The sequence below is a fragment of the Adiantum capillus-veneris genome, chromosome 4 (assembly GCF_014529385.1).
Source record: "Adiantum capillus-veneris isolate H3 chromosome 4, ASM1452938v2, whole genome shotgun sequence".
In the NCBI taxonomy this organism is placed as follows: Eukaryota; Viridiplantae; Streptophyta; class Polypodiopsida; order Polypodiales; family Pteridaceae; genus Adiantum; species Adiantum capillus-veneris.
This window is the reverse complement of record NC_140934.1, coordinates 68589393-68733571: the sequence shown is the minus strand read 5'-3', so window position 1 is coordinate 68733571 and position 144179 is coordinate 68589393. Positions and strand designations below refer to the sequence as shown.

At 42.6% G+C, this 144179-nt stretch overlaps 1 protein-coding gene and 2 pseudogenes across 1 annotated transcript; 1 reads left to right on the top strand and 2 right to left on the bottom strand.

Moving 5' to 3' along the window:
- Positions 1-19924: 19924 nt before the first annotated feature.
- Positions 19925-41998, bottom strand: LOC147459352 (amino acid transporter AVT1D-like; annotated as a pseudogene).
- An 18240-nt stretch (positions 41999-60238) lies between these two features.
- Positions 60239-100775, bottom strand: LOC147459351 (amino acid transporter AVT1G-like; annotated as a pseudogene).
- Positions 100776-119716: 18941 nt separating this feature from the next.
- LOC147459350 (uncharacterized) lies at positions 119717-122490 on the top strand. Its single transcript, XM_086511584.1, has 7 exons — positions 119717-119981; positions 120064-120124; positions 120238-120280; positions 120369-120397; positions 120494-120673; positions 122218-122311; positions 122398-122490. Exons 1-7 carry the CDS (start codon positions 119777-119779, stop codon positions 122488-122490), a joined length of 705 nt encoding a protein of 234 aa, XP_086367710.1. The 5' UTR covers positions 119717-119776.
- The last annotated feature ends 21689 nt before the right edge of the window (positions 122491-144179 follow it).

The following is a 144179-nucleotide window of genomic DNA, read 5'->3' as shown; positions in this document are numbered from 1 at the left end:
TCACCCCCTAGTAGGCCAAGAAGGGAAGATCTGCCTCTTTTGAGGGCATTGAAATGACTTCTGCTTGACAATGGCTCCTTTTGACCCAACATCCCTTGTGTATGTTCCGAGGTTTTTACGTTAGTAGACATCTGTTAATAGAGCAGGTGGGGAGGAAAGTGAGGGTTATGTTGATATTTGTGTATGAGAGAGGCAGATTAAATTGCCACAGTCAGGAGCAACAAGTTGTTGACCAACAATTTCAATTCTTAATTGGAGGCAGTGCCCTCATGTACTATAGACAACCTTGTCTAAAATTGAAGTTGCCTAATTATTAGAAAAGGATAAGAGAACACAAGGTTCCAAGGATCATTTGCCGGCACCAAGGAAGGTCATCAAAGATGGCATAACGGAAGATGACAGTAGTGCTGATTCAAAGCTGTCCAAAGTTAAGAAGAAGATAGAAGAAGAGACGAAGAAGAGAATTTTAACGTCGTAGGAAACTATCCCAAGAGACTTAAAGATCTATCCGCAAACGAGGGGAGTTGAACTCAAGACCTAAGAATTGGTCTGAGTCCAAGTTAGTCTAACCGAAAGTGGGTGACAGCAGCTAAACCACAGCATGTCATAGCAGAGGAAAAGAAGATCTCTTGAGTATCTTAGCAAAGGTACCAGAGTGGGATGAGATACTTGATGAAGGGAAAACCTTTTTCAGGAAAAGGAAGTTCTCTAAGCTAGTCAAACGATAAGAGTTAGTGTATTTGAACCTTGGCACCACCTAGATTCTATACCAGCTAGGTTAACACACACAAGCGAGCATGCAAACACACACAAATACGCTTGTATAAACAACACATAAACCCATGCATGCATACCCACACACACAACACACTTGGGCAAACATACAAGGGTGCTAAGCATTGCATCCACCTCATAAATTAAGTAGACATGCCCTTTGATGAGTAGTGGAGTATCACCCGGGGGGGACAAGGAAACAAGTGGCTGTAAGAAGGGAGGGCCACTTGTGATGGACTAATAGGGCTCTGTACACTATATGGTTGATAGCAGAGCAGTCGCTCGCGTGAAGTCTGGGAGACCTACCAAGACCCATCCGTACTTGGGACGTTGTCCTGCAAAACCAGTGACGCGAACCGTCTATGCGTAGGATGTCCAACATCATCTCTGTGTGTGTGTGTGTGTGTGTGTGTGTGTGTGTGTGTGTGTGTGTGTGTGTGTGTGTGTGTGTGTGTCTCTCTCTCTCTCTCTCTCGTACATGTCTTGTGTATTGGGGTGTGTGTGTGTGTGTGTGTGTGTGTGTGAGAGAGAGAGAGAGAGAGAGACAGAGAGTTGCTTTGCATGTAGCTCTGGGCCATAGTTGGGGAGAAGAGTGATATTTTGCACTGCGCGGGACATGGGTGCGCTCCACATCCTCTTCATCGCTACTCTCTGCACCCCCAAAAGAAGAAGAATCACAAAGAGCTGGCTGGCATCGCAAGAGAGCAGCTCCATCTCTTGTACGTGGTTTTTAATTTGGAATAGAAAAACTACATAATACAGAGTGCTTCGACGTATTTGAGTTGAAAATTTAAAGAAAAGCATCGATATATATATATTTATTTTTATATTTATATATTTATTTATCTATAAAAATTATATGTATATATATATATATATAATTTTTTTTATTTTTTACAAAATATATAATTTTTATATATAAATAAATATATTTATATTTAAAGAGAGAGAGAGAGTACATATGTGTATATATATATATATATATATATATATATATATATATATATATATATATATCTAAAGACAGAGAGAGAGAGAGAGAGTACATATGCGCCTTTGACTAGCTGGTATATAATGTCGGTGGTGCCAAGGTTCAAATCCACTAACTCTTCTCCTTTGACTAGCTTAGAGAACTTCCTTCTCCTGAAAAAGGTTTCTCTTCATCAAGTATCTCATCCCACTCTGGTATCTTTGCTACTAAGATACTCGAGAGATCTTCTTTTTCCTCTGCTATGACAGGCTGTGGTTTGGCTGCTGTCACCCACTTTCGGTTAGACTATTTTGGACTCAACCCAATTCTTAGGTCTTGACTTCAACTCCCCTCGTTTCCGGATAGATCTTTAAGTCTCTTGGGATAGTTTCCTACGATGTTAAAATTCTCTTCTTTGTCTCTTCTTCTAGCTTCTTCTTAACTTTGGACAGCTTTGAATCGGCATTACTGTCATCTTCGGTTATGCCATCTTTGATGACCTCCCTTGGTGCCGGCACATGATCCTTGGCACCTTGTGTTCTCTTATCCTTTTCTAATAATTAGGCGACTTCAAGTTTAAACAATGTTGCCTACAGTAGACGAGGGCACTGCCTCTAATTAAGAATTGAAATTGCTGGTCAATAATTTGTTTCTCCTGACTGTAGCAATTTAATCTACCTCTCTCATACACAAATATCAACATAACCCTCATTTTCCTCCCCACCTGCTCTATTAACAGATGTCTACTAACTTAAAAACCTCGGAACATACACAAGGGATGGTGGTGCAAAAGGAGCCATTGCCAAGGAGAAGTCATTTCAATGCCCTCAAAAGAGGCAGACCTTCCCTTCTTGGACTACTATATTCCCTCATGTTATGTGCAAATGGCTCTTTTCGATTTAAAAAAATGTGTAGTGTGGTATATTACACACAGATCCTGATATGGCATGCATTCTCATAGTGTGCTGCAAGTAGTGCACTTTACTCAAAGAGATGACTAGATTAGCTTAGCAATGTTGCTTGCTTCGAAGCTTTTTTGCAGTTTATGCAATTAAGAGCTCAATAGCTTGTTGCTTATGTTTTCAAACAGTGTTGAATTCTTTATAGCACATAAATCATTGATATTGTGCATTGCGAGTAGGGACCGCTATTGCCTCTTAATTAGAATTGTCCATCAAAGACAATAGCTCATAATAGTCATAACATGCTCTCAGACTTTGACTAGGCTCTCTGGAGAGCTACATTCAACATAATTGTGGCTAGATAAATCCCAATACAAACAATGCCAAAGATTCAACCTTGAGCCTACACCTCGTGGCTTAAGCTACTGTCCTTTGTTTGTTATTTGCTCCTTTCAAATGGCTTATACCATGAATTTCACTATCGTGGATGGTTGTAAGGATGGGGGTGGGCTTTTGTAGGTGAAAAGACAAACTTACTATTGCTACATGTGAAAAGGTTTTGGCGATCATTGGGTCAGTACTCAAAAGTGCCAAAGCGGGAAAAACTTCTACTTCGATTTGAGTTGTAAATTACTGTTGTGATTTTGTGTGTTTCATATTAGGTAGTTTTACAACCTACATAATATCCTTTGGAATTCCTAGGCTGGTTTCACTTTCCTCCCCACCTGCTCTATTAATAGATGTCTACTAACGTAAAAACCTCGGAACATACACAAGGGATGCTGGTGCAAAAGGAGCCATTGTCAAGGAGAAGTCATTTCAATGCCCTCAAAAGAGGCAGATCTTCCCTTCTTAATTGGAGGCAGCGCCCTCATCTACTGTAGACGACCTTGTTTAAAATTGAAGTCGCCTAATTATTAGAAAAGGATAAGAGAGCACAAGGTGCCACGGATCATGTGCCGGAACCAAGGGAGGTCATCAAAGATGGTATAACCGAAGATGACAGTAGTGCCGATTCAAAGCTATCCAAAGTTAAGAAGAAGATAGAAGAAGAGACGAAGAAGAGAATTTTAATGTCTTAGGAAACTATCCCAAGAGACTTAAAGATCTATCCGCAAACGAGGGGAGTTGAACTCAAGACCTAAGAATTGGGCTGAGTCCAAGTTAGTCTAATCGAAAGTGGGTGACAGTAGCTAAAACATAGCCTATCATAGCAGAGGAAAAAGGAGATCTCTCAAGTATCTTAGTAGCAAAGATACCAGAGTGGGATGAGATACTTGATGAAGAGAAAACCTTTTTCAGGAAAAGGAACTTCTCTTAGGTAGTCAAAGGAGAAGAGTTAGTGGATTTGAACCTTGGCACCACGGAGATTCTATACCAGCTAGGTTAAACACACACAAGCGAGCATGCAAACACACACAAATACGCTTGTATAAACAACACATAGATCCAGGCATGCATACCCACACACACAACACACTTGGGCAAACATACAAGGGAGCAAAGCATTGCATCCACCTCATAGATTAAGTAGACATGCCCTTTGATGAGCAGTGGAGTATCAACCATATACTGTAGAGAGCCCTGTTAGTCCATCTCACGTGGCCCTCCCTTCTTACAGCCACTTGTCTCCTGGTCACCCCCTAGTAGCCCAAGAAGGGAAGGTCTGCCTCTTTTGAGGGCATTGAAATGACTTCTCCTTGACAATGGCTCCTTTTGCACCAACATCCCTTGTTTGTGTTCCGAGGTTTTTACGTTAGTAGACATCTGTTAATAGAGCAGGTGGGGAGGAAAGTGAGGGTTATGTTGATATTTGTGTATGAGAGAGGCAGATTAAATTGCCGCAGTCAGGAGCAACAAGTTGTTGACCAGCAATTTCAATTCTTAATTGGACGTAGTGCCCCCGTCATTTGTTGGAATGCAAGATTAGGGCTTTGGAGCATCGACAAAATCGGCCTACACATTGTGTAATTGGCAATTGGAAGGTGCTTACGGACTCAACATTTGTGCGGTATGCTTAGCGGTTGTCAATTTGTGAATTGGAAATTTTTATTTTGCAAGTTTGGATGCCGTTATAATGCCAAATCTTTCTTGGAATTAAATGTGCAAATTGATGGTTTCATGGATAATGTGCATTGTTAATTTTCCTAATTGCATGTTTGAATGGTCAATTGCAAGTCATTAAAATCGTGTCTGTGTGCATTCTAATTGATTTTTTGTATGCTTAATTTTGAGTATGTGTGCACTATTTTTCCCTTGTGTGTGCACCAAAAAATCAATGTGTGCATAAAGATTTTGCAATTGTGATGATTGATTTGTGAAGTGGTCATGCCCAATAAGACATTTGTGAGTTCATTTTGCAATTTCGACAAGATTAACCCTTGTCTGTGTGCACCTAAAAATTGGTAAAAACTGTCAATTATTTGTGTGTGTATGTGCGCGCGCGCCTAAAAAGTGCTCAATGTGTATGATTAATTCAATTTTTGATTGCAAATTCGAAGTACTTAATGGCTAATTGTTGCGTTTTTGAGTTCAAAATAGGGATTTATGCACTCCGTTTGTGTCAATTTTCAACCTAAAATTGCCGATTTAATTACCTAGTTTTTATTTTTATCGGTGAAATTAATTGGCAATTGAATCAATGTGATTATTGTGATTTGATTTGGATTCACTAACAGGTTATGTGTGGAGAATTTTTAGAAATTTTTTGAGTATTTTTTGGATATTTTTTGTAATTTTTTCATTAATTTCCGCTTAATTTCGTTTTAAATTGATATCTTACGATCTTGATGAGCTATTTTGTGTGCATATTTACGATCATTTTGAGCGCTTTAGTGCCCTCATTGGTCAAGTTTTGAGCGTTTTTCTATTTTCAGGGACAAGGTTATTGATTTTGTCGCAATTAGTATTTTTGGCAAAAAATGCAATTTTTGGTGATTATGTGCATGGTTAAAGTGTTTGATTGTGATTGCCGATGATTGCTGAGATTTATAGAATTTTTTGACTTTTTTTGGATTCCTATCCACTCTCTCTCTTCCCTATTCTCTTAAAGCTCATTATACTCCCTCTCTTCCCTATTCTCTCAACGCTCATTATAGTCTCTCTCCTCCCCACTCTCTTTCTTCCCTATTCTCTCAGCGCTCATTATACTCTCTCTCTCTCTCTCTCTCTCTCTCTCTCTCTCTCTCTCTCTCTCTCTGTGTGTGTGTGCGCACATGCCATTCCACCTTCTCCTTTGTCGTTATCCCCCCCTACTCCTGCGCCCCGAAATCAGCGCTGCAGTACACTCTCTCTCTCTCTGTCTCTCTCTCTCTCTCTCTCTCTCTCTCTTTCTCTCTCTCTCTCTCTCTCTCTCTCTCTCTCTCTCTCTCTCTCTCTCTCTCTCTCTCTCTCTCTCTCTCTCTCTCTTTCTTCTCTGCTCCTGAGCCCACCGCCACACTCTCTTCTCTCTCGTCTCACTGTGTGCGCCATACGAACCACTGCCTGCTTGCTGCCCACCCATACATTCACCACATCCAGTGGGTGCAGCGTCTCTCTCTCTCTCTCTCTCTCTCTCTCTCTCTCTCTCTCTCTCTCTCTCTCTCTCTCTCTCTGCCTTACCTCCTGCGTGCCAGGCTAGGCCTTCTCGCTGCCTCCTGTCGCGTCACTGCCAGCTGGACACTCTCTCTCACTGCCTCTCTCTCCCTCTCTACCACTGACAGCCTGCGTGCGTGCTTGTCGCCCCAACCACCACTGACCAGTGACCACCCTTTGTTGTGCGCCTTCATCACGAATAGCAGTACGCCAACTCTATCCAGGTAAGCAGAGGTGAGTATTTAGTTAGTTTAATGAACTAGGTTTAATTTTTTAATTTTTAATTTTATTTGGTTTTATTTAATAAACCCCCCCAAAAAACAATATTTAAAACATTAAAAAATAAAAAAGGAAAACGAAAAAAAAACTCATAAAAATAGCCAAAAATAAAAATTAAAAAATCACACATAAATTTAAAAAAAAAATCACAAACATTAGGATTGTATTTGCATTGAGAGCCGATCGCAGCTAGGGTACGTTCACACAAAGACTCAATCCGAAACTGAAATTTGAGTAAATTTTGGCCATTAGAGCATTGTTCACGCGTCGAAATTGCTAATTGGAGACTGAGATAAACAAATTTTGGACAAAAATTGACAAAATTTGAGTCAAAGTCTCATCAAAGCCCAAAATTTGACCATGGGCACCACTCAAATGTGATTACAGATTAGACTATTACAAGCACATATTTAGGGTCATTGTACATGGATTATAGTGGTCAGATCTATAGTCGAGAGCCAAAATTGGAATATCCCAACAAATCAGCCACCAATAGAAGCAAGTCTAATTAGAGAACCAAGTCAAAGACAGTACAATGCTCAAGTCGGAGCAGTCTACAGCTTGATGCTCAGTGTTCTGAAGGAAGATGTTGACAACTTGGCAAGCACAGAAGCTGAAACTTCTCAGCAAGAGCTTGAGATTGACGAGCTAGTTGAAATACCACCAGTCATGGTGTATTGCTCAGATTGTGGCAAAAAAGGTGGACATTTTCTGGAGGATTGTCCAAGAAAATTTTACAAAAGGGACACGACGATTGTAAAGCAAAGCATGGAGCAAGCTGGAAATACAAATCTCAATGTAAGTGCATCTAACTCGTCACTTTTGATGCAATCAGATGTTCATGCATTACCATTAGAAGCACCAATAAAAGCATTGCAAGTTCAAAAACAACATAAAGATGCATAGGCACCTGAAAAGCTTAAAATTGATCCTTTGAACAACAAATTTCTACGTGAATTTGGTCAAAGCGCCCAGATATCACGACGATTGAAAAGAGCATTAGGTTTGCAAATGATTTTGCATCCAGTTCCACAAGTGTGCAATCATTCACGAGTCTAAGAGACACATCAAAGCGAATGATATTAGCATTGTATGATACACATAATTCATATGCACACTATGTTCGAAAAGGGAATTTGTACAAAAAGGATCGACCAGTGTTTGAAAGGCCCACATACCAGCTCATAGAATTGTGCCCAGTAATAGATATGGAAGGATGGTTCATTTCAAAAGAAAGAATTTATTATAGCCCCTCCTCCCTAAATCTGTTTAGAGCCACACTCTCCTCCATCGAAAATCAAGCTTCGATGTTGTGACTAGACGAGCATCTACTTTGATTAAAACAACCGTAGATATAGACGAGAGTCTAAAATCTACGATGTCGTGGGTCCTGAAACCACAAAATCTCATGTCATAGGAGACCCATGGGATAGACAATATCAGGGCAAAGATAATGCCATCTACAGCTTGACTTGGGGAATCATATGTTATGTTTGACGAAGGTACATATGAAAATATGCAAAAGGTTTACAGATGCCAAACATCAATAGTGTTATCCACAGTGTATCTCCACAGTCCCAAAAGGTGAGACCAAACCATAGTCAAACAATTTTGTACTCTCATAATGGAGAAAGCTTTAGTGATCACCCTAGAAAGGGGGGAGCTGCAAATCCAGTAAGCTCATCTATTGTACCGGGAAATGCAACACTAGTTAGAAGCCCTAAAGCCTCTAGCCACTAGACCCCTTCAAAGAAGAAACCATTGAAAGCTCATATGGTTGTTATTTCAACCGATCTCCAAAAAAAATCCAAGCAACCCAATAGTGTTCAAGCAGTTGCATGTGATTAAGCTCACAAATGCATACATGGATACAAATGGCAATGAATACCAACAGGTTCACGACCTTGTACAAACCCCTGCGGATATTAAACATGAAGTTAAAGATTATTTCAAGATGATGCAAAGCCTCAAGCTGCCAAATTAGGTGACAGATAGTTCAAAATCAACCGAAGTTAAAGTTCAGAAGGCTACATGAAAGTCACCACCAAATATCCTCTGAAGAGACAGATTCTATCGAAAAGTATAGTGGATCTCTAAGATCAAAGGTTACTCAGATGCAGGTAGACAATGCTCAACACTTGCAATCAAAAGGTGCAATATCACAACCAAATGATGAGCCAACATCAACTGAGGTAGGTGATCAAAGCAAGAAAGTTACATAAAAAGTTCAACCCAAGGACACAACCACAAAAAAGTTAGTAAATTCACACAAAAATCATGAGAAGATCAAGTACAACATCACTGGTGAACATGAAGAAAAGCTCTCAAGCAAAGTAAAGCAGGACTTTCAGCTAGATAAGTATCTTATGTCTTTTCACACATGGAAAAAATGTGGCCAACCACAGCTGGAAGGTGCTCCTAAATTCATTAGCATATCTGGAAACAAACGAGCAGAATCATTTCCACCGCTATTCAAATAGGTTCACAGATCATCATTTCTCAATTCCATGTGATCACAGCAAAAGATGTTCCAGATAACATCACAGTGGGAATACCAATGGCCCAAAAGGTTTTAGAGATACGAAGTTCAAACAAGATGCAGTCATCACAAACAACAAGGAATGAAGACCAAGACTGGTCACCCGTGCACGACAGCACAAAGTCCTCAAGCACAATTAAAATAGAGATTGATACCAAAGCATAGCTTATTGAAGATGAATCATCTCCATCCAATAGAACTTCAGAAGAGCTTAAAGCCGATCAAGCATCAAGAAGTGCAGATAAACATAGCAAATAGCAACCACGAAAGCTATTGAGTATAAAAAGCCATCAAAGCCAAAGTAAAGAAGAACGAGGTTGCAGACAACCAGAAACAAATAGGAATTCCAAAGCTCACTCAATCATTGCCAACAAATAGAAGTGCTAATGGAAAACAGAGTCTCAAGTCCACCTTCCATAGAGACACAATTAGATTAAGAGGAGACCATAGCAAACGCAGGACAAAAATCTTCAAGAGAACCAATGAGGATAGCTATAGTTCTCAATAGTACAAATGGAGTGAGTGTCAGATGCAATGCTCTATTGGATAAAGAAGCAAAGTGCAATATGGTTCCAACTAACATCCAAAGGATCCTCCAAATCACTCCAAGTAGATAGAACTGTAAAGCAATGCTAGGTATGGTTGCGAGTCAAGAAGAAATGGTTGCTATTCTTAGCATCCAAAAGAATGAAGAGCAAGTAAGTTTCAAGTAAAACATTCAAAGGACATGCTTGTAGACATCATCCTTGGACATCAATGGTTAGACAAGCACAAGGCCTACAAAGAAGATACAATGCTAATACTCTCTTTTCCAAGAGATAGCAAGCAACAATTACAGATAACATTAATGCTAGATTTAGAGTTGCAAATGTCCCAAGAAACAAAGACAAATCTTGCAGATAAAGGTAAAGCTAAAGTGGACCTTCCACTGACTAGCACAAAAGGTGTGACATCATATGCCTCTACATCAAAGAACCCTCATGGATCGGCTTCTTCAAGTAAGTCGGGCTTTCAAAACTTCAAGTCAATTACTGACCCATTTGAAACCTCTAGGTAGACACCCAGAAAAACAAAGATATTTCAGCTTAAGTACTCAAGAAAGAAAAGGAAAGTCAAGCAAGTGTATGTTCCGAGCAGTCTAGTAAAAGTCAATGATCTAGTGTAGATTGAAGACAAAAGATCAGAACAGTAAGACAAACACATGGGATGGATAGCATCACAATGGAGCTTAAAAGAACAGGAGTACTATATAGATAATAGACAAATATAAGTACCAAAATCTAAGGTCAGGGTATATGAAGTGCAATCGAGAACCTACCAAGAAAGAAGGCCCACTAGGTATTGATCTCAAAATCATCCAATGGATGCAGTGAGGGCTACCTTTCTTGACGTGTGTTGAAATGGATTGTTGCTTTTCAAAGGGTTTGATGCAAGGACATTATTGGTTGTCATAGGGCAGGTCTCTATAACCTGCTTTGACTGAGATTTGGTTGTACAATATTATTTAAACAATAAGTGGTATTTATACATGACCCATGTATTACTCGTGTTTGTTGGTCTTTGAACATGTAATGCTCATTTGTGATATTGTCTATATAAGGTAACTTGAACACACACACACACACACACACACACACACACACACACACACACACACACACACACACCAACTCCAGTGAGGATAGTTGTTATGTCATAAAAACAATCCCAAGAGACCTCATAGTCAAGGAGAGAGAGAGAGAGAGAGAGAGAGAGAGAGAGAGAGAGAGAGAGAGAGAGAGAGAGAGAGAGAGAGATTTTAATGACATTTTGAAGAGGCCAAAAAGAACTCGCCTATCCTTTATGGCATAAAATGTTTATTTACGTTTGCAAAAGGCATAGAACCTATGAGACTACAAATTATACAAGAAGCTAGGATCTTCTTAAGAGTGAATACCAACACATCGAAATGTCCAACATAGAAAATATAAAACACTAAAGCAACAAATGCATCCAAATGTCTAGTATAGAAAATACAAAAGCCTAAAGTAACAAACGTTGAAATGTGAACGAAGTCACCCTAGCCAATGAAGTCGCTATTTATCATTACCACATCTAGGCGTCTAATATGGTGTTTATAGCGATAAGAAAATCGCTATAAACACCATATTAGACAGTTTAGACTTTAGAGCCAATTTAGGAGTCACCTATGTATTGAAGATTTGGCCATATGGAAAAATCTCAAATTACTTTTCAAGGCCAAAGGCATCCACAAGGTAGTACTTGAAAAGCTCTTCCGAGCCATGCTCTCAAAACTTTGGCTAAGATTTGGCCATGTGGTCAAATCTGGCCAAATCTTAAGAGTGTTTTGAAAGTGGGAATTGGGAAGTTCCCAAATTCACTAATATGGTGTTTATAGCACTATTTGAAGAGTCAAAATTTGGGAGTGTCATCAATCTTGGTGGGAGCTAGTGCTCTGAAAGAGTCTGCCACCAGCCTTTGAGTGGATCCTTTGCTAGGGCACATAGAATGGTGTAATAAAGCATGTATGTTCCTATGAAGCTCCAACAAGAATAGCCCAAGGCCTATGTGGTGACAATTATCCATCATCTAGAAGAGAGACTCGAATCCATCTCTCAAGAGACAATGAGATCCTCCTTGTATTTCATGATATATTGTACATCGACATCTGTAATGCTCCTTTGTCTTTGGATCTAAGTCTATCTGCTGATCCTGGGGCATTGAAGTGTATATACTTGGTCGTGGGCAGGGGGGCAAGCTCTCTGAGCTGTCCATCTGCTCTCCCTTCTAGAACAGAATCCATGTAGACAACCGATAGGTTAAGGTCACATCAGCAACAGGAAAATTTTACTTGCCTAGCGAGCCAACAAAAGCCAGATCAACACTTGGAATTTCAACCAACAGTTGGCATCTCAGCTCTCAAAATTTATGCTGCAGTGGCGTGCAAATAGTCTGCCCGTGACGACTGTCAACAATTGCATAGGAGTGTGTAACCCAGACCCCCTCCTCACAAACATTGATAGTTGAGAATGGTCATGCAGTGACCATTTCCTAAAAAACATGCTCCCACCATGGCTCTCGGCCTCCGTCAGTCACCATGTGGTCGCCTGTTACTTCATGGAATGGTCACTGCACGACCATTTCCTACACAAAATAAATCAATACTCGATAATGTGAAGAATGAATTTTCATGAGATCCAGTCTAACCATCTTTTTGATCTCTGAATGTGTAAATGTGAGTAATATTCATCCAAGGGGTACTAAAGGGTGGAAATCTTTACATCATGTCACTATCTCGTAATGTGTTTTTTGACGTTGTCAGGAGTTTTTTGGATCAAGGGATTGCACATATGTACATACAAATGCATGGTGCATCAAATAAAGAATTGCCCATTTTCCAGAGCCAGGTGGTTACGTGGGACCCACATGTGTACAGGTAGGACACCATGTACATAGTGCATCAATTTTCATCATTACCAGTACCAGTGTGTTTTCTCTACAATAATGAGGAGTTGGTAGCTCGTAAAACTTCTCGCGAAAGCTATCTGCGGGCCGACGACATGAGGTAAGCAGGTGCGTCAGATGGCATCTAGTGGCATCAGGAGGCCGAACGGGGTCAAGACTTGCACGTGGATAAGTACGGACACGACGTGGATGTTTTCTTGTGATAATTGTGCAGAGAGGTCATCATGAACACCATATTTTGGGGCCACTTCACGTGGTGGCGGGATGCATTATTGAAAAAAGTCGAGTGCCAGGTGTGCGGATGATGCAAAAAGGTGACAACTATGCACTGCGAGGTCAGTTTTTGGCTTGTTCGGGGTCCGTTTGAGGTCATCTAAAAGGCCAAGGGTGCCCAACTAAAAAAGCAAAGTGTAGGAGCTGAAAAAACAGAGAGAAGACCAGAAAAAACGTGAAGAAGAGAGGAGGAACAGCCGCAGGTGTGTTTTTTGGGTTTTTGGAGCCTGTTTTGGCCGTAAACTGCTCATCCGATGTCGGATTTGAGCACTTTGACATTGTAGACTGGGGTTTTGGGCCGTTCCGGATGCGATGGCGTTGTCCATTTTGCCAAATTCCTCACTCTTTTCCTGCTGTTTTTCTATGTAAGTTTCTCCTATGAGCGAAGTTTCTGCTCTAGTTTGTGATTGTATCTGGCTTATTTTACCCATATTGTGTGAGCTGTTTGCCCCATTGGTGTTGGCCCAAGCTGATTTGTATCTAAACATCAGAAATTCTCCTCTTTTGAGCTGATTTTTTTGGGTGTGTGTGTGTGTGTGTGTCTCTGTGTGGAGTGGGCAAGTGGATAGTCTCTCTCCTGTCACTCCAGAGGTGTGTTCCCTGTCTCGGCCAGGTGTGTTGTGTAAGCCGAGTGGTTCCCCATAGTGTGTGTGTGTATCTTCCCAAGAGTGTGTGTCGGGTCGTTATAGAGGCGCTCTATGTGTTTTCATCCCGCTCACATTCTTTTGGTGCCCCCACTGAGAATCTTCTTCGAGTACCTTCTGCTTCGAGCCTCGAGCTTCGAGCTTCGGGATTACAGGTTGCAGGTTGCAGATTACAGGTTACAAGTTACAGGGACAGGTACACGTACAGGTGATTTACACAGGTATAGGTAGCTGGAGTACAGTGATATACTAGCAGTGGTGTCACTTGCAGTTGTTGTGGGTATGCATCATTTGGCGCCTGTTTGAGCGCATTGTCTACTGGATTGTACGTTACTTGTGGAAACTACCATTGTACGCATTTGTGGAGCCATACTTGGTTGTATTTGGCAGTCCCAGCCATTTCTAAGACTTGGTCTGGAAGATAGTCATTTCTGAGACTTGACTATACGCGATTTGCATTAGCCTTCGTGTGAGGGTCGATAGTGTGAGGTTTTTATTGAGCTGGGGGATTCTCAAATGTGGAGATCCTTTCGGTGATACAGGTAGCTGGAGCACCCTTTTCGTGACCTCGCCATAGGCTATGTATTAGTGATTCCTATTTGATGCTCGGGTTCTATTGTTGGCAGTTTATGCATACAGATACAGTCTATATTTTGGGTTCTCATTGCTCTACTTCTGAGGAAACTCTGTCGAAATTTTCCCAAGTTATGATGGCTGGTTTTTTGGTATTTTGAGCCATTTATGCTGTTATGCTGCTGAAATTTTGGCAAAATCAGAGGTTGAGTCAGGTGTGCCTTCTTGGGAGCTTCATGGTTGGCTTTAATGGATGATCAAAATGGCCCTCAGTTCACTCCTTTTCATTTAACTCAAAGAATTCAGATTAATGTTCATGTGTCCAGGAAGATCTTTTTCCAGCAGCGCATAGTCTTTATGTTTGGGCCAAGAAGATTGAGAGAGATCCTGGAATGTCCTTTGCTTGTTGTAATTCCAATGATCAACTATGAAAACTCATTTGATGTGCATGTGTTTGTCCTTATCTAAAGCTGAGCTCCATTGAAGTTTCTAGGGATTGGGTAGTGAAAAGTTTTGGGTTCTTGCACGTATGTTTGAAAGGGTTCTCAAAGCATTGTAACTTGGGTAGCCATGGCTTTCTCTTATCCGGAATTTCATGGAAGAAGTGGTGAAGATGCGGAAGACTTTCTGGAGCAAGTCGAGGTGGCATGCATAAGCAACAATATGTGTGATGAGGACAAGATTTTGAGGCTATTTGGATTGCTTTTGAAAGATCAGGCCCGTGTTTGGTTCATGGATTTGGAAGCTAAAGAAGCAGTGGCTTCTTCTTATGGTTTGAGTCTTGACAAGTTTATAGAAGCTTTTTTAGAGCGTTTCCAGGTTTTTGAAGATGCAAATGCAGTATGGAATGAGCTCAATGCTCTTAAGCAAGGTTCTTGTCAAGGTGTTGATGCCTATGTACAAGGTTTTACAGATTTATGGACTCGTTGGTGTGTTGCTCTTAAGGATGAGACCCCCCCTTATTCATTGAAGAAAAGTTTTTTTGTTGATGGTTTGTCACCTTGGTTGCGGTTCGAGGTTGAGTTGAAGAGGCACGAGTCTTTTGAAGATGCGGTATGCATTGCAAAGCACAAGGAATGGAAGTTTAAGCGTCTTGAGGAACATGGTATCAGTACAGGTATGCATGTGCAAGATGGATTTGACATGGAAGATGAAGTTAAGCCTAAGCAGGTGAAAAGTAGCCTATCCTATGATGTTTCTCGTTTCTTCCCAAGGTCTATTGTGAAGCGTAAAGAGGTCTTGCAGGTTGACAGGTTTATGGAAGAGCTTAAAGAGGTGAGTAATGCTTTGGATACAGGATTGAAAAGTCTTGAAAAGGATGCATTGGCTACTTGTGTACCTTGTGATTCTGGGTGTGAGTGTGAGGTTGAGGTTATTGATGATGAGCACGTATCTTTGGATACTAGTTCCTTGGAAATTAGGGAAGAGGGCAAGGTTGAGAGCCATTTTGTGGATTTGTTGGATGTGGAGCCTGTTTTGAAGCCATATTTTGATGTATGTGCAGTGATTGAACTGATTTGTGCGCATGATTGTGGTTTAGAGCAGGGATCTGTATTCTTGGAGACTGATGAACCCATGCTAGAAGCTATGGATAGTGGTGCTAGCCATGATTATGATGTGGATAAAGTTACGTGTGATGATGAGTATGCTTATGATGATGAGAAGGGGTTTGGCATATATGAGTCCAATATCAGCTATGTGGATGCCTATGCTAGGGATATATGTGCTGTGGGGATACTTTTGTGCTTTGGATATCAACAACTTTACCTTCACACAATGCTTTTAGTTACTTGGGTGCAGGATTTGCAGGTTGCTGCTATGGCTGGTGAAGCCAAGATGCCAGGTGATGAGTCACTTGAGTTGTCTATATCGGTTGGGTTGAATGTGGCATGCAATATTTATGCTTTTGGAACTCCAGACAGGGCGGATGTGTTAGTTGGATATGCCTATGGTGCATTTTGGTTGATTGTTGACAAATGTAGGTGTGGTGTTATGATGCTTCTTCTGAATCAGGCGATATGCCTTTGGCCTTTTGATCCAAGTGGAATGAATATCTCTTTTTGCTGCTGCTGAGCATGAATGCTCAAGCAGGCTAGGGGGTGGGCAAATTATGTCAGGAGTTTTTTGGATCAAGGGATTGCACATATGTACATACAAATGCATGGTGCATCAAATAAAGAATTGCCCATTTTCCAGAGCCAGGTGGTTACGTGGGGCCCACATGTGTACAGGTAGGACACCATGTACATAGTGCATCAATTTTCATCATTACTAGTACCAGTGTGTTTTCTCTAGAATAATGAGGAGTTGGTAGCGCGTAAAACTTCTCGCGAAAGCTATCTGCGGGCCGACGACATGAGGTAAGCAGGTGCGTCAGATGGCATCTAGTGGCATCAGGAGGCCGAACGGGGTCAAGACTTGCACGTGGATAAGTACGGACACAACGTGGATGTTTTCTTGTGATAATTATGCAGAGAGGTCATCATGAACACCATATTTTGGGGCCACTTCACGTGGTGGCGGGATGCATTATTGAAAAAAGTCGAGTGCCAGGTGTGCGGATGATGTAAAAAGGTGACAACTATGCACTGCGAGGTCAATTTTTGGCTTGTTCGGGGTCCGTTTGAGGTCATCTAAAAGGCCAAGGGTGCCCAACTAAAAAAGCAAAGTGTGGGAGCTGAAAAAATAGAGAGAAGACGAGAAAAAACGTGAAGAAGAGAGGAGGAACAGCCGCAGGTGTGTTTTTTGGGTTTTTGAAGCCTGTTTTGGCCGTAAACTGCTCATCCGATGTCGGATTTGAGCACTTTGACATTGTAGACTGGGGTTTTGGGCCGTTCCAGATGCGATGGCGTTGTCCATTTTTCCAAATTCCTCACTCTTTTCCTGCTGTTTTTCTGTGTAAGTTTCTCCTATGAGCGAAGTTTCTGCTCTAGTTTGTGATTGTATCTGGCTTATTTTACCCATATTGTGTGAGCTGTTTGCCCCATTGGTGTTGGCCCAAGCTCATTTGTATCTAAACATCAGAAATTCTCCTCTTTTGAGCTGAGTTTTTTGGGTGTGTGTGTGTGTGTGTGTCTGTGTGGAGTGGGCAAGTGGATAGTCTCTCTCCTGTCACTCCAGAGGTGTGTTCCCTGTCTCTGCCAGGTGTGTTGTGTAAGCCGAGTGGTGCCCCATAGTGTGTGTGTGTGTATCTTCCCAAGAGTGTGTGTCGGGTCGTTATAGAGGCGCTCTGTGTGTTTTCATCCCGCTCACAACGTGTGGTGTCCCCTATCACTACCTCTCTTTGTGATCAGCTTCTAGTTTCTCCTCACTCATCATGATACCAGCTATTCAAGGCATAGTGTGACTACCATGTCTAGCTATATTGCTAGAGTGGGGAAAGATTGTAGCTCCTACCACATGAATAACATCTCTAAGGTGGTATGTAAGCTTTGTCAAAGGTGCACAGGGGCCCACACTCGGTCCATAGTTACTAGGAATCTAAAGATCTCATAAGTATGGACATGATTGGTCTCCTTAGAGAAAGTTGTTTCTATGATAAGGACGTCATCCGTGGATGTCCATGGTTGTGTAGTATATCAATGTAGTATGAAAGTTAGGTATGCAAACTCCAATCCATCTTGTTGAAACATGTAACTCATGAAAGATGAACATATACATAATCCCACTGTGCTGGCACCATGCTAGTGGGAGTAATACGGTACAAGAGCAAGCTGAGCATATGCATCATCCAATGGAATGGTGATGGCACCATGCTAGTGTGGGTAATATGATATAAGAGAAAGTTGAGCATATACATAATCCCACTGTGCTGGCACCATGCCAGTGTGGGTAATATGGTACAAGAGCAAGCTGAGCATATACATCATCCAATGGCATGGTTTTGGCACCATGGCAGTGTGGGTAATATGTTAGTCCTCTTGATGATGGCCATTTAGCGATGCCAATTATTATGTCTAACACATGCATAGCTCCCATCTTAGGAGATATTTATCATACTTTTCTCTGCATAAAATCATTAAAAACTCTCTCAATGCAAGATTTGCATATTCATACTCACAAAAATCCTCTGCTGATGTTTCAAAGATGGCAACTTGACAAGAAGTTGTCCTTGCATTAAAGCCCCCAACCAACATGATATCTCTCATTTTCGGCTATATCATCATCCATGACCTCATTTGGCAATCACCCATTTGTGCTAGCACATTGAGAGTCAGAAAGTGCAAAATAGCATATGAGGATGAAAATTCTCTATATGAAATCTTATAAACATATAGCAAGCATGCTAGTCCCTTCGTACTATTCGTACGATGGGATGTAACTCCTCCCTATAAAGCAAGGCAACTCCTTATGACCCCTTATTGGGTGTCTTTCCAATTCCCATCTATACCCTCAATTTGTGGGTAAGTTCCTTGTCCTAAGAGGATGGAATATAGAACAATATCCCGTCCTCTAAAAGTCTTCTCAAAAGTCATGCTAAGATCCATGATAACTCCATACTGCAAAATCTTACCATGGCCCTATAGGTCATGCACCATCATGCACTCCATTTCTCCACATTGATCACTCTCCCATCTCTATAAATACTCCAGTTTCCTTTCTTTCTCGCATCGAGAATATGCGGAGTGCATTTATTATGATGTGCTACTTGATCATGTGAGATCTTCCTCCAAAAATATGTTTTTTATGCGCCATTAAGGCACATCGATGCAATAAATGTTTTTCTCCTCCTCAAAATCAACAAATTTCATTATTCCTTTTGAACTCTCCATGCATCTATGGGAAACTTTTCTTTGCCCCGTTGTTTATACATAAGCCAATGCATTATCTTTTTGATTTTTTTCCTCCTTCCATCCCATAACTCGTACGTTCAATGCTCACATTTCCCTTAGCTTCTCCTGTATTGTTGATGAGATAATAGGAGAAGTAGGTGAGGAGCTAACTTCTATTTTCCACAATTTCTATCCATTGTGTTTTCCTCATGTTGTTTGACCACATCAGTCCAAACCTTCAATCCATTCACGATATGACTTCGGCTCTTTTATCTTTTCTTGTAAATGCAGACCCACTGTACTACTTTTGAGTTGCAAGTTTGCCCTCAAGATCTTCAGTGAAAGCATCTTTTACCGCTATGCACTTTTCTGTTTTCGATTTCCACAAATCAGAAGTAGCAAGCTGATAATCCAATCTCTTTTGCACCATTGACTCCATTACATTCACTCTACTCAGAGAGAGAGAGAGAGAGAGAGAGAGAGAGAGAGAGAGAGAGAGAGAGAGAGAGAGAGAGAGAGAGAGAGAGAGAGAGAGAGAGAGAGAGCATCAATCGAAAGCCGCAATCGAGGAAGGAAGGGTATGTGCCTACAAGTAAGAAGATTAATGATATTCTCGACTTCTTTAAATTGATAGGTGACCTTGGTCAATGGGAATGTGTTTAAATTTGATTAAGTTGAACCTTGGTCATTACCATTTATGGACTTTTTTTTCATTAGACTACCTTTTTTGGATATTTTAGGAGTTACATGGTGGTTTCTGGTATTTCATAGAATGTGTGTGTGTGTGTGTGTGTGTGGGTGAGAGAGAGAGAGAGAGAGAGAGAGAGAGAGAGAGAGAGAGAGAGAGAGAGAGATTTGCATTGTATTGACATGACTACTTCATTATGGATTGACACACGGCGTGGTTGCAAAAGTTTTGTAATCATTGGTGAAATGTAAGTTCTCTTTTGACCATGTTTATCAAAAACATGGTCATTAGTCACCACAATGTAGTCATCACTCACTATTTGTTGGTGGGGTATGACTATTGTTAGTATATTACTATGGTGAAAATTGAAGAATTTTGTTTGATTAGAGCCATCGAAAAGATTACCTCTTCAAAAAATTGGTTAGTTTGATGGTTAGTGTGCTTCCTTGACTCTAGAAGAAGTTAGCTACACTCAATACTTGCTAGCAATTTTGATCACAGATGCGTACATTCCAACCGCACTTGCAATCATGCTAATCACAATGATTATTCTGCACAAAACCGCCTGGGCACAAAAGACATTTATGAAGTTAGGCATCTATGCTTCGAGAATTGCGCTTCGAAGCGTGTTTTGAGAGACACACATCTTACCTGTAGTCTAGTCGTGTTATTCTTGTAGATCTTCAAGAAGCATACACATGGAAAAATCAAGGTCTACACACAAACTCGCTGTTGATGTAAGCCTAGAGAAAAAAAAACGAACTTGAAACCACATACTTTTTTTTCCCAAGGAAAAGATCCCTTCTATTAGTTGATAAAACTACCCAACAAAAGGGGGAGGGGGTACATCAGCATGAGAGGAGACTCTCCCATTGAAAAAATGAGATATATGCAATGACAGCTAAATCAAGATATGGGAACAACATAGGTGGCCGAGAATGCCATCTAGGAGCCCCATGGACCATGGTGTAGAAAGGGATCTGGACGCCAAATTCATAGAAATGCCTCGCGGTGCTCGTGCATACGGTCAGAGCTGCCTTGCAGCCTCTCGAACTGACCTCGAAGTGTGTGGATAAGCTCCACCCATATATCTGGTACAGTCTCCACTAGTGGGATGGGCCAGGCCTCGAAGATGCGGAAGCACCAAGCTCTCCATATGAACCAGAGAGTCAGGCTGCAAATAAGATCCCAACAAAGCTCTCTATCACTACTCCACTCCTGGGGCGTAAGCTCTTTGATAGGATGGAGAGTGGGTCAGCCCTCCTCTATCACAATCATCCTGCTAGCTGAGGATAGCTCACAACGAAGTGCTGGGCTCATGAGGGTGGACCAAGCAACAACACCCCTCACTAGCTTACGACAGGGTTGGCATCAGCCGTAGAATCCGAAGCCAAACCTACTACGCCATGGGGCAGTCCCATAGACAACGACTCAAGTGGGTGGCCACACACGGCACAGCCCGCCGAATGGCCACTATAGACCAACCAACTCCCCACTACGGTAGCTCGATGGGTGACGAGCTACTAGAACATGGTGACTTTCCTCGGTTGTCTACTGCCCCACAAGCGCTCCCAAAAGACTGTCAGGAACTCAGCTGTGAGACCCTCCTCCTAGAGTAACAGGGAACGGCCGGAACAGGCCCTTTCCCTTACCGAAACGCGTTCCCACCTGAGCCACGCACCCGAAACGGGAACGAACGTTCCGCCCAAATGCGTAACCGGAACGGGGTCGGAACGGGCTTCGGAACAGCGGAAGAGCGGACTGTCCTGAACAGCAGTTTGAATTTTTTGAACGTTTTTAAAAAAAAAACAGAGCCGTTCTTGGGCAACAAATTTTAACGTTTTTTGGGGGGGGGGATGGCTTTCCTATATAATGGCTCATCCCTCCCTCAAGCCTTCAAGCTCTCAAGAATCAACCTGAAGCCTCAAGGCTCTCCGCGCTGTTGCTCAAGCCTCAAGCCTCACATGCTCTAGCCTCTCCCTTGAGCATCTCTCTCGAGTCTCTCCGCATCCCTTGGGCCTCAAGCCTTCAAGGCTCAAGCTTGAAGCTCGGAGATCTCTCCATTCATTCTCCCTCTCTTGAGTCTCGTCTATGGTCTCTACCCCTCTCTCTTGCCACTTGGGCCTCAAGGCTTTAAGCCTCAAGGCTCAAGAGTCAAGCCCTCAACCTTCAAGTCTTTCCCTCTCTCCCTCTTTTGCTCAAGCCTCAAGGCTCAAGTTTCAAGCTCCACGCCGCAACCTCTCTCTCTCTCTCTCTCTCTCTCTCTCTCTCTCTCTCTCTCTCTCTCTCTCTCTCTCTCTCTCTCTCTCTCTCTCTCTCTCTCGGGCGCGCGCACAAGCTCCCTCCCTCTTTCGAGTGACGAGTCTCATGGCCCAAGCTTCTGCATCAAGTGAACGTGTGTCCTTGGGCGCGAAGAAAAAGAAGGATGAAGCTTCATGGTGGGACAAAGTGCATTCCCGAGTGTTGGGAAAGCCGGTGGTGCACGTGCATGGAAGTGCAAACTATGTGGCTTTGAACGGCAATCCAGCACAACCAAAGTCCGTGCTCACCTCCTTAAGCTAGAGGAACAACAAGTAGCAATATGCAAGGAAGTCAACGAGCAATTGTTGAAGGCATTTGAAACCAAGGATGCTGCCATCAAAGCCAACAAAGCAGAGAAAGATGTGGCAAGGCCGAAGCATCCCGCAATCGACCCCAACGACTTGGGTTTTCCCTCTTCTACACCTTCTTCATCGGTTGGTGGTGATAGTAATGCGGCAACGACAGAGAGGGCGACGACATCATTTCGATCGGCATCTTCAATGCCTAATACTACTCCGGTCTCCACTCCCAAATTTCACCAACGCACCCTACATACCACTGCTTGAAATTTTGCCTGTTTTGTAGGTGAAATAGAGAATAAGATGATGACGAGTTGGGAGCAACGACAACTCTAGAATGAACCTGATCACAATTCAAGACAAGAATCATGAACTTTGAATGAATGATGATGATTCTAGTGCATCAAGATTCCCATATGAATGAGATGACTAGATACTATTGTGAGCGCATCAAGAGTCCCTACGGAACGAGATGACTACACAGGGATCTAGGTGCATCAAGACTTCTGAACGGATGAGATGACTAGATGATTGAAACACTTTGTTCAATATGAACCAAGTGTGTGAATGAAGAACTTGGAAATAGGAATTTCCAAAGATGAATCTGATTTAAGTATGAAACTAATGTTTTATGGAAGATCCTGCTAGTTGTGAATAGATAACAGAAACGAGAGTGAGATGATTTTGGAGCAATGACAGCTCCCGAATGAACCTGATAATGAATTTTGAATCATGAATGATTCAATGGAACTATCGTGAGTGCATCCAGAGTTCTTGCGGGATGAGATGGCCACACACGTAGAACTGAATGATTGAACCACTCTGTTCAGCATGAACTCAGTGTGTGATTGATGGATTGGGATCCTTGGAAATGATCACTAGCACACAACAATGCTTGAGTGCAGATGGAATGATTGACCAAGTGATTGCAGCATTTCGGTCTAGAGAAATCTATGGACATGATCGCAATATGGGATTAGTTAATCCAACATTAGTGAGATCCGGGATGGATCTAGATGCGATTACTAAATACGTTGCCAAAAATCATTTTCCTAGATCAAAATGAAATCTATGGACGTGATCGCAATATGGGATTAGTCAATCCAACGTTAGTGAGGTCCGGTGTGGATCTAGATGTGATTGCTAAATATGTTGCCAGGAATCACGGTCCTAGACTCTATGTGATATGATTTGAATGTGATGTGATGTGACTGTCGTCTTTGTATCAGTACTGGATTTGTGTCGTCAAGTGCGTCGGTATTAAGTGTCTACTGAACTGGTTTATGGATTATGTCTGATTTTGTAGGCGTAATCGAGGGCGATTACAATTCTTTCAAGAGGGAGGTATGTCACACAATGATGATGTAGCAGTATTGCTCGGACACAGACACACACACACACACACACACACACAACAACAACAACAACCACAACAACTGATGTGGTAGACTGTACGGCATGTTGACATGGCAACAAGACATGCCGGAATTCACGCTGACATGTTGACGTGGCGGACAATACGAATTTCCACAATTCGCGCTAACAGTTGATGATGTGGTAGATTGTATGTACTATACGGATTTCCGCAAAGTGAGCTCGCTGCTTTTTTGGCAGTTTTTGGAACAAGTGCTTTTGGGATTACTTGCTTTTGAGTTACAAGCTTTTGGGGCATCCCTTGTAAGAATAAATAGACCCTTGGGGCCTCACTCTGCAAAGCATCCGGACGTAGAGTCTGAGAGAAAAGGACCCCCGGGAGTTGTACTTTTCTCAAGCATTAATATAAAAAGAAATACTGAAAGGGCCGCCAGATTTTGGGGCCAATACCTCTGGGCACAGAACTATGCTGGTCCGTGTAGACTCTATTTTTAAAGTTGTGAAATATTTTCGGTGATTCTCTCGTGTGTCGTATTGGATTCTCGACTTGGGGTGCCAAAGTCTGTGACAATTGCCACTCCTCTGTCTGTCGGCTAGAGTAAGGATCACTAGCGCGCAATCAGAGAAGGTAGTCCCTGCCAAAATGCAAACTGAACCACCCAAGTAACAAAAATGCTCACTAGCATAGAAGCGATCTATCCTGGATAGATTCACTCCACCTACTCTGTGGTCAAATCTGGAGAGAAAGAGGTTGTCTAAGGGCTGTGCAAAGCCAGCATGTTCCCAAACATCTGAAATCCGCAAGGTCATACATAGCCCTTCCCAAACAGCCAACTCAGCCCCATGTACAGTAGCATGACTGCCCTTAATCCTATCTGAGGGGTCCTCAAGCATGTTGAAATCTCTTCAATGCACCACTGCTCTCCACCAAATGTGACCAAAACTCAACCCGTGCCCTTGCATGGTTGGGCGCATAAATGTTCAAAAAACCAACAAGGCAGCCATGTATCTGCATAGTCATCCAATGGGCCCTGCATGGCACACTGATGCCTCTGCAAAAAATGCATATATACACCTCCGTGAATGCCACCAGGTCCAAAAGAAATTGACAAAAAAATGTTTCATAGCGACCAAACAAGATTCGTCCATAGCGCTTGATGTGGCTCTCACATAAGTGATGCTCCTGGAGCATAAGCCTATCAATCGCTCCACCCACAAGGCATCTCTGAAGCTCCTGTCTGAGTCGATCTCTCTCACGTAGAAACTGAGGTCCACCTAACCCCTGCACATTTCAGGAGACGATCCTCATGGGGTCAATGAGAGAAGGTGGATGCTACTACTACAGCCAATCTTGCAATCTTTGAGGCAGGCTTGGATGGGGAGTAATCCGCATCCGAGCGACCTCGAGAAAGTCATGTCTGGAGTGCCTATCGGGGACCCACACCCAAGCTGGGCGTGATGTCCGTAGAGCTACATTCTCTATTCAAGAATCCTCATGAACATATACATAGCAACGTGCACTTTGTGTGTCTGCAAAAAAGTGTACCACAATGTGTCTACATCCTGCTGTATCTAGTGGTGTCACACAGAACTTGGCCAAGAGAGAGCTAGCGCCGCGAAGTGATCAATCCCTTGGGCCGGAGGCGGGGTATGGGAGGGAATAGGCGATGAAGCGCGGGGGGGGGGGGGTGGGGGGGGGGGGGGGGGGAGGGGGTATCGATGGCAAAACTGAGGTGGAGGGGGTATCCCCGCCAGCTCATCCTGCTGTAAAGAGTTGAAACGGTTCCCTGTGGGAACCCACTACTGCTGGCCTGATGTAGGCCGACCACGAGGGGCGCCAAACTGACGTGTTGATCCCTGGCAACGACGATGACCACGAACCTAATTGCAGCCCTCCTTTGCCTAGGCACCTGTCTTAGACGAGGTACCCGCCTTTGCTCCCTATGTCTCTACCTGCCGAGCATGGCCAGCCTCAGTAGGATGGGTATGTGGCGCGGATCGGGGCCTCCTTGATGGACAGGTCTTGGCAAGATGGCCCATCTGTCTGCAAATGAAGCACTGGTTTGAGAGGCTCGAATACTCCATACTCAACCACCACTCACTCAAGGCAGCAGAACCACCTTCAGGAGTGTACGTGTGACTAACAAGAACCCGCACAGTGGGTAATCTTGCGGCCTTGGCCACAACTAAAGCGGAGGTGCGTGGGGTCTCCAAGACCATCCCAAACATAGAGCCAATCCTCGAGAGTAAGGGAAGATACTCTCGCCTCAACCCTGGAAAGAACACTGAGATGAGAAGATTTGCCTCCTCCTCAAGCACATCTGGGTCGAAGCCGTGGTGCCACTGTCTGAAGTAAGGTCGAGCCACTAACAGACTCAACGAGATCACTTTAGCTGCCATCTCTGGAGACTAGAACTCTACTTGGTAGTAGCCTCTCCCCAGAATCTACACATAGACGATCTTGCCTACTTCGGTGAGGAGTCGGGCTTGTAGCACGTCCCGAACCTCACCTCTGCTGGGTCTCATGCCAACAATCTTGCAAATGACAGAGGTGGCTTGGACTCTTTCCACCTCGGCCATCAAGCTCACGTGGTCTTTTGGCGAAAGACCAAGTGTCACGTGACACATCCAACACTATGTGTCTGTGGACAAGCTACAGCGTGACCAGGGTTCAATTCAGTCAAGTCAGTCTAGAGTAGGAAGTGATCTAGCACATTTGTGATTCTGTTCGCAGACCGTGCATGACCAGTCACGTAGAGTAGATGCATATCCTCCGGTTGCACACAGCATGATCATCAACATTCCCATCAGAATCCATCAGGGGGATTTTCCAGATAAGTGACTTTTGTTGGGAACTAGGTAGGGCAATTTTGCTAAGATAATATATAAGCAAACCAGAGCTAGCACTTTCTGGTTGAAGAGGCAGAAGGAGCACCTTGCTCAACAGGCACCTTCTCAGCAGGACCCCCCTAGCATGGCCTAGCGTTTTTGTAACACAACATCAAAGCTAGCGCTTTTTGCAAGACAGATCAGCCTTGGCATTTTTGCATTACAGAGCAGCTTTGGCATTAGTAGACACAACAGAACCACTTCACGACAGTAGATCAGCCCTAGCGTTAGTAGATTTTCCCTAGCAACAGAAATCAGCCCTAGCGTTTTTGCATCAGCAAAGCAACTTAGCGTTTTGCAGATTCATCGCGACAAAACCTCAGTTAGCATCAGTGTTTTCAGTTTTCATCAGCAGGCAGACTCCGTAGTAGAACCCCCGAACCTCGCAGATCTCACCTTTCCGCAGCAGATCCTCGCCGCACGGTCAGATCTTGCAAAGTTTGCAGATTCAGCCCGAAAAACGCGGATTTCAGCATCTACGTTTTTAGCGCGTCGTTGTCGCATCATCATCATGGACATCGTCACCGGCATAGAGTCAGAATTCAGCAAATTAAGATTTGCAGATTTCAGCCTTTAGCATTTTCAGATTTCAGCCCGTCTCGTTGTCGTCCTCATAGTCGTCGACATCGTCGGCAAGTCCAAGCATTGTAGAGATTTGTGCAATCATAAGTAGACTGCTCCAGCCATCGAGACTCGGGCCCTTGGAGGAGGGTTTGACAACTTCTTGGTGTCGTATTCTCTTCTCTCTCTATCTCTCAGACTCATGCACCTTCATTCACAGCGTTCATTCACTTTGTTTGTGTCCATTGCACTTTCTCATTAAATCACGGAAGGCTCTCCCTTCCCTAAGTAAAAGGAACCTTGAGCACAGTTCAGAGCACTCATCTTGAGCAAAGTTCAACATTCACTCCGCTGCACCTTACGTTGGCATCAAAGCTTTGGCAGTGTTCTGTATCACTCAAGGAAAGAACCACAAGAACCACATATTTATTTTTTGCTTGTTGTGGTCGCACGTAACCCAAGTCCTCTTGGGTGTGACAGGAAAGCCAAGAAAGAAGGGCTTGTCCAACCTCGCCCTATGCCTCTTTTCACTCATTCAGAGCGGACCGTGCACATAGCGGCCGACCAATCGACGTGAGGTGGTAAAAAGCAACCTTGGTGTGAGCGCAAGGCCGCCAAGGGGTGCACCCGCGGAAAAGAGCAGAACTCGGGTGAAGAGAAGATCCTTCTCTAAAACAAATTGCAAGCGAAAGAAGAACCGCAAGAACCTCAAGAACCCCAAGACCCGGAAGAACCTCAAGAACCCTAAGACCCTCAAGAATCTCAAGAACCTCAACACCCCCAAGAACCCATGACCCACAAGAACCCAAGTTCCTCGTGAACTTCAGAACCCGAGATCACAAGAACCCACGACTTCAGAATGGTCATTACCCGAAGCAGAAGTGGCGAAGAAGAATTTTCCCCAAGAGGAGGTTTTTCCGACCCTCCCCCTTCCCCATCTACGCCACGGATTGCACTAACTCCTATGGAGGAGTTGGAGCAGATGTTTATGGACAACAATTTAGAACACGAAGCAAGGAAGTTCGAATGCAAAGCAAGAAAAGCAGAAATTGAGCGTAAATACGAAGACAGAGTGGCAGCCATAGAGCGTGAAGCACGATTGGAAACCAAAGAAAGACAAGCATAATTTGAGAAGTAAACACTTAATTGTGTATCTACCTAAGGAGTATGTTTGTCATATAGTGTGTGCACGCGTGCTTGAGAGAGAGAGAGAGAGAGAGAGAGAGAGAGAGAGAGAGAGAGAGAGAGAGAGAGAGAGAGAGAGAGAGAGAGAGAGAGAGAGAGAGAGAGATACTAGAGAGGTGTTGAAGGAATGAGTGAAGTGCTTTTAAAGATAATCACTTAAAGTCATCATTGCCTTATTTCCAAAGTTTAAAAACATAACCAAAAGATAAAGGTGAGGATATAGGTGTATAAGTGATGTACTATAAAGCTCAATTAATGCTCTTTGCCACTATGAGGAGCTACTTACTGTTAGGAATAGGGCGAAGTAGGTTGCTTTGTTGGTCTTCGTCAGGTTCAATGTTATTTGGGATAGTGTCTCATCTCCAAACATGCGAAATCCCACCACTGACATTGTAAAATAGGAGAGGAAGCACAAGGTAAAGCTACAAAAACACGGAAAAAATCAACTCGAGGTAAAGAAAAACACAACTTTCCTTAACATTGTATGTGCTTTAATTATAGTCTTGAAATGGAAATATATTAATAGCAGCAAAAAGATATTAACACCACCATCTTATAGTGTAAGCGCGCACTCACGCTTATGTATGTATGTATATGTAAGAGTGTGTACTCTTACTAGCTATTCACAATCAAGAACTCATGCATTGATTAAAGTCTCATGCTATTATTTGATTGAGCTTAACATTGTATGTGCTTTAATTATAGTCTTCAAATGGAAATATATTAATAGCAGTAAAAAGATATTAACACCACCATCTTATAGTGTAAGCGCACACTCACGCTTATGTATGTATGTATATGTAAGAGTGTGTACTCTTACTAGCTATTCACAATCAAGAACTCATGCATTGATTAAAGTCTCATGCTATTATTTGATTGAGCTTAACATTTTGTCATGAATAATTATTTTTCTCTCTAAGAAGTACTATCAGACGGTGGTGTTAATATCTTTTTGGTGGTTGTTGATATGTTTTCAACTGAAGACTATAATTAAAGCACATACAATGTACACCTACACACATACATATCTATATATATAGATACATACATACTTACATATACACACAGTTAGAGAGAGAGAGAGAGAGAGAGAGAGAGAGAGAGGAAGAGGGAGACACCTTATCAAGAGGACCGTGGTATATCGACTCTTGTCCCTCAAGGAGTAGTAGATGTTTGGGAACACAAAATGTCCTGAGTAGCATAAACAATAAACACCCATTGCCAAGGGAAGGTCTCGCCAATTCACGATGCTGGTTGTTTTGGTGAAATCAACTCCATTGATAGGTCCCTCCCAAACCACGAGGACTATCACCAGGCTTGTTGTTACGACTCCCATGACTACCAACCACAAAATTAAAAATAATTATAGACTCACACACACACCTACACCACTCATGTTGAGTGCGCAGACGTACACAACTTTGCACACACGCAACAACAATATTGACAATGCGCAGGAAAAACTATCCATGCATTTATTTCTTGGATACTCACACGAAAGAGCAGAGAGCCAATTGAGGTTTTCCAGCCACACAGTAGGCAGGATCACCATCGTAGCATAAATAGCAAAGATCGCATATGAGCCAATGTCCATTCCAGCCATTGTAAACCGATAGTTTGGAAAAAGCTTGGATAAGTTGTCTCCCTCTAGTATGAGAAACTCCACACCATACACCTGCATTATCGTTTGCAATAATCATCATAATATAAGTGGGATAATTATGTACTTTTTCAATTATCAAGAATTGACCTTTAACAATGGGTTGGGAACTTGCATAGAGCTCGGCATAGAGAACCATCTGCAAACAACAAAACACCATTAGTAGTTTGTGTCATTAGTTTTACCAAATGTGGAGATCACAGTCAAATAAAATCAAATGTACCGACACATTTGTGCGACCCATCTTGCCAAGTGCAAGCTGTTCAATGTCTGGGTATGCGGTAAGTATTCCGAGGGGTTGACTGTCCATGCATTTGTGCAAAAGGTAACCCATGTAGCAAGATATAAGAGCAAATAGCACCAACACTGCCATTCCCCCCCACCCACCCTCCTTCATTGCATATGGGCATGATAGCAGTCCCACTCCAGCCATCACATTGACACCTGAAGATCCAAAGTTCTATATAAATTTTTTCCAAGTCTTAAGTTTAACTTCTTCAAAAGATCAATTGATTACAACTCGTACCATTGAATGTTGCTTGCATCCAGCTGCAGTGTCCATAAGTCTCTACATTGATTTGAGTCTTCTCTTCTTCTCTTGAAGGCAGGAGAGGAATGATACGCAACGGCATGTCTTCAGATCCTTTGCCTAAATAGGGATCCTCAGTTATGCTATCAATGGAGAGATGGTGGTTTGATGAAGGTAGGATAGTCTTAGGAGAAGTACTCATTCGCGACTAGTACTGCCCATCATCACCACCCTCTTTGTCACATAAAGTCTCTGTAGATGGAAAACATTGTGCCGCTTCTTGTTGGTTCTTTGTGGAGATGATTTGCTGCCCCATGAGAACGGACTTGTCTTTGGTGGTTATCCAAGGCTATATGCATCGGTCGATTGCCTGAGAAAAGTAAGACACTTTACTATCCAATGCTCTTTAACAAGATCAACTTACTATATTAAATAAATATAATATAAACATATACATTCACAAGAAATAAGTTGAAAGAAATAGATCTCTCAATTGACTGTTACACATTCTTAGCCTTTCTACGCGGTTATTTAAGCTAGAAGAATACATCAACTCGACCTTGCCAGAATAGCTGAATATTCTGAATGTCTGATAACTAGGTGAGGAGATAATTTAAGCTATTACAAAACCATTTTAACCACCTAATGCACCAAGTTTCATTTTAGTGATTGCCTCTACTCACCTTATTTCTTATATGCCAAAAGAAGCCAAAGTCAACCTTCACAAATGCTAGGCACATATTTGCACCTATACAAGTAGGCGTGTTGTCACAAATTTCTGGCTAAGCAAACTATCCTTGAGGAGCTGAAGCAGCTTGATGATGTGGCAAGGAGCTTCGGTTGTTGGCCGAGGTGGAGAGGTGCTTGCTGATTTGCTAGCTTGAGGTAGCAATACATGCCCGGCAGGTGGACACACAGGCGCTCTTTGTATGGCATGTGGACACACAGGCTGTACAAGCAAGGCAATTGATCTTGCAAGCTCCGCTCACAAGTAGTCCGACTACCTTTCCTTGTAGGTTCTACTCTCTCTAGGAGGAAAGTAATCCACCTTTGTCATCCAAAATCCGCAACTTGGTACAAAGGTGCAGCTGAGTCATCAACTTGCTACCCCTCTTTCAGGATGGGCTGAAAATCCACATTTGCATGTGCAAGAGAAGGCTGGAACTCCATATCAGCCTGCGTAAAGTCCTACATAGGGATAACTTTATCAAAAACTCCAAGAACAAACGTGCATTTGCAACAGATCCAACAATCAGCCAATCCCTCTCCTTGAAGAAACACAGCCATAGGAAATTGCTCCCCAAGTGTTGAAGAAGATCCCACTATTGTCCAAACAATTCTATCTCTAAAGAAGGACGAAAAAGATGTTTCTTCCTTTGAATCCAAAAGCCGCAGGCTAACTCCCCTTGCGAGAAACCATGGCAGAACTCCATCTGGGAAAACCAAACCAATTCAGCAATGCTCCATGTCCTTAATCCTCTATGGGGCTCCCCTCGGTGAAGAGGGGTCGGGGTAAACAAGCGCAGAAGAAGGGGACGTTGTAGACAAGGCATAGCCTACACATACACAAATCAGCCCAAACAGGAGAAAACGTAGGAAAAAACAGCAAGCTTTGTCACAAACTGCTGACATGTCAGGCCACTGAAAATCCAGAGGGTAAGGACTCCCTGAGCCTAACCCTAGCCAACCTGTAGATCCTGACCGCGGGGCCTAAGCCCTAGATGGATTTACCAACTTGCAGATCATCCCCGAGTGGCCGAAATAATAAATTGGGTAAGGATTGGAAATACTAACCCCCAATAACTTATGGAACTGGCTGAGGGACCTAAATCCTTAAAAATAAAGCGCGCACACACACACACTACCCTAACTTGCGTAAAAGTTGATGACATGGCAGCTATACAGACGTTCCACGAATTGCGCTGGTTGCTGATGACGTGGTAGCGTTATATGGACAGCCCTCTGAGTGCTTTCTTTTGGACCAGATGCTTTTAGAACTATTGCATTCCATGTAACTACTTTTGTGCAGGCCAAGGGCCTTTAAATACGTGTTGTGGGATCTCTCTCTAGGATCCTACCGCTTGGAGAAGCAGAGCATAGCCACAGAGTTGTACCCTGTTGAAGCACTTATCTTCTTCGACCCAGGAGCCATCGAAAATTTCATCCATCCCGAATTCCTAAAACATATGGATGTTGAGTACAATCAACTCATGGAGATTTTCACATCATGAAGTTTGGCAATTGTGATGCTCTTTTGGGCATGCCTTGGCATGACAAGAACGATGCGACCAGCTAGATTCATAACCGCACCATCACTTTGTAGCAAAACGACAAGCCAGTCGTCCTTAAAGTTCAGCTAACACAAACCAACCCAAATGATTTTAAGATTGAATTGTATTAAGATACTCTTTGAACTTTGTTTGACAAGATTGTTTGAAATACAAATAACCTGTTTTGAACTTGTTTGGGTGTGTAACTGCTTTTGTATAGACCAAGGGCCTTTAAATACATGTTGTGGGCTCTCTCTCTCTTGGATTCTACCACATGGAGAAGCAGAGTAGAGCCATAGAGTTGTACCTTGTTGAAGAAATATAAAGAAATACCGAAAGGGGCGCCATCGTATGGGGCCATTGCAATCTGGGAGTGGAACTCCGCCATCCGTGTCTCGTGTGGATTCTCTTTGTCTTTCTGTTCAGTTGTTTGAAGTGCTAACCGTCTATCTCAGTCTATTCTTTTCAGTTGGCACGTGGTGCCCGTCATGTTACAAGCTTCTTCTCTCTCAATCAAGTCCAATAAAGCACCGGATCAACCTACATTGAGCATCCAAGACATTCAAGACACCAAGGCTCCGATACACTATAGAAATAGGTAGCAAAAGATGCAATGAGGACGCGGACTAACCTCCAATCCGATGGACACCTCGACTCCAATCTCCCTCGACTCTAAAAAGATCCTCTGACACTAGAGAACATGTGCAATGCCACATACATATACAAGCAACTGTGGAGAAGATAGATCACTGAGGTAGAAAGAGACAAGACAATCTCTAAGAGTGAGAGTGATCTGGGAAAGGCACTCCATGCTCATAGAAAGCTGCATGTACAAGTGACCAAGGGTGGTCTGGCATAGATATGACATGCCCTTGATGGATAGATCCCTTGTACACACATATGCTACTACTGATGCCATTTGTTTCTACAGATGAGACCACTGACTCGGCCTCAAGATTAGCAACAAGCCGCAAGCACCCTAAGAGAACACAATGCACCTCCTCATGGGAGCTAGACTAATCGAGAAGAGAGACAGATGAATAAACCAAGGCGAGTTTCCCTCAATGTGTCGAAGTGAGGTAGTTTTCTCTTGTTGGGATTTTCCTAGCTTTAATATTGAGTTTTGGCTCTTTACGAGCCATATAGGCCATAGTCACAAGGGACGCATTCCGGGACAAAGAGAATCCACACGAGACATGGATGGCGGAGTGCAGGATGAACCCCTGTGGTGGGGAGTTGTGCCACTAGATACGACCTTGAAAAACTAAGAAACATGTGGGAGTGAGCTCATCATCTCAAAAAACGAAACCTGCGCTCCTCAGCTGCCCTTAAGGAACCCACTGCCGAATCCCAGCGGCTAAATGGAGTGTAGATAAATATCCGTCCAAATGTCTGCAAGGATGTCCACAGTAGAGGATGGTGCAACACTGAGGATGTGACAGCAACGAGCCCGCCAAACGTTCCTAATGTAATGACAACTAATATGCAAAACACCTTATGTTGGGATCGAGAAGCATCATGCTGCGCATCCCCTTTGGTTATCATACTCAAAGGTACCAATGAGATACACTGACACCTTCATCATAAAAACCAAATCTGTGGCAAAAACCTCACAAAACTAATGAGGGCCAACACAATGCATTAACCACAAGACTGCTCCTCCCCACATAAGAAAGCCAAACTCGACCCGACTCTCGAAAGCTGGGCTGTCTTCGGAGGGCAAGAAGAATCCCGGAAGCTCTCCCGTAACAATAGCAATGGATAGGGGTGCTAGGATAGCACGGAGAGGAGACAGAAGATTGGCGGCATCTTCTAGAGAGAGAGAAAGAGAGAGAGAGAGAGATGAAGTAGAAGAAGAGAGTTGTAACGTCGTAGGAAACGATCCCAAGAGACCTTAAAGATCTAGCCGACGAGGAGTTGAACGAGAGAGAGAGAGAGAGAGAGAGAGAGAGAGAGAGAGAGAGAGAGAGAGAGAGAGAGAGAGAGAGAGAGAGAGAGAGAGAGAGAGAGAGAGAGAGAGAGAGAGAGAGAGAGAGAGAGAGAGAGAGAGAGAGAGAGAGAGCTGCCCTATTTGTTGATTTTGGCAGATTTTGGGGGCTCCCTCCTGTTGTCCTGCTTTATTTTAATAATGGGCTGCCCACTTACTGATGCTACACAACACTTCCCAGGCGTCCCTGAATGCAACCTTGTGCAGTGATGCAATGCACACATAGATTTCCTCGCGGGAAAGCATCTGCTTTCCCAGAAAGCACTTAAAAATATCCTGTCTTTTTCAAGAAAAAGCTTCTGGTAACCCTCTTTATTCTTGTGTTTGCGTCTTTACGCGTATTCCTTTATCCAGTTCGGATTTTCTACTAGACCAATGGAATATTCCCTATCCGATGCTCCCGTCACCATCATGTGATGCATCGGGAATACCCATTTCCTAGTCTCTCCCACCGAACTTGCGGAACAACTCCTTCACGATGCTTAATGTCACCCATCATATGACACATCGCAGTTGTCCGTTCCTGATGTCTTTTATCAGTTCCAGTAGATCTACAGTTCCTAACTTTCACAGTTCAAGTGTACACATTTAAATATCCTAATTTCATAAAATAGAAATTAATCAGTAAAATAAGAAAATAGTCCGTTTAGCAATAGAGTATGTCCACATACATCCAATGGGCATTGTCACTTGCCACACTCCCAATAGAGTTGAGATAAAGGACGACCCTCCCAAATCCAAAGCCTCCAAGAGGCAGCATCCTTTGTGGTGAGATGAGGATCCACGAATCGCTGCCTCCCACAAGAACCTATGACTCTGATTGGTTGCCAAGAAAGGCTAGAAAGAACAGGTCCTTTCTCATCGAAGTAAAAATGTATGTGTGTGTGTGTGTGTGTGTGTGTGTGCGCAGAGGAGCATTACTCACTAGCAATAATGAACAAAAGGACCTGATAATTAACAAGAAGGGTTATGCTAGACTCATCGAAGTAACCCCACCAGCCCTAATGCTGTGGAAGAGAAGTATCTCCTCTTATGACCTGGTCCCACAAGTCTAGAATGGCAGACTATCTCAATAATCCTGTGGCGAATCCCTCTCTGTATATGATACCTTTCTGCAAAGATATTTGCTAGCAACAATGTATCACGACACCAAGTGCTCATCGAGCTCGCTGGACCTACATCCCAAATAGCCTAATCAATGTGCAATCACTGCCTGAGCTGTGGAGGTCTCTCTCCAGAATCTAAGTGGAGAGGGAAGGTCACCAAATCCATACAAGAGGCTGCCATGCAAGCTCCTCTCTGGATCGGGTTGTACATCTGACCAAGCACTCTCGAAAGGAGCTCCAGATTTATAACAATGAGCCACGAAAGGAGAGACGCTCTAAATGTAAAAGCGCATCTGTAAAACCATATCCATGCAGTCCATGTGTGCATGTCTCTAACACCATGGGTAGGAGTGATTGTAGCTAAGGTGGACTGAAGTGACATCCTCAAGGTTCATTGCCTAGGAAAAAAGACCTAACAATGAGCTTGGGAAGAAGTGCACGCCTTTGTAACTCCGGATCAATGACACCCAAACCACCCTCTGCACGAGGGAGAATCACTCTGGACCATCGAGCTCAAGTGTCTCAAGTACCATTTGATCCCCCAAAAAGGAAGTTCCAAATCAAGCACCTCAACTGTGCCATAACACTCTTATGGAGCATCCAACATGATGCAATATACCAAGCAAAGGCCAACAGCACCTGATTGGCCACCAATGATGGACTAGCCAAAGAAAGATGCTGCGCGGACCAGCTGCAAAGCTTCCTACGCATCAACTACATAATAGGTGCAAACTGTTGTTCCATAGTCACATCTAGACCTACCTGAAACCCTAACTATCTACAAGACTGACCACGTCTCAACCAAGTAAAACCATCCACTATACCCCAGTTCAGCAAGAATGCCAAAAGACTTGTGCCAGTAGATGTGTGCACCACTGGCTAAACAATATACATCAAAAGAGTGGCAAATCGCATCCAAAACATCCAGGGCATAGCGTAAAAACAGTAGAGTGTCATCAGAATACTCTTGATCTACCAAATCTAGCTCATCCTTAAGGGACATGAGCAAACATTTTACACCTGGCTGTTGTGCTCTGCTGAAATCCGACATTGTCTCTTCCATAAGTAAATACAAGTAACTTGCCAGTAGGCAACCCTGCCTGAGAGAGCCAGTAAACCCTCCAATGGTCACTGCACTATAAGCTGATCTATATAGAGTTGAGACTCCTCTGATCCAAGCATTTGGAAAATCTATCCGCAGTAGGGATCCCTCAAGAAAACTCCAATCAACTCTGTCATAGGCCTTCTCAAATTCAAGGAGGATAGCCAACAGTGTATGTGACGAGCAAGCCCACTTGACTACCTGATGAAAGAAAAAAAAATTGTCCAGAATACACTGATCCATTAGGAAAAGTTTGGACTAAAAAATGGGCCTTGTAAGAATTGTTGATGTGGCATAGCTTTCAAAAAGTCGGGATCGGTAAATTTTTTGCAAATAAGATCCAAACTTTTCGGAGGTTGGATATTTAGAATCTACTCTTCAAATGCTATCTATTGATATATAGCATGCATGTATCGGACATTGCCTTCATGTAGATCTAGAAAAAGGTGATTTTAGATTATCGTAACGGTTACAAAACCTGGCTGATTGAAAAAAAATGGCATAACTTTCATAGAAGTCATCCAAACTTTTCGGACCTTGGCTCTTTAGAATCCATTTTTCAAGAACTTTCCAATGATAGGTCATATCATGGGGTTCTAAGCAATATTTAGAGGGGTCTACCGGGTTGCTTTCTTTTGTACAACTTTGATGATGTGGCACTCTTAAAAGGCCCAAAAATGAGTTCAAAATTTTCCTAATGTTGAACAAAACCTGTCTGAGAACTGTGTATAAGGTCCAACAGAAAAGGACACAGCAAAAAAGGATGCAGTTTAGTACTAATCAATTTAGCCAATATCTTATAAACCGAAGAGAGGAGTGTGATGGTCGCCATTGTCTCAAACAAGTGGTGTCCCCTCCCTTCGGCTAAGAGATATAAGACCTAGACACATCGATTGCAACATAAAACCCGTGTCAAATATGTCCTGGCAACCTCTCAAGAGCCACAATTGTACTACAGCTACAAGTGTACTACATTGTCACAAGTTGGTGGCGTGGCTAAGGAAATGGCCGAGAGGACAAGGGGTTAAAGAACCAAGAAGAACTGAACCCAGAAAGTGTGGCCGAGGGGCCTAAAATAGAAGGGGGTTATAGTTTTTAATAAACCTAACCTACCAACTTATGGAGCACAGGCCGAGGGGCCTAAAATCTGAAAAGATCAAAAGCTTGATGTTTGGGATGATTTTCGCAAATTACGCTGACATGCTTACGTGGCAAGCTATACAGATTTTTGTGAATTGCGCTAGCTGGTCTTCGTAGCTTTTCACGTTGACTTTTTGAGAGCAGATGCTTTTGGATGCAAGAGATTTTAGAGTTGATGCTTTTGGGCATCCCCGTTTGGCCATTTCTAGCGGGGATGCAACGGGGGATGTGGAGCGGGTGTCCTGAGACGGGCACCACGTGCCAGTGGAAAAGAATAGACTGAACAACTTTAAACACTTTAAATAACACTGAACCGAAAGAGATGCATGACTCACAAGACGAGGAGTGGTGGAGTTCCACCCCAAGAGAGCACTGGCCCCAAACCTTGGCGCTTAGTTCGGTAATTCTTTATATTGTTTGAACTCAGTACAATGCCAATACTCCATCCTCTGCACTACTATGAGGGAGCGTGCCAGAGAATAGCCCTTGGCTCATATTTAAAGGCCCTTGTCCATGAAAAGCTTCAAGTTCTAAAATGATCTGGTCTCAAGAGCTAGCGCAAAAATCCTTCAGCGTGAATTGCGGAAATCTATACAGTTGCCACGTCAGCATGTCAGTGCAAATTGCAAGGGCATCCGTATGGTTTGCCATGTCATCATCTAGTGCAAAATCTGGTATTGTTGCCACATCATTAGGTCTTTACGCACGAAATTGAGAGTATGTGTGCAATCTACTTTATGTAACTATCTCTAGGTCCCTTGGGGACCCCATCTGACGAGGTCCCATAAGTTGGTAGGACTTCTTGTTCTTCTGTTGCTGCTTCTTAGGGTTTAGGCCCCTTAATCTGGACTGCAGGTTGGCTCCGTTGTTCAGTGGCTTGACACGTCAGCACTTTGTGATATCCCCCCTTCTTGAAAGAAAGTAATCGTCCGCGATTACAACATATCTGCAAAACAACTCAAGTTAGCTCAAAAAAAGTTTTGAGGGTCATTTTGAGGGACAATCAGTTTTCTCATTCCAAATTGGAACTCTTAATATCCTGGGTCGTTGGCTTCCCAGAAAAATCTCATCCAATAAGGAGTATGTTCTCATTCCAGATCGGAGGTCTTGATATTCCGACGTAGCAAAATTAGCCATCACACCCAAACTGCGCTGATCTCTAATGGGTGTCTTGATGCACTAAAATTACATACCCAGGCAATCTCACCCAATAAGGATAATCGCTGGTTGGCACATCACAATGCAACACAAATGCTCACATATGCATGTTACAAGACATAGAAACATAAACCGACTGATGAACACTCTCCCCGCAAATAACCATCCAGGTCAAGGCCATGAGATAAAAAGGCCTTTTACAACCAAACGCTCCCTAGGCTGCAGCCTGTGTTGTTTGGAGGTGCCGAGAGTAACCACTGCTAAGACTTCTAAATACTCGCCCCGTAAATAACCACAAGGGTCCCGACCACGAGTAAAAACAACACTTTTAAAACATTCTGTCACGGGACGGGCACCACGTACGAACGGAAAAGAACACACTCAACAGACTTTAAGCACTTCAATAACAACAACTGAACTGAAAGAGATACACGACACACGAGACGCGGAGTGGTGGAGTTCCACCATAGAGAGCACTAGCCCCAAACCTTGGCCCCCCTTTTGGTATTTCTTTATATTGCTTGAACTCAGTACATCGCCGATACTCCATCCTCTGCACCTCATGCGGAGCATGTCAAAGAATGAGCCCTTGGCTCATATGTAAAGCAGTTTACATGAAAATCTATAAACTCAAAAGCATCTCGTCCAAAAGCAGATGCCCAAAAGCTGCCAACACAAAAGCAGAAATTCGTACAGCTCTGCCATGGCAGCAGTCAACGTAAAACGCGAAAATCCGTATAGGTTTGCCAGGTCAGCATGTCAACGTAAAATCCAAAAATCCGTACAGCTTTGTCAGCGCAAAATCCGGGACTCCGTACTGCTGCCACGTCATCAACTCGCCACGCAATTGAGTGTGTGTGTGTGGGCTTGCTTTACTTTAATGTCTTTGCGTCACTTGGGCCCCATCGAATGGGGTCCCATAAGTTGGCGGGCCTCTCGGTAAGACATTGCAAGTTGGTAAAACTTCTTATACTGCTTCTGCTTCTTCACTTAGGGTTTAGGCCCCTCAGCTGAGATGTGAAGGTTAGCTCCGTTCTTCAATGACTTGACACGTCAGTAGTTTGTGACATCCCCCCTTCTTGAAACAAAGTAATCGTACGCAATTACAACATATCTGCAAAACAACTCAAGTTAGCTCAAAAATTTCCGAGGGACAATCAGTTTTCTCATTCCAAATCGGAGCTCTTGATTTCTTGGGTTGTTGGCTTCCCAAAAAGTATCTCATCCAATAAGGAATATTCAGTGGTTGGTATTGAAGGGGAGATGGCCATATTAAAAACTAATAAAAGGATTTTTTTTTGCACAAAAAAACGAGTGGTCTTTACCCCACTTGATCATTGGATGTCATTCCAAGACCCGTTTCAATGGTTGGATGATATCCAAGACCCATCCGTGTTCGCCTTCATGCTTAAAAATAATGACCATTGATATGTTTTGATGAGTTTGACTTTGACAGGTTGAATCGAGAACTATTACTCTTCTATAAGAGGGACATACATGACAATTCGATGATGGTGCATGGGCCATGGCCATTGTGTAGCCACACACGCACACATGCATGTTCATGATCATAGGATGATGTGGTAACCAATGTATTGGATTGTATCGACCGAGTGGATGATGTGGAAGTAATACAAAAATTGCTGACATGGCACCGGTGTGCAAATAATGTTGACGTGGCAACATCTTTTTAATGAAAAATATAAGTGAAGAAAACTATTTTACCAAAAAATAAAGGGGACTAACTCACTAACGTACATAGGACAAGCACTCCAAAAGTTAACAAGCCATATGCTGAAGGCCAAGCAAGGAGTATAGGGAAACGAAAGATAAGGATGAGGATGAAAAATCCATAGGTAGACACCAAGAATCTAGAGCCAATCTCCAAAGTGACGCATTGATTACACTGAACTCGAACAATAGTTCTCATCCGCAAAGGTAATCAGTCCACTTGCTAAAGATAGCTACTAAAGACTGCAAAATTGAGCACATGATCTCAACTATGAAGATGTAAGTGGGAACTAGAAGAAACCTGGAAAAGAGAAGAGAGGCCCCTACCCTACCTACAAATAATCACAACCAAAAGTAACACACACACAAACAAAAAGCCAAACACAAGGTCATAAAAAGTGCGCACACTCAAGAAAAACACACACCCATACACAAAGTCGTAAAGATGAGCATCTCCTCACCTCTACACTCCCAGCTCACCCATCCAACTCACGCCCACACGCACACGCGCACACACATCCAAATACTCCCTCACCCAGCACGCACACAAACAAACCATGTAAACACACACAAGCGAGCATGCAAACAGACACAAATACGCTTGTATAAACAACACATAGACCCAGGCATGCATACCCACACACAACACACTTGGCCAAACATACAAGGGAGCAAAGCCTTGCATCCACCTCATAGATTAAGTAGACATGCCCTTTGATGAGCAGTGGAGTATCACCCGGGGGGGGGGGAAGGAAACAAGTGGCTGTAAGAAGGGAGGGCCACGTGTGACTAGCTAATAGGGCTCTCTACAGTATATGGTTGATAGCAGAGCAGTCGCTCACGTGAAGTCTAGGAGACCTGCCACGACCCATCCATACTTGGGACGTTGTCCTGCAACCAGTGACGCGAACCGTCTATGCCTAGGATGTCGAGCATCATCTCTCTCTCTCTCTCTCTCTCGTACATGTCCTCTGTATTGGGGTGTGTGTGTGTGTGTGTGAGAGAGAGTGAGAGAGAGAGAGAGAGAGAGAGAGAGAGAGAGAGAGAGAGAGAGAGAGAGAGAGAGAGAGAGACAGAGAGAGAGAGAGAGATGCTTTGCCTGTAGCTCTGGGGCCATAATTGGGGAGAAGAGTGATATTTTGCAATGCGTGGGACAGGGGTGCGCTCCACATCCTCTTCATCGCTAGTCTCTGCACCTGCAAAAGAAGAAGAACCGCAAAAGAGATGGCTGGCATCGCAAGAGAGCAGCTCCATCTACTCTACGTGGTTAATTCTGAACACAGAAGCGGCATTTAGATTTTTTTAATAAAAAAATCAATACTCCTTAACAAAGCTCTAAAAAAAAATGAAAAGCTACCAAGTTAATAAAATAAAAAAAGCACGCTGCATTGCTCAATTGCGCTCATAACCAGTTCGATATTCTCCACAGGTAGCTCGCAGGTTCCTCAGAAGAAGCACGGATCTTTGTCTGCAGGTTTTTCTCTATCTACTCTTTGAGAGAGAGAGAGAGAGAGAGAGAGAGAGAGAGAGAGAGAGAGAGAGAGAGAGAGAGAGAGAGAGAGAGAGAGAGAGAGAGAGAGAGAGAGAGAGAGCGAGCTGAGACGCGGACCCTACTGCCTTCACATCCTCTTAACTATACTCTGCATGATTTTTTCTTACCTTGGCTGCTCTCGGCATAGCTTGAGATCAAGGCATTCCACATGACTATATTGCATGCAGTAAGCTTTTCATGCGAAGATAATGAAACAACCTACCTTTGCTAGCAATCTCCAAGTCACACCCACCACTAGCCTTCCTCCCTATCCCTCTTCCCCCAGATATACTACCCTCTGGCCTTAGCTCCTCGACCTCTATCCTCACCTTCCAGGGCTCCACACTTGATGTACGTAGATACGTCAAGGAGGAAAGCATCATGCTGCAAATCCATCTGCTCTAATCTCGCACCCTGGAACAACCTGCAGAGTACACCATCGATAGCAACCATCACCCCTCTTTGCACTGCACCATCAGTTGAACGTCAATTGACGGCGTCAATTGCCAGTGGAGACGTATGACCTCGACAAACATAGGTATAGACAACGGCGAGGCTATTTACTTGGTGAGCCAAAGGCCATTTTCTTGATCTTTGAGCCCATGATCCAAGCCATTGCCCACAAATCAAATCAGGCTAGAAGCCTCGCAAGAAAAACAACGCTGATTTTTACTTGTGCTTGCGTGGATCCTTCTCCCTCATTCTGAAGGTCTGCACCACAGAGCTAGCCACCAAAGCACAAAAAGTGCTTGACGAGCTTCTAGCATGTCATCACTTGGAATGCCATGCACTGCACCATCTAAGTTGTTCGGGTTTACTTTGCAGTTTTAGTATATGATGTTTCATTGCAAGACGATATATATGTTTAACTATTCACATTGCTTTTTTGTAGCTTGACTCAAAAATTGTCCTCCATCTTACACAATTGGATGACATTCATACACGATAATCAGGTCGGTAGTGTAGTTCAATATTTATAGTCTATTTATGCTTTTTGTATTTTTGAGTTTTTCAAAGCTTCCTTAAATTTAGTTTAGCCACATGTTTTCCTCATCAGTGCATGCTCAATTTTGATCATTGTATCTATATAACAAATAGACAGGTATTTCTTTTCTCACAATTTGGCAATTCAACCTATATATTGAAATAAAGGAACATTAACTACGCTTGATTGAGAATAAGATGGGTGTCTTAAAGATGGCTCCACGGTTTAGAGACTAAATGGTCGATATTACTAGGTTGAAATGTGCAACCTGTAAACAACTGCCAAAGTAGGTTAAGTTGCAACCCTTTAGCTCGATTCAATTGCCCTTTTTAGTAGCCCTTTTGTCATATATGGAGCACTATGGGACACAACTTGCTTCTTTCCAATGCCAAACAAGTCCCAAGCTGAGTTATTATTGGTGCCTATAAATTGGTTCTACTCATTTTTTCGTGTCACCACAACAAACCCAAGACGACAGCAATCACAACCAACTAACCAAGTAACTAACTGCACTTCCAAATCTATTAGACTATGTATGGCAAAGGCCCACCAAGCAAGACTAGTTACTTTGAGTAAAGTGCACTACTTGCAGCACGCTATGAGAATGCATGCCATATCAGGATCTGTGTGTAATAGACCACACTACACATTTTTTGAAATCGAAAAGAGACATTTGCACATAACATGAGGGAATATAGCAAGCCAAGAAGGGAAGATCTGCCTCTTTTGAGGGCATTGGACTTCTCCTTGACAATGGCTCCTTTTGCACCAGCATCCCTTGTGTATATTCCGAGGTTTTTATGTTAGTAGACATCTGTTAATAGAGCAAGTGGGGAGGAAAGTGAGGGTTATGTTGATATTTGTGTATGAGAAAGGCATATTAAATTACCACAGTCAGGAGCAACAAGTTGTTGACCAACAATTTCAATTCTTAATTGGAGGCAGTGCCCTCGTCTATTGTAGATGACCTTGTTTAAAATTGAAGTCGCCTAATTATTAGAAAAGGATAAGAGAACACAAGGTGCCAAGGATCATGTGCCGGCACCAAGGGAGGTCATCAAAGATGGCATAATCGAAGATGACAGTAGTGCCGATTCAATGTTGTCCAAAGTTAAGAAGAAGCTAGAAGAAGAGACGAAGAAGAGAACTTTAATGTCGTAGGAAACTATCCCAAGAGACTTAAATATCTATCCACATAGGAGGGGAGTTGAACTCAAGACCTAAGAATTAGGCTGAGTCCAATTTAGTCTAACCGAAAGTGGATGACAGCAGCTAAACCATAGCCTGTCATAGCAGAGGAAAAAGAAGATCCCTCGAGTATCTTGATAGAAAAGATACCAGAGTGGGATGAGATACTTGATGAAGAGAAAACCTTTTTCAGGAAAAGGAAGTTTTCTAAGCTAGTCAAAGGATAAGAGTTAGTGGATTTGAACCTTGGCACCACCGAGATTCTATACCAGCTAGGTTAAACACACACAAGCGAGCATGCAAACACACACAAATACGCTTGTATAAACAACACATAGACCCACGCATGCATACCCACACACACAACACACTTGTCCAAACATGCAAGGGAGAAAAGCATTGCATCCACCTCATAGATTAAGCAGACAAGTCCTTTGATGAGCAGTGGAGTATCAACCATATACTTTAGAGAGCCCTGTTAGTCCATCACACGTGGCCCTCCCTTCTTATAGCCACTTGTTTCCTTGTCACCCCCTAGTAGGCCAAGAAGGGAAGATCTGCCTCTTTTGAGGGCATTAAAATGACTTCTCCTTGACAATGGCTCCTTTTGCACCACCATCCCTTGTGTATATTCCGAGGTTTTTACGTTAGTAGGCATCTGTTAATAGAGCAAGTGGGGAGGAAAGTGAGGGTTATGTTGATATTTGTGTATGAGAGAGGCGGATTAAATTGCCACAGTGAGGAGCAACAAGTTGTTGACTAGCAATTTCCCTTCTTAATTGGAGGCAGTGCCCTCGTCTACTGTAGATGACCTTGTTTAAAATTGAAGTCGCCTAATTATTAGAAAAGGATAAGAGAACACAAGGTGCCAAGGATCACGTCCCGGCACCAAGGGAGGTCATCTAAGATGGCATAACCGAGGATGACAGTAGTGCCGATTCAATGCTGTCCAAAGTTAAGAAGAAGCTAGAAGAAGAGACGAAGAAGAGAACTTTAACATCGTAGGAAACTATCCCAAGAGACTTAAAGATCTATCCGCAAACGAGGGGAATTGAACTCAAGACCTAAGAATTGGGCTGAGTCCAAGTTAGTCTAACCGAAAGTGGGTGACAGCAGCTAAACCATAGCCTGTCATAGCAGAGGAAAAAGAAGATCTCTTGAGTATCTTAGTAGCAAAGATACCAGAGTGGGATGAGATACTTGATGAAGAGAAAACCTTTTTCAGGAAAAGGAAGTTCTCTAATCTAGTCAAAGGAGAAGACTTAGTGGATTTGAACCTTGGCGAGCATGCAAACACACACAAATACGCTTGTATAAACAACACATAGGCCCAGGCATGCATACCCACACACACAACACACTTGGCCAAACATACAAGGGAGTAAAGCATTGCATCCACCTCATACATTAAGTAGACATGTCCTTTGATGAGCAGTGGAGTATCAACCATATACTTTAGAGAGCCCTGTTAGTCCATCACACGTGCCCCTCCCTTCTTATAGCCACTTGTTTCCTTGTCACCCCCTAGTAGGGCAAGAAGGGAAGATCTGCCTCTTTTGAGGGCATTGAAATGACTTCTCCTTGACAATGGCTCCTTTTGCACCACCATCCCTTGTGTATGTTCCGAGGTTTTTACATTAGTAGACATCTGTTAATAGAGCAGGTGGGGAGGAAAGTGAGGGTTATGTTGATATTTGTCTATGAGAGAGGGAGATTAAATTGCCACAGTCAGGAGCAACAAGTTGTTGACTAGAAATTTCAATTTTTAATTGGAGGCAGTGCCCTCGTCTACTGTTGGAATGCAAGATTAGGGCTTTGAAGCATCGACAAAATCGGCCTACACATTGTGTAATTGGCAATTGGAAGGTGCTTACGGACTCAACATTTGTGCGGTATGCTTAGCGGTTGTCAATTTGTGAATTAGAAATTTTGATTTTGCAAGTTTGCATTCCGTTATAATGCCAAATTTTTCTTGGAATTAAATGTGCAAATTGATGGTTTCATGGCTAATGTGCATTGTTAATTTGACTAATTGCATGCTTGAATGGTCAATTGCAAGTGTGTGCATTAAAATCGTGTCTGTGTGTATTCTAATTGAGTGTGTGTGCACTATTTTTCCCTTGTGTGTGCACTAAAAAATCAATGTGTGCATAAAGATTTTGCAATTGTGATGATTGAATTGTGAAGTGGTCATGCCCAAAAAGACATTTGTGAGTTCATTTTGCAATTTCGACAAGATTAACCCTTGTCTGTGTGCACCTAAAAATTGGTAAAAACTGTCAATTATTTGTGTGTGTGTGTGTGTGCGTGTGCCTAAAAGGTGCTTAATGTGTATGATTAATTCAATTTTTGACTGAAAATTTGAAGTACTTAATGGTTGATTGTTGCATTTTTGAGTTCAAAACACGGATTTATGCACTCCGTTTGTGTCAATTTTCAACCTAAAATTGCCAATTTAATTACCTAGTTTTTATTTTTATTGATGAAATTAATTGGCAATTGAATCTATGTGATTATTGTGATTTGATTTGGATTCACTAATAGTTTATGTGTGGAGAATTTTTAGAAAATTTTTGAGTATCTTGATATCTTGATGAGCTATTTTGTGTGCGTGTTTACGATCATTTTGAGCGCTTTTGTGCCGTCATTGGTCAAGTTTTGAGCGTTTTGCTATTTTCAGGGACAGGGTTGTTCATTTTGTCGCAATTAGTATTTTTGGCGAAAAATGCAATTTTTGGTGATTATGTGCATGTTGAAAGTGTTTGATTGTGATTGCTGATGATTTTCTGAGATTTATAGTATTTTTTGACTTTTTTTGGATTTCTGGATGTTTTTTAACATTTTCAAGCCATTTTCTACCAATTTTAGTGTTTTCGAACATTTCAAGACTTGAAATTAGAAAAAAAATTGATTCCGACACGCGTCGACAAAGTTCGACGAGTCGATGTGCGCTTGAGCAAGGTTGCAACGATCACTTCCAGCCTCGACTGTGAGATTTCGGACTCTGAGCGAAAATCGAGTGCGAACGTAAGTTTCAGTGAGAACCTACGCTTAAATCACTTGGGGAATTAAAAAAAAAAAAAAGAAAAAATATTCCCCAGCTCATTTTGGGTGCGCTCATTATACTCTCTCTCTTCCTTATTCTCTCAAAACTCATTATACTCTCTCTCTTCCCTATTCTCTCAACGCTCATTATAGTCTCTCTCCTCCCCACTCTCTTTCTTCCCTATTCTCTCAGTGCTGATTATACTCTCTCTTCTCCCCACTCTCTCCCTCTCGTTAGTTTGTGGGACCTCACCCATAACATCTCTCTCTCTCTCTCTCTCTCTCTCTCTCTCTCTCTCTCTCTCTCTCTCTCTCTCTCTCTCTCTCTCTCTCTCTCTCTCTCTCTCTCTCTCTCTCTCTCTCTCTCTGCGCACATGCCATTCCACCTTCTCCTTTGTCGTTATCCCCCCCTACTCCTACGCCCCGAAATCAATGCTGTAGTACACACTCTCTCTCTCTCTCTCTCTCTGTGTGTGTCTCTCTCTCTCTCTCTCTCTTTTCTTCTCTGCTCCCGAGCCCACCACCACACTCTCTTCTCTCTCGTCTCGCTTTGTGCACCATACGAACCACTGCCTGCTTGCCGCCATCACCTCTTGCTGCCCACCCACACATTCACCACATCTAGTGGTTGCAGCGCCTCTCTCTCTCTCTCTCTCTCTCTCTCTCTCTCTCTCTCTCTCTCTCTCTCTCTCTCTCTCTCTCTCTCTCTCTCTCTATGTGTGCCTTACCTCTTGCATGCCAGGCTAGGCCTTCTTGCTACCTCGTGTCTCGTCACTGCCAGCTGGACTCTCTCTCTCTCTCTCACTGTCTCTCTCTCCCTCTCTACCGCTGATAGCCTGCATGCGTGCTTGTCGCCCCAACCACCAGTGACCAGTGACCACCCTTTGTTGTGCGCCTTCGTCACGAACAGCAGTACGCCAACTCTATCCACATAAGCAGAGGTGAATATTTAGTTAGTTTAATGAACTAGGTTTAATTTTTTAATTTTTTATTTTATTTGGTTTTATTTAATAAAACCCCCAAAAAACAATATTAAAACATAAAAAAATCAAAAAAGAAAACGAAAAAGAAAACTCATAAAAATACCCAAAAATAAAAATTAAAAAATCACACGTAAATTTGAAAAAAATCACAAACATTAGGAAAAAAATCTTTTAAAAACCACCAATTTTTTTAAAAAGCTAGAAAATAGAAAAAAACAATTAAAAAATATTTTTTAAAAATAATAAAAAAATTAAAAATTAAAAATTTCATAAAACCTTTTGAAAAATCATTAAAATTACAAAACTCATTAAAAAATCTTTAAAAAATAAATAATTTTTTTTTTATAGAGAAATATTAAAAAATCTAGAAAATTTAAAAATTTCACAAAGAAATTATAAAAAAGAAGGGAGGTTCCAAAAGAGACAAAGAAGCAAAACAGCCTCGCCATAAATTCACATTCAAGCAAAAAAAGACTAGACGAGTAGAAAAAGCCGTCGAGAAAATCACAAGGAAGAAACCGAGAAGAAGCAAACCAGAGCAGCAGGAGAACAACGTGAAAAACCCGAGAAAAAGAGAACGAAGAGAGTCGTGAGCTGTAAAAATTTCAAAATTGTCAAAAAGAGCAGAAAACAAAACCGAGCGAAACCGAGAAATCGTATTTGCATCGAGAGGCGACCGCGGCCAAGGTACATTCACACGAAGACTCAATTCGAAACTGAAATTTGAGTAAATTTTGGCCATTAGAGCATTGTTCATGCGTCGAAATTGCTAATTCGGGAATCAGATGTTCATGCATTACCATTAGAAGCACCCGTAAAAGCATTGCAAGTTCAAAATCAACATAAAGATGCATAGGCACCTGAAAAGCTAAAAATTGATCCTTTGGAAAACAAATGTCTACGTGAATTTGGTCAAAGCGTCTAGATATCACGACGATTGAAAAGAGCATTAGGTTTGCAAATGATTCTACATCCAGTGCCACAAGTGTGCAATCATTCACGAGTCTAAGAGACGCATCAAAGCGAATGATGTTAGCATTGTATGATACACATAATTCATATGCACACTATGTTCGAAAAGGGCAATTGTACAAAAAGGATCGACCAGTGTTTGAAAGGCCTACATACTAGCTCATAGAATTGTGCCCAGTAATAGATAAGGAAGGATGGTTCATTTCAAAAGAAAGAATTTATTCTAGCCCATCCTCCCTAAATCTGTTTAGAGCCACACTCTCCTCCATCGAAAATCAAGCTTCGATGTTGTGACTAGACGAGCATCTACTTTGATTAAAACAACCGTAGATATAGACGAGAGTCTAAAATCTACGATGCCGTGGGTCCTGAAACCACATAATCTCATGTCATTGGAGACCCATGGGATAGACAATATCAGGGTGAAGATAATGCCATCTACAACTTGACTTGGGTAATCATATGTTATGTTTGACGAAGGTACATATGAAAATATGCAGAAGGTTTACAGATGCCAAACATCAATAGTGCTACCCACAATGTACCTCCACAGTCCCAAAAGGTGAGACCAAACCATAGTCAAACAGTTTTGAACTCTCATAATGGAGAAAGCTTTAGTGATCACCTTAGAAAGGGGGGAGCTGCAAATCCTGTAAGCTCAACTATTGTACCGGGAAATGCAATACCAGCTAGAAGCCCTAAAGCCTCTAGCCACTAGACCCCTTCAAAGAAGAAACCATTGAAAGATCATATGGTTGTTATTTCAACTGATCTCCACAAAAATCCAAGCAACCCAATAGTGTTCAAGCAGTTGCATGTGATTAAGCTCACAAATGCATACATGGATACAAATGGCAATAATACCAACAGGTTCACGACCTTGTACAAACCCCTGCGGATATTAAACCTGAAGTCAAAGATTATTTCAAGATGATGCAAAGCCTCAAGCTGCCAAAGTAGGTGACAGACAGGTCAAAATCAACCGTAGTTAAAGCTCAGAAGGCTACACAAAAGTCACCAGCAAATCTCCTCTGAAGAGACAGATTCTATCAAAAATTACAGTGGATCTTCTAAGATCAAAGGTTACTCAGATGCATGTAGAAAATGCTCAATAGTTGTAAACAAAAGGTGCAATATCATAGCCAAATGAGCCAACATCAACTGAGGTAGGTGACCAAAGCAAGAAAGTTACATAAAAAGTTCAACCCAAGGACGCAACCACAACAAAGTTCAACCCAAGGACACAACCACAACAAAGTTAGTAAATTCACACAAAAATCCTGAGAAGATCAAGTACAACATCACTGGAGAACATGAAGAAAAGCTTTCAAGCAAAGTAAAGCTGGACTTTCAGCTAGATAAGTATCTCATATCTTTTCACACTTGGAAAAAATGTGGCCAACCACAGCTGGAAGGTGCTCCTAAATTCATTAGCATCTCTAGAAACAAACGAGCAGAATGTTGGGGAATCATTTCCACCGCTATTCAAATAGGTTCACAGATCATCATTTCTCAATTCCATGTGATCACAGCAAAAGATGTTCTAGATAACATCATAGTGGGAATACCAATGTCCCAAAAGGTTTTAGAGATATGGAGTTCAAACAAGATGCAGTCATCACAGACAACAAGGAATGAAGACCAAGACTAGTCACTCATGCACGACAGCACAAAGTCCTCAAGCACAATTAAAATGGAGACTGATACCAAAGCATAGCTTATTGAAGATGAATCATCTCCATCCAGTAGAACTTCAAAAGAGCTTAAAGCAGATCAAGCATCAAGAAGTGCAGATAAACATAGCAAATAGCAACCATGAAAGCTATTGAGCAGAAAAAGCCATCAAAGCCAGAAGTAAAGAAGAACGAGGTTGCAGACAACCAGAAAGCAATAGGAATTCCAAAGGTTACTCAATCATTGCCAACAGATAGAAGTCCTAATGGAAAACAGAGTCTCAAGTCACCTTCCATAGAGACACAATTAGATCAAGAGGAGACCATAGCAAAAGCTGGACAAAAATCTTTAAGAGAACCAATGAGGATAGCTATAGCTCTCAACAGTTCAAATGGAGCGAATGTCAGATGCAGTGCTCTATTGGATAAAGAAGCAAAGTGCAATATGGTTCCAACTAACATCCAAAGGATCCTCCAAATCACTCCAAGTAGACAGAACAGTAAAGCAATGCTAGGTATGGTTGCGAGTCAAGAAGAAATGGTTGCTATTATTAGCCTCCAAAAGAATGAAGAGTAGGTAAAGTTTCAAGTAAAACATTCAAAGGACATGCTTGTAGACAGCATCCTTGGACATCAATGGTTAGACCAGTACAAGGCCTACAAAGAAGATACAATGCTAATACTTCCTTTTCCAAGAGATAGCAAGCAACATTTACATATACCATTAATGCTAGATTTAGAGTTGCAAATGTCCCAAGAAACAAAGACAAATCTTGTAGATAAAGGTAAAGCTAAAGTGGACCTTCCACTAGCTAGCACAAAAGGCGTGACATCATATGCCTCTACATCAAAGAACCCTCATGGATCAGCTTCTTCAAGAAAGTTGGGCTTTCAAAACTTCAAGTCAATTGCTGACCCATCTGAAACCTCTAGGAAGACACCCAAAAAAACAAAGATACTTCAGCTCAAGTACTCAAGAAAGAAAAGGAAAGTCAAGCAAGTGTCTGTTCCGAGCAGTCTAGTAAAAGTCAACGATCTAGTATAGATTGAAGACAAAAGATCCGAACAGTAAGACAAACACATGGGATGGATAGCATCACAATGGAGCTTAAAAGAACAGGAGTACTATATAGATAATAGACAAATATAAGTACCAAAATCTAAGGTCAGGGTATATAAAGTGCAATCGAGAACCTACCAAGAAAGAAGGCCCACTAGGTATTTATCTCAAAATCATCCAATGGATGCAGGTGAGGGCTAGGGCTACGAGAGCATTAAGATTTTCTTATTTCTATAAACACCAACCGAAAACGAAAATCTTGATGCTCTCGTAGCCCTATAAACACCATAGATTTAAGAAAATCTTAACGCTATCGTAGCCCTATAAACACCATAGATTTAAGAAAATCTTAACGCTCTCGTAGCCCTAGCCAATGAAGTCGCTAATTATTATTGCCACATCTAGGCGATTATTGAGAGACATAGAGTGGCTCGTACAAGGTTCTAACATAGGAGGAAATTAACGCCATGATGCAACGGCCGATGATAGAGTCTAATATGGTGTTTATAACAATAAGAAAATATTAACGCTCTCGTAGCCCTAGCCAACGAAGTCGCTATTTATCATTGCCACATCTAGGCGTCTAATATGGTGTTTATAGCGATAGGAAAATCGCTATAAACACCATATTAGACAGTTAGAGCCAATTTAGGAGTCACCTATGTATTGAAGATTTGGCTATATGGACAAATCTCAAATTACTTTTCAAGGTCAAAGGCATCCACAAGGTATTACTTGAAAAGCTCTTCCGAGCCATGCTCTCAAAGCTTTGGCTAAGATTTGGCCATGTGGTCAAATCTTAAGAGTGTTTTGAAAGTGGGAATTGGGAAGTTCCCAAATTCACTAATTGGTGTTTATAGCACTATTTGAAGAGTCAAAACTTGGGAGTGTCATCAATCTTGTTGGGAGCTAGTGCTCTGAAAGAGTCTGCCCCACCAGCCTTTGAGTGGATCCTTTGCTAGGGCACATAGAACGATGTAATAAAGCATGTATGTTCCTATGAAGCTCCAACAAGAATAGCCCAAGGCCTATGTGGTGACGATTATCCATCATCTAGAAGAGAGGCTCGAATCTATCTCTCAAGAGACAATGAGATCCTCCTTGTATTTCATGATATATTGTACATCGACATCTGTAATGATCCTTTGTCTTTGGATTTAAGTCTATCTGCTGCTCCTCGGGCACTGAAGTGTATATACTTGGTCGTGGGCAGGGGGCGAGCTCTCTCAGTTGTCCATCTGCTCCTTTGTTTTTGGATCTAAGTCTATCTGCTGCTCCTAGGGCACTGAAGTGTATACACTTGGTCATGGGGAGGGGGGCGAGCTCTCTGAGCTGTCCATCTGCTCGCCCTTCTACAACAGAATCCATGCAGACAATCGACAGCTTAAGGTCACATCAGCAGCAGGAAAATTTTACTTGCCTAGCGAACCAACAAAAGCCAGATCAACACCTAGAATTTCAACCAACAGTTGCCACCTCAACGCTCAAAATTTATGATGCAGTGGTGTGCAAATAGTCTGCCCGTGACGACTGTCAACTGCATAGGAGTGTGTAACCCGGACCCCCTCCCCACAAACATTGACAGTTGGGAATGGTCATGCAGTGACCATTTCCTAAAAAACATGCTCCCACCATGGCTCTCGGCCTCCGTCGGCCGCCATGTGGTCGCCCGTTACTCATGGAATGGTCATTGCACGACCATTTCCTACACAAAGTAAATCAATACTTGATAATGTGAAGAATGAATTTTCCTGAGATCAGTTCTGATCATCTTTTTGATCTCTGAATGTGTAAATGTGAGTAATATTCATCCAAGGGGTACTAAAGGGTGGCAGTTTTTACATCATGTCACTATCTCGTAATGTATTTTTTGACGTGTGGTGTCCCCTATCACTTCCTCTCTTTGTAATCAGCTTCTAGTTTCTCCTCACTCATCATGATACCAGCTATTCAAGGCATAGTGTGACTACCATGTCGAGCTATATTGCTAGAGTGGGGAAAGATTGTAGCTCCTACCACATGAATAACATCTCTAAGGTGGTATGTAAGCTTTGTCAAAGGTGCACAGGGGTCCACACTCGGTCCACAGTTACTACGAATCTAAAGATCTCATAAGTATGGACATGATTGGTCTTCTTAGAGAAATTGTTTTTATGATAAGGACGTCAGCCGTGGATGTCCATGGTTGTGTAGTATAGCAATGTAGTATGAAAGTTAGGTATGCAAACTCCAATCCATCTTGTTGAAACATGTAACTCATGAAAGATGAACATATACATAATCCCACTGTGCTGGCACCATGCCAGTGGGAGTAATAAGGTACCAGAGCAAGCTGAGCATATGCATCATCCAATGGAATGGTGATGGCACCATGCTACTGTGGGTAATATGGTATAGGAGCAAGTTGAGCATATACATAATCCCACTGTGCTGGCACCATGCCAGTGTGGGTAATATGGTACAAGAGCAAGCTGAGCATATACATCATCCAATGGCATGGTTTTGGCACCATGCCAGTGTGGGTAATATGTTAGTCCTCTTGATGATGGCCATTTAGCGATGCCAATTATTATGGCTAACCCATGCATAGCTCCCATCTTAGGAGACATTTATCATACTTTTCTCTGCATAAAATCATACTTATCATAGCTCCCATCTTGGAGACATTTATCATTCTCACAAAAATCCTCTGCTGATGTTTCAAAGAAGGCAACTTGACAAGAAGTTGTCCTTGCATTAAAGCCCCCAACCAGCATGATATCTCTTATTTTAAGCTATATCATCATCCATGACCTCATTTGGCAATCACCCATTTGTGATAGCACATTGAGAGGCAGAAAGTGCAAAATAGTATATGAGGAGGAAAATTCTCTATATGAACTCTTATAAACATATAGCAAGCATGCTAGTCCCTTCGTACTATTCGTACGATGGGATGTAACTCCTCCCTATAAAGCAAGGCAACTCCTTATGACCCCTTATTGGGTGTCTTTCCAATTCCCATCTATACCCTCAATTTGCGGGTAAGTTCCTTGTCCTAAGAGGATGGAATGTAGAACAATATCCCGTCCTCTAAAAGTCTTCTCAAAAGTCATGCTAAGATCCATGATAATTCCATACTGCAAAAATCTTAGCATGGCCCTATAGGTCATGCACCATCATGCACTCCATTTCTCCACATTGATCACTCTCCCATCTCTATAAATAGTCCAGTTTCCTTTCTTTCTCGCATCGAGAATATGCGGAGTGCATTTTTTTTGATGTGCTACTTGAGCATGTGAGATCTTCCTCCAAAAATATGTTTTTTACCCATTAAGGCACATCGATGCGAGAAATGTTTTTCTCCTCCTCACAATCAATAAATTTCATTATTCCTTTTGTACTCTCCATGCATCTATGAGAAACTTTTCTTTGCCCCGTTTTTTATACATAAGCCAATGCATTATCTTTTGGATTTTTTTTGTCCTTCCATCCCATAACTCGTACATTCAATACTCACATTTCCCTTAGCTTCTCCTCCTCCAATGTATTGTTGATGAGTTAATAGAAGAAGTAGGTGAGGAGCTAACTTCTGTTTTCCACAATTTCTATCCATTGTGTTCCTCATGTTGTTTGACCACATCAATCCAAATCTTCAGTCCATTCACGATATGATTTCGGCTCTTTTATCTTTTCTTGTAAATTCAGACCCACTATACTACTTTTGAGTTGCAAGTTTGCCCTCAAGATCTTCAATGAAAGCATCTTTTACCGCTATGCACTTTTCTGTTTTTGATTTCCACAAATCAAAAGTAGCAAGCTGATAATCCAATATCTTTTGTACCATTGACTCCATTACATTCACTCTGCTGAGAGAGAGAGAGAGAGAGAGAGAGAGAGAGAGAGAGAGAGAGAGAGAGAGAGAGAGAGAGAGAGATAGATAGATAGATAGATTTTATTATCGTCCTTGGAGGTCAAATATGACCTATGGGACCAAAGTTACATGTGATGTAGTATGTGTATGGCTGATGAGTGACTCTCGATGCTCCAAAATTGTAGTGATGAGAGTCGCAATGGAGAGCCCACACTTTGGTTGGGAGAGGAAAGTGTGTAGGTCTAAGTTATGGCTGAAAATGTGAGAGAAGCAAGTTCGGATGTGATCAAAAGCTGAGCACTCTAGTAGTGTGTGGTACTCAGACTCTCGAACTTGCAGTGAGCATAATGTGTACAATCGATTTGACTCTTCTCCATTGCCCCAACACCCTATCTCGCATCGAAGGAAATGGGAGCTAAGCCGAATTGCTGCGATAGTGCGTATCGCGGACAAGGGAATAGGCTCAAGCATGTAAGTGTGAGTACGGTTTCCTCTCTCAGTGAAGAACATGGTTTTGTAGTTGGGGGCAATATAGGTGGTATAATGTATGAAGCGTGACCCACCGGATTTCTCCCAAGCCGTAATACATTGGCGTTGTAGAAAAGCTTCATTCACTTGAGAGTCAATTGAAGCATCATGTAGCAAGTGTAATGCATCCCATCTCCCAAACCACTTCTTTATGTCTTGCATCCATCCCGTGCTCAAGATCTTGCTTTTATGCGTCTTTTGAACTTTTTTGCTTGCTTCCCATGCAATTGTAGGAAGTTGATGTGAGGGGTTTTGACGCATCTTTATCATGTACTCCACAACCCTTTCCATGCCCATAACCTCAATTGGAAGAGATCCCGACTCAAGAAGTAAGAGCATATATGGTGTTTGTGTCTTAACTTGGAGAAAGTTTGTAAGAAAACGCTTTTGGACATTCTCAAACTCTTTCCAAGTAGACTTTGAGATGCTCCCGCCCCACACTTCAACTCCATAAAGAAGAACCGGTGTCACCAATGCATCAAAAAGATACTTCTTGAGAACCCAACACTTGATGTTTCCCGCATTACACATGTTCTCAAATGCATAATATGCTCTCTTTCCCGCTTCCAAACGACGCATAGCACATTCATGCCACTTGTGATTGGATGGAACCTCAAGGCCAAGGTACTTAAAGCTCTCAACAACTTCAAGTGTCTCGTTGTTGTACACAATGCATGGCTTCTCCTTATGGTTGGTTTTCACAAGCATAACCTTTGTTTTGGATTCATTTACAATCAGCCCACTATGCAAGCAAAAGTTCTCAAGGACAACCATAAGCTTTTGTGCATCTTCTAAAGTGTGTGCTAGAAGCACTACATCATCCGCATACAACAAAAGCATGATTACCGCATTGCAAATAGTGACCTCTTCAATGCCTTCTTCTTGCATAAAGTCAAGTTCCATTTGTTCCAATTGATCGATACATAGACCAAAGAGAGTTGGTGACAATGGACATCCTTGTTTAACCCCAATAGTGCTTACAAAAATTTCTGAAATTTCTCTTCCCATGCGCAATTGACAAATCACCTTCTCATAGATTCGAGAAACCGCAAGCATAAACTCACTTGGCACTTGGAGTTCTTCCATCCTTCTCCACAAATTGTTACGTGGAATCATATCAAAGGCTTTCTTAAAGTCCACAAAACAACAATATAATCGCTTGCCTTTCAACCGACTTTCCTCCATGAGAACACGAAGAGTGACAAGATGATCAATGGTGCTATGGCATCGACGAAAACCCGCTTGTCCCTTTGCACGCTTGTCATTCTCTTCAGCCCAATCACTCAATTTCATCTCCATTATGCACCCAAACAACTTTGCCATAAGAGACCCAATCATTATAGTCCGGTAGTTGCTTACATTCTTTACATCCCCTCCTTTATGCAAAGGCTTAACCCAATTAGTACTCCAATCATAAGGCATACCATGTTGAAGTGCAAGGTTGAACATATCACACATCCACTCATGGGTAAAATCTCCCGTCCATTTGATCATCTCCTGCTTGATACCTTGAAGATCTCCCGCTTTGCGAGTGGCCAACTTTTCAAGCCCACCGCATACATCCTCAATAGTAAAAAAAGACGGCATACATGGGAGTGAACCATAAAATGGCATTTTTTCAGTATTTTCTTGCTCATATAATTGCCTACAATGTGTGTACATATCCACTAGACTCAAGTTACCAAAATTCTCAACCCGCTTGCCTCTCAAGTTTCTCCAAAATCTTCCACATGCATGTGCCTTTTCTTGGACTTGAAATTCTTGTTGCTTTACTTCCCATCTTCTTCTCTTCTTTTGAATCAATGCCTTGTATGTACGCAAATGACTTTGATAGTTGTCTTTGTCCATAGTTGCATCAAGCTTTATCAAGGACTTTCGAGCATCTTGACATTCTTTATCAAACCACCTTTTGCGTGATCTATCTTTGTGGATACCATGGAGATGCTTTATGGCAAAGCATTCTTCCGCACAAGAACAAATAGCTTTCTTGAAAGCTTCCCATTTAGTTTCCAATGGTGCATCACATTGAAGCTTTGTCATCCATAATTTTTGCTCAACCATTTCAATGTACATTGGTGCCCGTTTGAAATCCATACATAGTGATAACTTCTCTTTCCTTTGGTTGAGATTATCATGCTTAGTTGCTTCTCCACATGAAAGGTCAATACATAAGGTGCGATGGTCGGATTCCGGGGTCCATTGACCAAACATAAAACTCTTTATGCGATACATGATGGCTTCAGAGAGTAGCATATAGTCAATCACACTATCCCCATTATGTCTTCTACATGTAAATCCATTGGTTCCACTCCACAAAGATACACCATTGGCAATGAGCATACCCGTGCTATTACACATGTGTAAAAGTAACTTTCCATAGTGATCCGGCTCTTTCTCATCCATTGAAGTACGATCATACAAGTGAACTTCCTCCAACTCCCTTGAGATGTATGGCATATCAAATTGTTGAGTATCATGTTGCAATGTTTTTGTGCGAGCATTCATATCCCCAAATACAATAACATCACCTTCACCTTTGAAATAAGCAATGTCCTCTTCCAAATCAGAAAATGGTTGATCTCTATCCATGCAAGCATAAAAGGGAGAATCATGATGAGGAATGTAGCAACCGGCTACAAAAATGGGTGCTCTTTTTGGTGTCATAATTTTCAGCCATACATAACGTTTGTACTTGTCATCTTTCACAATTGATACAAAATCTTCCAATCCTTTCTTAACCATACATGCTAACCCTCCTTGTCCTCTTCGTTGCTTGAGATTCTTTGACCACATCAATGAATGTACATTGTAATCCTCCAAGCCGTTAATCCTTTGTGTATCATGCTCCCAAGTTTCAACAAGAAGTACAACATCGGATTTGCTTGTTAGTTCATCAATGCCAACCCCCGCATTCCATGGGTATCCATTACAATTCCAAAAGCATATTTTCAATTGTAACTCGGTCTCATAGGTCACGCATCCCTATTTGCTTGAGAGAGAGAGAGAGAGAGAGAGAGAGAGAGAGAGAGAGAGAGAGAGAGAGCATCAATCGAAAGCCGCAATTGAGGAAGGAAGGGTTTGTACCTACAAGTAACAAGATTAATGATATTCTCGACTTCTTTAAATTGATAGGGGACCTTGGTCTATGGGAATGTGTTTAAATTTGATTAAGTTGAACCTTGGTCATTACCATTTATGGACTTTTTTTTCATTAGACTATCTTTTTTGGATATTTTAGCAGTTACATGGTGGTTTTTGGTACTTCATAAAATGTGTGTGTGTGTGTGTGTGTGTGTGTGTGTGTGTGTGAGAGAGAGAGAGAGAGAGAGAGAGAGAGAGAGAGAGAGAGAGAGAGAGAGAGAGAGAGATGTGCATTGTATTGACATAACTACTTCATTATGGACTGAAACACGGTGTGGTTGAGAAAGTTTTGTAATCATTGGTGAAATGTAAGTTCTCTTTTGACCATGTTTATCAAAAACATGGTCATTAGTCACACCACAATGTAGTCATAACTCAGTATTTGTTGGTGGGGTATGACTATTGTTAGTATATTACTATGGTGAAAATTGAAGAATTTTGTTTGATTAGAGCCGTCGAAAAGATTACCTCTTCAAAAAATTGGTTAGTTTGATGGTTAGTGTGCTTCCTTGACTCTGGAAGAAGTTAGCTACACTCAATACTTGCTAGCAATTTTGATCACATATGCGTACATTCCAACCACACTTGCAATCATGCCAATCACAATGATTATTCTGCACAAAACCGCCTGGGCACAGAAGACATTTATGACGTTAGGCATCTATGATTCGAGAATTGCGCTTCGAAGCGTGTTTTGAGAGACACACATCTTACCTGTAGTCTAGTCGTGTTATTCTTGTAGATCTTCAAGAAGCATACACATGGAATAATCAAGGTCTGCACACAAACAATCGCTGTTGATGTAAGCCTAGAGAAAAAAAAGGAAATTAAAACCACATACTCTTTTTTCCCAATAAAAAGATCCCTTCTATTACTTAATAAAACTACCCAACAAAAGGGGAAGGGGGGGGGGGGGGGGGTACATCAGCATGAGGGGAGACTCTCCCAATGAAAAAATAAGATATGTACAATGACAGCTAAATCAAGATATGGGAACAACATAGGTGGCTGAGAATGCCATCTAGGAGCACCATGGACCATGGTGTAGAAAGGGATCTGGATGCCAAATTCATAGAAATGTCTCGCGACGCCCTGCATAAGGTCGGAGCTGCCTTGCAGCCTCTCAAACTGACCTCGAAGTGTGTGGATCAGCTCCACCCATATATCTGGTAACGTCTCCACTGGTGGGATCGGCCAGGCCTCGAAGATGCGGAAGCACCGGGCTCTCCATATGAACCAGAGAGTCAGACTGCAGGTAACCTCCCAGCAAAGCTCTCTATCACTGCTCCATTCCTGGGGTGTAAGCTCTGTGATAGGCTGGACAGTGGGTCAGCCCTCCTCTATCACAATCATCCTGCTAGTTGAGGACAGCTCACAACGAAGTGCTGGGCTCATGAGGGTGGACCAAGTAGCAGCACCCCTGACTAGCTGACGACAGGGTTGGCATCAGAGGGTTGGCACCAGCCGTAGAATCCGAAGCCAAACCTACTGCGCCATGGGGCAGTCCCATAGACAACGACTCAAGTGGGTGGCCACACATGGCACAGCCTGCCGAATGGCCACTATAGACCAACCAACTCACGAGCTACTAGAACATGGTGATTTCCTCGGCTGTCTGCTGCCCCACAAGCGCTCCCCAAAGTCTATCAGGAACTCATTTGTGAGACCCTCCTCCCAGAGTAACAGGGAACGGCCGGAAAAGGCCCTTGCCCTTCCCGAAACGCGTTCCCACCTGAGCCAGGCACCCGAAATGGGAACGGACGTTCCACCCAAATGTGTAACCGGAATGGGGCGGAACAGGCTTCGGAACGGCGGAAGAGCGGACTATCCAGAACAGCAGTTTGAATTTTTTTGACCGTTTTTAAACAAAACACAGCCGTTCTTGGGCAACGTTTTTTAACGTTTTGGGGGGGGGGGGGGGGTATAGCTTTCCTATATAATGGCTCATCCCTCCCTCAAGCCTTCAAGCTCTCAAGAATCAACCTCAAGCCTCAAGGCTCTCCGCGCCGTCGCTCAAGCCTCAAGCCTCACATGCTCTAGCCTCTCCCTGGAGCCTCTCTCGAGTCTCTCCGCATCCCTTGGGCCTCAAGCCTTCAAGGCTCAAGCTTGAAGCTCGGAGATCTCTCCATTCATTCTCCCTCTCTCGAGTCTCATCTACGGTCTCTCCCCGTCTCTCTTGCCACTTGGGCCTCAAGGCTTTAAGCCTCAAGGCTCAAGAGTCAAGCCCTCAAGCTTCAAGTCTCTCCCTCTCTCCCTCAAGGCTCAAGGCTCAAGGCTCAAGTTTCAAGCTCCACGCCGCAACCTCTCTCTCTCTCTCTCTCTCTCTCTCTCTCTCTCTCTCTCTCTCTCTCTCTCTCTCTCTCTCTCTCTCTCTCTCTCTCTCTCTCTCTCTCGCACAAGCTCCCTCCCTCTTTCGAGTGACGAGTCTCATGGCCCAAGCTTCTGCATCATGTGAACGTGTGTCCTTGGGTGCAAAGAAAAAGAAGGAGGAAGCTTCATGGTGGGACAAAGTGCATTCCCGAGTGTTGGGAAAGGCCGGTGGTGCGTGTTAATGGAAGTGAAAACTATGTGGCTTTGAACGGCAATCTAGAACAACCAAAGTCCGTGCTCACCTCCTTAAGCTAGAGGAACAACAAGTAGGAATATGCAAGGAAGTCAACAAGCAATTGTTGAAGGCATTTGAAACCAAGGATGCCGCCATCAAAGTCAACAAACAAGAGAAAGATGCGGCAAGGCCGAAGCGTCCCGCAATTGACCCCAACGACTTGGTTTTTCCCTCTTCTACACCTTCTTCATTGGTTGGTGGTGATAGTAATGCGGCAACGACGGAGACGGCGGCGAAATCATTTCATTCGGCATTTTCAATGCCTAATACTACTCTGGTCTCCACTCCCAAATCTCACCAACGCACCCTACATACCACTGCTTGAAAGTGAAATCGAAAGTGAAATCGAGAACAAGATGATGACGAGTTGGGAGCGAGGACAACTCTGGAATGAACCCGATCACGATTCAAGACAAGAATCATGAACTTTGAATGAACGATGATGATTCTAGTGTATCAAGATTCCCATATGAATGAGATGACTACATACTGTTGTGAGCGCATCAAGAGTTTCTACGGGATGAGATGACTACACATGGATCTAATTGCATCAAGACTTCTGAATGGATGAGATGACTAGATGATTGAAACACTTTGTTCAATATGAACCAAGTGTGTGAATGAAGAACTTGGAAATAGGAATTTCCAAAGCTGAATCTGATTTAAGTATGAAACTAATGTTTTATGGACGATCTTGCTATTTGTGAATAGATAACAGAAACGAGAGTGAATGATTTTGGAGCAATGACAGCTCTCGAATGAACCTGATAATGAATTTTGAATCATGAATGATTCAATGGAACTGTCGTGATTGCATCCAGAGTTCTTGCCGGATGAGATGGCCACACACCTAGAACTGAATGATTGAACCACTCTGTTCAGCATGAACTCAATGTGTGATTGATGGATTGGGATCCCTGGAAATGATTACTCACACTCGAGAGTGCTTGTGCAGATGGAATGATTGACCAAATGATTGCAGCATTTCGGTCTAGAGAAATCTATGGACATGATCGCAATATGGGATTAGTTAACCGACATCAGTGAGATCTGGGATGGATCTACATGCGATTGCTAAATACGTTGCCACAAATCATTTTCCTAGATCAAAATGAAATCTATGGACGTGATCACAATATGGGACTAGTCAATGCAACATTAGTGAGGTCCGGTGCGGATCTAGATGCGATTGCTAAATACGTTGCCAGGAATCATGGTCCTAGACTCTATGTGATATGATCTGAATGTGATGTGACATGACTATCGTCTTTGTATAAGTACTGGATTTGTGTCGTCAAGTGCGTTAGTATTTAGTGTCTACTGAATTGGTTTATGGATTATGTTTGATTTTGCAGGAGTAATTGAGGGCGATTACAATTCTTTCAAGAGGGGAGTATGTCACACGATGATGATGTAGCAGTACTGCTCGGACACACACACAACAACAACAACAAATGATGTGGCAAACTGTACGGCATGTTGACATGGCAGCAAGACATGCCAGAATTGACCATGACATGTTGACGTGGTGAACAATACGGATTTTTGCAATTCGTGACAACTGATGATGTGGCAGACTGTATGTACTGTACGGATTTCCGCAAGCGTTGGCTACTTTTCTGGCAGTTTTTGGAACAAGTGCTTTTGAGACTACTTGCTTTTGAGTTATAAGCTTTTGGGGCATCCCTTGTAAGAGTAAGTAGACCCTTGGGGCCTCACTCTGCAAAGTATCCGGACGCAGATTTTGAGAGCAAAGGACCCCCGGGAGTTGTACTTTGCTCAAGCATTAATATAAAAAGAAATACCGAAAGGGGCGCCAGATTTTGGGGCCAATACCTCTGGCACGGAACTATGCTGGTCCGTGTCGACTCTATTTTTAAAGTTGTGAAATATTTTTGGTGATTCTCTCGTGTGTCGTATTGGATTCTCGACTTGGGGTGCCAAAGTCTGTGACAACAACCACTCCTCTGTCTATCGGCTAGAGTAAGGATCACTAGCGCGTCATCAGAGAAGGTAGTCCCTACCAAAATGCAAACTGAACCACCCAAGTCACAAAAATGCTCACTAGCATAGAAGCGATCTATCCTGGATAGTTTCAGTCCACCTACTCTGTGGTCAAATCTGGAGAGAAAGAGGTTGTCTAAGGGTTGTGCAAAGCCAGCATGTTGCCAAACATCCGAAATCCGCAAGGTCATACATAGCCGTTCCCAAACAGCCAACTCAGCCCCATGTACAGTAGCATGAATGCCCTTAATCCTATCTGAGGGGTCCTCAAGCATGTTGAAATCTCTTCAATGCACCACTGCTCTCCACCAAATGTGACCAAAACGCAACCCGTGCCCTTGCATGGTTGGGCGCATAAATGTTCAGAAAACCAACAAGGCAACCATGTATCTGCATAGTCATCCAATGGGCCCTGCATGGCACACTGATGCCTCTGCCCACGATGCATATATACACCTCCGTGAATGCCACCAGGCCCAAAAGCAACTGATCAAAAAAGGTTTCATAGCGATCAAACAAGATCCATCCAGTGCTTGATGTGGTTCTCACACAAGTGATGCTCCTGGAGCATAAGCCTATCAATCGCTCCACCCACAAGGCATCTCTGAAGCTCCTGTCTGAGTCGACCTCTCTCGCATAGAAACTGAGGTCCACCTAACCCCTGCACATTTCAAGAGACGATCCTCATGGGGTCAATGAGAGAAGGCCGATGCTGCTACTACAACCAATCTTGCAATCTTCGAGGCACGCTTGGATTGGGAGTAATCCGCATCCGAGCGAGACCTCGAGAAAGTCGTGTCTGGAGTGCCTATCGGGGACCCACACCCAAGCTGGGCGTGCAATCCGTAGAGCTACATTCTCTATGCAAGAATCCTCATGAACATATACATAGCAACATGCACTTTGTGTGTCTGCAAAAAAAGTGTACCACAATGTGTCTACATCTTGCTGTATCTAGTGGTGTCACACAGAACTTGGCCAATGGCCACAATGTTTATATAAAATCTATCACCCCCAAGTCTCCGGTGTGGTGAGAGAACTCGAGAGCTTGAACTTGAAGCCAATTCAACACTCTATGCATATTCCACTCAATCTGATCCCTGCCACACACTGGGCTTTGCCCCTCTAGTTGCTAGAAATAGTACATGGACTCTGAAGCAATCCACCTCAAGGTCGAGAGAAGAGTCGCCAAGAAAACGTGTAAAGTCGTAGTCGAAGAAGTTCCAATGGTGATAGATCGAAACTGGTCAGTCCACAAGGGACTTCCGCAAAGGGCGATGCCTGCACCAGCAGACGGCTTGTGGAAAATGCACTACCAAGAGAGAGCATGGGGCGGGGGGGGAGGGGCTGTCGATGGCAAAAATGAGGTGGAGGGGGTATCCGCCGGCTCATCCTGCTATAAAGGGTCGAAACGGTTCCTTGTGGGAATCCACTACTGCTGGCCTGATGTAGGCCGACCACCAAGGGCGCCAAACTGACGTGTTGATCCCTGGCAACGACGATGACCACGAACCTGCTCCCAGCCCTCCTCTGTCTAGGTACCTGTCTTAGACGAGGTACCCCCCTGTGCTCCCTATGTCTCTACCTGCCGAGCATGGCCAACCTCAGTAGGATGGGTATGTGGCGCGGATCGGGGCCTCCTTGATGGACATGTCTTGGCAAGATGGCCCATAGGTCTGCAAATGAAGCACTGTTTCGGGAGCATTAGGAAATTTTGGAGGTCATTTGGAGGGCCATATGAAGGACAGAGAAAATAGAGCGTGTCCAATGAGCAGGAGCGGCTACGTTACGTAGGAAAATACGTGGAAAGACTCAAAAAATAGGAAAATATCTTAAAAACTTTCACGAATCTAGGATTGTGGCATCGTAACTTCTTTGCTTTTACCAAGCTGTTAGGTGCGTGTGTGGTCCCACTGCTGATATTCTCTTATGGTCATTAACGTATTGAAGGGTGACCATTAAGCCCGCACAAGATATTGGAATTCTAAAACACTTTCCCTCCATTAGAATGCTTTCAAAGTGAATCTCCCTCCACTAAAGCTTTTCTCTCAGAGCTATGGCTTCCACGTCTTCTCGCCCAAGAAGCTCTAGGTGTTTATGGTCTCTCACACCAACTACCAACACCTGCACTTTGCCTAGAAGGCCAAGTATAAACAAAGGTTCATGGGTCCTCATGCAACCAAGAAGAGCCAAGAGGTCTAGTGCTATCAATGTTTACCGCTCAGCATGGAAGGCCAGAGTGTTGGATTTCAAAGTTGAAATCGGCAAAAGATCTGTAAAGGAAGTTCTTGTTCAACATGTGTTTACCCATCCAGACGTGATAGCAAACGGTGGAAATGTATTAGATATACATCAACCACGTTGCAATTGTAAGTATTCTTGACATCTGAACTGCATTAGATTTGTCATTTCACTTATTGATACTCTCATTATAACTTTTCTTATATATTTTGCAACGTTTATCCCTCTTCTTATGAGCAATGGCTCCATTCTTCACATCTCAACTACATTAGATTTGTCATTTTGACTTATTGATACTCTTAGTTTAACTCTTGTTATATATTTTGCATATGTTTATCCCTCTTCTTATAAGCAATGGGAGCCTGTGGAGTGCATAATAGACCTCTTCCTTGTTGTTCATGCCCACATTGGTTCTCTACAGTATTCAGGGAGAAGCAGCAAAAGCCTGGCTGATGAAGGAATATTCTTCTATGACCACTTCTACCAACTCTGCCCAGGGAATAAGAATGGCATGTTGGTGAAAGTGCCTCTACGAACCGACTGGAACACTGTGGACTGCCCAGTTCCTGAGAAAACAATGGTGGAGGCAATGCGAAGTAAGCTCTACAAGGATATACAGAGGTCTCTACGTAGCTCTATTCCCACCAAACTGGTTAGAATTGCAAACTTTTGTCCTACTGCACTGTTCATAGAGTTGTTTCATAACTACAATATACGTGTTACAAAAACTATGTTCATGTGCAAGTCATTTCAGCAGTCATCCTGTGAGAAACTTCTTGACAGAGGATGGTATATAAAGGAAGAGATTGGCATATGGTGCGAGGTCGGGCTTGACACTCTAGTTGTCAGTACATGATTGCAAGCCAATCACTGTTAGTCTCCTTTTGGTATATGCGATCACAAATGCTCAGAGGTAAGTACATTTCGCAGGTTCGGAAGATAATCCTGATGTGGATGTGGAAGTGATTGATAAAGAGCAAGGCCTAATTTTGGTGGTTACAATAAGGGAGCTATGCAGTCTTCTGCAGTTGCGGCACGACATAATTGAAGAGTCAATGGAGAGGGACCTTTCAGATTTTTCCTTTTTCCTAGATGGCCGTAAGCTGATGCGGCGTAGGGAAAAAGATATTTTGTGCAAAGAGTTGGATGGTCGGGTTGAAATAGTGTCAATGTAACAGAGATTCTTGTGAACCCAAGTGTATACGACTGACTTTCAATACATGAAGTTTTTTTGAGCTCATTTGTCAATTGTGCTCTGTGAATAAACCATCCTTCATTGAAAGTAGAGTTTCTTTGTTGCTTGCCTCTATGGACAGGGTCACATTGCATTCTGTTTGCCTCTGGGACTCCATTGCTACTTTTGCTTTCTCCTTAAGCTCTGCTTCCCTCATGTCCTCTGTTTGGCGAGCAACCGTCTCTGCCCTTGCCCTTGTATTCACATCATGTGTGACATCTACAACTGTGACTTGTGGCAATAGCTCAGGGGGGTATAGCAAAATTTCCCTCATTTTCTTATCCCTGCAGACATTGGGGACCAGAAGTTTGTCATACCTCCACCTTATCCTTTTTAGTGTCTCACTATCTTTGTCCATTACAGTCACCCTGTGGGGCATGGGCTACTACAATGGTCATGTCACTGAAGTACTCAAGCAGGAAGTCCTCTGCTGCTTCCTGTAGAGCCATCAATGCAACCACTTTCCACCTTTTAGTGTCCCAAGTAGCTTCTTCACAAATGGACCTCACCATCCTCTGAAAGGGCAACTTTGGTATGCACAAATCAACACATTTCTGTGCCTTCCTGATTTCTCTGAAAAGTCCCATGAAGCTCTGTAACTTTTTCACCCTTGGACCTTTCAAAATTTTATTTGGTTATCGAGGTCTCTTCTTTGGGGTTGCAGATTTGCTACTTGCCTTAGCTGCTAACCCTGGTCCCTTGCCTACCTTCCTTGCAGTGGCCTTTGTTCTAGCCATTCCACTAGTATAAAAATAGAAGGGTCTCTCTCTCTCTCTCTCTCTCTCTCTCTCTCTCTCTCTCTCTCTCTCTCTCTCTCTCTCTCTCTCACCAAAACTTATCCCATTACTAATGGCGCGCGTACAAGATATTTTGATCCCAAAATACACCTCCGCACGTCGTTAGTAAAAGGGAACAGAAAGACTCTCTCTCTCTCTCTCTCTCCCCCCTTCCCCAGTCTCTCCACTATTCCTTCCTCTCTCTATTACACAAACACATACAAACACACAGACACACTCTCTCTCTCTCTCTCTCTCTCTCTCTCTCTCTCTCTCTCTCTCTCTCTCTCCCCCTTTCTGTCTCTCTCTTTGTCTCTGTCTCTCTCAAAGTAGACCAAACCACACACACACACACAAACACACACACACCAGGATACACTCCCCCTCTCTCTCACTCCTTCTACTTGCGTTTCCACAGTACTAAAGGCGTGCAAACAGACATCCAAATCGGAGGTGGTTGTCTCCGCGCGCCTTTAGTACACACACACACACACACACACAGAGGTTCTGTGTGTGAGTGAGAGTGTGTGTGTGTGTTGTATTTGTGTCTCTGTGTGTGTGTTGTATTTGTGTGTGTGTGTGTGTAAGAGAGAGAGAGAGATATGGAATTTACTGTGAGAGAAAAAGAGAGACAAAAAGAAACACACACACAGAGAGAGAGAGAGAGAGAGAGAGAGGAAAGAGAGGGCCAAACCTTCTTAGGACGCAGACCTGCTTTGTGTCGGAGACGGGCCTACTATATTTTGCACGTTCTTTCTGTCGGAGACGCAGATGAAGGCTCGAATTCTCTTTCTCTCACTCTCTTTGACTCTCACGGCGTGTCACTTTCTCTCTCATACCTTTTATATGTGACGTACGAAAGTATCCAGGCCCATTAAATGACCGCACGTGCAGCATCATGCAACTACATTCTATTTTTTAATAACCACGTGGGGCGCCGCCGGGGGTAACCGTTATAAGTGTCATTTTGAGAGAGAGAGAGAGAGAGAGAGAGAGAGAGAGAGAGAGAGAGAGAGAGAGAGAGAGAGAGAGAGAGAGAGAGAGAGAGGGAGGGACAGAGAGAAAGCAAAGAGAGAGCAATGGAGAAGACAGCTCCCATGGAGTTTCTGCACACTCCACCAACAAAAGGTGATCTCTCACTCTCTCTCTCTCTCTCTCTGTATTTCTAACAATAGCTAGCAAATAGTGTACGTGTGTGTGTGTGTGTGTGTTGAACAGTATGGGTTTTTCTTTGTTTCCACACACACACACAGACATAGATACACACACACACACTCATAGGGTCGCAAACAGACTCTGTGTGTGTGTGTGTGTGTGTGTGTGTGTGTGTACTAAAGGCGCACAGAGACAACCAAATACCGTCTGCAACTCTCTCCGCGCGCCTTTAGTACATTCATGAGACCTCTCTCTCTCTCTCTCTCTCTCTCTCTCTCTCTCTCTCTCTCTCTCTCTCTCTCAACAGTACTAAAGGCGTGCGTAGAGAGTTCCAAAGAGTCTGTGGTTGTCTCTGCGCGCCTTTAGTACACAGAGAGAGAGAGAGTGTCTGTGTGTGTGTTTTGGGGGGAGAGAGAGAGAGAGAGAGAGAGAGAGAGAGAGAGAGAGAGAGAGAGAGAGAGAGAGAGAGAGAGAGAGTCTATGTGTGTGTTTTGGGGAGAGAGCGAGTGAGAGAGAGAGAGAGAGAGAGAGAGTGTGTGTGTGTGTGTGTTTTAGAGAGAGAGAGAGAGAGAGAGAGAGAGAGAGAGAGAGAGAACAAAGACTTGACATGTTTCCTGATGAATAGGATTAAGGTCCAGTAGGCAGAAGAGGCTAAAACCAGACCCAGAGCTTGTGCCAGGATTCCAGCCTTTACAGGCTCAGTTTCTTAGTGTTTCTGCCAAAAGAACTGTTGACTTTTATCAGGACATTGATCAAGAAGAGTCAATTTGTGAAGATGAGTTAGAGAGGTCAGCAGGCCAAGAGGATCCCTCACCCTACAAGGGTCCCTCACCCTCTACAGTACTTGTCAAGAAAAATACAAGAAAGAGGAATATAGACTTCTCAGATGATGCAGATCTCCCAGCAACAAGCAGTCCTTGTGCAAGTAAAGGTAAAGCCAAAGAGGATGTGCCTTCTCTGGAAGACCCACCCAGCTGTAACTAATGAGAGGCTGTTCAATTTTGCAGCATCTTGTGGTGCTGGAGACAAATATGATCTAGTTCATTCTATGTTTAACCCAAAATTTGATATTGAAGACCTTTTAGCTCAGCACAATGAATTCTTGCAGTCCTACAGAGATAAATTTGAACTGATGGTGCAGGTAGGGAGGGTTGTTCTGCCCAGTATGACTGTCGTTCATTTAAATGACTGCGGTGGAAAAGAATAGGGACTGAAGAAGTATAGGGAATTACCACCTACTTGCCGACATTCAGCCTGCCCTTTGCACCAAAAAGAGTGCAAACTTATTCAAGAATCCTTTGGCTTTATGATTTACCTGAACAGCCTATTTGGATTCCTCATGCAGAATCCTGATGAGGTGTTAGAGGAGCAGGATGCAGCACTAGACGAAGAATGCGAGGAGACAACACATATACAAGAAGTCGAGGAGGTTGAAGATACAATCGACCTTGAGGTTGAGGCAATTGAAGTACAAAGAAGGAAGATTCTCTTTGCGAAAACAACAAAAATCAAACTACCCTTGGATGTCAGTAACTTCACTGAGAAGCATGCTCAGATGATGCTTCCTGTTGTGCCTGACTTCAGGATTGGAGAGAGGACCTATATCTTTTTACATGATGTGCAAAGCATCTTTTATATAAGGGAGGACTTCTCCCTGGCTATCATTTCTAGAGTGCAAGAGGAGAGGAGTAGATTTGTTTCAGAGGATAGTAGTGATGATGAGGCAATGGAAACATCCAGCAATCCAATGGAATGCCTCTGAAGATGCTTTGACAAAGATGAAAAATACAAGGAGACACTATCGGATGAAGCCACCTTCCAGCAATAAGACAAAGCCTAAGACCATCAACAAGTCACAAAGAAGTGGAGGATTGGTTTAACCATTCAGGTCAGGGGTCAACTACATCTGTAGACCTGTGGCAGTAAAACCTCTTTCTGCAGGATGAGAGCTTCATGGTAACTGTGTGTGTGTGTGTGTGTGTGTGTCACTTACTCAGACATGATATGTGCAGTCTTGGATTGCTGACATGGATGACTTCCTTCGACGGCGAACTCGAGAGTATCGTGGAAGGGATACGGCCCTAGCACAGTACCTTTCAAAGCTTTGTGAGTCGCCGATAGTAGTGTTTCACAATGGAATGTCACAAGAGGGTTCAATAGCAACTTACACACTAAAGACACTCTCACGCTTCTTGGGTGGACCCATGCTGCCCAAAAGTGCAGATAAATTCATTCTTGTGGACAAAGTGTTTGCCAGATATTGTTTTGGTTACTGCCCGGGCTATACAGGTGGTCGGGCAACGTATTACTACACTTACACAGCAATGGCACTAGCTCTTGGTAGACAAAACCCTGATGAACTTTTAGAGTATGGCAAACATCTCATGATTCGTTACAAGGGTGATGTGCCAAAAAACAAAATTGAACCTTCAAAATCTTGATACACTTTAAGTAGCAATTGTATAAGATCATGTATTACAGAAATTTTGTACAATGTCATCCACTCAGAGTATCTTTCTCCACTTGTGGTTCACATACACCATTGTCTCTCTCCACCTTCGTTGACCTTCACGAGCATCGGAGTTGTTGTATGCCATTGATCTTTTAACTTTTTTTGTTGTAAATGTCTGATGGCTTGTGTTGTTTCTAAAGAGGCCAAGACTTCTTTTGCCTGCATTCGATGAATGATTCTATGATAGAACCATTCAAATAGTTCTCTCAAACTGTTAGCCTTGATTCGAGAGCCACCATGTCGTGTGTGCCTGAAATAAGCATTTCTCGCTATGTAATGAGACTTTTCCATCCCTTGGGTATTCCATATTGCCGGGTTCCCATACTTTTGTATAAAATATGGTAAATGATTGAAAATGATGTGCTGGATATGAAAACAGATTACTTAGAATGTTTTACACTCACATGTTACACATAAAAGAGAATCAAATACACAATAATACCATGTAGTGAGTAATCTGGGTGTCTGTCCATGCTATCTTGAATGATTTTTTGAGAGAAGGTTGAGATTCTCCTTGAACTTGTTCAAATCACTTTGTGACCAGTCATCTTTGTCACACATAAAAAACAAGATATCTATTGATCGCCAAACCTCAGCCTTCGCGTTACGAGTAGTTGGTTCTTGATCTTTGACTGCAATATGTAGCTTTTTCCAGCTCTGATACTCTACCTTGCTAACATAAGATGTGTTATATATTTTTCCATGTTTTGTTAGCTTCGGATCTTGTATTCCTTGGGGTTTAGATAAAAACCTCCGTGCCTTCACCCCACCGATGGATGGTTTGCATGGGACATCCTTCTCAACAGTTGATCTCTTTTCATTTCGCTGGATTTTCACATTGCCACCATGAAGCCCCATATCCGACAGTACCAATTCTAAGCACTGCAGGGCCACTTGTCGCTCTACTGAGTTCTTGATTTTCCAAGCAAACCCGATATATAAGTAGACCAATTTCTCCACAATTCTACAAAGGGCAAGCATTGTACATATGTGGACATTCACAAGTGGTATTTTCAAAACCGATCAAAAAGCAGGGTCCTCAATGTGACGTGTTGGAGCTTTTCTCCACCACTTTGGGTCCATGACCTTTGCAGGCTCCATGCAGAACAAACACGGCGACTTTGCCATTGCACCCATTCCACAATTATACATGCACTTTAATGTTTTGAGGTCACCTGCAAGATGCCACTGAACTTGAAAGTCTCCCCTTCCATCTAGATGTAGTACCTCTCCCTGATTATTCTGTCGATCTATCACCTCCGGAACATTAGTTTGATGGAACACCCAATATAGAATCTTATGATTTTCTTTCTTTACCTGCAACACAAAATAAATGAGACTTAAGTAGATGTGAACATTTGAGCTTAGCTGAGAATCTCGCTTACCTCAAACGCACCAAGCCACCATATGTTAGATTCTGATTGAACACTAAAATACAAAGGATCATTATTGGGACACTTTGAGAGGACTCTATTCATTAAAGTAATAGTAACACGCTCTAGCTTTTTCTCTTTAACAATCTCACACTCATACAGTTTTAACACAAAATGTAATACCCCTCATGACTCTTCAAATGTGATGTTCTAAAACTCCACCATTCTCTTCTGCAACATCTACAGGTCCATAAAAATATTATTGAACTCATCATATGCCATGTTTACTCCATGGCCACTGTAAGTTGCTTTAATATGAAAGGGCTGTCCAAGATATTCTCCCTATTCGTCGTTAAGCTGAAGCCTCTCTTTCCAAACACTTGAGGCTGATGGTAAAAGTTTGGATTTTATACCCTTCTTAACAAAGATGGATGAGACAGATTTTTGTATAGCCGAATATCCTCTTTTGCTTACACCAAGTGAATCAAGTGTGCCTTGTATCTCTTTTGCAGGCACTAAGCTCTCTGAAATAAAGCGATCCACTACATTTTGTTGTAGGACCTTAAACTTCTTGTCATGTACTATATCTGCTACAAGGCTTCTACTTGTAAGTGGCTTCAATCTCTTTCCTATATTGGCTTTGGGGTCAATGTTTTCCTTGTCAGGAAAGATTGAGTCTCTACATGAAGAAAATGCATAAGTAAATAACAGAAAATTTACTTCACTAACACTATTTAAGCACATGAAACAATGCATAACAAGAAAAACAAAAAAATTACTTAACTAAGATAATTTAGCCAACCAAGAAGCATCACCTTAATGCTCGGATTCTTTTCTTGAGACCTCCGGATGCAACCTGCAATGTTTCAAGATTGCGTAATTTCTTCTTTTGAATACGACCACCCAAGATGGTGTCCTTCATTTGACAACTTCGTATCTTTCCTTTCAGTTCCTGTACCTCTGTTTTGTGTTGCAAAATGGTAACCTGATCTGTAGAATGTAAATGTGAAAGACGAACAATCTCAGTTGAGCTTGGAGAATGCCCTTACAATAACCCAGAAGGCCCTTTTCTCCATCACCATCAAAGGTCAATAAGCTTGTAGGATTGACAAACGGTGGAGACGCATTAGTCATTGGATTCTTAGGATAGAGAGAGCCTCTCGTCCAGATATCTATGTGTTTAGCTCCCTGAGCTCTGAGCGTGTCTATGGATGCGGGAGGTATATGTGTGTTTGCTTTACTACGCTTAATCAATGGTTGGTACTCATTGTCCAAATCAATGTGAAGGTGATATTTGGCTCGTTTCTGCGTAACATTTGTGCCATTTGAGGAGTGCGCCATTAGACAAATGTGCAGGTTTAATGGAAAGTGAATAGGCGGCTGCGCCTTCGTCCTTCCATGTTAGCCTCATTCCCTCCATGTTGACGAGGTTCATTCAATGCAACTGAAAAGAAGATTCTCCCTCAATCATTACGAAAGAATGTTCAGAAGAGTAAATAATCTACTTAAAGTACACTTTTTGAACTTTTACCATGAAAGACCCACCTCTATTATTCGCCATATTTTCTAGAGAGAGAGTGCGAAAAATACATTTTCTTAGAAGGCCCTCCAAATGACCTCCGAAATTTCTTAATAGCTTGAATACTCCATACTCAACCACCACTCACTCAAGGCAGCAGAACCACCTTCGAGAGTGTACGTGTGACTAATAAGAACCCGCACAGTGGGTAACCTTGCGGCCTTGGCCACAACTGAAGCGGAGGTGCGCGGGGTCTCCATGACCATCCCAAACATAGAGTCAATCCTCGAGAGTAAGGGAAGATACTCTCGCCTCAGTCCTGGAAAGAAAACTGAGATGAGAAGATTTGTCTCCTCCTCAAGCACATCCGGGTCGAAGCCGTGGTGCCACTATAGTAAGCTCGAGCCGCTAGCGGACTCAACGAGATCACTTTAGCTGCCATCTCTGGAGACTAGAACTCTACTTGGTAGTAGCCTCTCCCCAGAATCTACACATAGACGATCTTGCCTACTTCGGTGAGAAGTCGGGCTTGTAGCAGGTCCCGAATCTCACCTCTGCCGGTCTCATGCCAATAATCTTGCAAATGACAGAGGTGGCTTGGACCCTTTCCACCTCGGCCATCAAGCTCACTTGCTCTTTTGGCAAAAGACCAAGAGTCACGTGACACATCCAACCCTATGTGTCCGTGGACAAGCTACAGCATGACCAGGGTTCAGTTCAGTCAAGTCAGTCTAGAGTAGGAAGTGATCTGGCACTTTTGTGAGTCTGTTCGCAGACCGTGCATAACCAGTCACGTAGAGTAGATGCATATCCTCCGGTTGCACACAGCATGATCATCAACATTCCCATCAGAATCCATCAGGGGAATTTTCTAAATAAGTGACTTTTGTTGGGAACTAGGTAGGGCAATTTTGCTAAGATAATATATAAGCAAACCAGAACTACCACTTTCTGGTAGAAGAGGCAGCAGGAGCACCTTGCTCAACAGGCACCTTCTCAGCAGGACCCCCCAGCATGGCCTAGCGTTTTTGCAACAAAACATCAAAGCTAGCGTTTTTTGCAAGACAGATCAGCCTTGGCGTTTTTGCATTGTAGAGCAGCTTCGGCATTAGCAGACACAGCAGAACCACACACAAGAGCAGATCAGCCCTAGCGTTAGTAGATTTCACTAACAGCAGAAATCAGCCCTAGCGTTTTTGCATCAGCAAAGCAACTCTGCGTTTTGTAGATTCATCGCGACAGAACCTCAGTTAGCATCAGCGTTTTGAGTTTTCAGTAGTCAAGACTCCACAGTAGAACCCCCGAACCTCGCAGATCTCACCTTTCCGCAGCAGATCCTCGCCGCACGGTCAGATCCTGGGAAGTTTGCAGATTCAGCACGGAAAACGCATATTTCAGCATCTGCGTTTTCAGCACGTAGTCGTCGCATCGTCATCATCGACATCGTCACTGACATAGAGTCAGAATTCAACAGGTAAAGATTTGCAGATTTCAGCCTTTAGCATTTTCAGATTTCAGCCCGTCTCGTCGTCGTCCTCATAGTCCTCGACATCGTCGGCAAGTCCAAGCATTGTAGAGATTTGTGTAATCATAAGTAGACCGCTCTCGCCATCGAGAGTGGGGCGGGGCCCTTGGAGGAGGGTTTGACAACTTCTCGGTGTCATATTCTCTTCTCTCTATATCTCTCAGACTCATGCATCTTCATTCACAGGGTTCATTCACTTTGTTTGTGTCCATTGCACTTTCTCATTGAAGCACGGAAGGCTCTCCCTTCCTTAAGTAAAAGGAACCTTGAGCACAGTTCGAAGCACTCATCTTGAGCAGAGTTCAACATTCATTCCGCTGCACCTTACATTGGTATCAGAGCTTTGACAGTGTTCTCTATCACTCAAGGAAAGAACCACAGAATTTTTTTTGCTTGTTGCGGTCGCACGTAACCCAAGTCCTCTTGGGCGTGTCGATTCCTAATCGTGTTTTTGAAGAGTGACAGGAAACCCAAGAAAGAAGGGCTTGTCCAGCCTCCCCTTGTGCCTCTTTTCATTGAGAGCGGACCGTGCACTTAGCGGACGGCCAATCGACGTGAGGTGGGGAAAAGCAACCTTCGTGTGAGCGCAAGGCCGCCAAGGGGTGCACCCACGGAAAAGAGTAGAACTCGGGTGAAGAGAAGATCCTTCTCTAACACAAATTGCAAGCGAAAGAAGAACCGCAAGAACCTCAAGAACCCCAAGACCCGCAAGAACCTCAAGAACCCCAAGGCCCTCAAGAACCTTAAGAACCTCAAGACCCCCAAGAACCCAAGACCCACAAAAACCCAAGTTCCTCGTGAACTTCAGAACCCAAGACCACAAGAACCCACGACTTCATAATGGTCATTACCCGAAGTGGAATGGATACTTCGCATGGAGGTGATGAGCATGGGAGTGGCGAAGAAGAATTTTCACCAGAGGAGGTTTTTTCGACCCTCCCTCTTCCCCATCTACGCCACGGATTGCACTAACTCCTATGGAGGCGTTGGAGCAGATGTTTATGGACAGCAATTTAGAACGCGAAGCAAGGAAGTTCGAACGTGAAGCAAGAAAAGCAGAAATTGAGCGTAAATATGAAGACAGAGTGGCAGCCATAGAGAGTGAAGCACGATTGGAAACCAAAGAAAGACAAGCAGAATTTGATCGCGAGAAGAAATCAAGAAAAGGAATGAACGACCGACACATGAGAGAGATGTTGCGACTCTTTTCTCAAGTGCAGGCACAGATGCAAGAGATTCGGGAAAAGGAGTCTCTCTCAGTCTCTTCTTCTCCAAAGCATGATACACAAGATTTGCATGATGATAAGCATGATGAATTGCCTAATAATGATAAGCATGATTATTTGAATGACAATGACAAGCATGATGATCAAGATGTGATTTCTCACAAGTATGATGATTTGCATGAAGATAACGTGATTGTTCACAAGGATGATGTGTTAGTCGATACTTTCTCTAGTGAAGCTAACCTCATTGCATATTCGATCAATCATGGGGAACCGATCTTGGCTTTTGAGTCGAGGTCCACAGAACCCCCACAGGAAGATTCGATCAAACACGAAGAACTAATCTTGGCTTTCGAGCCTAGATCTCAAGAACCCTCACAGGAAGTATTATGTGTTCGAATGATTAGTCAACACGCATTGTTCAAGTGTTTCATTCGTGATGGTTTCCTGTATTTTAGTCATCGTCCTTATGTGATCCCTTTTCATAGGCATGACATATTGCACGATGAACACGATTCACTCATGAATGAGCACGGATGTATGCTAATTACTCATGAAAATATGAAAAGTATGCATTCAAGGAAGTCACATTCCATGTCTCTCCCTTGGCATGACACAGTCATAGAAAGAGCACAAGAAAGATTGAGCATCAAGCATAGGCACTTCCGTTGTGAATTGCCACAGTTGATTGATTTAGATCAGCATGACCAGATTCGATCTCATTGTTTGCATGCATTTGATGAACGGTTTGGCACTCCGTCTCTATGTTCATCTCCATCGCATGCACAGTTTTTTCGAAAGAATAGCATTTTTCTAGCCACCTTACGTGGAATGGGTATGTTCATGTTTTTGTGTTGGAAGTGGTTTCAGGAATTTTCATGCTCGGAGATTCTTGAAGAAGGTAGACCCATGATTCTAGACGAAGTGGAAGTATTAAAGATGACTTTATGTCGCTTTCGGCGCGGCCCAAAGAAGAAGACTTTGCAGACCTTTATGAAGTTCAAGTATCGCACGACTCACACATCAGAGTGGGCCGACGAAGAGTCCTTTCGAGGATGTTGTTGGGACGATCTCCCTCGACCCCATACAGTTCGGTACCAATACCTCACTTTGAAAAGGAGGAGATGTCACGTGACACATCCAACCCTATGTGTCCGTGGACAAGCTACAGCATGACCAGGGTTCAATTCAGTCAAGTCAGTCTAGAGTAGGAAGTGATTTGGCACTTTTGTGAGTCTGTCCGCAGACCGTGCATGACCAGTCACGTAGAGTAGATGCATATCCTCCGGTTGCACACAGCATGATCATTAGCATTCCCATCAGAATCCATCAGGGGAATTTTCCAGTGCATTAAACCTATTTTCCCTATTTTTGACATTTTTCACTTATTTATTGACTTTTGTTGGGAACTAGGTAGGGCAATTTTGCTAAGATAATATATATGCAAACCAGAGCTAGCACTTTCTTGCAGAAGAGGCAGTAGGAGCACCTTGCTCAACAGGCACCTTCTCAGCAGGACCCCCCAGCATGGCCTAGCGTTTTTGCAACACAACATCAAAGCTAGCGTTTTTTGCAAGACAGATCAGCCTTGGCTTTTTTGCATTGCAGAGCAGCTTCGGCATTAGCAGACACAGCAGAACCACTTCACGATAGCAGATCAGCATTAGCGTTAGTAGATTTTCCCTAGCAGCAGAAATCAACCCTATCGTTTTTGCATCAGCAAAGCAACTCAGCGTTTTGCAGATTCATCGCGACAGAACCTCAGTTAGCATCAATGTTTTCAGTTTTCAGCAATCAGACTCCGTAGTAGAACCCCCGAACCTCGCAGATTTCACCTTTCGCAGTAGATCCTCGCCGCACGGTCAGATCCCGCGAAGTTTGCAGATTCAGCCCGGAAAACGCAGATTTCAGCATCTGCGTTTTCAGTGCATCGTCGTCATCGACATCGTCACCGACATAGAGTCTAAATTCAGCAGATAAAGATTTGCAGATTTCAGCCTTTAGCATTTTCAGATTTCAGCCTGTCTCGCCGTCATCCTCATAGTCGTCGACATCGTCGGCAAGTCCAAGCATTGGAGAGATTTGTGAAATCATAAGTAGACCGCTCTACCATCGAGAGTGGGGCGGGGCCCTTGGAGGAGGGTTTGACAACTTCCCGGTGTCGTATTCTCTTCTCTCTCTATCTCTCAGACTCAGAGTTGGGGGGGAGGGAGGGAGGGCAGCGAGCAATTCTACAGGACCTTAAAACCACACACTTTCATACACATTAATCTATATCAAGCACTGTTTGATGTTGATGTAAGTCTAAAGTATAAAAACAAAATTGAAACAAGCACGTGGGCATACACATCAATCCAAATCAAGCATGCTGAAGGTTTTGATAGCAAAATAACTCACCACAAGGCTAGTGAGGACTGACCCAATGAACGACATCATATATCCTGCCAAAAACAGTGAATAAAATTACTCAACGTAGAGAAAGAAAGTAGCTAAAATTGCACAAACATATACTCACCAAAAAAAGGCACCAAAGTTGCTACACAGAAATTGGAAATGACAAGGAGTGTTCGCAGTGTCATCTTTAATGCGCAAGGTCCAAGACTCTTCGTAGGTATGAGCTCTTCTATCCCATCTGCAATTGGGGTTATAATAAGAGCAAATGTGTGCTAAGGTCAAGGGCTACATTCAATTCAAAAATTGTACAAACTTCAGGTAAAAATCAAAGAAAAATGCTCAGATTTAAAGGATATTTGTCAACGGGTTCAAAATCTGTATACACAAAACAAACAAGTATAAAAATGTTAAATCGTTTTAAATGGCCTGCCCTTAATGTATAAGCTAAGGAAGAGAAGTAAACACTTAATTGTGTATCTACCTAAGGAGTATGTTTGTCACATAGTGTGTGCGCACGTTCTTGAGAGAGAGAGAGAGAGAGAGAGAGAGAGAGAGAGAGACTAGAGAGGTGTTGAAGGAATGCGTGAAGTGCTTTTAAAGATAATCACTTAAAGTCATCATTGCCTTATTTACAAAGTTTAGAAACATAACCAAAAGATAAAGGTGAGGATATAAGTGTATAAGTGATGTACTATAAAGCTCAATTAATGCTCTTTGCCAGTATGAGGAGCTACTTTACTGTTAGGAATAGGGCGAAGTAGGTGGCTTTGTTGGTCTTCGGCAGGTTCAATGTTATTTGGGATAGTGTCTCATCTCCAAACATATGAAATCCCACCACTGACATTGTAAAATAGGAGAGGAAGCACAAGGTAAAGCTACAAAAACAGGGACAAAATCAACTCGAGGTAAAGAAAAACACAACTTTCCTTAACATTGTATGTGCTTTAATTATAGTCTTCAAATGGAAATATATTAACAGTAGCAAAAAGATATTAACACCACCATCTTATAAAGTAAGCACGCACTCACGCTTATGTATGTATACATATGTAAGAGTGTGTACTCTTACTAGCTATTTACAATCAAGAACTCATGCATTGATTAAAGTCTCATGCTAATTTTGTCATGAATAATTATTGTTTCTCTTTAAGAAGTACTATCAGACGGTGGTAATATCTTTTTGGTGGTTGTTGATATGTTTTCAAATGAAGACTATAATTAAAGCACATACAATGTACACATACACACATACATATCTATATATATAGATACCTACATACTTACATATACACACAGTTAGCGAGAGAGAGAGAGAGAGAGAGAGAGAGAGAGAGAGAGAGAAAGAGGGAGACACCTTATCAAGAGGACCGTGGTATATCGACTCCTGTCCCTCAAGGAATAGTAGATGTTTCGGAAAACAGCATGTCCTGAGTAGCAAAAACAATAAACACCGACTGCCAAGGGAAGGTCTCGCTAATTCACGATGCTGGTTGTTTTGGTGAAACCAACTCCGTCAACATCCCTACTAAACCACGAGGACCATCACTAGGCTTGTTGTTACGACTCCCATGACTACCAACCACAAAATTAAAAATAATTATAAACTGACACACACACCTACACCACTCATGTTGAGTGCGGAGACGTACACAACTTTGCACACACGCAACAACAATATTGACAATGCGCAGGAAAAACTATCCATGCATTTATTTCTTGGATACTCACACGAAAGAGCAGAGAGCCAATTGAGGTTTTCCAACCACATAGTAGGCAGGATCACCATTGTAGCATAAATAGCAAAGATCGCATATGAGCCAATGTCCATTCCAGCCATTGTAAACCGATAGTTTGTAAAAAGCTTGGATAAGTTGTCTCCCTCTAGTATGACAAACTCCACACCATACGCCTGTTCGAGTGTTTCATTCGTGATGGTTTCCTGTATTTTAGTCATCGTCCTTATGTGATCCCTTTTCATAGGCATCACATATTGCACGATGAACACGATTCACTCATGTATGAGCACGGATGTATACGGATTACTCATGAAAAGATGAAAAGTATGCATTCAAGGAAGTCACATTTCATGTCTCTCCCTCGGCATGACACACTCGTAGAAAGAGCACAAGAAAGATTGAGCATCAAGCATTGGGCACTTCCGTTGTGAATTGCCACAATTGATTGATTTAGATCAGCACGACAAGATTCGATCTCCTTGTTTGCATGTGTTTGATGAACGGTTTGGCACTCCGTCTCTATGTTCATCTCCATTGCATGCACAGTTTTTTCGAAAGAATAGAATTTTTCTAGTCACTTTACGTGGAATGGGTATGTTCATGTTTTTGTGTTGGAAGTGGTTTCAGGAATTTTCATCCTCGGAGATTCTTGAAGAAGGTAGACGCATGATTCTAGACGAAGTGGAAGCATTGAAGATGACTTTATGTCGCTTTCGGCGCGGCCCAAAGAAGAAGACTTTGCAGACCTTTATGAATTTCAAGTATCGCACGACCCACACATCAGAGTGGGCCGACGAAGAGTCCTTTCCAGGATTCCGGATGTTGTGGGGGCGATCTCCCTCGACGCCATACAGTTCGGTACCAATACCTCACTTTGAAAAGCAGGGGATGTCACGTGACACATCCAACGCTATGTGTCCGTGGACAAGCTACAACATGACTAGGGTTCAGTTCAGTCAAGTCAGTCTAGAGTAGAAAGTGATCTCGCAATTTTGTGAGTCTGTTCGCAGACCGTGCATGACTAGTCACGTAGAGTAGATGCATATCCTCCGGTTGCACACAGCATGATCATCAGCATTCCCATCAGAATCCATCAGAATCCATCAAGGGAATTTTCAAGTGGTCTAGCACAAATTGGAAGCGAAAGAAGAACCGCAACAACCTCAAGAACCCCAAGACCCGCAAGAACCTCAAGAACCCCAAGACCCTCAAGAACCTTAAGAACCTCAAGACCCCCAAGAACCCAAGAACCCAAGACCCACAAGAACCCAAGTTCCTCGTGAACTTCAGAACCTAAGACCACAAGAACCCACGACTTCAGAATGGTCATTACCCGAAGCCGAATTGATACTTCGCATGGAGGTGATGAGCATGGGAGTGGCGAAGAAGAATTTTCCCCACCAGGAGGTTTTTCCAACCCTCCCCCTTCCCCATTTACGCCACGGATTGCACTAACTCCTATGGAGAAGGTGGAACAGATGTTTATGGACAACCATTTAGAACGCGAAGCAAGGAAGGTCGAATGCGAAGCAAGAAAAGCAGAAATTGAGCGTAAATATGAAGACAGAGTGGCAGCCATAGAGAGTGAAGCACGATTGGAAACCAAAGAAAGACAAGCAGAATTTGATCGCGAGAAGAAAGCAAGAAAAGAAATGAACGACGGACACATGAAAGAGATGTTGCGACTCTTTTCTCAAGTGCAGGCATAGATGCAAGAGATTCGGGAAAAAGAGACTCTCTCAGTCTCTTCTTCTCCAAAGCATGATACACAAGATTTGCATGATGAATTGCCTAATAATGATAAGCATGATTATTTGAATGACAATGACAAGCATGATGATTTGCATGATGATCAAGATGTGATTTCTCACAAGCATGATGATTTGCATGAAGATAACGTGATTGTTCACAAGGATGATGTGTTAGTCGATACTTTCTCTAGTGAAGCTAACCTCATTGCAGATTCAATCAATCATGAAGAACCGATCTTGGCTTTCGAGTCTAGGTCCACAGAACCCCAACAGGAAGATTCGATCAAACACGAAGAACTAATCTTGGCTTTCGAGCCTAGATCTCAAGAATCCTCACAGGAATTATTATGTGTTCGAATGATTAGTCAGCACGCATTGTTCAAGTGTTTCATTCGTGATGGTTTCCTGTATTTTAGTCATCGTCCTTATGTGATCCCTTTTCATAGGCATGACATATTGCACGATGAACACGATTCACTCATAAATGAGCACAGATGTATGCGGATTACTCATGAAAAGATGAAAAGTATGCATTCAAGGAAGTCACATTTCATGTCTCTCCCTTGGCATGACACAGTCGTAGAAAGAGCACAAGAAAGATTGAGCATCAAGCATGGGCACTTCCGTTGTGAATTGCCACAGTTGATTGATTAACATCAGCACGACAAGATTCGATCTCATTGTTTGCATGTGTTTGATGAACGGTTTGGCACTCCATCTCTATGTTCATCTCCATTGCATGCACAGTTTTTTCGAAAGAATAGAATTTTTCTAGTCACTTTACGTGGAATGGGTATGTTCATGTTTTTGTGTTTGAAGTGGTTTCAGGAATTTTCATCCTCGGAGATTCTTGAAGAAGGTAGACCCATGATTCTAGACGAAGTGGAAGTATTAAAGATGACTTTATGTCGCTTTCGGCGCGGCCCAAAGAAGAAGACTTTGCAGACCTTTATGAAGTTCAAGTATCGCACGACTCACACATCAAAGTGGGCCGACGAAGAGTCCTTTCGAGGATGTTGTTGGGACGATCTCCCTCGACGCCATACAGTTCGGTACCAATACCTCACTTTGAAAAGGAGGAGATGTCACATGACACATCCAACCCTATGTGTCTGTGGACAAGCTACAGCATGACCAGGGTTCAGTTCAATCAAGTCAATATAGAGTAGGAAGTGATCTAGCAATTTTGTGAGTCTACTCGCAGATAGTGCATGACCAGTCACGTAGAGTAGATGCATATCCTTCGGTTGCACACAGCATGATCATCAGTATTCCCATCAGAATCCATTAGGGGAATTTTCCAGTGCATTAAACCTATTTTTCCTATTTTTGACATTTTTCACTTATTTATTAAGTGACTTTTGTTGGGAACTAGGTAGGGCAATTTTGCTAAGATAATTTATAAGCAAACCAGAGCTAGCACTTTCTGGCAGAAGGCAGCAGGAGCACCTTGCTCAACAGGCACCTTCTCAGCAGGACCCCCCAGCATGGCCTAGCGTTTTTGCAACACAACATCAAAGCTAGCGTTTTTTGCAAGACAGATCAGCCTTGGCATTTTTGCATTGCAGAGCAGCTTCGGCATTAGCAGACACAGCAGAACCACACACTAGAGCAGATCAGCCCTTGCGTTGGTAGATTTCACTAACAGCAGAAATCAGCCCTAGCGTATTTGCATCAGCAAAGCAACTCTGCGTTTTGTGGATTCATCGGGACAGAACCTTAGTTAGCATCAGCGTTTTCAGTTTTCAGTAGTCAAGACTCCACAGTAGAACCCCCGAACCTCGCAGATCTCACCTCTCTGCAGCAGATCCTCGCCGCACGGTCAGATCCCGTGAAGTTTGCAGATTCAGCACGGAAAATGCAGATTTCAGCATCTACGTTTTCAACGCATCGTCGTTGCATCATCTTCATCGACATCGTCACCGACATAGAGTCCGAATGGAGCAGATAAAGGTTTGCAGATTTCAACCTTTAGCATTTTCAGATTTCAGCCCGTCTCGCTGTCGTCCTCATAGTCGTCGACATCGTCGGCAAGTCCAAGCATTGTAGAGATTTGTGCAATCATAAGTAGACCGCTCTGCCATTGAGAGTGGGGCGGGGCCCTTGTAGGAGGGTTTGACAACTTCCCGGTGTCGTATTCTCTTCTCTCTCTATCTCCCAGACTCAGGCACCTTCATTCACAGTGTTCATTCACTTTGTTTGTGTCCATTGCACTTTCTCATTAAAGCACGGAAGGCTCTCCCTTGCGTAAGTAAAAGGAACCTTGAGCACAGTTAGGAGCACTCATCTTGAGAAAAGTTGAACATTCATTCCACTGCACCTTACACCAAGTCAAAGGGTCGGCTCCCCAGTGTCGGACGAGGGGACTTCTGTGGAGTCCTTATGAGGTGGAGCAGGGGCGGCCATTATGTTTCTGTTGCTCTGCTGGAAAGAGGAAGGCAAAAACGATGATGAGCGCCACCGAAGTGTTGAAGGTACCCTATCGGCTACTGGCGAGGGAGAAGAGAGTTGGGGGGGGGGGGGGGGGGGGGGGGGGGGGGGGGGGGGAGGGGGGTTGGGGTGCAGATGCTGCGAGGGTTACTGGGCGGGATGGGGTGCAGGCTGAGGTAGGGCACAGGTTCGGACGGGTGAGGCCAGAGATGCGGGGCCGAAGCAAGGCGAGGGCTGGGGCGCGAGGGGGGAGCAGCGCTAGGTAGGGGGAGAGGGGAGCAACACGAAACGAAAGGGGGAGGGGGGGGGGGGGGGGGGGCAGCGAGCAATTCTACAGGACCTTAAAACCACACACTTTTATACACATTAGTCACATAGTGTGTGCGCGCATTCTTGAGAGAGAGAGAGAGAGAGAGAGAGAGAGAGAGAGAGAGAGAGAGAGAGAGAGAGAGAGAGAGAGAGAGAGGTGTTGAAGGAATGAGTGAAGTGCTTTTAAAGATAATCACTTAAAGTCATCATTGCCTTATTTCCAAAGTTTAAAAACATAACCAAAAGATAAAGGTGAGGATATAAGTGTATAAGTGATGTACTATAAAGCTCAATTAATGCTCTTTGCTAGTATCAGGAGCTACTTACTGTTAGGAATAGGGCAAAGTAGGTTGCTTTGTTGGTCTTTGGCAGGTTCAATGTTATTTGGGATAGTGTCTCATCTCCAAACATGTGAAATCCCACCACTGACATTGTAAAATAGGAGAGGAAGCACAAGCTAAAGCTACAAAAACAGGGACAAAATCAACTCGAGGTAAAGAAAAACACAACTTTCCTTAACATTGTATGTGCTTTAATTATAGTCTTCAAATGGAAATATATTAACAACAGCAAAAAGATATTAACACCACCATCTTATAGTGTAAGCGCGCACTAGCTATTCACAATCAAGAACTCATGCATTGATTAAAGTCTCATGCTATTATTTGATTGAGCTTAACATTTTGTCATGAATAATTATTGTTTCTCTCTAAGAAGTACTATCAGACGGTGGTGTTAATATCTTTTTGGTGGTTGTTGATATGTTTTCAACTAAAGACTATAATTAAAGCACATACAATGTACACCTACACACATACATATCTATATGTATAGATACCTACATACTTACATATACACACAGTTAGCGAGAGAGAGAGAGAGAAAGAGGGAGACACCTTATCAAGAGGACCGTGGTATATCGACTCTTGTCCCTCAAGGAGTAGTAGATGTTTGGTAAAACAACATGTTCTGAGTAGCGAAAACAATAAACACCCACTGCCAAGGGAAGGTCTCGCCAATTCACGATGCTGGTTGTTTTGATGAAACCAACTCCGTCGACAACTCCCTCCCAAACTACGAGGACCATCACCAACCAGGTTTGTTGTTACGACTCCCATGACTACCAACCACAAAATTAAAAATAATTATAGACTCACACACACCTACACCACTCATGTTGAGCGCGCAGACGTACACAACTTTGCACACACGCAACAACAGCATTGACGATGCGCAGGAAAAACTATCCATGCATTTATTTCTTGGATACTCACACGAAAGAGCAGAGAGACAATTGAGGTTTTCCAACCACACAGTAGGCAGGATCACCATTGTAGCATAAATAGCAAAGATCGCATATGAGCCAATGTCCATTCCAGCCATTGTAAACTGATAGTTTGGAAAAAGCTTGGATAAGTTGTCTCCCTCTAGTATGAGAAACTCCACACCATACGCCTGCATTATCGTTTGCAATAATCATCATAATATAAGTGGGATAATTATGTACCATTTCAATTATCAAGAATTGACCTTTAACAATGGGTTGGGAACTTACATAGAGCTCGGCATAGAGAACCATCTGCAAACAACAAAACACCATTAGTAGTTTGTGTCATTATTTTTACCAAATATGGAGATCGCAGTCAAATAAAATCAAACGTACCGACACAATTGTGTAACCCATCTTGCCAAGTGCAAGCTGTCCAATGTCTGGGTACGTGGTAAGTATGCCGAGGGGTTGACTGTCCATGCATTTGCGCAAAAGGTGACCCGTGTAGCAACATATAAGAGCAAAATAGCACCAAACTGCCATTCCCCCCCACCCACCCTCCTTCAGCGCAGATGGGTATGATAGCAGTCCCACTCCAGGCATCACATTGACACCTGAAGTTCCAAAGTTCTATATAAATTTTTTGCAAGTCTTGAGTTTAACTTCTTCAAAAGATCAATTGATTACAATTCGTACCATTGAATGTTGCTTGCATCCAGCTGCACTGTCCAGAAGTCTCTATACTGATTTGAGTCTTCTCTTCTTCTCTTGAAGGCAGGAGAGGAATGATATGTGACGGCATGTCTTCAGATCCATTTCCTAAATAGGGCTCCTCAGTTATGCCATCAATGGAGAGATGGTGGTTTGATGAAGGTAGAATAGAATTAGGAGAAGTACTCATTCGCGACCAGTACTGTCCATCATCACCACCCTCTTTGTCACATAAAGTCTCTGTCGATAAAAATTTGTGCCGCTTCTTGTTGGTTCTTTGTGGAGATGATTTGCTGCCCCATGAGAACAGACTTGTCTTTGGGGATGCTCCAAGGCTATATGCATCGGTCGATTGCCTGAGAAAAGTAAGACACTTTACTATCCAATGCTCTTTAACAAGATCAACTTACTAAATTAAATAAATATAATATAAACATATACATTCACAAGAAATAAGTTGAAAGAAATAGATCTCTCAATTGACTGTTACACATTCTTAGCCTTTCTACACGGTTATTTAAGCTAGAAGAATACATTAACTTGATCTTTCCACAATAGCTGAATATCCTGCATGTCTGATAACTAGGTGAGGGGGATGTGTAAATAACTACTTAAAAAAGGTTGAAACTGTGAGTACACTATTGTCAAGTCCAAGCAAGGAGATAATTTAAGCTGTTACAAAACCATTTTAACCACCTAATGCACCAAGTTTCATTTTAGTGATGGCCTCTACTCACCTTATTTCTTATATGCCAAAAGAAGCCAAAGTCAACCTTCACAAATGCTAGGCACATATTTGCACCTATACAAGTAGGCGTGTTGTCACCAATTTCTCGCTAAGCAAACTATCCTTGAGGAGCTACAGATTGATGATGTGGCAAGGAGCTTCGGTTGTTGGCCGAGGCGGAGAGGTGCTTGCTGACTTGCTAGCCTGAGGTAGCAATACATGCCCGGCAGGTGGACAAACAGGCGCTCTTTGTATGGCATGTGGACACACAGGCTGTACAAGCAAGGCAATTGATCTTGCAAGCTCCGCTCACAAGCAGTCCGACTACCTTGCCTAGCAGGTTCTACTCTCTCTAGGAGGAAAATAATCAACCTTTGTCATCCAAAATCCGCAACTTGGTACAAAGGTGCAACTGAGTCATCAAATTGCTACCCCTCTTTCAAGACGGGCTGAAAATCCACATTTGCATGTGCAAGAGAAGGCTTGAACTCCATATAAGCCTACGTAAAGTCCTACATAGGAATAACTCTATAAACAACTCCAAGAAAAAACGTGCATTTGCAAAAGATCCAACAATCAGCCAATCCCTCTCCTTGAAGAAACACAGCCATAGGAAACCGCTCCCCAAGTGTTGAAGAAGATCCCACTGTTGTCCAAACACTTCTATCTCTAAAGAAGGACGAAAAAGATGTTTCCTTCTTTGAATCCAAAAGCCGCAGGCTTGCTCCCCTTGCGAGAAACCATGGCAGAACTCCATCTGGGAAAACCAAAGCAATCCAGCTTCCCCTCGGTGAAGAGGGGTCGGGGTAAACAAGCGTAGAAGACGGGGACGTCATAGACAAGGCATAGCCTACACATTTTAGAGAGACAATATTCCTGTGATGGTGATGGAAGTCCAATTGTAGAGCGCTCGCATTGGTCCTCCAAGGGAATCAGCTTGAAGAAAGACATTGGAAGGTAAACATCAAGGAACCTTTGGTTGTAGTCTTCCATGGTTTCCGTGGCAAGCATTTTCTAGGGAGGTCATGCAGCTTCGTGCAAAAAAAATCTTGAAAGCCTACCAAGTCCTTGGACCATGCGGCTGTGTAGCAATTGAACTCCACCACTGCATAGCATTATCTTTGAGAAATTCTACGGCTTGAGAGATCTTTGATTCTTTTGTGTAGTTCCCCAAGGCATAGATGTTGTCAAACTGTTGCAAAAACTGCAAGGCTTTCTTTCTATCTTTTACTTCAGAATTTTATTGTAGTTCCCCCATCCTTGAAACCTTTTGGTTGAATTGGTACACAACCCGAGGACGTGGATAGTAATAGGGAAAACCATACATTGTATCCTAGTGGAGGTGGGGGAGATGGTGGCAACCACGGTGGAGGAGGCGATTGCAGTGGGTACACTTCAGGAGATTGAACCATATTTCGGAAAACTCCCCCAATAGGAATCGAAGACTAATTAGATTGTAGATTAGAAGCCCTTGTGCTTTCTAGTGCCTGAGGAGAAGGAACAGCCTAAGGCAACAGAGGCAGCAACATGTAATTCAAGTATTGTTGAAAGCTCTACAGAACTGGGAGATTCTACTGAGGATGCCAGTGTAACAAGGAACGGGCGAAATGCAGCCAAACGTTCCGAAACGGCGTTCCGGACGAGTCTCGCTCCCGAAACGGTTGGGAATGGAACGCCGTTCCAGAATGGGGTGTAACCAGAAGGGTGGTCCGAAACGGGGGGGAACGGGGTGGAACAGGAGACGGAACGGCAGAACGCGGGGCAGAACGGGCAAAATTAGGTCTTTGGGGGTAAAAAAGTAGGCATTTTGGGGACATATTTGGGGCAGTTTGAGGGCAAGTTTGGGGACAGATTTGGGACTAGGCTTAATGGAGGTAATTCAAGCCTTACTTTAGTTGACCGTTCCGGCCCCCCCTCCTCTCCGTTCCCATCTCATTCTGGACCCTCCTGTTCCCGTTCGTCCTGGGTAACTTTGGAGGGTGCTCTAAGAGAATGTCACGAAGCTCGTCAAGGAAAAATTGCAGATACTCTGTGGAATCCAAAAACGCATCGTGCTTTATCTATTCTTGGGAGGACTGGTATGCTTTCGAAAAAGCACACGATTGAAGCTCTGATATCACTGTGATGGGGACGGGTACCATGTGCCAAGTGAAAAGAACAGACTGAGACATACGTTTAGCACTACGAAAAGACTTTACATGGGACACAAAGTGGCGAAGTTCCAGTCCGAGACTGCAATGGCCCCAAATGATGGCGCTCGTTTCGGTATTTCTTTATATTGCTTCAACAGGGTACAACTTTGTGGCTATGCTCTGCTTCTCGAAGCGGCAGAATCCTAGAGAGAGAGCCCACAACACATATTTAAAGGCCCTTGGCCTGCACAAAAGTAGTTACATGGAATGCAGTAGTTCTAAAAGCATCTAGTCCAAAAGCAAGCACTCAGAGGGCTGTCCGTATAACGCTACCACGTCATCAGCAGCCAGCGCAATTCGTGGAACGTCTGTATAGCTTCCACGTCATCAGCTTTTACGCAAGTTAGGGTAGTGTGTGTGTGTGTGCGCGCGCTTTATTTTTAAAGATTTAGGTCCCTCGGCCAGTTCCATAAGTTGTTGGGGGTTAGGATTTTCAATCCTTACGCAATTTATTATTTGGGCCATTCGGCGATGATCTGCAAGTTGGTAAAAATGTCTAGGGCTTAGGCCCCTCGACCGGGATCTACAGGTTGGCTAGGGTTAGGCTCAAGGAGTCCTTACCCTCTGGATCTTCAGTGGCCTGACATGCCAGCAGTTTGTGACAAAGCTTGCTGTTTTTTCCTACGTTTTCTCCTGTTTGGGCTGATTTGGGTAACAAGTATCTACTGTGCAAGAGCTCATGGACCATGTTGCGGTTGGTTACTAACTTATGAAGGAAAAATTGGAATTTCCTACGGCAACGCAACCGACCAACACTAAGAATTCGCGTCCCCAACGAACCACTTCTCGGGGTTCTTCTGACAACTCGACTCAAGTGGTCAAACCTCATTTAACTCAATGTCAACAAGACGCCCTACTCCAAGAAGGCCGATGCTTTGAATGCTTCTAGACGGGACACACTTACAAACAATTGTCCTACCAAGGGGATACACCTCCAGAACAACCATCTGCAAAGAGAACCAAAAATGTGGTGGGACTTGTCTCTGACATTTACAGCATCACTCTAGAAGGTTCCAATCAACTATGCAAAGCCTATGGAAAGATAAATGTCTTCAAGGCACTTATCTTCTTCAACCCAAGAGCCACCGAAAATTTCATCCATCCCGAATTCCTAAAACATATGGATGTTGAGTACAATCAACTCGTGGAGATTTTCACATCATGAAGTTGGGCACTTGTGATGCTCTTTTGGGCATGCCTTGGCATGACAAGAACGATGTGACCATCCAAATTCATAACCGCATCATCACTTTGTAGGAAAACGACAAGCCAGTTGTCCTTAAAGTTCGGCTGACACAAACCAACCCAAATGATTTTAAGATTGAATTGTATTAAGATACTCTTTGAACTTTGTTTGACAATATTGTTTGAAATAGAAATGAACTGTTTTGAACATGTTTGGGTGTGTAACTGCTTTTGTATAGACCAAGGGCCTTTGAATACATGTTGTGGGCTCTCTCTCTCTCTCTCTCTCTCTCTCTCTCTCTCTCTCTCTCTCTCTCTCTCTCTCTCTCTCCACGATTCTACCACATGGAGAAGCAGAGTAGAGCCATAGAGTTGTACCTTGTTGAAGAAATATAAAGAAATACCGAAAGGGGCGCCATCGTATGGGGCCATTGCAATCTAGGAGTGGAACTCCGCCATCCGTGCCTCGTGTGGATTCTCTTTGTCTTTCTGTTCAGTTGTTTGAAGTGCGAACCGTCTATCTCAGTCTATTCTTTTCAGTTGGCACATGGTGCCCGTCATGTTACAAGCTTCTTCTCTCTCAATCAAGTCCAATAAAGCACCAGATCAACCTACGTTGAGCATCCAAGACATTCAAGACACCAAGGCTCCGATACACTATAGAAATCGGTAGCAAAGACGCGGACTGACCTCCAATCCGATGGACACCTCGACTCCAATCTCGCTCGACTCTAAAAAGATCCTCTGACACTAGAGAACATGTGCAATGCCACATACATATACAAGAAACTGTGGAGAAGATAGATCACTAAGGTAGAAAGAGACAAGACAATCTCTGAGAGAGAGAGAGAGAGAGAGAGAGAGAGATCTGGGAAAGGCACTCCATGCTCATAGAAAGCTGCATGTACAAGTGACCAAGGGTGGTCCGGCATAGATATGGCATGCCCTTGATGGATAGATCCCTTGTACACACATATGCTACTACTGATGCCATTTGTTCCTACACATGAGACCACTGACTCAGCCTCAAGATTAGCAACAAGCCCCAAGCACCCTAAGAGAACACAATGCACCTCCTCATGGGAGCTAGACTAATCGAGAAGAGAGACAAATGAATAAACCAAGGCCAGTTGCCCTCAATGTGTCGAAGTGAGGTAGTTTTCTCTTGTCGGTATTTTCCTAGCTTTAATCTTGAGTTTTGGCTCTTTACGAGCCATAGAGGCCATAGTCACAAGGGACACATTCCGGGATAAAGAGAGACAAAGAGAATCCACACGGGACACAGATGGCGGAGTGCAGGATGAACCACTGTGGTGGGGAGTTGTGCCACTACATACGACCTTGAAAAACTAAGAAACATGTGGGAGTGAGCTCATGATCTCAAAAAATGAAACTTGCGCTGCTCAGCTGCCCTTGAGGAACCCACTGCCGAATCCCAGCAGCTAAATGGAGTGTAGATAAATATCCGTCCAAATGTCTGCAAGGATGTCCACAGTAGAGGATGGTGCAACACTGAGGACGTGACAACAACGAGCTTGCCAAACGTTCCTAATGTAATGACAACTAGTATGCAAAACACCTTATCTTGGGATCGAGGAGCATCATGCTGCGCATCCCCTCTGGGTATCATACTCAAAGTTACCAATGAGATACCCTGACACCCTCAGCATAAAAACCAACTCTGTGGCAACAACCTCACAAAACCAATGAGTGCCAATACAATTCATTAACCACAAGACCGCTCCTCCCCACATAAGAAAGACAAACTGGACCCGACTCTCGAAAGTTGGGCTGGCTGCGGAGGGTAGGAGGAATAGCCGGCAGCTCTCGCGTAACAATAGCAATGGATAGGGGTGCTGGGATAGCACGGAGAGGAGAGAGAAGATTGGCGGGAGCTTCTAGAGAGAGAGAGAGAGAGAGATATCGCTGCCCTATTTGCTAATTTTGGAAGATTTTGGGGGCGCCCTCCCGTTGTCTTGCTTTATTTTAATAATGGGCTGCCCACTTATTAAGTGGGCAGTCAGCCACTTATTAAATAGGGTGAACCTGTTCAAAAACTCAATAAAAACTGAGAGAGCAGAAAATTGATGCTACACAATACTTCTCAGGCGTCCATTGATGCAACCTCGTGGACGGATGCAATGCAGACATAGATTTCCTCGCGGAAAATCATCTGCTTTCCCAGAAAGCACTTAAAATATCCTTCTTTTTTCAAGAAAAAGCTTCTAGTAACCCTCTTTATTCTTGTGTTTGCGTCTTTACGCATATTCCTTTATCCAGTTCGGATTTCCTCCTAGACCAATGGAATATTCCCTATCCGATGCTCCCGTCACCATCATGTGATGCATCGGGAATACCCATTCCCTAGTCTCTCCCACCGAACTTGCGAAACAACTCCTTCACGATGCTTAATGTCACCCATCATATGACACATCACAATTGTCTGTTCCTGATGGCTTTTATCAATTCCAGTAGATCTACAGTTCCTAACTTTAACAGTTCAAGTGTACACATTTAAATATCCTAATTTCATAAAATAGAAATTAATCAAAAAAATAAGAAAATAGTCCATTTAGCAATAGAGCATGTCCACATACATCCAATGGGCACTGCCACTTGCCAGGATCCCAATAGAGTTGAGATAAAGGACGACCCTCCCAAATCCAAAGACTCCAAGAGGCAGCATCCTTTGCGGTGAGATGAGGATCCACGAATCGCTTTCTCCCACAAGAACCCATGACTCTGATCGGTTGCCAAATAAGGCTAGAAAGAACAGGTCCTTTCTCATCGAAGTAAAAATGTATGTGTGTGTGTGTGCAGAGGAGCATTACTCTGTAGAAGAATGAACGAAAGGACCTGATAATTAACAAGAAGGGTTGTGCTAGACTCATCGAAGTAACCCACCAACCCTAATGCTGTGGAAGATAAGTATCTCCTCTTATGACCTGGTCCCACAAGTCTGGAACCAGAATATCTCAATAATCCTCGAGCGAATCCCTCTGTGAATATGATACCTTTCTGCAAAGATATTTGCTGGCAACAATCTATCACGACACCAAGTGCTCATTGAGCTCGCTGGACCTACATCCCAAATAGCCCAATCAATGTGCAATCGCTACCTGAGATGTGGAGGTCTCTCTCCAGAATCTAAGTCGAGAGGGAAGGTCACCAAATCCATACAAGAGGCTGCCGTGCAATCTCCTCTCTGGATCGGGCTGTACATCTGACCAAGCACTCTCTAAAGGAGCTCCAGATTTATAACAATGAGCACACGACAGGAGAGATTCTCTCAATGTAAAAGCGTAACTGTCAAACCATATCCATGTAGTCCATTTGTGCATGTCTCTAACACCATGGGTAGGAGTGATTGTAGCTAAGGTGGACTGAAGTGACCTCTTCAAGGTTTATTGCCTAGGAAAAAAGACCTAACAATGAGCTTGGCAAGAAGTGCACGCCTTTGTAACTCCGGATCAATGACACCCAAACCACCCTCTGCACGAGGGAGAATCACTGTGGACCATCGAGCCCAAGTGTCTCAAGTACCGTCTGATCCCCCAAAAAGGAAGTTCCAAATCAAGCGCCTCAACTGTGCCATAACACTCTTATGGAGCATCCAACATGATGCAATATACCAAGAAAAGGCCAACAGCACCTGATTGGCCACCAATGATGGACTAGACAAAGAAAGATGCTGCGAAGACCAGCTGCAAAGCTTCCTACACATCAACTACATAACAAGTGCAAACTGTTGTTCCATAGTCACATCTAGACCTACCTGAAACCCTGGATATCTACAAGACTGACCACGTCTCAACCAAGTAAAACCATCCACTATACCCCAGGTCAGCAAGAATGACAAAAGACTTGTGCCAATAGATGTGTGCACCACTGGCTAAACAATATACATCCAAAGAGTGACAAATCGAATCCAAAACATCCGGGGCATAGCGTAAAAACAATAGAGTGTCATCAGAATACTGTGGAGTTAGATTTTTTAATAAACCTAACCTACCAACTTATGGAGCACCGGCTGAGGGGCCTAAAATCTGAAAAGATCAAAAGCTTGATGTTTGGGCTGATTTTCGCAAATTATGCTGACATGCTTACGTGGCAAGCTATACAGATTTTTGCGAATTGTGTTGTTGGTCTTTGTAGCTTTTCGCGTGGACTTTTTGAGAGCAGATGCTTTTGGATGCAAGATCTTTTAGAGTTGATGCTTGTGGGCATCCCCTTTTGGCCATTTCTAGCGGGGACTCAACGGGGGACGCGGAGCAGGTGTCATGAGACGGGCACCACGTGCCAATGGAAAAGAACAAACTGAACAACTTTAAACACTTTAAATAACATTGAACCGAATGAGATGCACGACACACAAGACGGGGAGTGGCGGAGTTCCACCCCAAGAGAGCACTGGCCCCAAACCTTGGTGCCCAGTTCGGTAATTCTTTATATTGCTTGAACTCAGTACAATGCCAGTACTCCATCCTCTGCACTTCTATGAGGGAGCGTGCCAGAGAATAGCCCTTGGCTCATATTTAAAGGCCCTTGGCCATGAAAAGCTTCAAGTTCTAAAAACATCTGGTCTCAAGAGCTAGCGCAAAAAGCCTTCAGCGTGAATTGCAGAAATCTGTACAATTGCCACGTCAGCATGTCAATGCAAATTACGAGGGCGTCCGTATGGTTTGCCATGTCATCATCTAGTGCAAAATCCGGTATTGTTGCTACATCATTAGGTCTTTACGCAGGAAATTGAGAGTGTGTGTGCGATCTGCTTTATGTAACTATCTCTAGGTCCCTTGGGGGCCCCATCTGATGGGGTCCCATAAGTTGGTAGGACTTCTTAGGGTTTAGGCCCCTCGGCCAGGATCTGCAGGTTGGCTCTGTTCTTCAGTGGCTTGACACTTAGCACTTTGTGACATCCCCCCTTCTTGAAAGAAAGTAATCGTCCGCGATTACAACATATCTGCAAAACAACTCAAGTTAGCTCAAAAAAAAATTTGAGGGTCATTTCGAGGGTCATTTCGAGGGACAATCCGAGGGACAATCAGTTTTCTCATTCCAAATTGGAACTCTTTGTATCCTAGGTCGTTGGCTTCCCAGGAAAATCTCATCCAATAAGGAGTATGTTCTCATTCCAGATCGGTCTTGTTCCGACGTAGAAAAATTAGCCATCACACCCAAACTGCGTTGATCTGTAATGGGTGTCTTGATGCACTAAAATTACATACCCAGGAAATCTCACCCAATAAGGATAATCGCTGGTTGGCACATCACAATGCAATACAATTGCTCACATATGTATGTTACAAGACATAGAAACATAAAGCGGCCGATGAACACTCCCCCCGCAAATAATCATCCAGGTCCAGGCCATGAGATATAAAGGTCTTTTACAACCAAACCTTGGTGCCCCTTTTGGTATTTCTTTATATTGCTTGAACTCAGTACATCGCCGGTACTCCATCCTCTGCACCTCATGTGGAGCATGTCAAAGAATGAGCCCTTGGCTCATATTTAAAGGCCCTTGGCCTATGAAAAGCAGTTTACATGAAAATCTATAAACTCAAAAGCATTTGGTCTAAAAGCAGATGCCCAAAAGCTGCCAGCACAAAAGCAGAAATCCGTACAGCTCTGCCACGGTAGCAGTCAATGTAAAACGTGAAAATCCGTATAGGTCTGCCACGTCAGCATATCAACATAAAATCCGAAAATCCGTACAGCTCTGTCAACGCAAAATCCGGGACTCCATACTGCTGCCACATCATCAACTCGCCACGCAATTGAGTGTGTGTGTGTGGGCTTGCTTTACTTTAATGTCTTTGGGTCACTTGGGCCCCATCGAACGGGGTCCCATAAGTTGGCGGGCCTCTCGGTAAGACTTTGCAAGCTGGTAAAACTTCTTATGCTGCTTCTGCTTCTTCACTTAGGGTTTAGGCCCCTCAGCCGGGATCTGAAGGTTAGCTCCATTCTTCAATGACTTGACACGTCAGTAGTTTGTGACATCCCCCCTTCTTGAAAGAAAGTAATCGTACGCAATTACAACATATCTGCAAAACAACTCAAGTTAGCTCAAAAATTTCCGAGGGACAATCAGTTTTCTCATTCCAAATCGGAGCTCTTGATTTCTTGGGTCATTGGCTTCCCAGAAGAATCTCATCCAATAAGAAGTCTCATGCCAGATTGGAGCTCTTGATACCCTGGGTCGTTGGTTTCCCAAAAGAATCTAATCCAATAAGGAGTCTCATTCCAGATCGGAACTCTTGATATCTTGGGTCGTTGGCTTCTCAAAAGTATCTCATCCAATAAGGAATATTCAGTGGTAGGTATTGAAGAGGATATGGCCAGATTAAAAACTAATAGAAGGATTTTTTTTTGCACAAAAAGACGAGTGGTCTTTACCCCACTTGATCATTGGATGCCATTCCAAGACCTGTTTCAATGGTTGGATGATATCCAAGAACCATCCGTGTTCGCCTTCATGCTTAAAAATAATGACCATTGATATGTTTTGATGAGTTTGACTTTGACAGATTGAATCGAGAACTATTACTCTTCTATAAGAGGGACATACATGAAAATTCGATGATGGTGCATGGGCCATGGCCATTGTGTAGCCACACACGCACACATGCATGTTCATGATCATATAGCACCTATGTAGAAAGACTATATACAGACTAGATCATGTGGTAACCAATGTATTAAATTGTATCGACCGAGTGGATGATGTGGAAGTAATACAAAAATTGCTGACATGGCACCGGTGTGAAATAATGTTGACGTGGCAACATCTTTTTAATGAAAAATATAAGTGAAGAAAACTATTTTACCAAAAAATAAAGGGGATTAAATCACTAACGTACATAGGACAAGCACTCCAAAAGTTAACAAGCCATAATGCTGAAGGCCAAGCAACGAGTATAGGGCAACGGAAGATAAGGATGAGGATGAAAAAGCCATAGGTAGACACCAAGAATCTAGAGCCAATCTCCAAAGTGACGCATTGATAACACTGAACTCAAACAATAGTTCTCATCCGCAAAGGTATTCAGTCCACTTGCTAAAGATAGCTACTAAAGACTGCAAAATCGAGCACATAATCTCAACTATGAACTAGAAGAAACCTGGAAAAGAGAAGAGAGGCCCCTATCCTACCTACAAATAATCACAACCAAAAGTAACACACACACAAACAAAAATCCAAACACAAGGTCATAAAAAGTGCGCACACTCAAAGAAAAACACACACCCATACACAAAAGCGTAAAGATGAGCATCCCCTCACCTCTACACTCCCAACTCACTCATCCAACTCACGCCCACACGCACACGCGCACATACATCCATATACTCCCTCACCCACCACGCACACAAACAAACCATGTAAACACACACAAATACGCTTGTATAAACAACACATCGACCCAGGCATGCATACCCACACACACAACACACTTGGCCAAACATACAAGGGAGAAAAGCCTTGCATTCACCTCATAGATTAAGTAGACATGCCCTTTGATGAGTAGTGGAGTATCACCCGGGGGGAAAAGGAAACAAGTGGCTGTAAGAAGGGAGTGCCACGTGTGATGGGCTAACAGGGCTCTCTACAGTATATGGTTGATAGCAGAGCACTCGCTCGCGTGAAGTCTGGGAGACCTGTCACGACCCATCCATACTTGGGACGTTGTCTTGCAACCAATGACGCGAACCCTCTATGCCTAGGTTGTCAAGCATCATCTCTCTCTCTCTCTCTCTCTCTCTCTCTCTCTCTCTCTCTCTCTCTCTCTCTCTCTCTCTCTCTCTCTCTCTCTCTCTCTCTCTCTCTCTCTCTCTCTCTCTCTCTCTCTCTCTCTCGCGTACATATCTTGTGTATTGGGGTGTGTGTGTGTGTGCCGTCTCCCAGTGTGTCTTGTGTGTGTGTGTGTGTGTGTGTGTGTGTGTGTGTGTGTGTGTGTGTGTGTGTGTGTGTGTGTGTGTGTGTGTGTGTGTGTGTGTGTGTGTGTGAGAGAGAGAGAGAGAGAGAGAGAGAGATGCTTTGTCAGTAGCTCCGGGGCCATAGTTGGGGAGAAGAGTGATATTTTGCAATGCGCGGGATAGGGGTGCACTCCACATCCTCTTCATCGCTACTCTCTGCACCTGCAGAGGAAGAAGAATCTCAAAAGAGCTGGCTGGCATCGCAAGAGAGCAGCTCCATCTCCTCTACGTGGTTACTTGGTGAGCCAAAGGCTCTTTTTCTAGTATCTGAACGCAAAAGCGGCATTTAGATTTTTTTTTAAAAAAAAACAATGCTCCTTAACAAAGCTCTAAATAAAAATGAAAAGCTACCAAGTTAATAAAATAAAAAAAGCACGTTGCATTGCTCAATTGCGCTCAGAACCAGTTCGATATTCTCCACAAGTAGTTCACAGGTTCCCGAGAAGAAGAGCGGATCTTTGTCTCCAGGTTTTTCTCTATCTACTCTTTGAGAGAGAGAGAGAGAGAGAGAGAGAGAGAGAGAGAGAGAGAGAGAGAGAGAGCTAAGACGCGGACCCTACTGCCTTCACATCCTCTGAACTATACTCTGCACGATTTTTTCTTACCTTGGTTGCTCTCGGCATAGATTGAGATCAAGGCATTCCACATGACTATATTGCATGCAGTAAGCTTTTCATGCGAAGATAATGAAACAATCTACCTTTGCTAACAATCTCCAAGCCACACCCACCGCTAGCCTTCCTCCCTATCCCTCTTCCCCCAGCTATACTACCCTCTAGCCTTAGCTCCTCGACCTCTATCCTCACCTTCCAGGGCTCCACACTTGATGTACGTAGATACGTCAAGGAGGAAAGCATCATGCTGCAAATCCATCTGCTCTAATCTCGCACCCTGGAACAACCTGCAGAGTACACCATCGATAGCAACCATCACCCCTCTTTGCACTGCACCATCAGTTGAATGTCAATTGACGGCGTCAATTGCGAGTGGAGACGTATGACCTCGACAAACATAGGTATAGACAACGGCGAGGCTATTTACTTGGTGAGCCAAAGGTCATTTTCTTGATCTTTGAGCCCATGATCCAAGCTATTGCCCACAAATCGAATCACATGGCTAGAAGCCTCGCAAGAAAAACAACGCTGATTTTTACGTGTGCTTGCGTGGATCCTTCTCCCTCATTCTAAATGTCTGCACCACAGAGCTAGCCACCAAAGCACAAAAAGTGCTTGACGAGCTTCCAGCATGTCATCACTTGGAATGCCAAGCACTGCACCATCTAAGATGTTCGGGTTGCCCACACTTCGCTGTGTCTAGATGCCACCTTAGACCGCAAATGATTATTTTTTGTTTGAACTTGGTGGTGGCATGATTGTAGTTATCACTTAAGCAAATTTCCTGGTGGCAATGCTTTAGCCCAAGATGTTTTGTGCGAGGTGATAATCTGTAAAGATGTGCTCGTCTTGATGAATTTACCTGTTGTTCTAAGTCTAAGGTAGATTGAGAAGATGAAGTCAAAAATATTTTCTTAACAAAGGGCCCAACATTGGCAGGGCCAAGAAGCTCTGCACGTTTTCACCATATGCAAAGAGAGGGCAGTTGCAATCAGCAGTTCAATATTCTTCATATAAGTCTTTGGCCATTCTTAGAGAGAGAGAGAGAGAGAGAGAGAGAGAGAGAGAGAGAGAGAGACATGTGGCCACTCTTTGCGAGAGAGGGAGAGGACCGTTCTTGTCGATCAGCAGAGAGCGGGGACACAGGTGATGAAAGGGCACCAGGCCGGCTCAAAAATTACCATCGCCATGCTAACTCGCCTCTAATTATATAGTTCAAAATTTGGCTATGGCGACTGCATGTGGGGAGGAGAGCATATCGCGAGTCCTCATTTATTGCCTTGCCTCTCATGTGTGCCTCGCTCTCTCGACATTTTTCGATGTATGTGTGTGTGTCTCTATGTCTCTATGCTCATGTTTAGCTTCTTGAGGATAGACCCTATGTATGATAGCATGCTACTGCATGACCGACGAGTTGCATAAATAAGGAGAAGCCATGCTTGGTCTACAAGAAGAGGACACACTACAAATAGGAAAATGGCTAAAGTATATGGTAGGAGAAAGAGTTGACGACTGAGCAGAGAGATATAGTGCAATTTTTACAAGGGAAAATCTATAAAAAAAAACCCATAACTCTTTATGTAGCGAACCTTTGTCATAGAATATAAAATTAGATCTACTTATCTTTAAGCTTAATCAATGTACCACATCTCTTGTATTTGTCATAATACATGTTTTGTGTCTGGCATGGAGGACATATTTTCACAACACTGGACGTTTCAATTGCACAAGCGCGACTCCGGCTCTACAGCACCACAAGGTCCGTTATTTGTATCCAGCACCCCATGACTATGCATTTGCTTGGCGCAACACATAAACACTACAGGGCAAGGCACGGCTTCCGTTTTTTATAATTTTTGGAGAGACCACAGTGCTAGCTCTCCACCATACTGTTGTATGGCACCTCTGCATGACGTGCACTGTTTACTTTGCAGTTTTAGTCTATGATGTTTCATTGCAAGACGATATATATGTTTAACTATCACATTGCTTTTTTGTAGCTTGACTCAAAAATTGTCCTCTATCTTACACAATTGGATGACATACGTACACGATTATCAGGTTGGTAGTGTAGTTCAATATTTATAGTCTATTTAAGCTTTCTGTATTTTTGAGTTTTTCAAAGCTTCCTTAAATTTAGTTTAGCCACATGTTTTCCTCGTCAGTGCATGGGTGAAAGCATGGTTTGGTGGTACAAAAAAAGGACCTATTTTACTTCTACCAATGAAAAAGTGGGGACTGGTAAATTTTTTATAATTTAGGTCAAAACTTTTCGGACCTTGTGTTTTTAGATTCTCCTTTTGAAGATCTATCCATTGATATAAAGTATGATAGGTAGTTTTTCATGTGACATGTAGAAATTGGAGCTTGAAGATTTGTCAAAGGTGCTGTCAAGGACAGTCCTTTTTGTACCACCAAAGCATGCTTTTAGCCGCATGCTCAATTTTGATCATTGTATCTATATAGCAAATAGACAGGCATTTCTTTTCTCACAATTTGGCAATTCAACCTATATATTGAAATAAAGGAACATTAACTACGCTTGATTGAGAATAAGATGGGTGTCTTAAAGATGGCTCCACGGTTTAGAGACTAAATGTTCGATATTACTAGGTTGAAATGTGCAACTTGTAAACAACTACCAAAGTAGGTTAAGTTGCAACCCTTTAGCTCAATTCAATTGCCCTTTTTAGTAGCCCTTTTGTCATATATGGAGCACTATGGGACACAACTTGCTTCTTTCCAATGCCAAACAAGTCCCAAGCTAAGCTATTATTGGTGCCTGTAAATTGGTTCTACTCATTTTTTTGTGTCACCACAACAAACCCAAGACGACAACAATCACAATCAACTAACCAAGTAACCAGCTGCACTCCAATATCTAAAACTATTAGATTATGTATGGCAAAGGCCCACCAAGCAAGACTAGTTACTTCAGTAGCGTAGGAGCCAAAATCTCAATCCTGCGCTTTCATTAACCCACGCGGCTGCGATAAAGGGCTCTAAAAAAAATCACGCCATCAAAAGCTACCAACTGCCGAGTCAATAAAACAAGGTCGTCTATAGTAGACGAGGGCACTGCCTCCAATTAAAAATTGGAATTGGTGGTTAAAAATGTTATTAAACTTGAGGCGCGAGAAATCATATAGATGTAATCTACGCTTGATAGCAGACAATAACAAAGAATGTAAGTTGTAGTTTGGAGAAACACTAAACTTTAACCAGTCAAGGTGATTGGATTAGAGAATGCTCGCAATTCTGAATTATAAGTAAGTATGTAATTTTTTTAATGATTTTCCCAAAAAACAAGCAGTAATGAACCACATAAAATTTGGTATAGAAAAACAATAAATTGTGACCATAAAAAATAACTGAATATGATGTAGTGCGTATTGTTGTAGGCTTGAAATTCTAGTATGTATTAGGGTCTTGTTCTCAAGAACTTTGTATCACTGTGTATTTTTTTTTAATAATCTTTTATTAACATTCGACTACAACTTATTTCCTAGAAATTTGTGTTTGTATGTTTGGAACAGTAAGAGGATTTGTTTTTTATTGCTATAATTTTATTTATTCAAATAAGGAAATGAGAGGGCAACGAATTGATTCTTTAAATTCTGACATCATACAGACAAGAGACAAAAGCACAATTCCTTAATTCCTAAAATAAGCTATTAAATGAAATGGGACCCCAAGCAATGTCAAAACATAGTCAAAGATACGGCGTACAAACTTATGGCTAAAATAACAGTCTTTTATATATGTGTATGTAAACCCATCTATGTCTGTGCGTGTCTATTTAAATGTTGTACATAGTGTATTGGATAGAGTACATGAATGATTGTACCCTCTATAAGGGCTAGCCGTGGTTGAAAGTTTGCGTCAAAGATAGTCGCACACTCATAATATTTGACATAGTCACAGTTTATAACAGACTTCAAATATTCTTCCCCCATGTAAAACCAGCCTAGGAATTCCAAAGGATATTATGTAGGTTGTAAAACTACCTGATATGAAACACACAGAATCACAACGGTAATTTACAACTCAAATAGAAGTAGAAGTTTTTCCCGCTTTGGTACTTTTGAGCACTGATCCAATGATCGCCAAAACCTCTTCACATGTAGCAATACTAAGTCTGTCTTTTCACCTACAAAAGCCCACCCCCACCCTTACAACCATCCACGATAGTGAAATTCATGGTATAAGCCATTTGAAAGGAGCAAATAACAAACAAAGGACAATAGTTTAAGCGACGAGGTGTAGGCTCAAGGTTGAATCTTTGGCATTGTTTGTATTTGACCCAAAACCGATTTATCTAGCCACAATTAGGTTGAATGTAGCTCTCCAGAGAGCCTAGTCAAAGTCTGAGAGCATGTTATGACTATTATGAGCTATTGACTTTGATGGACAATTCTAATTAAGAGGCAATAGCGGTCCCTACTCGCAATGCACAATATCAATGATTTATCTGCTATGAAAGAATTCCACACTGTTTGAAAACATAAGCAAAAAGCTATTGAGCTCTTAATTGTATAAACTGCAGAAAAGCTTCGAAGCAAGCAACGTTGCTAAGCTATGTTAGTCATCTCTTTGAGTAAAGTGCACTACTTGCAGCACGCTATGAGAATGCATGCCATATCAGGATCTGTGTGTAATATACCACACTACACATTTTTTTAAATCGAAAAGAGCCATTTGCACATAACATGAGGGAATATAGTACGCCAAGAAGGGAAGATCTGCCTCTTTTGAGGGCATTGAAATGACTTCTCCTTGGCAATGGCTCCTTTTGCATTAGCATCGCTTGTGTATGTTCTGAGGTTTTTACGGTAGTAGACATCTGTTAATAGAGCGGGTGGGGAGGAAAGTGAAACCAGCCTAGGAATTCCAAAGGATATTATGTAGGTTGTAAAACTACCTGATATGAAACACACAGAATCACAACGGTAATTTACAACTCAAATAGAAGTAGAAGTTTTTCCCGCTTTGGTACTTTTGAGTACTGACCCAATGATCGCCAAAACCTCCTCACATGTAGAAATACTAAGCCTGTCTTTTCACCTACAAAAGCCCACCCCCACCCTTACAACCATCCACGATAGTGAAATTCATGGTATAAGCCATTTGAAAGGATCAAATAACAAACAAAGGACAGTAGCTTAAGCCACGAGGTGTAGGCTCAAGATTGAATCTTTGGCATTGTTTGTATTTGACCCAAAACCGATTTATCTAGCCACAATTAGGTTGAATGTATTTGACCCTTGTGTATGTTCCGAGATTTTTACATTAGTAGACATCTGTTAATAGAGCAGGTGGGGAGGAAAGTGAGGGTTATGTTGATATTTGTGTATGAGAGAGGCAGATTAAATTGCCACAGTCAAGAGCAACAAGTTGTTGACCAGCAATTTCAATTCTTAATTGGAGGCAGTGCCCTCGTCTACTGTAGACGACATTGTTTAAATTTGAAGTCGCCTAATTATTAGAAAAGGATAAGAGAACACAAGGTGCCAAGGATCATGTGCCGGCACCAAGGGAGGTCATCAAAGATGGCATAAGCGAACATGACAGTAGTGCCAATTCAAAGCTGTCCAAGGTTAAGAAGAAGCTAGAAGAAGAGACGAAGAAGATAATTTTAACGTCGTAGGAAACTATCCCAAGAGACTTAAAGATCTATCCGCAAACGAGGGGAGTTGAACTCAAGACCTAAGTATTGGGTTGAGTCCAAGTTAGTCTAACCGAAAGTTCTTGAAAGCAGCTAAATCACAGCCTGTCATAGCAGAGAAAAAAGAAGATCTCTCGAGTATCTTAGTAGAAAAGATACCAGAGTGGGATGAGATACTTGATAAAGAGAAAACCTTTTTCAGGAAAAGGAACTTCTCTAAGATAGTCAAAGGAGAAGAGGTAGTGGATTTGAACCTTGGCACCACCGAGATTCTATACCAAAGATATGACTAGCTTAGCTTAGCAACGTTGCTTGCTTCGAAGCTTTTCTACAGTTTATACAATTAAAAGCTCAATAGCTTGTTGCTTATGTTTTCAAACAGTGTGGAATTCTTTCATAGCAGATAAATCATTGATATTGTGCATTGCGAGTAGGGACCGCTATTGCCTCTTAATTAGAATTGTCCATCAAAGTCAATAGCTCATAATAGTCATAACATGCTCTCAGACTTTGACTAGGCTCTCTGGAGAGCTACATTCAACCTAATTGTGGCTAGATAAATCAGTTTTGGGTCAAATACAAACAATGCCAAAGATTCAATCTTGAGCCTACACCTCGTGGCTTAAGCTACTATCCTTTGCTTATTATTTGCAGGGTGGGGTGGGCTTTTGTAGGTGAAAAGACAGACTTAGTATTTCGACATGTGAGGAGGTTTTGGCGATCATTGGGTCAGTACTCAAAAGTACCAAAGCGGGAAAAACTTCTACTTCGATTTGAGTTGTAAATTACCGTTGTGATTCTGTGTGTTTCATATCAGGTAGTTTTACAACCTACATAATATCCTTTGGAATTCCTAGGCTGGTTTCACTTTCCTCCCCACCCACTCTATTAACAGATGTCTACTACCGTAAAAACCTCAGAACATACACAAGCGATGCTAATGCAAAAGGAGCCATTGCCAAGGAGAAGTCATTTCAATGCCCTCAAAAGAGGCAGATCTTCCCTTCTTGGCGTACTATATTCCCTCATGTTATGTGCAAATGGCTCTTTTCGATTTAAAAAAATGTGTAGTGTGGTATATTACACACAGATCCTGATATGGCATGCATTCTCATAGCGTGCTGCAAGTAGTGCACTTTACTCAAAGAGATGACTAACATAGCTTAGCAACGTTGCTTGCTTCGAAGCTTTTCTGCAGTTTATACAATTAAGAGCTCAATAGCTTTTTGCTTATGTTTTCAAACAGTGTGGAATTCTTTCATAGCAGATAAATCATTGATATTGTGCATTGCGAGTAGGGACCGCTATTGCCTCTTAATTAGAATTGTCCATCAAAGTCAATAGCTCATAATAGTTATAACATGCTCTCAGACTTTGACTAGGCTCTCTGGAGAGCTACATTCAACCTAATTGTGGCTAGATAAATCGGTTTTGGGTCAAATACAAACAATGCCAAAGATTCAACCTTGAGCCTACACCTCGCCGCTTAAACTATTGTCCTTTGTTTGTTATTTGCTCCTTTCAAATGGCTTATACCATGAATTTCACTATCGTGGATGGTTGTAAGGGTGGGGGTGGGCTTTTGTAGGTGAAAAGACAGACTTAGTATTGCTACATGTGAAGAGGTTTTGGCGATCATTGGATCAGTGCTCAAAAGTACCAAAGCGGGAAAAACTTCTACTTCTATTTGAGTTGTAAATTACCGTTGTGATTCTGTGTGCTTCATATCAGGTAGTTTTACAACCTACATAATATCCTTTGGAATTCCTAGGCTGGTTTTACATGGGGGAAAAATATTTGAAGTCTGTTATAAACTGTGACTATGTCAAATATTATGAGTGTGCGACTATCTTTGACGCAAACTTTCAACCACGGCTAGCCCTTATAGAGGGTACAATCATTCATGTACTCTATCCAATACACTATGTACAACATTTAGATAGACACGCACAGACATAGATGGGTTTACATACACATATATAAAAGACTGTTATTTTAGCCATAAGTTTTATGCCGTATCTTTGACTATGTTTTGACATTGCTTGGGGTCCCATTTCATTTAATAGCTTATTTTAGGAATTAAGGAATTGTGCTTTTGTCTCTTGTCTGTATGATGTCAGAATTTAAAGAATCAATTCGTTGCCCTCTCATTTCCTTATTTGAATAAATAAAATTATAGCAAGAAAAAACAAATCCTCTTACTGTTCCAAACATACAAACACAAATTTCGAGGAAATAAGTTGTAGTCGAATGTTAATAAAAGATTATTAAAAAAAAATACACAGTGATACAAAGTTCTTGAGAACAAGACCCTAATACATACCAGAATTTCAAGCCTACAACAATACGCACTACATCATATTCAGTTATTTTTCATGGTCACAATTTATTGTTTTTCTATACCAAATTTTATGTGGTTCATTACTGCTTGTTTTTTGGGAAAATCATAAAAAATATTACATACTTACTTATAATTCAGAACTGCGAGCATTCTCTAATCCAATCACCTTGACTGGTTAAAGTTTAGTGTTTCTCCAAACTACAACTTACATTCTTTGTTATTGTCTGCTGTCAAGCATAGATTACATCTATATGATTTCTCGCGCCTCAAGGTTAATAACATTTTTAACCACCAATTCCAATTTTTAATTGGAGGCAGTGCCCTCATCTACTATAGACGACCTTGTTTTATTGACTTGGCAGTTGGTAGCTTTTGATGGAATGATTTTTTTTAGAGCTTTTTATCGCAGCAGCATGGGTTAATGAAAGCGCAGGATTGAGATTTTGGCTCCTACGCTAACAAAGTAACTAGTCTTGCTTGGTGGGCCTTTGCCATACATAATCTAATAGTTTTAGATATTGGAGTGCAGCTGGTTACTTGGTTAGTTGGTTGTGATTGCTGTCGTCTTGGGTTTGTTGTGGTGACACAAAAAAATGAGTAGAACCAATTTACAGGCACCAATAATAGCTTAGCTTGGGACTTGTTTGGCATTGGAAAGAAGCAAGTTGTGTCCCATAGTACTCCATATATGACAAAAGGGATACTAAAAAGGGCAATTGAATCGAGCTAAAGGGTTGCAACTTAACCCACTTTGGCAGTTGTTTACAGGTTGCACATTTCAACCTAGTAATATCGACCATTTAGTCTCTAAACCGTGGAGCCATCTTTAAGACACCCATCTTATTCTCAATCAAGTGTAGTTAATGTTCCTTTATTTCAATATATAGGTTGAATTGCCAAATTGTGAGAAAAGAAATGCCTGCCTATTTGTTATATAGATACAATGATCAAAATTGAGCATGCACTGATGAGGAAAACATGTGGCTAAACTAAATTTAAGGAAGCTTTGAAAAACTCAAAAATATAGAAAGCATAAATAGACTATAAATATTGAACTACACTACCGACCTGATAATCGTGTACGAATGTCATCCAATTGTGTAAGATGGAGGACGATTTTTTAGTCAAGCTACAAAAAAGCAATGTGAATAGTTAAACATATATATCGTCTTGCAGTGAAACATCATAGACTGAAACTGCAAAGTAAACAGTGCACGTCATGCAGAGGTGCCATACAACAGTATGGCCTTGGCCATTTCCTTAGCCACGCCACCAACTTATGACAATGTAGTACACTTGTAGCTGTAGTATAATTGCGACTCTTGAGAGGTTTCCAGGACATATTTGATACAGGTTTTATGCTGAAATCGATGTGTTCAGGTCTTATATCTCTTAACAAAAGAGAGGGGACACCACTTGTTTGAGACAATGGCGACCATCACATTCCTCTCTTCGGTTTATAAGATATTGGCTAAATTTATTAGTACTAAACTGCATCCTTTTTTGCTGTGTCCTTTTCTGTTGGACCTTATACACAGTTCTCAGATAGGTTTTGTTCAAGATCAGTGTCTGGACAATTTTTTTTGCTTTCATCAGGCAGTCAAGTGGGCTCGCTCGTCACATACATAGTTGGCTATCCTCCTTGAATTTGAGAAGGCCTATGACAGAGTTGATTGGAGTTTTCTTGAGGGATCCCTACTTTGGATAGGTTTTCCAGATGCTTGGATCAGAGGAGTCTCAACTCTATATAGATCAGCTTATAGTGCAGTGACCATTGGAGGGTTTGCTGGCTCTCTCAGGCAGGGTTGCCTACTGGCAAGTTACTTGTATTTATTTGTGGCAGAGACACTGTCAGATTTCAGCAGAGCACAATAGCCAGGTATTAAATGTTTGCTCATGTCCCTTAAGGATGAGATAGATTTGGTAGATCAAGAGTATTCTGATGACACTCTCCTGTTTTTACGCTATGCCCTGGATGTTTTGGATGCGATTTGGCACTCTTTGGATGTATATTGTTTAGCCAATGGTGCACACATCTATTGGCACAAGTCTTTTGGCATTCTTGCTGACCTGGGGCATAGTGGATGGTTTTACTTGGTTGAGACATGGTCAGTCTTGTAGATAGCCAGGGTTTCAGGTAGGTCTAGATGTGACTATGGAACAACAGTTTGCACTTGTTATGTAGTTGACGCTGTGAGCAAGATGAAAACACACACAGCGCCTCTATAACGACCCGACACACACTCTTGGAATGATACATACACACAGACAACCCACCTGGCCGAGACAGGGAACACACCGATGGAGCGAGAGGAGAGAGACTATCCACTTTCCCACTCCACACAGAGACACACACACACACACACACACACACAAAAAACTCAGCTCAAAAGAGGAGAAATTCTGATAATTAGATACAAATGAGCTTGGGCCAACACCAATGGGGCAAATAGCTCACACAATATGGGTAAAATAAGCCAGATACAATCACAAACTAGAGCAGAAACTTCGCTCATAGGAGAAACTTACACAGAAAAACAGCAGGAAAAGAGTGAGGAATTTGGCAAAATGGACAGCGCCATCGCGTCCGGAACGGCCCAAAACCCCAGTCTACAATGTCAAAGTGCTCAAATCCGACCTCGGATGAGCAGTTTACGGCCAAAACAGGCTCCAAAATGAGCAAAAACACACCGCGGCTGTTCCTCCTCTCTTCTCCACGTTTTTTCTGGTCTTCTCTCAGTTTTTTCAGTTCCCACACTTAGCTCTATTAGTTGGGCACCCGTGGCCATTTAGATGACCTCAAACGGACCCCGAACAGGCCAAAAACTGACCTCGCAGTGCATAGTTGTCACCTTTTTGCATCATCCGCACACCTAGCACTCAGTTTTTCAAATAATGCATCCCGCAACCACGTGAAGTGGCCCCAAAAAGTGTTCCTAATGATGACCTTTCAGCATAACTCTCACAAGAAAACACCCACGTTGTGTCCGTCCTCATCCGCGTGCAAATATTGACCCCGTTCGCCCTCCTGACGCCACTAGATGCCATCTGACGCACCTGCTGACCTCATGTCGTCGGCCCGCGGATAGCTTCCTCGAGAAGTTTTACGCGCTACCAACTCCTCCTTATTGTAGAAAAAACACACTAGTACTGATAATAGTGAAAATCGTTGCACTATGTACACCCTGTCCTACCTGTACACACGTGGGCCCCACGTAACCACCTGGCTATGGAAATTGGGTAATCCTTTATTCGATGCACCATGCATGTGTATGTACATATGCGCAATCCCTTGCTCAAAAAAACTCCTGACAACGCGTAGGAAGCTTTGCAACTGGTCCTCGCAGCATCTTTCTTTGGCTAGTCCATCATTCGTGGCCAATCAGGTGCTATTGGCCTTTGCCAATATCTTTGCAGAAAGGTATCATATTCACAGAGGAATTCGCCCCAAGATTATTGAGATAGTCTGCCATTCCAGACTTGTGGGACCAGGTCATAAGAGGAGATACTTCTCTTCCACAGCATTAGGGCTGGTGGGGTTACTTCGATGAGTCTAGCACAACCCTTCTTGTTAATTATCAGGTCCTTTCGTTCATTATTTCTAGAGAGTAACTCTCCTCTGCACACACACACACATACATTTTTACTTCAAAAAGGACCTGTTCTTTCCTAGCCTTACTTGGCAACCAATCGGAGTCATGGGTTCTTCTGGGAGAAAGCGATTCGTGGATCCTCATCTCATCGCAAAGGATGCTACCTCTTAGAGGCTTTGGATTTGGGAGGGTCGTCCTTTATCTCAACGTTATTGGGATCCTGGCAAGTGGCAGTGCCCATTGGATGTATGTGGACATGCTCTATTGCTAAATGGACTATTTTCTTATTTTTCTGATTAATTTCTATTTTATGAAATCGGGATATTTAAATGTGTACACTAGAACTGTTAAAGTTAGGAACTGTAGATCTACTGGAACTGATAAAATCCATCAGGAATGGACAACTGTGATGTGTCATATGATGGGTGACATTAAGCATCATGAAGGAGTTGTTCCGCAAGTTCGGTGGGAGAGACTGGGGAATGGGTATTCCCGATGCGTCACATGATGGTGACGGGAGCATCAGATAGGGAATATTCCATTGGTCTAGGAGAAAATCCGAACTGGATAAAGGAATACGCGTAAAGACGCAAACACAAGAATAAAGAGGGTTACTAGAAGCTTTTTCTTGAAAAAAGCAGGATATTTTTAAGTGCTTTCTGGGAAAGCAGATGCTTTCCCGCAAGGAAATCTATGTCTACATTGCATCTGTGCACGAGGTTGCATCCAGGGACGCCTGGAAAGTGTTGTGTAGCATCGATTTTCTACCACACTGAGTTTTTATTGAGTTTTTGAACAGGTTCACCCTATTTAATAAGTGGTTGACTGCCCACTTAATAAGTGGGCAGTGGGCAGCCCATTATTAAAACAAAGCAGGACAACAGGAGGGCACCCCCAAAATCTTCCAAAATCAGCAAATAGGGAAGCGATCTCTCTCTCTCTCTCTCTCTCTCTCTCTCTCTCTCTCTCTCTCTCTCTCTCTCTCTCTCTCTCTCTCTCTCTCTCTCTCTCTCTCTCTCTCTCTCTCTCTCTCTCTCTCTCTCTCTCTCTCTCTCTCTCTCTCTCTCTCTCTCGCGTTCAACTCCTCGTCGGCTAGATCTTTAAGGTCTCTTGGGATAGTTTCCTACGACGTTAAAACTCTCTTCTTCTTCTTCTTCTTCTTCTTCTTCTCTCTCTCTCTCTCTCTCTCTCTCTCTCTCTCTCTCTCTCTCGAAGCTGCCGCTAATCTTCTCTCTCCTCTCCGTGCTATCCCAACACCCCTATCCATTGCTATTGTTACGGCAGAGCTGCCGGCTTTCCCTCCTGCCCTCTGGAGCCAGCCCACCGTTCGAGAGTTGGGTCCAGTTTGGCTTTCTTATGTGGGGAGGAGCACTCTTGTGGTTAATGCTTTGTGTTGGCACTCATTAGTTTTCTGAGGTTGTTGCCACAGATTTGGTTTTTATGCTGACAGTGTCAGGGTATCTCATTGGTACCTTGAGTATGATACCCAGAGGGGATGCGCAACATGATGCTCCTCTATCCCAAGATAAGGTGTTTTGCATACTAGTTGTCATTACATTAGGAACTTTGGCGAGCTCGTTGGTGTTGCACCATCCTCTACTGTGGACATCCTTGCAGACATTTGGACGGATATTTATTTACACTCCATTTAGCCGCTGGGATTCGACAGTGGGTTCCTCAAGGGCAGCTGAGGAGTGCAAGTTTCGTTTTTTGAGATGATGAGCTCACTTCCACATGTTTCTTAGTTTTTCAAGGTCGTATGTAGTGGCACAACTCCCCACCATAGTGGTTCATCCTGCACTCTACCATCCATGTCTCGTGTGGATTCTCTTTGTCTCTCTTTGTCCCGGAATGCATCCCTTGTGACTATGGCCTATATGGTTCGTGAAGAGCCAAAACTCAAGATTAAAGCTAGGAAAATCCCGACAAGAGAAAACTACCTCACTTTGACATATTGAGGGAAACTGGCCTTGGTTTATTCATCTGTCTCTCTTCTCGATTAGTCTAGCTCCCATGAGGAGGTGCATTGTGTTCTCTTAGGGTGCTTGGGGCTTGTTGCTAATCTTGAGACTGAGTCAGTGGTCTCATGTGTAGGAACAAATGGCATCAGTAGTAGCAGATGTGTGTACAAGGGATCTATCCATCAAGGGCATGTCATATCTATTCCGGACCACCCTTGGTCACTTGTACATGCAGCTTTCTATGAGCATGGAGTGCCTTTCCCAGATCTCTCTCTCTCTTAGAGATTGTCTTGTCTCTTTCTACCTCAGTGATCTATCTTCTCCACAGTTGCTTGTATAGGTATGTGGCATTGCACATGTTCTCTTGTGTCAGAGGATCTTTTTAGAGTCGAGCGAGATTGGAGTCGAGGTGTCCATCAGATTGGAGGTCAGTCCGCGTCCTCATTGCATCTTTTGCTACCTATTTCTATAGTGTATCAGAGCCTTGGTGTCTTGAATGTCTTGGATGCTCAATGTAGGTTGATCCGGTGCTTTATTGGACTTGATTGAGAGAGAAGAAGCTTGTAACACGACGGGCACCACGTGCCAACTGAAAAGAATAGACTGAGACAGACGGTTAGCACTTCAAACAACTGAATAGAAAGACAAAGATAATCCACACGAGACACGGATGGCGGAGTTCCACTCCCAGATTGCAATGGCCCCATACGATGGCGCCCCTTTCAGTATTTCTTTATATTTCTTTAACAAGGTACAACTCTATGGCTCTACTCTTCTTCTTCATGTGGTAGAATCCAAGAGAGAGAGAGCCCACAACATGTATTTAAAGGCCCTTGTTCTATACAATAGCACTTACACACCCAAACAAGTTCAAAACAGTTCATTTGTATTTCAAACAATATTGTCAAACAAAGTCAAAGAGTATCTTAATCCAATTCAATCTTAAAATCATTTGGGTTGGTTTGTGTTAGCCGAACTTTAAGGACGACTGGCTTGTCGTTTTGATACAAAGTGATGGTGCGGTTATGAATCTGGATGGTCGCATTGTTCTTGTCATTCCAAGGCATGCCCAAAAGAGCATCACAATTTCCCAACTTCATGATGTGAAAATCTCCACGAGTTGATTGTACTCAAAATACATATGTTTTAGGAATTCGGGATGGATGAAATTTTCGGTGGCTCCTAGGTCAAAGAAGATAAGTGCCTTCAAGACATTTATCTTTCCATAGGCTTTGCATAGTTGATTGGAACCTTCTAGAGCGATGCCGTAAATGTCAGAGACAAGTCCCACCACAGTTTTGGTTCTCTTTGCAGATGGTTGTTCTGGAGGCGTATCCCCTTTAGTAGGCCAATTGTTGTAAGTGTGTCTCGTCTAGAAGCATTCAAAGCATCGGCCTTCTTGGAGTAGGGCTTCTTGTTGACATTGAGTTAAATGAGGCTTGACCATTTGAATCAAGTTGTCGGAAGAACCCCGAGAAGTGGTTCGTTGGGGACGAGAATTCTTAGTGTTGGTCGGTTGCGCTTCCGTAGGAAATTCCAATTTTTCTTTCATAAGTTAGTAAGCAACCACAACATGGTCCATGAGCTCTTGCATAGTAGATACTTGTTTAGAGAGACAATATTCCTGTGATGGTGATGGAAGTCCAATTGTAGAGCGCTCGCATTGGTCCTCCAAGGGAATCAGCTTGAAGAAAGACATTGGAAGGTAAACATCAAGGAACCTTTGGTTGTAGTCTTCCATGGTTTCCGTGGCAAGCATTTTCTAGGGAGGTCATGCAGCTTCGTGCAAAAAAAATCTTGAAAGCCTACCAAGTCCTTGGACCATGCGGCTGTGTAGCAATTGAACTCCACCACTGCATAGCATTATCTTTGAGAAATTCTACGGCTTGAGAGATCTTTGATTCTTTTGTGTAGTTCCCCAAGGCATAGATGTTGTCAAACTGTTGCAAAAACTGCAAGGCTTTCTTTCTATCTTTCACTTCAGAATTTTACTGTAGTTCCCCCATCCTTGAAATCTTTTGGTTGAATTGGTACACAACCCAAGGACGTGGATAGTAATAGGGAAAACCATACATTGTATCCTAGTGGAGGTAGGGGAGATGGTGGCAACCACGGTGGAGGAGGCGATTGCAGTGGGTACACTTCAGGAGATTGAACCATATTTCGGAAAACTCCCCCAATAGGAATCGAAGACTAATTAGATTGTAGATTAGAAGCCCTTGTGCTTTCTAGTGCCTGAGGAGAAGGAACAGCCTAAGGCAACAGAGGCAGCAACATGTAATTCAAGTATTGTTGAAAGCTCTACAGAACTGGGAGATTCTACTGAGGATGCCAGTGTAACAAGGAACGGGCGAAACGCAGCCAAACGTTCCGAAACGGCGTTCCGGACGAGTCTCGCTCCCGAAACGGTTGGGAACGGAACGCCGTTCCAGAACGGGGTGTAACCAGAAGGGTGGTCCGAAACGGGTGAACGGGGTGGAACAGGAGACGGAATGGCAGAATGCGGGGTGGAACGGGAAAAATTAGGCATTTGGAGGTAAAAAAGTAGGCATTTTGGGGCAGATTTGGGGGACATATTTGGGGCAGTTTGAGGGCAAGTTTTGGGGCAGATTTGGGACTAAGCTTAATAGAGGTAATTCAAGCCTTACTTTAGTCGACCGTTCCGGCCCCCCCTCCTCCCCGTTCCCATCTCGTTGTGGACCCTCCTGTTCCCGTTCGTCCCGGGTAACTTTGGAGGGTGCTCTGAGAGAATGTCACGAAGCTCGTCAAGGAGAAATTGCAGATACTCTGTGGAATCCAAAAACGCATCTTGCTCTGTCTATTCTTGGGAGGACTAGTATGCTTTCGGAAAAGCACACGATTGAAGCTCTGATATCAGTGTGACGGGGACGGGTACCATGTGCGAATTGAAAAGAACAGACTGAGACAGACGTTTAGCACTTCAAACAACTGAACGAAAAGATTGTACACGGGACACAAAGTGGCGGAGTTCCAGTCCGAGACTGCAATGGCCCCAAATGATGACGCCCGTTTCGGTATTTCTTTTTATTGCTTCAACAGGGTACAACTCTGTGGCTATGCTCTGCTTCTCCAAGCGGTAGAATCCTCGAGAGAGAGCCCACAACATGTATTTAAAGGCCCTTGGCCTGCAAAAAAGTAGTTACATGGAATGCAATAGTTCTAAAAGCATCTGGTCGAAAAGAAAGCACTCAGAGGGCTGTTCGTATAGCGCTACCACGTCATCAGTAGCCAGCACAATTCGTGGAACGTCTGTATAGCTGCCACGTCATCAGCTTTTACGCAAGTTAGGGTAGTGTGTGTGTGTGTGTGTGTGTGTGTGTGTGTGTGTGTGTGTGTGCGCGCGCGCGCGCTTTATTTTTAAGGATTTAGGTCCCTCGGCCAATTCCATAAGTTGTTGGGGGTTAGGATTTTCAATCCTTACCCAATTTATTATTTGGGCCACTCAGCGATGATCTGCAAGTTGGTAAATCCGTCTAGGGCTTAGGCCCCTCGGCCGGGATCTACAGGTTGGCTAGCGTTAGGCTCAGGGAGTCCTAACCCTCTGGATCTTCAGTGGCCTGACATGTCAACAGTTTGTGACAAAGCTTGCTGTTTTTTCCTATGTTTTCTCCTGTTTGGGCTGATCTGGGTATGTGTAGGCTATGCCTTGTCTACGACTTCCCCATCTTCTCCGCTTGTTTACCCCGACCCCTCTTCACCGAGGGGAACCCCGTGGAGGATTAACGACATGGAGCATTGCTAGATTGCTTTGGTTTTCCCAGATGGAGTTCTGCCATGGCTTCTCGCAAGGGGAGCAAGCCTGCGGCTTTTGGATTCAAAGGAGGAAACATCGTTTCGTCCTTCTTTAGAGAGAATTGTTTGGACAACATTGGGATCGTCTTCAACACTTGGGGAGCAGTTTCCTATGGCTGTGTTTCTTCAAGGAGAGGGATTAGATGATTGTTGGATCTTTTGCAAATGCACGTTTTTTCTTGGATTTGTTGATAGAGTTATCCCTATGTAGGACTTTACGTAGGCTGATATGGAGTTCCAGACTTCTCTTGCACATGCAAATGTGGATTTTCAGCCCGTCAGAGGGGTAGCAAGTTGATGACTCAGTTGCACCTTTGTACCAAGTTGCAGATTTTGGATGACAAAGGTGGATTACTTTCCTCCTAGAGAGAGTAGAACCTGCAAGGCAAGGTAGTCGGACTGCTTGTGAGCGGAGCTTGCAAGATCAATTGCCTTCTTGTACAGCCTGTGTGTCCACATGCCATACAAAGAGCGTCTGTGTGTCCACCTGTCGTTCATGTATTGCTACCTCAGGCTAGCAAGTCAGCAAGCACCTCTCCACCTCGGCCAACAACCGAAGCTCCTTGCCACATCATCAAGCTGCTTCAGCTCCTCAAGGATAGTTTGCTTAGCCAGAAATTGGTGACAACACGCCTACTTGTATAGGTGCAAATATGTGCCTAGCATTTGTGAAGGTTGTTGTCTTCTTTTGGCATATAAGAAATAAGGTGAGTAGAGGCCATCACTAAAATGAAACTTGGTGCATTAGGTGGTTAAAATGGTTTTATAACAGCTTAAATTATCATAGTGTACTCACAGTTTCAACATTTTTCAAGTAGTTATTTACACATCCCCCTCACCTAGTTATCAGACATGTAGGATATTCAGCTATTGTGGCAAGTTCAAGTTAACGTATTCTTCTAGCTTAAATTACCGCGTAGAAAGGCTAAGAATGTGTAACAGTCAATTGAGAGATCTATTTCTTTCAACTTATTTCTTGTGAATGTATATGTTTATATTATATTTATTTAATTTAGTAAGTTGATCTTGTTAAAGAGCATTGGATAGTAAAGTGTCTTACTTTTCTCAGGCAATCGACCAACGATATAGCCTTGGAGCATCACCAAAGACAAGTCCGTTCTCATGGGGCAGCAAATCATCTCCACAAAGAACCAACAAGAGGTGGCACAAATTTCCATCTATAGAGACTTTATGTGACAAAGAGGGTGGTGATGATGGACAGTACTGCTCGCGAATGAGTTCTTCTCCAAAGATTATTCTACCTTCATCAAACCACCATCTCTCCATTGATGGCATAACTGAGGAGCCCTATTTACGCAATGGATCTGAAGACATGCCGTCTCATATCATTCCTCTCCTGCCTTCAAGAGAAGAAGAGAAGACTCAAATCAGTATAGAGACTTCTGCACAGTGCAGCTGGATGCAAGCAACATTCAATGGTACGAATTGTAATCAATTGATCTTTTGAAGAAGTTAAACTCAAGACTTGGAAAAAATTTATATAGAACTTTGGAACTTCAGGTGTCAATGTGATGGCTAGAGTGGGACTGCTATCATGCCCATATGCGGTGAAGGAGGGTGGGTGGGGGGGAATGGTAGTGTTGGTGCTATTTGCTCTTATATGTTGCTACACGGGTCACCTTTTGCGCAAATGCATGGACAGTCAACCCCTCGGCATACTTACCACGTACCCAGACATTGGACAACTTGCACTTGGCAAGATGGGTCGCACAATTGTGTCGGTACGTTTGATTTTATTTGACTGCAATCTCCATGTTTGCTAAAAATAATGACACAAACTACTAACGGTGTTTTGTTGTTTGCAGATGGTTTCTCTATGCCGAGCTCTATGTAAGTTCCCAACCCATTGTTAAAGGTCAATTCTTGATAATTGAAAAAGTACATAATTATCCCACTTATATTATGATGATTATTGCAAACGATAATGCAGCGTATGGTGTGGAGTTTCTCATACTAGAGGGAGACAACTTATCCAAGCTTTTTCCAAACTATCGGTTTACAATGGCTGGAATGGACATTGGTTCATATGCGATCTTTGCTATTTATGCTTCAGTGGTGATCCTGCCTACTGTGTGGTTGGAAAACCTAAATTGTCTCTTTGCTCTTTCGTGTGAGTATCCAAGAAATAAATGCATAGATAGTTTTTCCTCCGCATCGTCAATGCTGTTGTTGCATGTGTGCAAAGTTGTGTACGTCTGCGCGCTCAACATGAGTGGTATAGGTGTGTGTGTAAGTCTATAATTATTTTTAATTTTGTAGTTGGTAGTCATGGGAGTCGTAACAACAAGCCTGTTTGGTGATGGTCCTCATGGTTTGGGAGGGAGCTGTCGACGGAGTTAGTTTCATCAAAACAACCAGCATCGTGAATTGGCGAGACCTTCCCTTGGCAGTGGGTGTTTATTGTTTTTGCTACTCAAAACATGTTGTTTTGCCAAACATCTACTACTCCTTGAGGGACAAGAGTCGATATACCACGGTCCTCTTGATAAGGTGTCTCCCTCTCTCCCTCTCTCTCTCTCTCTCTCTCTCTCTCTCGCTAACTGTGTGTATATGTAAGTATGTAGGTATCTATATATATGTGTAGGTGTACATTGTATGTGCTTTAATTATAGTCTTTAGTTGAAAACATATCAACAACCACCAAAAAGATATTAACACCACCGTCTGATAGTACTTCTTAGAGAGAAACAATAATTATATGACAAAATGTTAAGCTCAATCAAATAATAGCATGAGACTTTAATCAATGCATGAGTTCTTGATTGTAAATAGCTAGTAAGAGTACACACTCTTACATATACATACATACATAAGCGTGAGTGCGCGCTTACACTATAAGATGGTGGTGTTAAGTCACCATGTTCTAGTAGTTCGTCACCCATCGAGCTACCGTAGTGGGGAGTTGGTTGGTCTATAGTGGCCATTCGGCGGGCTGTGCCGTGTGTGGCCAACCACTTGAGTTGTTGTCTATGGGACTGCCCCATGGCACAGTAGGTTTGGCTTCGTATTCTACGGCTGATGCTAACCCTGTCGTCAGCTAGTTAGGGGTGATGTTGCTTTGGTCCACCCTCATGAGCCCAGCACTTCGTTGTGAGTTGTCCTCAGCTAGCAGGATGATTGTGATAGAGGAGGGCTGACCCACTCTCCAGCCTATCACAGAGCTTATGCCCCAGGAGTGGAGCGGTGATAGAGAGCTTTGTTGGGAGCTTATCTGCAACTTGACTCTCTGGTTCATATGGAGAGCCCGGTGCTTCCGCATCTTCGAGGCCTGGCCCATCCCACCAGTGGAGACTGTACCAGATATATGGGTGGAGCTGATCCACACACTTCGAGGTCAGTTCGAGAGGCTGCAAGGCAGCTCCCACCATATGCAGGAGCGTCACGAGGCATTTCTATGAATTTGGCGTCCAGATCCCTTTCTACACCATGGTCCATGGGGCTCCTAGATGGCATTCTCGGCCACCTATGTTGTTCCCATATCTTGATTTAGCTGTCATTGTACATATCTCATTTTTTCATTGGGAGAGTCTCCTCTCATGGTGATGTACCCCCCCCCCCCCCCCCTCTCGTTGGGTAGTTTTATTAAGTAATAGAAGGGATCTTTTCCTTGGGAAAAAAAAGTATGTGGTTTTAATTTCGTTTTTTTTTCTCTAGGCTTACATCAGCAACAATTGTTTGTGTGCAGACCTTGATTTTTCCATGTGTATGCTTCTTGAAGATCTACAAGAATAACACGACTAGACTACAGGTAAGATCTGTGTCTCTCAAAACACGCTTCGAAGCGCAATTCTTGAAGCATAGATGCCTAACTTCATAAATGTCTTTTGTGCCCAGACGGTTTTGTGCAGAATAATCATTGTGATTGGCATTATTGCAAGTGCGGTTGGAATGTACGCATGTGTGATCAAAATTGCTAGCAAGTATTGAGTGTAGCTAACTTCTTCCAGAGTCAAGGAAGCACACTAACCATCAAACTAACCAATTTTTTGAAGAGGTAATCTTTTTGAAGGCTCTAATCAAACAAAATTCTTCAATTTTCACCATAGTAATATACTAACAATAGTCATACCCCACGTCCAACAAATAGTGAGTGATGATTACATTGTGGTGACTAATGACCAATTTTTTGATAAACATGGTCAAAAGAGAACTTACATTTCACCAATGATTACAAAACTTTCTCAACCACACCGTGTTTCAGTCCATAATGAAGTAGTTATGTCAATACAATGCAACTCTCTCTCTCTCTCTCTCTCTCTCTCTCTCTCTCTCTCTCTCTCTCTCTCTCTCTCTCTCTCTCTCTCTCTCTCTCTCTCTCTCAGCAGAGTGAATGTAATGGAGTCAATGGTGCAAAAAAGATTGGGTTATCAGCTTGCTACTTTTGATTTGTGGAAATCGAAAACAGAAAAGTGCATAACGGTAAAAGATGCTTTCATTGAAGATCTTGAGGGCAAACTTGTAACTCAAAAGTAGTACAGTGGGTCTGCATTTACAAGAAAAGATAAAAGAGCCGAAGTCGTATCGTGAATGGATTGAAGGTTTGGACTGATGTGGTCAAACAACATGAGGAAAACACAATGGATAGAAATTGTGGAAAACAGAAGTTAGCTCCTCACCTAAGGAGGAAAAAAGTCCAAAAGATAATGCATTGGCTTATGTATAAAAAATGGGGCAGAGAAAAGTTTCCCATAGATGCATGGAGAGTACAAAAGGAATAATGAAATTTGTTGATTTTGAGGAGGAGAAAAACATTTCTCGCATCGATGTGCCTTAACGGGTAAAAAACATATTTTTGGAGGAAGATCTCACATGCTCAAGTAGCACATCAGAAAAAATGCACTCCGCATATTCTTGATGTGAGAAAGAAAGGAAAATGGACTATTTATAGAGATGGTAGAGTGATCAATGTGGAGAAATGGAGTGCATGAGGGTGCATGACCTATAGGGCCATGCTAAGATTTTGCAGTATGGAACTATCATGGATCTTAGCATGACTTTTGAGAAGACTTTTAGAGGACGGGATATTGTTCTATATTCCATCCTCTTAGGACAAGGAACTTACCCGCAAATTGAGGGTATAGATGGGAATTGGAAAGACACCCAATAAGGGGTCATAAGGAGTTGCCTTGCTTTATAGGGAGGAGTTACATCCCATCGTACGAATAGTACAAAGGGACTAGCATGCTTGCTATATGTTTATAAGAGTTCATATAGAGAATTTTCCTCCTCATATGCTATTTTGCACTTTCTGCCTCTCAATGTGCTAGCACAAATGGGTGATTGCCAAATGAGGTCATGGATGATGATATAGCCGAAAATGAGAGATATCATGTTGGTTGGGGGCTTTGATGCAAGGAAAACTTCTTGTCAAGTTGCCTTCATCGAAACATCAGCAAAGGATTTTTGTGAGTATGAATATGAAAATCTTGCATTGAGAGAGTTTTTGATGATTTTATGCAGAGAAAAGTATGATAAATATCTCCTAAGATGGGAGCTATGCATGGGTTAGCCATAATAATTGGCATCCCTAAATGGCCATCATCAAGAGGACTAACATATTACCCACAGTGGCATGGTGCCAAAACCATGCCATTGGATGATGTATATGCTCAGCTTGCTCTTGTACCATATTACCCACACTGGCATGGTGCCACCAGAGTGGGATTATGTATAGCTCAACTTGCTCTTATACTGTATTACCCACACTAGCATGGTTCCATCACCATTCCATTGGATGATGCGTATGCTCAGCTTGCTCTTGTACCATATTACTCCTACTAGCATGCTGCCACCACAGTGGGATTATGTATATGTTTATCTTTCATGAGTTACATGTTTCAACAAGATGGATTGCAGTTTGCATACCTAACTTTCATACTACATTGCTATACTACACAACCATGGACATCCACGACTGACGTCCTTATATAGAAACAATTTCTCTAAGGAGACCAATCATGTCCATACTTATGAGATATTTAGATTCCTAGTAATTGTGGACCGAGTGTGGACAGTTGTGCACCTTTGACAAAGCTTACATACCACCTTAGAGATGTTATTCATGTGGTAGGAGCTACAATCTTTCCCCACTCTAGCAATATAGCTAGACATGGTAGTCACACTATGCCTTGAATAGCTGGATCATGATGAGTGAGGAGAAACTAGAAGCGGATTACAAAGAGAGGTAGTGATAGGGGAAACCACACGTCAAAAAACACATTACGAGATATTGACATGATGTAAAAATTGCCACCCTTTAGTACCCCTTGTATGAATATTACTCACATTTACACATTCAGAGATAAAAAAGATGATCAGACTGGATCTTAGGAAAATTCATTCTTCACATTATCGAGTATTGATTTACTTTGTGTAGGAAATGGTCGTGCAGTGACCATTCCATGAAGTAAAGGGTGACCACATGGCGACCGACGGAGGTCGAGAGCCATGGTGGGAGCATGTTTTTTAGGAAATGGTCACTGCATGACCATTCTTGACTGTCAATGTTTGTGGGGAGGGGGGCCAGGTTACACACTCCTATGCAGTCGACAGTCGTCACGGGCATACTATTTTCACGCCACTGCGGCATAAATTTTGAGCGTTGAGGTGGCAACTGTTGGTTGAAATTCTAAGTGTTGATCTGGCTTTTGTTGGTTCACTAGGCAAGTAAAATTTTCATGTTGCTAATGTGACCTTAACCTGTCGGTTGTCTGCATGGAGTCTGTTGTAGAAGGGCAAGCAGATGGACAGCTCGAAGAGCTCGCCCCCCTCCCCACGACCAAGTATATACACTTCAGTGCCCCATGAGCAGCATATAGACTTAGATCCAAATACAAAGGAGCATTACAGATGTCGATGTACAATATATCATGAAATACAAGGAGGATCTCATTGTCTCTTGAGAGATGGATTCGAGCCTCTCTTCTAGATGATGGATAATTTTCACCACATAGGCCTCGAGCTATTCTTGTTGGAGCTTCATAGGAACATACATGCTTTATTACACCGTTCTATGTGCCCTAGCAAAGGATCCACTCAAAGGCTGGTGACAGACTCTTTCAGAGCACTAGCTCCCAACAAGATTGATGACACTCCCAAATTTTGACTCTTCAAATAGTGCTATAAACACCATATTAGTGAATTTGGGAACTTCCCAATTCCCACTTTCAAAACACTCTTAAGATTTGACCACATGGCCAAATCTTAGCCAAAGTTTTGAGAGCATGGCTCGGAAGAGCTTTTCAAGTACTACCTTGTGGATGCCTTTGGCCTTGAAAAGTAATTTGAGATTTGTCCATATGGCCAAATATTCAATACATTGGTGACTCCCAAATTGGCTCTAACGTCTCAAACAGTCTAATATGGTGTTTATAGCGATTTTCTTATTCCCTATAAACACCATATTAGACGCCTAGCTGTGGCAATGATAAATAGCGACTTTGTTGGCTAGGGTTACGAGAGCGTTAAGATTTTCTTATTGCTAAAAACACCATATTAGACTCTCTCATCGGCCGTTGCATCATGGCGTTAATTTCCTCCTATGTTAGAACCTTGTACGAGCCACTCTATGTCTCTCAATAATCGCCTAGATGTGGCAATGATAAATAGCGACTTCGTTGGCTATGTCTACGAGAGCGTTAAGATTTTCCTAAATCGTATGGTGTTTATAGAGATAAGAAAATCTTTGGGCTACGAGAGCGTTAAGATTTTCTTAAATCGTATGGTGTTTATAGCGATAAGAAAATCTTAACGCTCTCGTAGCCTTAGCCAACAAAGTCGCTATTTATCATTGCCACATCTAGGCAATTATTGAGAGACATAGAGTGGCTCGTACAAGGTTCTAACATAGGAGGAAATTGACGCCATGATGCAGTGGCCGATGAGAGAGTTCATGCAGTGGTACTTACAAGGGCACCTCACTAAGGAGATCAAGCATTGGAAGGTAGGTCAGAGTTGCCCTAGTGACCCATTCATTTATTCACATTTCAACGTTTGCTACTTTAGGCTTTTGTATTTTCTATACTAGACATTTGGATGCATTTGTTGCTTTAGTATTTTATATTTTCTATGTTGGACGTTTGGATGTGTTGGTATTCACTATTAAGAAGATCCTAGCTTCTTGTATAATTTCTAGTCTCATAGGTTCTAGGCCTTTTGCAAACGTAAATAAACATTTTATGCCATAAAGGATAGGCGAGTTCTCTTTGGCCTCTTCAAGATGTCATTAAAATCTCGCTCTCTCTCTCTCTCTCTCTCTCTCTCTCTCTCTCTCTCTCTCTCTTCTTGACTATGAGGTCTCTTGGGATTGTTTTTATGACATTACAAATATCCTCACTGGTGTTGGTGTGTGTGTGTGTGTGTGTGTGTGTGTGTGTGTGTGTGTGTGTGTGTGTGTGTGTTCAAGTTACCTTATATAGACAATATCACAAATGAACATTACATGTTCAAAGACCAACAAACACGAGTAATACATGGGTCATGTACAAATACCACTTATTGTTTAAATAATATTGTACAACCAAATCTCAATCAAAGCAGGTTATAGAGACCCGCCCTATGACAACCAATAATGTCCTTGCATCAAACCCTTTGAAAAGCAATAATCCATTTCAACACACGTCAAGGAAGGTAGCCCTCAGCTGCATCCATAGCCATCTTGTAGGCCTTGGTTGACTGTCTTCACCTGACTTTTGACTCGAATCATTGGAAGACTTAGGAATCCAAATCTCTTCATAAACTTTGTAACTCCTTTGTTCACTTTGCTGAACTCTAGGTCTTTTTGAACTCTTGAGATTTTCATGCATGTCTGTCTCAATTGCAGTTGGTCTTTTGTTGACTGGTTTCCAAATCTTCGTATAGCCTGTGTAGAATCATTGTGCAAGAGGAAGATTCGTTGTAATCCATCTTTAATCTATATCCTCTTGAGAGAAGTGGTAGATGTTAGCAGCTTTTGATGTTGTTCTATTGTACACCTGCTTCATACATATCTTGGGATGATTTTGAGATCGATACCTAGTAGGCCTTCTTTCTTGGTAGGTTCTCGATTGCACTTCATATGCCCTGACCTTCGATTTTGGTACTTATATTTGTATGTTATCTATATAGTACTCCTGTTCTTTTAAGCTCCATTGTGATGCTATCCATCCCATGTGTTTGTCTTATTGTTGTGATCTTTTGTCTTCAATCTACACTAGATGATTGACTTTTACTAGACTGCTCGGAACAAACAGTTGCTTGACTTTCCTTTTCTTTCTTGAGTACTTGGGCTGAAATATATTTGTTTTTCTGGGTGTCTCCCTAGAGGTTTCAGAAGGGTCAGCAATTGACTTGAAGTTTTGAAAGCCCGACTTGCTTGAAGAAGCTGATCCATGAGGGTTCTTTGATGTAGAGGCATATGATGTCACGCCTTTTGTACTAGTCGGTGGAAGGTCCACTTTAGCTTTACCTTTATCTGCAATATTTGTCTTTGTTTCTTGGGACATTTGCAACTCTAAATCTAGCATTAATGGTATCTATAAGTGTAGCTTGCTATCTCTTGGGGAAAAGAGAGTATTAGCATTGTATCTTCTTTGTAAGCCTTGTGCTGGTCTAACCATTGATGTCCAAGGATGATTTCTACAAGCATGTCCTTTGAATGTTTTACTTGAAACTTTACCTGCTCTTTATTCTTTTGGATGCTAAGAATAGCAACCGTTTCTTCTTGACTCGCAACCATACCTAGCATTGCTTTACTATTCTGTCTACTTGGAGTGATTTGGAGGATCCTTTGGATGTTAGCTGGAACCATATTGCACTTTGATTCTTTATCCAATAGAGAATTGGATCTGACCCTCACTCCATTGGTACTGTTGAGAACTATAGCTATCCTCATTGGTTCTCTTGAAGATTTTTGTCGTGCTTTTGCTATGGTCTCCTCTTGATCTAATTGTGTCTCTATGGAAGGTGACTTGAGACTCTGTTTTCCATTAGGACTTCTATCTGTTGGCAATGATTGAGTGACCTTTGGAATTCCTATTGCTTTCTAGTTTTCTGCAACTCGTTCTTCTTTAATTCTGGCTTTGATGTCTTTTTCTTCTCAATAGCTTTTGTGGTTGCTATTTGCTATGTTTATCTGCACTTCTTGATGCTTGATCTGCTTTAAGCTCTTCTAAAGTTCTATTGGATGGAGATGATTCATCTTCAATAAGCTATGCTTTGGTATCAGTCTCCATTTTAATTGTGCTTGAGGACTTTGTGTTGTCGTGCACGAGTGACTAGTCTTGGTCTTCATTCCTTGTTGTCTGTAATGACTGCATCTTGTTTCAACTCCGTATCTGTAAAACCTTTTGGGACATTGGTATTCCCACTATGATGTTATCTGGATCTTTTGCTGTGATCACATGGAATTGAGAAATGATTATCTGTGAAATTATTTGAATAGCAGTGGAAATGATTCCCCAACATTCTGCTCATTTGTTTCCAGAGATGCTAATGAATTTAGGAGCACCTTCCAGCTGTGGTTGGCCACATTCTTTCCAAGTGTGAAAAGACATGAGATACTTATCTAGCTGAAAGTCCAGCTTTACTTTGCTTGAGAGCTTTTCTTCATGTTCACCAGTGATGTTGTACTGGATCTTCTCAGGATTTGTGTGTGAATTTACTAACTTTGTTGTGGTTGTGTCCTTGGGTTGAACTTTTTATGTAACTTTCTTGCTTTGATCACCTATCTCAGTCGATGTTGGCTCATTTGGCTGTGATATTGCACCTTTTGATTGCAACTGTTGAGAATTGTCTACTTGCATCTGAGTAACCTTTGATCTTAGAAGATCCACTGTACTTTTCGATAGAATCTGTCTCTTCAGAGGAGATTTGGTGGTGATTTTTGGGTAGCCTTCTGAACTTTAACTTCGGTTGATTTTGACCTATCTGTCACCTACTTTGGCAGCTTGAGGCTTTGCATCATCTTGAAATAATCTTTGACTTCAGGTTTAATATCCGCAGGGGTTTGTACAAGGCTGTGAACCTGTTGGTATTCATTGCCATTTGTATCCACGTATGCATTTGTGAGCTTAATCACATGCAACTGCTTGAACACTATTGGGTTGCTTGGATTTTTTGTGGAGATTAGTTGAAATAACAACCATATGATCTTTCAATGGCTACTTCTTTAAAGGGGTCTAGTGGCTAGAGGCTTTAGGGCTTCTAACTGGTGTTGCATTTCCCGGTACAATAGCTGAGCTTACTGGATTTGCAGCTCCCCCCTTTCTAGGGTGATCACTAAATCTTTCTCCATTATGAGAGTTCAAAACTGTTTGATTATGTTTTGGTCTCACCTTTTGGGACTGTGTAGGTACACTGTGGGTAGCACTATTGATGTTTGGCATGTGTAAACCTTATGCATCTTTTCATATGTACCTTTGTCAAACATAACATATGATTCCCCAAGTCAAGTTGTAGATGGCATTATCTTCGCCCTGATATTGTCTATCCCATAGGTCTCCTATGACATGAGATTTTGTGGTTTCAGGACCCACGGCATCGTAGATTTTAGGCTCTCATCTATATCTACGGTTGTTTTAATCAAAGTAGATGCTCGTCTCTGATTAGACTTGCTTCTATTGGTGGCTGATCTGTTGGATATTCCAATTCTGGCTCTCGACTATAGATCTGACCACTATAATCCATGTACGATGACCCTAAATATGTGCTTGTAATAGTCTAATCTGTAATCACATTTGAGTGGTGCCCATGGTCATCCAATTCTAGACCCAATTTTCATTGCAGTTGCTTGCACTTGCCCATTTCTGGTCGGTACGATCAATTCTAGCTCCTTGACTGAATTGCGATAACACTTTCAAAAATTGGCTAGAACAATGATATATTTGGTCAGTCCCAGTTCCCAAGGATTTTTCCTGATTCTAGGTCAAATTTTGGGCTTTGGTGAGACTTTGACTCAGATTACACGTAAACAATGCTCTAATGGCCAAAATTTACTCAAATTTCAGTTTTGGATTGAGTCTTCGTGTGAACGTACCCTGGTCGCGGTCGGCTCTCGATGCAAATCCGATTTCTCGGTTTCGCTCGGTTTTGTTTTCTGCTCTTTTTCACAATTTTGAAATTTTTACAGCTCACGACTCTCTTCGTTCTCTTTTTCTCGTTTTTTTGGATTTTTCAGGTTGTTCTTCTACTGCTCTGGTTTGCTTCTTCTCGGTTTCTTCTTTGTGATTTTCTCGACGGCTTTTTCTGCTCGTCTAGTCTTTTTTCGCTTGCAATGTGAATTTATGGCGAGGCTGTTTTGCTTCTTTGCCTCTTTTGGAACCTCCCTTCTTTTTTAATAATTTCTTTGTGAAATTTTTATATTTTTAGATTTTTAAATATTTTCTCTAAAATTTTTGAGAATTTTTTGATTTTTTTGTGAATTTTTTAATTTTTATGTTTTTTTAAGGTTTTATGAAATTTCTCATTTTTTATTTATTTATTTATGCAATATTGATTTTTTAATGAATGTTTTGTGAAGTTTTTGATTTTTTGTGAATTTTGAACTTTTAAAAAAATTTAATGAATTTTGGTTGACTTATCTATATTTTTGTGATTTTTAAAACATATTTTTCAACTGTTTTCTTTTATTTTCTAGTTTGTTTAAAAAATTGGTGATTTTTAAAAGATTTTTTTCCTAATGTTTGTGATTTTTTTTCAAATTTATGTGTGGTTTTTTTAATTTTTATTTTTGGGTATTTTTATGAGTTTTTTTGTTTTTATTTTTTATTTTTTAATGTTTTAATATTATTTTTTTGGGGGTTTATTAAATAAAACCAAATAAATTGAAAAATTAAAAAATTAAACCTAGTTCATTAAACTAACTAAATACTCACCTCTGCTTACCTGGATAGAGTTGGCGTACTGCTATTTGTGACGAAGGCGCACAACAAAGGGTGGTCAGTGGTCACTGGTGGTTGGGGCGACAAGCACGCACGCAGGCTGTCTCAGTGGTAGAGAGGGAGAGAGAGGCAGTGTGAGAGAGAGTCCAGCTGGCAGTGACGCGGCAGGAGGCAGCAAGAAGGCCTAGCCTGGCACGTAGGAGGTAGCAAGAAGGCCTAGCCTGGCACGTAGGAGGTAAGGCAGAGAGAGAGAGAGAGAGAGAGAGAGAGAGAGAGAGAGAGAGAGAGAGAGAGAGAGAGAGAGAGAGAGAGAGAGAGAGGCACTACACCCACTGGATGTGGTGAATGTGTGGGTGGGCAGCAAGAGGTGATGGCGGCAAGCAGGCAGTGGTTTGTATGGCGCACAAAGTGAGACGAGAGAGAAGAGAGTGTGGCGGTGGGCTCGGGAGCAGAGAAGAAAAGAGAGAGAGAGAGAGAGAGAGAGTACTGCAACGCTGATTTCGGGGTGCAGGAGTAGGGGGGATAACAACAAAGGAGAAGGTGGAATGGCATGTGCGCAGTGAGTGAGAGAGAGAGAGATGTTATGGGTGAGGTCCGACAAACCATAGAGAGAGAGAGAGAGAGAGAGAGAGAGAGAGAGAGAGAGAGAGAGAGAGAGAGAGAGAGAGAGAGAGAGAGAGAGAGTATAATGAGCGCTGAGAGAATAGGGAAGAAAGAGAGTGGGGAGGAGAGAGACTATAATGAGCGTTGAGAGAATAGGGAAGAGAGAGAGTATAATGAGCTTTGAGAGAATAGGGAAGAGAGAGAGTGGATAGGAAAAAGAGTATAATGAGCGCGCACAAGAGAGCTGGGGAGGATTTATTATTATTATTATTATTTAAAACCCCAAGTGATTTAAGCGTAGGTTCTCACTGAAACTTACGTTCGCACTCGATTTTTGCTCAGAGTCCGAAATCTCACCGTTCAGCTTGGAAGTGATCGTTGCAACCTTGCTCTAGCGCACATCGACTCATCGAACTTTGCCAATGTGCGTCGAAATCAAATTTTTTTCTAATTTCAAGTCTTGAAATGTCCGAAAACGCTAAAATTGGCAGAAAATGGCTTGAAAATGTTTAAAAACATCCAAAAATCCAAAAAAAGTCAAAAAATTCTATAAATCTCTTAAAATCATTGGCAATCACAATCAAACACTTTCAACACGCACATAATCACCAGAAATTGCATTTTTTGCCAACAATACTAATTGCGACAAAATCAACAACCCTGTCCCTGAAAATAGCAAAACGCTCAAAACTTGACCAATGAGGGCACAGAAGCGCTCAAAATGATCGTAAATACGCACACAAAACAACTCATCAAGACCGCAAGATATCAATTTTTAACGAAATTAAGCGGAAAGTAATGAAAAAATTACGAAAAAATACTCAAAAAATTTCTAAAAATTCTCCACACATAAGGGATTAGTTAATCCAAATCAAATCACAATAATCACATAGATTCAATCACCAATTAATTTCACCAATAAAAATCAAAACTAGGCAATTAAATCGGCAATTTTAGGTTGAAAATTGACACAAACGGATTGCATAAATCCCTGTATTGAACTTGAATATGCAACAATTAACCATTAAGTACTTCAAATTTGCAATCAAAAATTGAATTAATCATACACATTAAGCACTTTTTAGGCATGCGCGCGCACACACACACACACAAATAATTGACAGTTTTTACCAATTTTTAGGTGCACACAGACAAGGGTTAATCTTGTCAAAATTGCAAATTGAACTCACAAATGTCTTATTGGGCATGACCACTTCACAAATCAATCATCACAATTGCAAAATCTTTATGCACACATTGATTTTTTAGTGCACACACAAGGGAAAAATAGTGCACACACACTAAAAATAAAGCATACACACACTCAATTAGAATGCACACAGACACGATTTTAATGCACACACTTGCAATTGACCATTCAAACATGCAATTAGGAAAATTAACAATGCGCATTAGCCATGTAGCCATCAATTTGCACATTTAATTCCAAGAAATATTTGGCATTATAACGGCATGCAAACTTGCAAAATCAAAATTTCCAATTCACAAATTGACAACAGCTAAGCATACCGCACAAATGTTGAGTCCATAAGCACCTTCCAATTGCCAATTACACAATGTGTAGGACGATTTTGTCGATGCTCCGAAGCCCTAATCTTGCATTCCAAAATCAACAAATTGTTAAGAAGCAATTAGCACAAACCGGCAATGTTAGAATGCAATCCAAGCCTCTAATTAGGAAAATATCAATGCATAAGCACAAAATGTTAGTCCAATTAGTAGAAAACTAGTGTGCAAGCTAGCAAAAATTAGTGAAATTAGCATGGGGTTAGTGTGAATGTAGAGTGTGTAGGCACACAATTAGCAAGATTTGGTAACAAATTAGGAGAAATTGAACACATTGCTTCATGCACACACATTCAATATCCACAAAACCATGATAAACACACAAGTGAAATTACCGAGGAAACCATTTGATTATGCTATAGTTACACTAGTGTAGGCCATCAATCCCCGGCAGAGGCATACAGCTGAGGATATTCATCAACTACAGAAATTGAGAAAAAGAACTTTGTGTGTGTGTGTGTGTGTGTGTGAGAGAGAGAGAGAGAGAATGAGAGAGAGAGATAACCTAGCAAGCTTGGAAGCGCCCTCTGCATGTATTAAGGTGTTCGTTCGTGTGTGTGTGTGTGTGTGTGGGGGGGGGGGGGGGGGGGGGGGGGGGGGGGGGGGGGGGGGGGGGGGACCTGCTTTTGCGTGAAAGACACAAGTGAGACGGAGACTTCCTGCAAGCCCCAATTGTAATGACCTTCATCAAAGCCCAAGATTTCTGCCATTGTGTCAGGTACCGCTGGCTATGATCAAATATCGTGTGTGTGTGTGTGTGTGTGTGTGTGTGTGTGTGTGTGTGTGTGTGTGTGTGTGTGTGTGTGTGTGTGTGTGTGTGTGTGTGTGTGTGTGTGTGTGTGTGTGTGTGTGTGTGTGTGTGAGAGAGAGAGAGAGAGAGAAAGGAGCGTGCACGCAGGAGAGAGGCAGAGACGTAAACCCTAAACCTACGCAGTCTGTAGCCTTCAACCTCGCGATTCCCATCCTGTCCACAGGTGCGTGCTCGCGTGTGTTTGTGCTACGTGTAGGGCTTTTGCTGATGCCTGATAGTCTGCATTGTCCGCAGCTCTGTTCTCGTCAGTCAGCTCTGCATGTGTGTGTATGTGTGCGCGCGCGTAGGTGTGAGAGTGTTTGTGTGTGGATGTTCGATACCTTGTGAATTTATCAGTAGGTTCTCTCCAAGCTTTCTCAGGGCAGGTTTCTGTACACTCTTTTGTTGAAGAAGGGATAGGTTGTATGTACAGTTTGATGTGGTTTTTGCACAGCGATAAACTTTGATAAAAGAAAAAAAAGAAGTGAGTAATCGGCTATTTTCCTTCAAGCAATATACTACTGGTAGTCTTTACTTGCAGTAGAGTATCATTTGCGGAAGGTGCTGGTTGGTTTTTAATGGCAGATTAAGTTGTCTACAAGAGTAGAAAACAGGTCGATCTCTCCTCAATGGATGCGTCAAACATCATCAAAGAGTGTCTGTCGGAGGATTTTGCAGATGCTTGGAATGACCAGGAGGGTCAGCAACCCGCTACTAAAGTGGTTATTCCAGCTCAAAAGCTTATGGATCCAATTGCGCAATATCCATTGAATGCGGTTATTTTGTTTTTCCGGGGCAAAATTCCCTCGGCACAAGATGTGGGTCAATGGTTTGACTTTTGTTGAAAAGACAAGCAGTTCGAGGGGTTTATTTTGGTGCCCGTGGCTTTTATGAAGTGTTGTTGGCGGACATGGATGCTCGCTCACAGCTGTTGGAAATGTCACCATTGTTCTTCAACATGAAAATGACACATGTATTGCCATGGGCGCTTACTAAAGACTATCAGAGTTTGATATGGAAATAGTTGGATTTCCATGGACTTGGAAGCATTTCTTGCCTCTTTTAGCTGCTCAATTGGGTAAAGTGATTTGTCCACCAAACTTGGATACTAATTTCAACAGATTTTGTGTGTTGTGGGATACGGATCAACCGGCGCTTTCAGGAATCACGGTTGACTCTGGTGATCCAATGGTAGGCAAAAGGCCATTTAAGCTTAAATGGGGAAAGTTTGCAAGTGCATGTTTTACTTGTGGTAAATTTGGCCACATGCAGTCTGAATGTCAAGAACCTTTGTTGAAATTTCCGCTTTTTGCTATTCCTACTTCTAGAACTCATGTTGCCTCTCCCTCCTCTTCGTCTATGAAGACAAAGTTGGGGGATTATAATGGAAACATGCATGCCCTGCAAGATAAAGATAAAAGCAAGAATTTGGCTAATGTGCATCCTAGTGCAAAGGTGCATCCTAGTGAAAATGTGCATCCGAGTGCAAAGGTGGATACAAAAGGTAAAGCCAAATTGGGAGATTCTATTGATGGTTGGCGAACTCCAAAGAAGACTACTAAGCGTCGTGTTTCACATGTCTCTAGAAATTATGTACCTCCTTCGGATGGGAGAAGTGGTGCGACTGCAACATCCTTATCTCATGATCATAATTCGTTGGTTGAAGAGTGGGATAGAGTGGTTCACTCATATAAAGATGCTCTGCTTGGTTCCACATCGGTGTCATTGACCGTGCATCAATTTCTCCCTCAAGACACGCAGGTGGAGTTTGATTTGTTGACAGTTAGTATGGAGGCCGACGTGCCTATGGGAAACTCTTCCTGATGAATGGGCCATGTGATTCTCTTGTAAATATTGTACAGATGCATTCTCCTCTTAGATGTCTTACGTATAATGTGGGCGGGTTGTGCAACCATGATAAGTGGAAGCTAATCTGGCATTATGTACATACATATAAAGCAAATATAGTAATATTACAGGAGCATAATCAACACGAGTTCGCTGGTCAATCTTCGTTCTATGCAGGATTTTGGATTTCTTATGCTGGTACTAGATCTTTTTCGGGTGTTTTAATGATGGTGCGACATGAATTGCAGCCGGTTTTAGCCCGCAATGACCCAATGGGTCGTTGGATGGTTGTTCAATGTCTGGTATAGGGAAACATTATGGAATTTGCTGGTGTGTATGCTTATATTGCCTCAGCACAAAGAAGTCGTCTTTGGCAAGAGTTAGCCAAATATCCCTGGCGTTTGCATGCTTTTTGGTGTGGGGATTTTAATAATGCACCTGCAAACATGGACAATACATCTGGTCATTTGCATATGTTGAGTGTTGAGCGTTCTTCTTGGGATGCTATGGTCAATATTACCAGTGCTTTGGATTTGTGGACCTTTACCCACTCTTCAGAGCGGGGTGATACGTTTAATCATGATGCTCATTGTGAATATAGGGCTCGATTGGATCGTTGATATGTGTTGGGCACTCCGCAATATGATATGTTTGCATGTGGTATGAGGATTGATCGTTCCTTTACCTTATATGATCATTTTACTCTTTGGCTCTTGGTCCATTTTGAGGCATTGGCTGCAGACTTGGCTACAGACTCCCCGCTTCCCCGCAAGCGGTTGTTGCATTTATGATAATGCATATCTTTCACACAAAGAATTTCAAAGCTTGATTGAAGTGGTGATTCCTCCTCTTGTCTCTCAGATGTTTATTAATGTGTATGTGGCTTGGTATCAAGTAGTCATCAAGGATTATGGCTCGTGCTATATGTATCAACTAAGAGATAAAGTGCATGAAAATGAAGATAAGGCGACTTGTCAAGCCTTGGAAAGTCTTGCACATACTAGACCACTTACTGATTCGGAACAAGAGGAGTAATGTGTGGTTGAAGCCTCATTGATGCATAATAACAAGAGGAAACTTGAAAAATGGAAGGTTAGATCGAGACAGTATGCCTTCATCGATAAAGGTTGTTCGTCAAATCAGTTCTTTAAGCATTTGCATCACTCGCGGGTATCTGTGACTATTAAAAGGGTTAAGCAATGGACTGCCAATAAATTTCAGTTGGCAAATTTCATGGTGGATCATTTTCAACGGGTTTTTGCCGCCCCTGAGGCTCCCTCAAGTGAGGTTTTGCAAGGTAGTCAGTTGTTGTTGTCACATGTACATCCCATATTGACAATAGGTGATGCAGATACTCTTGAGGCCAAAGTTTACTGAAGCCGAACTGCACAATAGTTTGTCACATCTTGGTCATTGGAAATCACTTGGATGGGATGGTCTTAAGGTTGAATTTTTCCTTCGTTTTTGGGAGTCCCTTAAGCAACCTCTACTTTTCATGATAAATCATGCATGGACTACACAATCTTTGCCACAATCATGGAAAATAGGACAGGTGAAATTGTTACCCAAGTAGGCACTGTGTGAATCCTTTTCACAGTGGTGTCCCATGACGCTTATGTCGGTCACTTACAAATTGTTGTCGAAAATGATAGCTACACTTGCATACATCCGGCTCAGTATGGATTCATTCCTCGCCGACAAATTATGGATAATATTGCCAATGCTTTCATTGGATTGAGTATGCAAAATATACAAGACACGATTTACTTGTTATGCAAGTTGATATAGAGAAAGCGTTTGACATTGTTCATTAGAAATTCATTGCACAGATAATGGCGGCATTGGGCTTTGGGTCCAAAATGCGTCATGTGGTCTATTTTCTTTATGAGCATAGTCAATCTGCCAAAATAATTGATGGTGAGATGACTCAATTACGGGATTTTGGTTGTTCGATCAGGCAAGGATGTCCTTTGAGTGCTATGTTGTATGCTATTGCTACACATCCTTTGTTATTGTATTTGAACTCCTTGACAACATCTGGCCATTTACATGGATTGGAATTTCCCTCTCGTTCTCATTTTGTGGCACAAGCGTATGCGGATGACTCCATGTTTTGGCCTCAATATCAACTTGAGCATGTTCGATGTATCATGGAAGCTCTACATGTTTATGGAGTGGCTGCAGGTTTGCATGTGAACTTTCAAAATTCTAAATTGTTTCCTTGCATCAAATGGATTGGCACTCTGTAATATGGCTAAGTGAGATTTTGAAGCTTGATCAAATTGTGTGACACCTTGGATACTCGCTTGCTTGGTCGGTGAACAATGCCAAGTTATTGGATTGGGTTGAGAATAAACTTAAGTCTAAATTGCACTATTGGAAATTTTCTACTTGGCCGCTGCATGTAAGACTCAGAATAGTGCAGTCTATTTTTGGTGGCATATATGAAATTTTTCCTGCCATTGTTGCATTGGCAACCACTTCGTCTTCGGGCCTTTATGTCTTGAATTTTAGAGCACTTTTGGTCTACTTGCTCTCCGAAAAAGGGCTTGCAATTTCTCGCGATAGATAATTTGTGTACTCCGAAGCGTTGTAGTGGTCTCAATATTCTACATTTTTGTTCTCATGTTACAGCAAGGAAGGCCACTTTGCTATTGGTACTGATAGAGCAAAAACAACCCTAGACGCAAATGATGGCATTTCTGTGTTCTAGTGCAGTTTCTACACCAGCTTTTGGCCATTGGCAGCCTTCTTACTGGGATGTGGTCTTTGGTAAATTTGAAGCCAAAATACCTGGACGTCCCCTTTCTTCCAGCATTGTGGCTGATTGGAAAATAGTTACGCAGGACTTGCTGTGGCATGGTAGAGATGATGTGAGTGGCAATTCGCTTCGATTGGAGAGTCTACATTGGAGTCAGGTTTTTCATCTCTTGTTCAACGGTCTCCTAGACAATCTTACTTTCTCTCCCAGAAAGGTATTGAAAGGATATAAAATGTGCTTGATGCGGATAGACAGGTGCTCTTATTCAGACAGGCTGCTATTAATTTTGGACTGGGAATGCACTACAGGCACATAGAGAGCACCATTAAGGATCTGGTTCATTCTATCTCTCCTATTTCGTCATTGGTTGTGGAGGATCAAATATTTGATTGGCATTACATTGGTCCTTCCTTTCACGCTATATCTGCAAAGAAGGTGTATTTCCATTTGCAGTCATCCTCCCGGATACAACAACACTGTAACAAGGTGTGGAATATGAATAAGGATGCTACATGGTGGCAAACTAAAGTTATGCAAGTGTGGCATGCAAAGCTACCTTTAAAGGAGCGATTGTTTATGTGGAGATGCATAATTGGGTGGCTCCCAACAAGCAAATTTCTGCTCTCCAGAAGATTGGCCTCCTCGCGATGTGTTCGTTGTGGTGCAATCATTGAGAATATTCCACATGTATTGTTCTCGTACGCAACAATTTGTGGATTTCATCTCTGCAGCTCTTTGCACACGTTTCCCTGGGATACATTTTGGTAGATTTTTCTGGCTATTTGGAGTTCTTCCGCCATTACTTCGGTCGTATACATACTATTTTGGCTGGGTTAGATTCTGGGTGCTATGGACAGTGTGGAGAGCACGTAATTTCCTCATGTTTAAGCAGATTCAAGTGGAGTATGTATCCTTCTTCAAAACTTCTCTTTGTCAGTCTCTTCAGGTTGCCTATGAGTTGGTGGATGAGCTCCCCTTCAGTCATTATGAGCTCTACTTTGACTATTTCTAATTTATCGCTTGTAATATTTTATATGGGTTTTCCTCGTTTTGAGGTTTCCCATTAGTAATTCAATCTGACATTACTAAAAAAAAATGTGTGTGTGTGTGTGTGTGTGTGTGTGTGTGTGTGTGTGTGTGTGTGTGTGTGTGTGTGTGTGTGTGTGTGTGTGTGTGTGTGTGTGTGTGTGTGTGTGTGTGTGTGTGTGTGTGTGTGTGTGTGAGAGAGAGAGAGAGAGAGAGAGAGAGAGAGCAAGAGAGATGAGGCATGCCTCAAACCGGGAATGAGGAGAAAGAAACTACCTTGACAGTATGTCGTCTCGTAGAGGTGGCCAGCATAGCCATGGAAGTGGAAGCAATAAAAACAAGTGATAAAATCACGAGGCCTATCATAAAATGATGCAACTTTGGGGGGGGGGGGTGTATTACAAAGAAAAGTAGACCAAGGGTGCAAATTTGCATCATCATCAATAATGTCCCGTTTGCATCTAAATCTGAAATTAAGATTCTTTTGGCTCTCGACGAGGGTCTGCCACAAAATATGAAAATGTAGTATGTGAGTTCACTCGGAATTGCTTTTAATATTTCAAAGAGTTACAGAATTACATGTACAATAGGGGTTTAGAAATGGAAAACTTTTTTTAAAAAAATCAAAACTACATGAAACTTAAAAAAAGTTGCAAGTTTAAGGAAGAGAGGTCTTTTAATTCATGGATGAAGTGTATGTATAAATATCCTTAAAGGCATGTGCTATAGGTATTTTTGGAAAGTGGACATCCAGGGTCTTTAGCAAGTCTCAATGTCATAATAACTAATATCTAATTCTCCTAAATGATTTTCTCATGTTATGGGGAAGTGCCAGGGGAGAAAAAGGTAGAATATTGGTTAAGCTGGCAGACCACACACACTAGGGATCCAAAGCAGGGAAAATAGGGATCCAAAGGGGGGGCCATCTGCAAAAGAGCAATGTGCAACAATGGGCTTTAAAGACCCTAAGTTCAGCCCATTAAGACTTCCACAATGCTAAGGTTCCAAAATTCAAAAGGTTGTGTCCAATGGTCAAGCTTAGTAAAATTGGATGCTTTGTGAGTGTGCCAAAAAAGTCTTCAAGGCTCCTACATAGGAGGGGGCGAGCCCTGTAAGTAGGGGATGAGAGAGAAACACACACACACATACACTCACTGGCTCCCTTTACACAAAGAAAAATGAGGGACACATGTCAGCTCCCTAGCCCAGATGCCCACAAGGTGCACTTAAATCCTACTGGATGGCCATAGAGGTGGACCAATGAGAATTAGGCTAGAGTTGATCTAGTTAATTTATTTAAAAGCACTTAATAAAAGAACCAATAAGAATTAAGCTCTCTAGAAGACTATTGAAGAGTCTCCCAAGGGGTCCAATGAGCATTCAGCAGCCCAATGGCTTGCTTGATTCTATTGGCCAGAAGACAAAGGTGTCCAATGACAGTTTAGTTGCATTAATTAATTACCTAAAGCTCTCACAAAAGGGAAAAGGGGGACACATGTCAGAAGTCTATCACTTATGCTTCTTAAATCCTATTGGCTAAGCCTGGGGAGGTCCAATGAGGTGCCAACAAGAGGATTTAGCAAGAGGGGTCGACCAAGAGAGAGGGGGCTGATTTTTCAAAGGCATTATTCCACACACACTCACACAAGCTCATGTGTGAAGCAAGAAGACTCTCTCTCTCCTTCTCAAGCTTTAATGGAAAGCTTATCACCTACTCCAAGCTTGTGAGAAGGGAGGCCTACACCAACAACTCTTGGCTTTGTGATGCAAATCCAACCAAAATCCAAGCTTCAATGCATGCTCATCTCCTCTATCGTGCTAATTACTAAGCTATGCTATGCTAATATGAGTGATTATGTGAGCAGATGTACATCTTTCTCATAAGACTACTCCTTCTTCCTCTCTATCTACTCTCGTACCCTGCTAGCTCTCACCATCTTCGAAGGTGTGTGAGATCTTTGGTCTGAGACCGTGAGGGAATTGATGTTGTGTTTTATAAGTGTTTGCTTAGTGCGTGAAGCTTCCATCGTCATTACACTAGCTAGTTATTAAAGGAACACAAATAATTGTATTGTAAAATGTCTCCCTTGATGGGGGAAACCTATACTACAAAGCCTTTTGCTCATTAGGGATCTATTCTAATGAAATGCTCACTATGTTCATGCTATTTTCCGCTACACACAAGTTACTAGGCCATTAAATGTTATGTTGGTATCAGAGAACAACGTTTCTCTTTTCTTTCTCAAGAAGGGAGGTCCTCAAGATTGCTATAAATGGTTGGTATTATTAATTGCAATTGAGTAAGTAGAATAGGGATTTTTCAGCCTTGCAGTGCGCCTGCCTTCGTGCAGCTAACGGAGCATCACCATCGAGAGCTATGGTCTTAACAGTGGAGTCCTACGGGGCTTGCCTACAGCTTAACTACTATTGAGCTATTAGAAGCTTGACAGGAGCCAGTGCTCTTTTTGTGTTGAAAGACCCTCTCTTCTATTCCTTCCAATTAATGGTATTCGAGCCACGGGTACAGTAGCTTGAGTGCTTTTCTAAAGGGGTAAAGAGGAGTAGCAAGTAGGGCTTGAAGTGCCAAACTACACCTAAAAATTGTTAGAATGGCTGACAATAGTAAAGAGACTGAAATTATTGTTGATATCTTTGATTTTGCTAATAAGGAGGCAACTAATGATGCCCCTATGCTTGTTAACTACCTTGTTTCGAGGCTTCAACAAGCCATGGGCAATCCATCCCTCCAAAGTGAAGTGCAACGGCACCTTCGTGCTCATGGGATTCTCCAAACTCCCCACCATTGCAAGAGAGTACCTAGGAAGCCTCCTTGCGAGACTCCCAAAAGAGGCCTCTCTTTGATTCGCGAAGAAGAAGAGGATCCATACAAAGGGCTCAAAAATTTGCTTCTTGATGACGCATATCCTTCTCAAAGGAGAACTCAAGAGCCCCCACCGAAGGAACGAAAAAGAAGTGAGTCTCCTGCCACCTCGGCGGAGATGGCCCCACAAATATGGCAGGAAAAATGCTCCCCATCACCTCCTAAACGGAGAAGACCATTGCACACTTCTCCACACCATAATTCAAAGAGGGATGACAAAAAGCAAGAGAAGAAAAAGGCAAGAAAGAGGTCACCCTCTTCTCCATCTTCTTCATCCTCTTCCTCTTATGAAAGTGATGGTGCAGACAAAGAGGATCAAGGCAAGAAAAAGGTGAGAAAGAGGTCACCCTCTTTTCCATCTTCCTCCAATTCTTCATCTCTTGAAGAGAGCGATGGTGCAACTTTTGAACCATAAAAAAGAAGAGGCCATAGGAAATCCTATGCCGTGTGGAAGAGATCGTCCAAGCTCAAGAAGTTCAAAGAGGGAGGAAAGATCATCCCTTTCCTTACCTATGATGGCACTTTTGGTGCTACAGACAAAGTCTTGGATTTCATCCAACAATTCCATGCGGCGTTTGGAGATGAGGGCTTCACGAAGTCCTCTAAGCTATGCCATGTAGCCATGCACTTTCAAAAGTCCGCCAGGCAATGGTGGTCTAGCCTATGGGCCAACGGTGAAGCTCCACGAACATGGAAAGCTTTAAGAGCTTCCATCATGAAGCAGTTTTTGGCCACCGATGCCAAAGACAAAGTACTCACCGAATGGCGAATCTTGAAGCTCTCTGCCTACGAATCCATTCACAAATATGTAAACAAGTTTTGGGACTTGCATCTCAAAGCCACTATCTTCAAAAAGATGGATTTCGGAGAGCAAAAACAACAATTTTGTGCGGGCTTAAAGAAGACTTCTCTTTAGCACAGAGATCAATAGCCTGCTTTATAGCATATTGCTTTCAAGCACAAGGCTTTAAAGTTCAATACCAAATTATCAAATCAGCAAAACAAAGGTTTGAAGCGAAGCAAAGCTATGTAACTTTCAGTGATTTAAAGACTTATGCTTAAAAGTAGCAAATGCTTGATCTAAGATACATGTATTAGCTTTCTCCATTGTCTTGTAACTTGATCATTGTCAGCTTTCAAGTAGTTAGATAATATATCAAGCCTAAGTGCACTATTTTAAGGCAACATTTGGGTTGCATACTTTATAGAAATATGGAGAGCTAAGTACATTAAAAAACTCCATTCTCATCAGATTCACAAAAC

Bases quoted from the DNA above. Each gene is read 5' to 3' on its own strand.
- LOC147459350 (XM_086511584.1), top strand. From the start codon at position 119,777: ATGAGTTCTTCTCCAAAGATTATTCTACCTTCATCAAACCACCATCTC. The intron at 120,125-120,237 runs GTGGGGGGGAAT...CCACGTACCCAG, and splicing joins TATGCGGTGAAGGAGGGTGG to ACATTGGACAACTTGCACTT. The intron at 120,281-120,368 runs GTCGGTACGTTT...TGTTGTTTGCAG, and splicing joins AAGATGGGTCGCACAATTGT to ATGGTTTCTCTATGCCGAGC.